Here is a 144,179-nt window from a genome sequence, read left to right as displayed (position 1 = left end):
TCTTTATATGAACAGGGGTTAGTTATTTAGCTGTGATCAAATGTTGTCAATCTTACCATTTGTAGTCAATATTTTATATCTTAGAAGTACTTCCCTATCTTGATTCATAATGGTATTATTCTGTTTTGCCTTTTACAATTTTATTGTAATTTATTCTTTCATATTAATGATTTAGTTATTTGGGATTAAAATTTTATGGATAGGGAAAGGATGGGGTACAATTCCCTGTTTTTTCAAATAGATATAAGCAGTTGACCTTAAACCATTCGTTAAGAAACATTTCCCCCCATTCTGCAATGCCAATTTGTCATAAAACAATGTTCCATATATTTAGTTCTGTTTCTGTTCTTCTAATATCATTCATAGTTCTGTTGACTATACAGCATTGTTTAATTTCTAATCTTTGACATCTAGTAAGGCAAGTTATTTCATCCTGCATGAGCTAAATCCATAGTTATCAGCTAAGAATGATTACCCCTTCCCCCAACCTCAGGACATTTTCCAACATCTGGAGATATTTTGGTTGTCACCTGGGGAGGGTGTGCTACTGGCATCTAATGGTTAGAGGCCAGGAGTGTTGCTAAACACCCTGCACTGCATAGGGTTACCACACTTCCCCCAGCAAAGAATTGTCTGGTCCAAAATGTTAGTATGGCCAAGGTTGTAAAACCCTGAACTAAATGGATGACGCATTGGGATGTCTTTCTGAAAAGGGAATTGTATGGTGCATATGTGCAGTAGGATTCAATATGGACATGTTTACTTCCTTCTTTATCTCATTTTTATTCTCTTAGTTGTCTTCTTGCTTTTCTTCAATGCCCTTTATTAAATTTTCATTAGTCTATTCTGTCTTCCAATTTAATTTAGTCTTTATTAGAGAGAGTTTTGTATTTCTTTTCCTGAGTGCCTTGAGAGGTAATACAGAGTCTGAAAATGGAAGATCACAGTCTCTTTTCCTTTCACTTCTTTCTTGAGTTTAATCAACTTTTTTTTCATTTCTTCCTGATTTTGTTCCCTTTTTTTTTCTGACTCAAGGTGATTTTCCCTATCCTGAGTATATATTTATATATAATTATATAGTATTATATCTAAAGATACTGAATAAGATTATTCAGTTTGAGTGCTGTCTTTTGCTTTATGGTGATTTTATTCAGGGAGAAAGTTTCATTCCTTCAGGTATATTATGTTTCATTTAAAAAGATTGTTCATGGATTTATTTCATTTTGGTCAATTTTGGGTGGTATACAGGATTCCCAGTTTAATGAAATTTAGTTCTCACAGGGTAGCAAAATCCAGATTTTTTAGTGAATATGATTTTCTTTAAAGATAAGAGACTGTGTGTTCTCTGAATTATGGCTCTTTATTGTCATGAGAGACCTTATGCTTACTCCTTTTAATTATTTTCTTCTCAAGCAACCAAATGTCAAAAAGTACCACTTCATCTATTTTCTTCTTTATTCTGTCACAGAAACTGTGCTTTTTAAAGATTGACACTTCAAATTAATAGATTATAATTTCATTCCATTATATCAGTGTTTCTCAATTGGGAAGGGAGGGACAGTTTTGTCTCAAAAGGGACATTGTACAAGGTCTAGACACAGTTTTTGGTTGTAAAAACCCCTGGTTTTTACAGGGGGAGGGGGCAGAATTTTGCTACTAATGTCTACGTGTTCTACTTGGTAGAGGCCAGGGATGCTGCCAAACATTCTACAATGCATAGCCAGCCCCCACTTCCCCCCAAGCAAGAGTCATCTGATTCCAAGTGTCAATCCATTCGGGTTGATTAGCCCTGACTTGTGGCATACACTTCTAGTACTTCCAGACTTAGGTCAGGTTTACTCTTCCTGGTAGTGGTTTTAGATCAAATGTATTACCTCCCCCTTTTCTGTTTCTCATGATCTTTTCCTCCACACTCTTGCTCATCACAAACCCCTGCATTAGGGCAGGAACAAAGGTGGTACTTCCTAGGAATCATTGGTTTGCTAGGAGTTATTTTGAATTTGGGACATTTATTGTCTACGAATTATAATGAAAGCATCATTTTGTGTACCTGTGCTTGTCCTATTAATAGTTTGTAATGTTTTGGTGGAACTACAGAAAAGGTAGAATGAGACAGCTGCCATTTTCTTCAAATATCCAGAAGCCTTCCTCCAGGACCACCTTAAACTATATATTTTTATTTGATATTTTACAGACTATCTAGTGATTATGAATTTGGGTTGCAAATTCATGTTAGTGGCAATTGTGGCTTCACATTTTTTAAGGAGATTTTTGTCTCCAACCACTGCCAAATGGCAGGGTAGCAAATGTTTTCGCTGTCTTCATTGTTTGAATAAGTCTATTTGTAGCTCACATTTCACTGAGAGTCCAGCTTTACCTGCTTGCATATTCTACTGACTGCATTTTAGTTACATCCTAATTTTCTTTTTCCTTTCCTGAACGACAGGAGAGGCAAAGGGGTTTAAAAAGGGAAGTCCAGTTTTTCTAAGGGCTTGGCATATACCTTCAGATAGAAGATGAGCCCTGAGGCTCTAACTATTTGTGTTCTTACTATTATTTCAAGCTTATCTTAATCACAGAATTCGAAACAGACCATTTCAAAGATATATGTTTTTGTAGAAACGTTTATAGGACCAAAGAATATTTAGAAAATTCTTGTTTTTCTGGAAACAAAAGTATGTCTTGTTATCTGGTTAAAAATAATTTTACCCGACTTCATTGATAGTCAACAAAGAAAGGCAAATAACTAGGTTTCCAGGAGAGGTTTTACTCCCATCTAAATCTTATCAATACATCACCTGTAACAAGTCATGTTGATAGTATTTACCTCTGATAGGATGTGATGAAAATGGCACTTTACATCTCTGGTCTTCCTCTTTGAAACACATAACTCCAGTCTAATGAGAAAAATATTGGAAAATATTTTGAAGAATAAGGGGCATTCTATAAAATACCTCACCAATACTCCTCAATGCTGTCAAGATCATCAAAGACAAGGTAAATCTGAGAAGCTGTCACAGTTCAGAGGACCCTAAGGAGACACGACAACTAAATGATATTATCCTGGATTGGTTCTTGGAACAGAAAAATCACATTGACTTAAAAAGATAAAGAAATTTGAATCAAATATAGACTTTAATTAGTAATGTATCAATATTAGCTCATTAACTATATAAAATGTACCATGTAAGATGTAAATGTAAGATGTTAATAATAGAGGAAACTGAGTTCAGGGTATATAGGACTTCTTCCATTGTATTCTTAATTTTTCCAAAAATCCAAAACTGGGCTAAAAATAAATTTTATTAAGAAATAAACACAAAAATTTCTATCAAAATACTTCCTCATTTAATAGAAATGCTAGTTTCTTTCCCAAACGATGTTGTAAATCTCATTATGCAAAGTAGTTTTGTTCACTTTAGGTTTGAGACAGTGTTTCCATCACACTGCACTGTTGTGCCATGCTATATTGCATACTCTCTTCTAAGGTGGCCCAGACATAGAGGTTGCACTTGATCTAAGGCAAGAGATAATTAGGAAGGTATCATAGTTACTACTTAGAAAAGCATGGTGGTAGAAGCTTTACTGGAAAAAAAGTTGTTCATAGAGCAGAAGCAGAACATAAGAGCAAGGTGAATTGCTCTTTCCTGTGAATATTTAGGAAAAGGAAGAGTGTAAAATATTGGGGAAATTTTAATTGGGGAGTATGTTAGAATATATGGCAGTTAGGAACAAAGAGAAAGATTCAAAAGGAAAAATGAGGAAAAGTTATCATTTCTACTTGCATTTCCCCTGCTTCTGCCTTCCTTAGATTTTGTACCAGAACCTACCAACAATTTGTTCTTACTGGGGAAGTTTGAACCTTCTACCAACTGAGACACTCCAGGCCTCAGCTTCACTGTTCACTTCCCTTAGATTTAAATCAGTTGCTCAACACAAAATCTAGTGGTTTTATCCTGATAACTATTGTTAATTCAATTAAATTATGCCAGTCTAGTATCCGTTTTGCTAGCTGAGTTCAGTAGTTTTATGTATTTTATCACTATTATTGTTTTACCATTATGCATGACTAATGCCAATATTGTAGCATTATAGTATATATATAACTGGACTTACTTTTCCCCATTATGCGACACAATTCTATCCCAAATCCATATTTGCTTATTAACCACAGCTTATTAAAGTTGATTAAATTGGCTGTGGTATTTTTTCACTCTCATAACTGCCAGCCAACTTCTCTCCACAGAACCAAGCTCTACTAGCATTCCCTGCTGAGATGTCTTGCTCCTCTGATTTGTTTTTTATGTATTAATTTACCTTATTAACCCTCTTTTTTTCCTTTATAGGCAGCTGGTAATTTAAACAATTTTGGTATTTTTTTCTAACTTTAAATTGGAATTGTGGATAAGTCATGCACTACTACTTTCTGATTATCACCACAAAATTCTCACCTTTACTCAAGTACGGGTGACATATAACAGTGTATTGTTATCAATACATTATTATTATTTTGATTAATGCATTTTCTAGAATAGACCAAATTTAGCAGAAAACATTTCCTAAATGCTATATTTTATCTAAACAATAAATCCTGTGCCTAGTTTAAAAATTCTAAATGTAATGTTCAAAATGGATGCTTCATTAAGGAACCAGAATTACTTAATTATTTAAATGGAATTTTCTACTGTGCTATGAATTTCAGGAAATTCTAACTAGGTAAACTAGGGAAGTTAAAATTAGTACTAGAAGAGAGTAAAACCCTGTTGTGATGGGAGGCTCAAATGGTTCAAGTGTCCCTTTTCTATCTTTTTGGAATATAAAAAGCAACTAAGTCTACGTATAGACGTCTGAGGCACATGGCCCTTCTGCTCACCAGATGCCTTGGCAGTGACAGCCCGTCTTATTCTAGACACAGGAGAATAATTTGTAGCTGGGGGGGAAAGTCATGGACTACAGTAAAGGCATGAACCCTAACTCTGTGAATGGGATTAAGTTTAAGAGTAATAAGTTGAAACCCAAGCAGACATCCTAAATAATATATAATATTTCCTGAATTCAAATGATATACAGACTAGAATAAGTTTCCTATACTCTACCATGGAAAGAAGTTAAAATATGTTATCTCACTCATTAATGCATCATTGATATCAAGGCCTTATTATTTCTACTTTCTTCACCTTCTCTCTTTTTGTTCTTGTTTAAGAATCTCTTGCAAACATCATTATTCTTTGTAACAACCAGATCTTTCTCTTGTTTTTGAACCAAGCAAAGAAAACTACAATGTTTCATTATGTCACAGTTTTCAAGTAATTTACTAAGGGGTGGTCAAGAAATCTTAGAAACTATCACCAAATTTTCTTTTTTTTTAAACTTTTTATTTTATATTGGAGTATAACTGATTAACAATGTTGTGATAGCTTCAGGTGTATGGCAGAGTGATTCAGTTCTACATTTTTCCATTTAGGTTGTTACATAATATTGAGCAGAGTCCCCAGTGCTGTGGAGTAGGTCCTTGTTGGTTATCCATTTTAAATATAGCAGAACTATCACCAACATTTTCGTCATCATAGTAATATCATTATGGGTCTTTAATAATTTTGAGTAATGAAGAATCTATTAAAATGACAGGATTTTTAAAAAATTACTAAACAGCAATTAATTGAATATTGAAAAAATGACAGTCACTTGTAAATTATAGAATAATAAAGATATCATACCTATCATATTTGTTAATTTTAATGTATTATTGAATATTATGTATTACAGAAGAGAAACATCCAATTCACACTTCCTTATATGTAAATATGCACACAATATATCCACCAATAAATTTATAGCATTATTTTCATTAGATTGTGTATTAGTGTTTACATTATTATGGCTATATGATATTTTACTTACAACTGAGCCTGTAGTATACCTGACTGTATTTTTTGTTTTTACGATAGTTATTGAAAATTGCTTCATTTATGTTGTTGTGTTCTCTTTGTGTTTCTTGCTAACTGAATCCTAAACTACCATCAATAGGATACATGCTCCCAATTTGTGAAAATATAAATGTCCTGGATCCCTTTGCATTGCTGGGGCTGGATGGGACATGCTCTAGGCCTGTCACACACCTCTCTTTCATTATTACCCTTGGAATTCATCCTCTGTAAATTCCTTATATGGAATTTACATTTTCCTTTTTTATTTGGTTCCACATTTTAGTGAAATGCTTTCTTCAGTGGCTTCCCCCACACAGGCATATTGTTCTGGGCTATGTTAATTATCTAAATTTATAGTTCATGGGTGATATTTTTGCATGTCAAATTTAGGAGGAAAACTATTTGCCACTAAAAATTTTGAAAACATTTGTTCAGACTACTGGGTTCACAAGAAGTTGGATGTTGTTCTAATTTCTGTTCTTTTTTTTTTTTTTTTTGCGGCATGCTGGCCTCTCACTGTTGTGGCCTCTCCCGTTGCGGAGCACAGGCTCCGGACGCGCAGACTCAACAGCCATGGCTCACGGGCCCAGCTGCTCCGCGGCACGTGGGATCCTCCCCGACCAGGGCACGAACCCGCGTCCCCTGCATCGGCAGGCGGACTCTCAACCACTGTGCCACCAGGGAAGCCCTAATTTCTGTTCTTTTTATGTGGACTTTTTTCCTCCTTTCTGAAGGCTTTTAGTATCTTTTCTTTGCCCCTTTTATTCTTTAATTTCACAATGGCTTGCCTTGGTGTGCATATTTTTTAAATGAAATATTTGAAATAGAAAGTCTTTTTCATCTGGAAACACTTATCCTTTGTTTCTAATAAATATTTAAACTTTTCTTTCTTCTATTTTTACTCTTCTTCCTTTCTGAAACTATGGTTTATGATGGATTTCATGAACTGATTAAAAATCTTATTCTTCCTATCTCATGTGTATGTGTGTGTGTGTGTATGTATGTATGTTTTAATTTCTGATCTTCATATTTCGAATTTGTTTCATTTTGTGTGCCATTCATTTCTTCTTTCATGGGTGTAATACATTTTCTCTCTAAGGATAATTGTCCTTCTCCTAAGAAATTGCCTAAGTTTCCTCCAGGTTCTGTTTGCTAGTCTCAGTCTTCCCTCTTATGGATGTTCCTCAAATGCTTGGTGATCCATTGATCATGGTATCCACAAAATGATTCAGGATTTCTTTGTGTCTGTTGATTTGACTTGGTGGCTAATAGGCTTTACTTCTTTACCACAGGACAACTGAATGAAATATTTATTTGGTTGACTCTGAACTTTTAAGTGTTCTTGTCTTTGTGCTCAGGCTGCTCAGATTAACCAGAGAAAAACATTTCATTTTCCTGTGTCTAGAATAACACTGGCTCTCACTGTCATGGCATCCAGTGAGGGGAAGGGCCATGTACCTCAGTCTTACATAGATAGACTTAGAGTTGCTTTTTTTTTCCTTTTCTTTTTTTTTTTTAAAGAAAGTATACCAAGTTTCTATCATGGTAAAGGAGGGACTACGAAGCCTTTAGATCTAAATATTTTTTCAAAAGACTTTTAGCTACTTCTGTTTTTGATCCACACTGACATCACTTTTTAAAATGTCTGATATTGTCCATCCTTTAGCCTTGCATATTTCCAGTTCTTCTGAAAACAGTTTTGTTTCCGTATTTTGCGTTTGTTAATTGCAGTTAGCATACATCATTCTGCCTTTCAGCTTTGAAAACTGGATTTCTGTCATATTTTTTTCCTTTTTCTTGCTCCCTGTGAGATTTCACCTGAAGAAAAAAATTCTTTTACACTTATTTACCAGTGTTTGAGGAAAGAACAGGGAAAATTACTCTGCTGTCTTGAATGTTAATTAGAAGTGCTATGCTATTTTTTTTTTAATGCATATAGATTAACATAGGAACAACCTTCCAAACTGACATACTTATTGTTTATTCTTTGGGGCATTTTTTTCTTACTTACCTCTTATTCTTTTTTTATACATTTTTTGCAGTAAAATTTATACATATTTATATGGTCTACATGTATTATTGTCAATATCTGAAAGTTTTACAAATGTTTTTTCTAAATAGCTTAGAATAATTCTTTTGAATATTATTCATAAATTACATGTATGAGCTTTTAGTATTGTAAGTAAACTTACTATATATCAGTACTTAGAATTTTCCATATTTCTGCTAATTTTTATTATATTCTTAAGGGAAAATATGTGTGAGTTTTTCTGAACAGCCTGGCCATTTGAGAAGCATTTATCACGAAAACTGTTTTGTCATTGTACCATTTGTTTCCTAGACAATCACAGAGCAACATATGTAATTATACCATTGAATTTTAAAGTGTTCATAAATATTGCCACCAAGTATTACTAACTAAATCTTATTTAATAAAATTCAGTGAGATTTGTGGATATGACTTATTTCCTCATCCACCATTTTACAGGAAAATTGCAACTATAAAGCCCTTTGTGTTGTGCAGCAGTCACACAGAAGAATTTCCCATACAGGATGCTTTACTCAGATACAAAATTGGTGCATTCAGAGGTATAAAGTAGGCTTCTTCAGAAAAATATTGTATTGTGTCCCCACTTATTAACTCAGATACTTGAAGTAAAGGAGGAAAAGAGACTAGTTCTACCTGTATATGGATACATTTATTATATAATAAGGTGGATTTGGGAATTCTTTGTCCTCCCCTTATTTTTCTACACTCTCAGATCATTTCTGTGAATTCCGTGTGCCAAAACACTACCTGAGCTCTAACTTCCAGCCCAAAAGCTACCAATTACACCTAGTCTTCCCTGAATAATTCAGCCGAAGGTCATCTCTTTCACTTTTGATTACACATAACAGTGTACTGCATTCATTTCATGGCATTCATTACAACAATATGTCCCTCAAAAGCACAGACAGAATGATACCACATTGTAGGGTATTTTATAAATAGGAATAAGAAAGAGGGAAAAAAACTGACACACATATATAACTACTTCTGTCCAATATTCTTCTGCTTTGTAGTAAATTACATATTTTCTATGGTTGTAAGTGCCCCTTCCTTGGGCTTTTTGGATTATACCACCAATGATTTTTGTTAGCTCACTATTGAGTTACAAATTAGTTTATAAATTACCATCCTAATCTACTTTTTGAACACATAGCAATATATTCATATTGAATAGAACAGATAGCTGAATTCGAAATAGAGGCATCATGTTTGTTGTAAGGAAAAATCTTGTTTTCCAGGTACTTTCTTTCTCTTGAAAATCAGCCACTGGAATTCTGCACATTTCCATTTTCAACTGATAAAAAATTGAAAACTCTTAATTTACTAAAGATCATTTTGCCGACTAGCATTGCTATTAAAACATTTGACTGACCAACTAATTCACCAATGAATTTATTTCTTTTAATTATTTTATTTTAATTTATCCTTTTTTATTTTGCTTTTATGACAGTATTTTAATGATCTCAACATGTCTCTGCCCAAGCTCTCCTCCCCATATTCATACATTGTAGGCAAAGTGGATTTTTCACTGCAGGATCAGGAGGAAGTGTGATGAGTCATTATAAATGGCTGCTCAGTGAAGCATTGAACTTAAAACTGCTGTGAAACATTTGTCTTTCTAAAATTTGACTCCAGATGTCTTCTTGCTTCTGATTGTCACCTCCTCTCAATTTATTTTGCCCCCTTTTTTATATTTCTGCTTCCCTCAACAATTCTTAAAACTACGTCATTATCAACAACAAAGATTCTTGCCCTATAGCAGAAATCTCTGGTCCCCCCAAAGCAATTTAATGTCTCTTTTTATATATTCAAAGACTCATAATTGTGTTCTACCTAATAACAGTGCATACTCTTCCTGGTCATATTTTAACCGTTGTTCCTCACAGGTCACTGTAAGTGAAGGACAAGATTACAGATTTATATTTTGCACGTGTATGAACTATGTCAATATCTTAGAACACTGAAGAGCATACAGTAGCTATTTCTTTAAAAAGCTACAAAATTACAGAAGAGTAGAGAAAATAATACAACAAACTTCTAAATCCAGTACCCAGTATATCAGTTTTTAACGTCTTACCATATTTTGCTCAAAATTTACTTTATGTATTATGCAAAATTTAAAAATCTGTATTGAAAATAAATCACAATACAAAAGAATGGGAATGATGTAGATGCAGAGTCTAAAGTTGAGCTGTTCAATTCAGTAGCCACTAGGCAAATGTTGCTATTTAAATTTGAATTAATTAACAGTATATACAATAAAAAAGTCAGTTCTTGGTAGTTAGTAGCAAGTAGCTAATGGCTATGGCATAGGACAACCCAGAATATGAACATTACAACCATCAAAGAAATATCTATTGGCAAAGATATTTCCAATAAAGCATAAATTACAGTTTTAATTTTAGATTATTATTTTTCTTCTACCCAAATACTGTGATAATGATAAATTACTGAATTATTAATAACTAAAATTTTGAATACTTACCATTTGAAAGACACTGTTTTACAAGAAAACTTTTATGTATCAGTTTATAAAATCCTAGTAACACAACGAAGTGGGTATTGATGTACAGAGAATGAACAGATTTATTATCACTTAATTACTGATAAGGAAATTGATGTACAGTAAAACTGAGTTAATTTCCCAAAATAAAGCAAGTTGCAAACCTGGAATTTGAGCCCAGATTTTCTTTCTTCTGAGACTTTCAACTTGATGATCGTTAATTAGCTTAAAATATCAAATTATATTTGAAGAGTTCAAAGAGAACAGACCTTGTGTGATTTTTTTTTTCCCTCTAAGGTGCAGGAATTTAAAGTTCATGAGATAATAAGCCATGGGATTCAGATAAACTCTGAGAAGGCTTTTTAGATATGATACTACAGTTGGCACTGAAATTACATTTATTTATAAGTAACCTACTTCCAAAAGAGATTTAGGAGGAAGTAAATGTTTTTTTTTAAATAGTGTTTTCAAGACCAAGAAGAGGTGTTGAAGTTTATCAAAAACTGAAAACTGTGAGATTTCTTCACTTGCCACAGTGTCATAAACACTGGTAGGATACCAGAGACTCCCGAGTAAGAGACAAGCAGAACTGCATACTGACATCAATTCCCCTTGTCCCCAAGGATCCATGGGCATGACGAGTAGTGGCCCAGAAGGAGGCTTTCCCAAGAGGATATTGTCTTAGGAGAGGAATTCCGGGCTTAGGAAACCCCCATCTTATACAGAGGCTGCTGGAAAACCTGCACAACTTTTGCTCGGGAGAAAGATATTATTTTTATTATCCTGGTCAGGAAACAAAAAATCTGCCCTTTGCCCAAGAGGGAGATACTATCTCTTTTTCCAGGGTTCTTTGCTCTACAGACATTTTTGAAAAGATAGTCCAAGAAAAAAGCTGTCACACAACACGTAGTGACACCGCAGAGAATTGTCCCCTGACAAAATCAACATAGTAGAGAACAGACTTTCCTCTGAACTCCACATATTTATAAATCAAATTCTCACCTGGCTCTCTCTATACCTAATGAAAGGAAGTCCAGCTATTTGTAAAAAGAAATAAACATTTTCCTGACCTTAAGCTATGAAAGTGTTGTGGTATGAGGAGCATTGTGTAATGGAAAATTAGGCAAAGGATTTAATCAAGTATTTAATTTACATTAATAAAATGAAACACATGTAGGTGTATTCCGTGTTTTTCCTCCATAAATCCAAAGGCATCATAGCAAAGAACAGGTTCATAAAACCAATTTTTGGTGAGTGTAAAAACTGATGCAAGATTTATTGTTGATAGGTGATTTGACTGAGCCTTTTAACTTTTTTACATCTTTAGAAAAATGCATTTCTCCTTAGCTTAATACATTTGAAGAAGTACATTTAAACAACTGATAATGTTCTTCCAAAATAATTAAAATCAATCATTTCTTGATGTCATGCCTTAAAATTGAATCCTGCTTTATAACCTTTATTTGCCTTGTTTTCTTTTCTTTGCCTTGTTTTAAAGGGTTTAATATACTACTCTGAATTAGTTCATATTATAAATCCTAAACATAATGATTTGGATGCACCCAAATGTTCTCTTGACAGGATAATATCCTTATTGTATTCTTGAGAAGTTTCATAGGGTTTTACTAGAAAAGCAACATTTTGGGGAGAAAAAATAATAACAGTAAAAAATAAAGTTCAGAAAAATTTCTGTAAGATATTTTGTTGTGCAAGTTAGACTTCTTGCTTCTTGTTATACATAAAGAATCCAGTTATGACAATGAATAAAATATTCTGACAAAATACAGCAGCAACTATTATATCACATGCAAAATTTAAACTTTCTATGTAACATGTTAAAATGCTTGAAATTAGAATTTCAGAGTTCTCAGATGCTATTATAATTTCCTGTTTTCTCGTTGTTTATGTAAACCATCTCCACGAGATAAGAATTTGAAATTAATCCAACTGAGTAAAGAGAGGAAATTCATATTTAAGAGCCATTTTAGCTATCATTCATCATTGTCTTGTAGCACATTTAACATGATTTTATTCCTTTCTAATTCCATTTAATTAAAAATATTTACAAGTACAACATTTCTAGGTCCAGGAATACAGGAAAAAACAACTCTGTAGCCAAAATAGATTTATCAGAATTTTCATTCTGAAATTCATCTAGTTGACCTATAGAACATATTGTATTAGCTTAGAGCCTTTTCTAGTAAAATCACAATTAATTTACAGTTCAATAACCAGTAGAGATTTTGTGAATAAATGTACTAACTACACACAGAAGCCTCAGTTCAGCAGCCTAGTGCATCATAAAAAATAATTTTTGTACACATTTTATCAAATAATATACATGAAAATATAAATATCTTGAGCAAATAGCCCTAAAATAATTTTTAATAAACAAAGAAACAGTGCTCTGGAAAATAGCTAAACCCTCAGGACATCTACTCGAAGGGAAACCATACACTTGCAGGTGATTAGGGTCTGATGGTAAAACTATACTACAACCAAGTTAAATAACCCAAGTTTATAATGATGTTTCTGAATATTTGAAACATATTCTGAATATTTAACTCCAAACCACAGTATATTTGATAAACGTTTTTGTAGATATCACCTTAGGCAATCCTCACAGTCATCCCTTCATGTGCATATTATAATACGTCCATTTCAGAAAAGAGGAAATGGAAACATTATAGTGGAGTGATTAAAGACATGAGTGCTGGGGCTGAAATACCAGGTCAAGATCAGCTTCACCATACGTTAGCTGTCACACTTGGCAAGGGTAAAATCTGTAGATTCTTTTCTCATCTGTAGCTGGAAGTGAACACATAATTAAACTCATAGAATCTGGAGGAGCTTTCAATTTTCTTAAAAAATGTATATGGTGCTTAAGGTTTGGCCCTTTACACAAAAAGTGTTTACTGATTGGTACTATTTGTTTTTATTATGCTACTGCTGTTGTTGGTGTTTTTGCCTTCACTGTTGTTATTCAGTGAGAGATTAAGCAAATTAAAGACAATTCAGCTACTATTTTGGAAAACAGGATATAAACTAAAGTTTATATATATATATACATATATATGTATTTTTTATATGGATTATCTGAATCAGGACTTGGCAACCTATAGTGCATCAGTCAAATCCTGTCCACCACTTATTTTATTTTATTTTTAAATATATATATTTTTTTATACAGCAGCTTCTTATTAGACATCCATTTTATACACATCAATGTATATATGTCAATCCCAATCTCCCAGTTCATACCACCCCCCACCCCCACCACTGTCCCCCCTTGGTGTCCATATGTATTTTCCCTACTTCTGTATCTCAATTTCTGCTCTGCAAACCAGTTCATCTGTACCATTTTCTAGATACCACATATATGCGTTAATATACGATATTTATTTTTCTCTTTCTGACTTACTTCACTCTGTATGACAGTCTGTAGATGCATCCACATCTCTACAAATGACCCCATTTCGTTCCTTTTTATGGCTGAGTAATATTCCATTTGTATATATGTACCACATTTCTTTATCCATTCCTCTGTTGATGGGCATGTAGGTTGCTTCCATGACCTGGCTATTGTAAATAGTGCTGCAGTGAACAATGGGGTGCATGTATCTTTTTGAATTGTGATTTTCTCTGGGTATATGCCCAGTAGTGGGATTGCTGGGTCATATGGTAATTCTATTGTTAGTTTTTTAAGGAACCTCCATACTGTTCTCCATAGTGGCTGTATCAATTTACATTCCCACCAACAGTGCAAGAAGGTTCCCTTTTCTCCACACCCTCTCCAGCATTTGTTGTTTGTAGATTTTCTGATGATGCCCATTCTAACTGGTGTGAGGTGATAGCTCATTGCAGTTTTGATTTTCATTTCTCTAATAATTAGTGATGTTGAGCAGATTTTCATGTGCCTTTTGGCCATCTTTATGTCTTCTTTGGAGAAGGTAGCAATTTTGATCTCAGACTTCTAGCCTCCAGAACTGTAAACAATGCATTTCTGGTGTTCAAGCCACCCAGTCTGTGGTACTTAGTTATGGCAGTGCTAGCAAGTGAATGTATAAGCACACATATACACAAAGGGATTTGTTACAGGGATCTGAGTTTATGCAATTTTGAGAGCTGGTTAAATAGTCTCTATAAGAGTATTAGGCTGTTGGGTTGTCATCTTAATTTTTCATGCTGAATGTTGAAACTGAAAAGCCACAGGGCAGTAACTGGAACTTCCACTGACAGGCTGAAATTATGGTAGCTGTCACTGCTTCCGACCTTTCTTCCTGGAGTTAAATTGTGTGTGTGTGTGTGTCTGTGTGTGCATGTGCGTGCGCGTGCGCTACGAAAGAGCTGCAGCTTCACTTCAAACCCTCCACATCCCCTCCAGAATTTTCTAGCAGACAACTCTAACCAAAAACATACAGGAAAGAGAGTTCTGGGGAATGTCGTTTAGCCCAGCAAGTTGACACATTATAAAACCATCACACATGTTGAGCAGCAAATAGTCTAAGATACTGTGAGGATGTCTGAAGTAGCTAAACTTGACCTGATAGAAATTTCCTGTATTAATGCCTAATAGAATAGTTATGAAAGCTGAGAGAGAGCTACACTACTCTCTCTGTGTAAATGTATTTCAATCCCCTTAGTAATGGCTTAGTCAAATCCATACCAATAACCTTACTTTTTATAACTGTCCCCTAAGAAATAACGCTTTTCCCCCAGTTGACTGGAGGAGTTAAGAATATTCCTGTTTCACTGCATTTTGTTTTCTTTCCTTCTATCCCCTACCCACCCATTATAAGATTGTATGCAACCTTGTCCAAGATCTTACTTTTCTCTTTTTTCCAGGTAAAATATTCAAACAACCAGTTGCACTAATTTCACGATAAATAATTGTTGGGGTTAATGATGTATGATTATGGCTTACCCCAGTCTAAAATCTATACCTACTTTTTACTTTTACAAACAGTGTTACCCATAATCTTTGGCTAGCTTCTGGATTATACATAATAGGTTATTTATAATCTATATACAGTAATAGGTTATTTATAAATATGTAATAAACTGCACTTTAGAAACCATTTCCCACCTCATTACATTGGTTACTTTGACTGTCCAGTAGCCTATCTCTTATGTTAAAAATTCAGGTGACTGAAAGTATGCTAGAATTATTTAACTTACTCCCAGGTGTTTCCTATCTGCAAATTAACTTCATTTTCAGCATCAATTTTTATAATATTTTCTTTTATAAAAATAAAGCCATCTCGTGACACTACTGGCTCTTTACTCACTTTTATTTGCTTGACTTTTGCTTGTGAGTGTATGTTGTATATTCTGTGACTATCTTTGATTCCCAGAGCAGAAACAGAAAGTATTTAGCTACCAGAAAATAACGCTGCATAAATATATATATGTATATACATATACATATATATATAAAACATTTAAAATAATACTTGCTATTTCTGAAATATGTAGCACACAGTGAATCAGCTCTATCAACTGTATTTCTTCACTTACATTTTACTGTTAACCCTTTTTCTTATAAAATATCTTAATTGTTTAGTCACACTGGAAAATGGTACAGGGGCTAAATTACAATGGAATCCAGGATATATCATTTTAATATCTGAAATGTAGGGTTATAAGAAATTCACACTCTTCAGAGGAGTCACAAAAGAAGATGCAAACTGGAGAATTTAGGACAGGATGATTAATACGGAAAATGAAATTTGCACCGCTTAGGAAATTGGAAGTGACAGCAGTTGACATTTTAGTATGTCTTGAAGACTGCTCAGAGATTTTTAACATCTTTACTCCAATTTTGTCAAATGCCAAAGTTATTTCAATCTATTGAGTTCAACATAAACTTATTTTTTAATTTATTTCCATTTTTATTAATTTATACCTCTTTTTTCCAGTGTTCTTGTTGATATTTATTTCCAAACATAGGTGTTAGTCAATTTACATTTAATTTATTGAGTTTAGAGTTTAGGATGTTCCCATTTTGTAACTGGAAAGAAGAATATTAAAAAAACAAAAAATCCTCTTGATGACAGTAGGAGGCTAATCTTAGCATCCTACTTGGAAAATATATTAAAGTCTTAAAAATTAAATTACAGTTTTAAAGCAGTTGAGTGGTTTGTCTATTATATGAGTATGCCATAGGGCTGGGGGACAGACAGATCTCTCAATATGCCATTTATTAGCTCTGATGATCCTGATCTTTTTGAGCTTTAGTTTTGTGATCTGTAAAAAGAGGATAATATTTGTCTTTCAGGTTGGTTGGTGGATTAGAGAAAATATATGCAAAATATCTTGGAGTACCTAGTTCCTAGTAGGCATTCAAAATGTTCGTTGTGGATGATATTATATTATTGATGAACTAATTAATCTATGATTGGATTATAATAGAATATCTATTCTCATATATTATTCTGATATAACTAACATAATTTATACTTCTTCTATGATCATGCAAAGTAAGGCATCTTCTGTGGGATGCAATATCACATCTAAAAAGTTTGTCTGATGTTAAACCTCTTTCCTATTGTCCTGCCACCATGGCATGGCAGCAGCTGTTCTTAGTCACGATTCTGTATAACTCTAAAATGCTTCGTATGTGTTAATTCATTGCTTAGTGAAGGTAGCACAATTGTGTCCATCCTAACACTCCCACTGATTAGTTTATTACAATCCCAACAGAGAACATCATAGACTTGAAAAGAGAAATTATTTTTTAAGATATTCCTCAGGTATGGGCATTTATTATCTACTTAGTCACTTCTAGGAAGTAAGAGGCACTCAGCCTAATTGGCTCATCATATTTTCTGGACCGTTCTAGTTATTAGAAAAATATTTCTTATATTGAACAGAAATTCAACTATAACTACTATCCGTTAGTCATACTCCTGCTCATTGCAGCAGTGTAAAACAGATTTACATCTTCCTCCACATGACAGATATGAGTGGAATTTTTCTGTGCCTGAAAATCAAGTTCAAATTCTTTGGCATGCTCTGTACTTTTCTCTAATGTACTCACCAGCTACTTCTTCCCTGCATACCACATTTCAGCAACAGCAAGTGACAAGCTGTTTCTTGTCTCCATGTTTGCACATACTCTTTCTAAGGAATATTGGAAAGTATTTAAAACCTGTATTACCTCAAGTGTTCCTGAAGTGACAACTTCGTGCTGTCTATTGAGTAACTCTTAAAATGGCATCATTTCTTCCTCGGTTAAACCCTATTTATAATGAATGATTCAGGCTTCCTGTTCTGTGACACTTAAAATGTTCTGTATTGAAACATCAACTCAGTTTGTTTGTGTTAAGAAGAATATTCTGGAAGAACAAGGTAACTGTAGGCATATTTGAACATGAAGAGGGTTGGACAAAGTTTGGAGCAAAAATGTACTGTCTGAGGGGAGCAGGTTCATGTGGTATGCTACGAAAAAGAATTCAAAGGCATAGCCATAGATAAGAAATAGTAAAATAAAGAAATATGTATTAAATAGTTTGGGGGAGGCAGAAAAACCTCAGCACTCAGCAGTTTACTGTGTAGCATCTAATGATCCTTGATTAGTTTCTAAAGATAAGTGACTGAATTTGATATTTATCATGTGTACATATTTCTTTCATTTCATTTCTGTTACTTTACTCCTTTATTTCTAAATATAGTTGACCCTTGAACAATTTGGGGGTCAGGAGTGCTGACCCTCCATGCACTTGAAATTCTGAGTCGAATTTTTTGTTTGTTTGTTTGTTTGTTGTTGTTTTTTTTGCGGTACGCGGGCCTCTCACTGTTGTGGCCTCTCCCGTTGTGGAGCACAGGCTCCGGACGCGCAGGCTCAGCGGCCATGGCTCACGGGCCTACCGCTCCGCGGCACGTGGGATCTTCCCGGACCGGGGCACGAACCCATGTCCCCTGCATCGGCAGGCGGACTCTCAACCACTGCGCCACCAGGGAAGCCCCTGAGTCGAATTTTATTGTTGGCTCTCCCTATCCATGGTTCTGCATCCGTGGATTCAACCAACATCAGATCCTGTAGTACTGTAGTATTTACAATTGGGAAAAAAATCTGTGTATAAATGGACCCTTGCAGTTCAAACCCATGTGGTTCATGGGTCAATTGTATTTGACGTATACAGTTTTAGTAGTGTTTTGCAAGCAGCAGGGGTCACTTAAGAATTTTGACAAAGCCCATCAGATAAAGATCACAAGGAACATATCTGTAGTGAAACAAAATCTATTAGATTTATCACTTTCTTCAGCAAGAGAGAGAATACACCGTGAGAAACTGTGAATTGGATAGCTTAGTAAGAAGAGAGAGGGATTTTTATACAGTTTGGGCTTACAATGAAAAACTCTACAGTGAGATTCCAGGAAAGTAGGGATTAACTTTGTATTGAGTACTAGATCGGAGGGAACTATTGTTAAGAAAATAGAAGGGTTGTGTGACCTTGGTGGTGTCCCATTATCAGAATTTGAGTGTCTAATAAGAATATCATAGTCTGATTACTAGCAGAGCTGAGAAGCAGACTCAATAGTTTATATTCCTGGAAAATAAACGTGTCTGAAAAGGCCCTATCTGATAGAACCATTTAAAAACATTAGAATGTTCATATTTACACCATCATATTATTTTTACATATTGGACAATTATTGGAAAAATAAAACTACTCAATGGAACTGAAGAAAAAGTGCTAAGTTTTCATTCTCAGAAAATAGTTTGAACAACCTTCAGGAGATAGATTGCTTTGAAAGACTATTATTTTGCTTAATTGATTAATGATTTTTGAAATTTTAGCTTCAGGGACTCTTTTGAAGATTAATTTAAAATATAATACTGCTTTTGATTAAAATAATAATTGCCCTGTTATTTAAGGGTTGTCTTTCTCCTTCAAATGAACTTGTGCCGTTGCTGGGAAAAAAAAAAAAAAAGTGCCAGATCATCAACATCTGAGGTAGAGTCAGAAAGAAGTATAACTTAATTGTATTAAAATGTATCATTTTAACATCATTAATCTTTACTTTTCAAGGAAAAGGCAATAACTAATGGGTGAAATTTTGATAACCTATGAAAAGTTAGAGAATCCTCAGTCTGGACGTATAGAGTATCTTTCCAACTACACTACCATCCCAACATGAATAATTTTTTGGATAAATGCATTGTCAGCATCTAAAGACTGAGTAAGAGCGCTTTCTTTTGCTTAGTGAGGTAATGTAACCTGTTAATATTCCAGGTCACTACCTTGAGAGCTTTCAGTAGGTAAGCAATTTGGACTTGCAGAGAATGAGCACAGGGAGAACAAATACATCAATACCTGATTGCTGAGGCAAAGACAAATTTGTAGCATTTCACTCTTCAACATAAGGGATCTTAAGAAGAGACCAAATGTACTGTAAGGATGGAAAACACTCATTGCCAAGCAGCAAAGTTATTCCTGTGATACAACGTAAGCCAAAACATGTTGTAAAATGGGCTTGTTATAAAAGAATACTTAACCATAATGAGATACAGGCAGGAGATGTGTTATAAAACAATCTTCTGTGTGTTAGAATTTGGAAAAAGGCAGATTTATCCTGTAGGTGTCCAATGAGGAAGAGTTATGGAGACCTTGTCCTAAGGTGATTTCATCAATAAGGCAATGATCTAGCAAGCACCCAGGGGCTAATGATACTATGATGCATCAGCAGCTTTTAACTTTCATTAGCCAAGGACAAAATTTAAAAAGCTGATAAATAACATTAACAAGAGTACAGTTATGAAATAAGCATATGAAATTATTAAAGTTTTAGATGTCATAATATATATGGATTTACGTCTCAGGTGCAATCATCTTGCTACTACAAAAAGAAATAATGGATATGTAATAACTTTGTTAATTAAAAATCCCTACACAGAGCAGTTGGCATTTGACAAAATAAAAATGCACATTATACATACAAAATGAGGAGATTTGAAAACTTTAGTTTAATGTGAATTCCTATAATGTCAACCAAGTGCTAGGCGAAAAGCCACATGCCTACAGGAAGCAAGTATTTTCCCTTGGTTCAGCATAGTCTATGACTGCTGGCTTCACTCTGCCTAATTCTGGACATCAGAATTCACTTGGCAAAGAGAACTAGTCCTGCAGTGTCTTAAAATGCTTCTCATAGTAAGAAGACAATATTTTAAATATACTGGTGTGTTCACAGCTAAGGGGAGGAAAGAGAGACCATTCATCAGGCTCCCTCAAAATCCCAATAATTCTATTTAATGAGAATTTGGAAGCTCTGAAAAGTTAAATAACTTGTCTAATATAGTGATTTTTCTGCCTTGATGCACTCTCCCCTCTGTCTTCCTTTGCATTCCTCCTAATATAGCAGTCTTGGGAGAGTAAACTTTGAGATGCTAGTTTAGCAGGAGTGCAGGGCATATAATTTCTGAGTTGCGCCCTCTAGGCAATTATTGTCTCCAACCTATGGAGATGGTAAAACTGTCCACCTTCTCCAGACCAATCTTGACCAATAATTTTGTGAAAGGAAATCTTTGAGTTACACCCACCTTTGTTACTTTTTATGTAATTTTTTTTAAATTTCATATTTTTATTTTTTTCCATTTCTAGGCTTGCATCCCAGTTTCTAGTTTGCTTAAAGAAGCCTCACTGAAGCATTTTTACTGTTCAATTTCACCATGTCTATCAGCATCAGTATCTGGGGAAACAATGTGTTCTGACACAGAACAGTACTCCCAAAGTAAAATGTATTAATTAGCTGGGACTATAGCTTGATAAAATAACTTAAGTGACTAATAGTTTGGGGCATGATTTATATCTATTCATATCATTTAAAATGTAAGGCCCATAGGTAAAGACTCTTTGATAGCTATATTCAGGCTCAGCTCCATTCTCAGATGTCATTATCAATTTTGACTCGAGGCAGTAAGAATTTCAGTGGTCTCAGCTCTACACTTTGGGCTTGAGCATCAAGCAGTATCTGAGGCCAGTTCAACCCTAGAACTGGGTCCTGGGTTTCGATAATTGCTCCTAAGTCTGGGCTGTAAGTCCTCTTCTACTGATGTACAACAGTTTTTCTGAGTCTCTTCCTTAATCCTTCCTTTCTTCTTTCCACTTTCGTGTCAGACCTCTGTCTCAAGACTGGAAGCTTATTCAAACCCTGTTCCAGAGAACAGAAGCAGTAGTTTCTTGAGATAGTCAGAGAGGGAGAAACAATTTATATCAGAGTTTTTGAAAATGGCTGCCTGGACTCTTACTAAATACATGTTCTTCCAAAAGCATGTTTCATTGTCAAATATATTTGGAAAACAATGCATAAAAAATGCCTGCCGCTAGAGGCGCAATGCACTATATCACGTTAACTGTGTTAAAAGTCCTGAAAACAAACTGTTCAGTGCTTATTAACCCCATGTTTTTCAAACGTATTTGACAAAGCACTCCCCCAACCCCCCCACCTCCACCCTGGTAATACCTGTTAATAGCCCACGGGAATGTGTTCTAAGAAACACATTGGAAACGTTGGCTGTAATTTACTCTGAAATGAAGTTTAGCCTCACATGAGAGCACCATGCTAGCTGATTACCAAATTTTACTGCCTGTGGTTGCTTTTGCAACAGCAGATAGTTGTTCACATCTGGTGCCAGAGGCCAGGAGTTGAATCCTGATTTTATCACCACTAGTTGTACGAATAGGGGCAGTTTAATCTGGGCCTAAATTTCCTCTTTGCAAAATGTGTTTGTTATGAAAATTCAATTAGTTGACACACATAAAGTTCTTGTGTGTATAGTACATAGTAAGCATCAGTGTAACTGGTAAGACCTGTCTCTTTCAACAGGCTAAAGCTGCAGAGGAGGTGTACAGAATTCAGCAGATTATTATTTTTTTAAATAAATAAATAAAAAGCTCATCAGGGCTTCCCTGGTGGCGCAGTGGTTGAGAGTCCGCCTGCCGATGCGGGGGACACGGGTTCGTGCCCCGGTCTGGGAAGATCCCACATGCCGCGGAGCGGCTGGGCCCGTGAGCCATGGCCGCTGGGCCTGCGCGTCCGGAGCCTGTGCTCCGCAGGGGGAGAGGCCACAACAGTGAGAGGCCCGCCTACCGCAAAAAAAAAAAAAAAAAAAAAAAGCTCATCAGCCCAAAGAGTAAATGGGATACAGTGAGTGAATAAATCTTTTACAAAAAAAAAAAAAACCCCACAAAAACATTTTGCTACTGACAGAGCAAGATGACAAGAAAAAAAACAGACAAAATCCTTGGATACCATTTTGTATTTTTATAACATTTCCCCAATGTGTCTTTATTTTCTGCTTTCTAGCAGTTTTTCTCCTGAAATTCATGGTAAAAAAACCAAAACAAAACAAACAAAAAAAACAACCAACTTAGAAATCATCAAGAATGTTTGAGATTTCTTGGAGAGTGACATGGAAAGTAGTAAGGCAGTAGAAACTGTTACTTAGAGGAATAAGGCCTGGTGAAAATATGGGAGGTGGTAGCCAGAGGGAGCCAGTAACTTAATTAAGTCTCACAGGAGAACCAAGACTGCATCTTAAGTGAGGAAAATGAAAACAGGATGTTTTTAGGGCAGGCTCTGTCAACAGGGGGCCCTCCCCTTCTCTTGTCCTCCCCGCCTTGGATAGTGTTTTTAAAATCCCAATATATTGTCTTTAGCTTTTTAAGTTTCAGAAAGATTAAGATTAAAACATGGAAGTTTTGATAATAGAACCTCACTTTGGAGAGATGAGATCATTTATTCTGAAAAATTAGTGTCTAGGGGAAACAACAGCCATGAAAGGCAAGCAGGCAGTTTAAGTGAAACTTCAGTAGTAGCTCAGCACAAAGAGTCCACATATAAAACAACAGATTAGAAACTTGAGCAACCTATCCTGGGCAAGAAATTTCAAACAGGACAAGGAGTATAGACAATTTGCGACCTTGGAATGTAGCATGTATTTATTTATGTCTTAAAGTACTGCCTGGAACATACCCATGGGTGGGGAAGAAAGTATTCAAAGCATGTATGAAACATATCAATACATATTAATAATTTACCAATCCCATATCCAGCAAACTGTTAAACTCATGCCAAGCAGAAACAGGGGAAAGACTCTGTAGTAATTGTACATAAATATTCAGAACAAGATTATGTACTTTATTTTGTGAATGATAACAGGGCAAATGAATCAAAGTAAATATCTTTTGTTCTTCAACTTTTCCATAAATTATGGTTCTTCAAGCCTTCTTGGTCTTTTTGTCTTAGTGAGCTGAAGCCTAGTTTTCTAGATTTTCTTATCCACATCTATGGTTTTAGTTATCCTTTATATTCTGACAACATGAATTTTCTTCCCAGCCCAGATGTTTTCTCTACTTCCTGAGTAATTTATTCAGCTACACGTATATGTCCAACACAGAACTCTTGATCTCCAACCCCAAATCCATTTAGTTTGCAAACTGATAAATTAGGAATTTCTCATGGCACCACTCTGTTCCTCATCATCCACATGAAATTCACCACTGATTCCTTCTACAAGCCATTAAATGATCATTTAAAACATTAATTTCATGATTATATGGAATTTATTTAACCATCTTCTCTTTTAGGTATGTAAGTTGTTTCTCTGTTTTTATTGTTATATGTGATATAAATGTATAAAAACATATAATAAGCTCAGTAATGTATTGGATAACATAGTATATAAATCATTTCATAATTCCTCATCATTTCACTGTTGATGGTTTCAGACCTCCTGGAAGCCATATGTTACATCCATAAAATTGGTCTTTGACAGAGAAAAATAATGATGATGCCAAATGTTTTGATTACTCTTAAAATGAATAGTGTCAATTTTCCTTCATTATCTGTGCCCTTGTAAATGTTTTCATCAGGAACTCAAGAAGACTTGATGCACAAGAGACACTTGTAGAACTAATTTACAGACATTTCAGTGCCCCTACAGAGCGCAGGCAAAAGCTTCTTTTGTTGAACGTATTCAGGGAGACACTTGCTTTGTGAAAATAAGTCCTTGAAATGGAAAAGAATATTTGGAACACAGATATAAAGATGGGTACAATATTTACGACTATTGTTTTTCTGAAACTAATTATCATCATGACTAGTACTTACTGAATACTAACTCCAGCTAGGAACTGTTAGGAGCTTTGCAGGTGTTTCCTCTTGATGATCCAATGCAGTTGGTACTGTTGTTATCACTATACTGCAAAGAAGAAAAACGAATCTCATAAAGTTCAAAATGTATTTACCTAGAGCTAGTACTTACAAAGAGATAATGCTTTTAATATTATGTTATACTGGTATCACCTATATTTTTAAATATTACTTAGAGGACTAGATATAGTACGTTCTGGAAATAGGGAGCTTGTGACAGATTTGGAAACAAAAATTCTTTCTCTTTATTTTGTACATCCAATGTTTGAATCAATTTATTGATATTAAATGGTCTCAGGATTCTTATCATGTTACAATATATATGTATATATATATAAAATTATAAATGAATTTTATTGAGCCGTTACTGTATACATTGCTCTTATTTAATCATCACAAGAAATCTGAGGTAAGTTCTGCTGTTTACTATGACATGACCTTTTACATGTGGCTTTTTACTGCTTATGTGACCTTGGACAAGTTACCTGAACTTATAGTGCCTGCATTTCTTTATCTGAAGAACCTACCTCAAAGGGTTGTTGTAAAAATTAAATTAATAAAAAACATCTAAAATATTTAGCAGGCACCCTCTTCCCAAAAACAAACACTGAGAACAACTGTAACTGTTGATGTTTTACTTCTTCAAGATTAGCTTGAACACTACCTCCTCTTCACAAATCCTGAAGGCAGGATTAGATGTCTGTCTTTACACTGTACCTTGATAATATACAACGTTACTAGCATTTGTGGAAGGAAATCAGCCAGAACACCCTTAGCATGAGCTTTTATTCTAGAATGTGGAACATGAAAAGTTCCAGAGGAACATCTAACATGAGAAAGGAGGGTGAAATATTTTATCAGGTTTTAGCAGCAGGAGGCTGTTCAAAGTTCAGGTCGACTTCAGCCAGAGGCTGTCCGCTGGAGTGCAGCACATTTTGGAAATGGACAAATTGGATGGTTATGTGGATTAGCGGCCACTATTAGGAGAGTCTGGACTTTGAGAATAGAGGAATTGTCCTTGAAAATTAGCAGCCATTATTTGGGCAGTCTGGATATATCAAGGGGGGGTGAAGAGAACCAGTTAGGGTAAATGTCAAATTCAAGAGGGGGTGGGGAGGAACAACTACAAGGAACAAGGACAGTCAAATGCTTTCAGAGAAATTCTCAAGACTCACACTTGTACCATTTCCTTTTTTTTTTTTTTCTAGTTGTTTGCTTATATATTTGCCTTCCAGGAAAATGTGAGCTTCTGCAAGAGAGGAATCATTATTTTTCATTTTTTTCCTCCAACTTATGTTTGTGGATTGAATTAATAGACTCTTCCTATTTCCTGTGTACACATAGTTTCAGAGACTCAGAGCAACTTGGGTCTCCCAGATGGAATGGATTTAGAATAGATTATTCAACGTGTGCAGCTCAATTTAAATCAGAACAAACTGTATTCTTATGGTAGGAAAATGTTTCACAAGGCATATTTTGTAAAACACTAAGTTTGCAGATTTTGTATTAACAAAAGTTAATAGGAAAATGACAATTGTTAAAATGTTTAGAAAATGGTGGACCATATACCGTTAAGTGGCCGTTCTTAAGTGTTTCTGAGGTTTTAAACATGAGCATGTATTATGACTCTTTGAAACAGGAATGTATTATGAAGGGTATCTAAATTTATTTTAAATGAGACTCCCTCCTTTTGCTTTTAGTTGCATCTTTAGGTGCAAGTATTTCACAGCTCATCCTTTGAAAAATGTGGGGCTAGGATGTTTCTTCAGACACATTTTCTTAACATACAAGCTTTATCACATTAGTTCTACACAAGACATTTTGGCATTAGAGCACTGCAGAACATGACAGGAAAGAATGAACTGGGTCCACAAACTCTCCATATAAAAATCTCAGTTACTTCATTCTCAATAGGAGAAAACTGCAGGGCCAAAACTCATAACTTTTTTTTTTTTTTTACATTAAACAAAATAGTAAAGTAGATTATAGCTCTGTTATCACTTTCTCCCTCTCAATTCCAAATTCCACTTTTTCTCAATGAGCGCAAATCATCTTTCTTTTCATAAATGAGTAAACAAAGGCCAGAATGGTTACTTTTCTTGCCTGAGGTCAAGAAAATGAGTCAAGGCCAGATGTTTATCCAGGATGGAAGCACTTCGTTTCCCCAGGCTGCTTTGCTCCCCAGGACACCCTGCTGCCACACACTGTCTTAGTGACTAAAATGACTCCTATATAATTCAGTTGAAGCCCATTAGTTTTCAAATACCAAAGATTTCTAACACAAACAAGTTATTTAAATAAATAAACAAGTTACTTTAAAAAATGTAACCACTCTTCTTTTTTTTTTAAACATCTTTATTGGAGTACTAATTGCTTTACAATGTTGTGTTAGTTTCTGCTGTATAACAAAGTGAATCAGCTATATGTATACATATATCCCCATATCCCCTCCCTCTTGTCTCTCCCTCCCACCCTCCCTATCCCACCCCTCTAGGTGGTCACAAAGCACCGAGCTGATCTCCCCGGGCTATGCGGCTGCTTCCCACTAGCCATCTGCTTTACATATGGTAGTGTATATATGTCAGTGCCACTCTCTCACTTCGTCCCAGCTTACCCTTCCCCCTCCCCATGTCCTCAGGTCCATTCTTTACGTCTGCGTCTTTATTCCTGTCCTGCCCCTAGGTTCTTCAGAACCATTTTTTTTTAGATTCCATATATATGTGTTAGCATATGGTATTTGTTTTTCTCTTTCTGACTTACTTTACTCAGTATGACAGACTCTAGGTCCATCCACCTCACTACAAATAACTCAATTTCGTTTCTTTTTATGGCTGAGTAATATTCCATTGTATATATGTGCCATGTCTTCTTTATCCATTCATCTGTCGATGGACACTTAGGTTGCTTCCATGTCCTGGCTGCTGTAAATAGTGCTTCAGTGAACATTGTGCTACATGACTCTTTTTGAATTATGTCTTCTGTGTCTTCTACAACCACCATTTTTCTCCAAATTTATAGTCTCATTAATTCTATTAAATCAACAAGTTATCTTTGGAGAAAGGACTTCACCTAGAACCATAGGTGTAAAACTCTATAGACTTTTCTCTCCTCACAGATCTTTCTCTATGGATATATGGGAGCTGAGCACATGGACAACACCAGACCTCAATTATAGTTAATTGTCTTTTTCCTGATTAAGGAAAGGAAGGCACTGAGTTGAAGTAGAGGGAGCCTGCATTCAGGTGTTTCTCTAGAGTAACAGTTACTTTTAAATTACATCAGTGATAAGTGAATGCATTCACTTTGTAAACAAATCAGTCATACAGACAAGACAAACAGTATCCCTTGAAGGTCCCTCCTTATATTTGCCATTGTTAGTGGTTTGTGGTATGTACGTACAGACCCATTTCTACACATTTACATTTATAATGCACATACTGGCCTAAAACATATAATATTGTTGCATATGTTTTTACTGTAAGTGAATTTAATTCAGTTGTTCTTTCACTCTGTAATGTGTAAGATCTTTCCAAATCACTGTTTAGATCCATCACATTAATTTTAATTGCTACATAGGAATTTCTGAAATTTCTGTTTGTGTTTTCTCTAGATTTAAGTTCTTCTAATGAAAGTCTCCATCTTGTCATCTATTTTTTTTAACACATTATGCATTTTATTTTATTTTTTGTCTAATACATGTAATATATGACTGTCCTGTAAGTCCATTTCTATTGTCTCTTAATTTCTTCTTTAAACTTGAATCCTAACATGCCTGTTAACTTTTTTAATGAATCTAGTTTCTGTATGGAAAAAAATCACAGAAATCATCTGTGGCTCTGAAGAATAACAGCTTTCTCCAGAGGAAAGTGTAGCTTATTCCAGTGAGGAACTGAGCTTACTTGGAGCTCTGTTTCAGTTGTGAGGCTTGTCTATTTTGATGCATCACTATTCCTGGTGTGTAATTGGTCACATCTGAAAGTTGCAAGCATTTGCCATGTCCCTCCACTGCCACAGGATCTGAAATTGATTTTCCTCCTCACCCTGGAGACTAATGAAAGGTTTGCTTAGCTTTTCAGACTCTGTTCTGCTTTGACACCTGCCTCATGTCAAAAAATGTTGGGCTCACTTTTCTTCATGTCCCTTCCTACTAGTGTCTTCATTCCTTAAGTCCTCAGTGTCTCGGTAGATCTCTGCTGCCTTCAAGCGTATATATTTTAAATATTTTTTCTAGCTTTTATAGGGTTTGTCTTACCTAAGTTAGTCCTCCACAGCCAGAAGTTAAAGTGCCTTCAAATGACTTTTAAATACTTAACATATGTCCCTATCACTTGTAAATAAAATAAATAGAAAAGAATACCATAATCATGTACCACTGGAAAAGGTAAAAATGTTGGCAACATTCTAGATTGGATGAGAAACCACAGACATGCACTGTCATAATATTTTAAGACTGTAAATTATACTTTATCTTAATAAGCAGTTTAGTAATACTTAACCAAATTTTGAAATGTTCATTCGCTTTGATCCACTATTTTCTCTTCCAGAAATGTATCTTAATTATACACTCTTACAAATGTGCTTTATTACAAAACTGAAAATGAATTTCAGCACTGTTTATAGTAGCAGATTTCTACAAATTATCTAGATGTCTGTTACTAATGGATTAGCAGATCAATTTAATGAAGTTTGGTGAACCCATTCAAGGGGATACTACAGAGCTATTAAAAATGTGAGATAGAATTATCTAGATAGAATTAGAAATAAAAAGAACAATCTTCTAAATATACTACAATCTTCACATTATAGTAAATAAGAGAGAAAATGTCAGAAAAGTATACTTAATGTGCCATGACCTTTGGTTAAAATGGCGTGAGTGTGTATGCTTGAAAGTATGTAACTGAAATAGTGATTGCCTCAAGGACAAGAATCGTGAAGGGAACTGGAAATCTGGGAATTAGGGATAAATTGTCATATTACTTTTCACTGTATTTACTTTCCCATGCCACTCCCAGGATTTGCTACCTAGTTTACTGCTCACATTTATTCGATTAAAATAGGATAATTTGCCCCCAATAATGAAGTGGATGCAATCGAATCACTGGGCCTGTAGAATTGACCAAGGAGTTAGTTATTGATTTTTCACCTTCATTATTCCTTTAAGTACAGTGTTACAACATGTTTGTATGAGAATATGTGAGATCAGTGATCTGTAGGTTCACCTGAATCTGGGCCTTCTATATTTAAGTGAAGATGAGCAACAAATGACTGATGCTCAACATCAAATAAGGGTGGTTCCCCATTGAGAGATATATTGAATTATCTCCTGACTTTTGAATATATAATAATTAATATTTAAATTTTCTGGTACTATATGAATGTGACCAGGCATTTCCTCTGATTCATTCAAAAAGTTCACACAAATCCCCATAGAAATATTTCATGGGGATGGATTTACCCATCTTTGCCTTCTTAAGAACAAGTTTTTGTACCATCTTTGACACAGTTGTCAATGTTAATATGCTAGCCAATGGCTACATAGAGAGTACAAAGTTTAGAAAGCTTTCCAATGGATTTTAGCCATCTGAAGTATTAATGAAGAGATTAGTATATAAGTTATTAATCTAAAATCAAAATCAGTTAGTTTACTTAGGACTTTGGATCAAAAATTTTGATCAGGATTTTGATATGAAGCCAAATATCTTCAAGGCTAATATTAAAGACATGAAACACCCTATGATCTTTTGTATGGCAAAATTATTTTGCCAAGTATCTGAAAAGGAATCTAAGTACCCTGCTGTGTGACCTAGTTACTCTCTAATAACTAGTTCTAATAAAACTTTAGTAGCTGTGTGATACATAATATGAGAGTCAAGCTGAAAGATTCAGAGAAAAATATATCTGTACTTCTTCATGCTATCACAGCCTATGTGGACAATTTAAGTATTATGAAATATAACTGGCAGTGTCTTTACAGTTAAAAAGGATACACTTCTGTGCTTTAGACTTTGGATTATGTGTTACCACAGTTATTATGAAATTAGCACTGACAGCATTAAGAAGGCTTAGTTTACCATCTTTACTATTACAGGAGGAAAATCCAGTTCCATATAGGGTGATTATTTATGAGATTCCTGGTCCACTCTAATGGAGAAGAAGGTAGTCCCTTAAGTAATATAGCCAGTTATTTTCTGACTTAATAAGATGATTCTAATATAGGTAAGTGGCAGAAAGCAGAGACAAAGGCACATGTTAGCCATCACATGGAATAAGGTATACTAAACCCTAAAATCACAAATTTGGAAATTAAAGTTCTCTTAGAACTCAATCATCTAATTCATACCTCACTTTGATACATGACTTTATTTTATTCAGACATTTACTATATTAATTCTTTTTTACATTTTCTCTCATAAGAAAATATGTTTTGCATGAAAAACATTTATACTTTTTTAGTTAAAATATAATTGACTTACAATATTATATTAGTTTCAGGTATACTACATTAGTTTCAGGTGTACTGTATTCAACATTTTTATAGACTACAAAATGATCACCATGATAAGCCTAATTACCATCCATCACCATACAAAGTTATTACAATATTAACTATATTCCCTATTCTGTAATAACTGGAAGTTTGTACCTCTTAATCTCTCTCACCTATTCTACCCAGCCCCCAACCCCCTCCTCTCCCCAGCAACCACTTGTTTGTTCTCTGTATCTGCGAGTCTATTTCTGTTTTGTTACATTTTTTGTTTGTTTGTTTGAAACAATTGTATCTGTTTTGTTACGTTTTTTGTTTGTTTGTTTGAAACAATTGTACTTTAACAGACTTGGTTCTATAAACCTCATCACATTTTGAATGGAATTTAATGTTTTTATGTGTCACAATACTTACTTTAATATTGCACATTAGGCTGACTTAGAACATTTTGGTTTTGATGAAATTTACCCACAGTCAAAATGCCAAGATCAATATTTTGTTAATATACCATATGTCAACCAACTAATTTTGCCTTTATTTTCATATTTACCATTGCAGATTGAAAATGTTTCTTTCTTTTTAATAGCTTCAGCATAATGTATCATCTTGTTGTAGATATTTTATATTGATATAAAGAAAAACTACTTTTAGAATCAATTGGGAACCAAGTCAATATGAAGATAATTAAAATGACAAATTTGTCGGAAACATGTTACTTATTACAGTAACATAATTGTCTATTCTGAGATGATTTAATTTCAGATGGATGAAAACAAAAGTTTTATTCCATGACTCTGTTAAATAATTGAAGTCAGTACAATTGTATCTCAGTATCCACAGGGGGATTGGTTCCAGGACCCCTATGGATATCAAAATCTAAGGATGTTCAGGTGCCTTATTTAAAATGGTGCTTTTATTTGCATTAATCTAGTAGATGGATTAAAAAAGATGTTGTTGAGATTTATGTTAAAGAGTGTTCTGCCTATGTTTTCCTCTAAGAGTTTTATAGTATCTGGTCTTAAGTTTAGGTCTTTAACCATTTTGAGTTTATTTTTGTGTATGGTGTTAAAGAATGTTCTAATTTTAGTTTTTAACATATAGCTGTCCAGTTTTCCCAGCACCATTTATTGAAGAGACTGTCTTTCCTCCATTTTACAGTCTTTCCTCCTTTGTCATAGATAAATTGGCCATAGGTGCCTGGGTTTATCTCTGAACTTTCTATCCTGTACCATTGATCTGTATTTCTGTTTTTGTGCCAGTACCATACTGTTTTGATGACTGTAGCTTTGTAGTATAGTCTGAAGTCAGGGAGGCTAATTCCTCCAACTGTTTTTCTTTCTCAAGATCGCTTTGGCTGTTCAGGGTCTATTGTGTCTCCATACAAATTTTAATATTTTTTTGTCCTGGTTCTGTGAAAAATGTCATTGGTAATTTGATAAGGATTGCATTGAATCTGTAGATTGCCTTGGGTAGTATAGTCACTTTGACAATATTGATTCTTCCAATCCAAGAACATGGTATATCTTTCCATCTGTTTATGTCATCTTCAATTTCTTTCGTCAGTGTCTTATAGTTTTTGGAGTATAGGTCTTTTGCCTCCTTAGGTAGGTTTAGTTCTAGATATTTTATTCTTTTTGATGCTATGGTAAATGGGATTATTTCTTAATTTTCTCTTTCTGATCTTTCGTTGTTAGTGTATAGAAATGCAACAGATTTTTGTGCATTAATTTTGTATTTTGCAACCTTACCAAATTCATTGATTAGTTTTAGTAGTTTCCTGGTGGCATCTTTAGGATTTTCTATGTTATAGTATCATGTCTCCTGCAAACAGTGACAGTTTTACATCTTATTTTCCAATTTGGATTCCTTTTATTTCTTTTTCTACTGTGATTGCCATAGTTAGTACTTCCAAAATTATGTTGAATAAAAGTGGCAAGAGTGGACATCCTTGTCTTGTTCCTGATCTTGGAGGAAGTGCTTTCAGCTTTTCACTGTTGAGTATGATGGCAACCGACAAGGGATTACTCTCCAAAATTTACAAACAGCTCATTCATCTCAATATCAAAAAAAATAAAAAATAAAAAAATAACCCAACCAAAAAAGGCAGAAGACCTAAAGAGACATTTCTCCAAAGAGGACACACAGATGGCCAAGAGGCACATAAAAGATGCTCAACATCACTAACTATTAGAAAAATACAAATCAAAATTACAATGAGATATCACACCAGTCAGAATGGCCATCATCAAAAAAATCTGCCAACAATAAATCCTGGAAAGGGTTTGGAGAAAAGGGAACCCTCCTACACTGTTGGTGGGAACGTAAATTAGTACAGCCACTATGGTGAACAGTACAAAGTTTCCTTAAAAAACTAAAAACAGGGCTTCTCTGGTGGCGCAGTGGTTGGGAGTCCGCCTGCCGATGCGGGGGGCGCGGGTTCGTGCCCCGGTCCGGGAGGATCCCGCGTGCCGCGGAGTGGCTGGGCCCATAAGCCATGGCTGCTGGGCCTGCGTGTCCGGAGCCTGTGCTCCGCAGCAGGAGAGGCCACGCGGTGAGAGGCCTGCATACCGCAAAAAAAAAAAAAAAAAAAAAAAACAGAGCGGGCTTCCTTGGTGGCGCAGCGGTAGAGAGTCTGCCTGCCGATGCAGGGGACACGGGTTCATGCCCCGGTCCAGGAAGATCCCACATGCCGTGGAGCAGCTGGGCCCGTGAGCCATGGCCGCTGAGCCTGCGCGTCCGGAGCCTGTGCTCCGCAATGGGAGAGGCCACAACAGTGAGAGGCCCACGTACCGCAAAAAAAAAAAAAAAAAAAAAAAAAAAAAAAACAGAGCTACCATATGATCCAGTGATCCCACTCTTGGTCAGATATCCAAAGAAAAACATAGTTCAAAAGGATACATGCATCCCAGTGTTCATTGCAGCACTGTTTATAATAGCCAAGACATGGAAGCAACCTAAATGTCCATTGACAGATGAATGGATAAAGACATGGTACATGTATACAATGGAATATCACTCAGCCATTAAAAAGAATGAAATAATGCCATTTGCAGCAACATGGATGGACCTGGAGATGATCATACTAAGTGAAGTAAGTCAGACAGAGAAAGACAAATATAATATGATATCACTTATATGCAGAATCTAAAAAAAATGATAGAAATGAACTTATTTACAAAACAGAAACAGACTCACAGACTTAGAGAATGAACTTATGGTTACCAGAGGGGATGGGTAGCAGGGAAGGATAGATTGGGAGTTTGGGATTGACATGTACACACTGCTATATTTAAAGTAAAATGACTTTCCATTAAATAAATAAATAAATAAATAAATAAATAAATAAATAAATAAATAAATAAATGGTGTAGTATTTGTGTAACAGCCTACACACATCCTCCCATATACTTTAAATCATCTCTAGATTGCATATACAATAAGTAATGTTAATACAATGTAAATGCTATGTAAATAGTTTTCCTGTTTGGAACTTTCAGATTTTTTCTGAATATTCTGAATCCATGGTTGTTTGAATCTGAGGACATGAAACCTGCTAAAGAGGGATGACTATATTACCCATTTCTAAAATCAAACAACAGAAATTGAGAAGGACTAATGTTTTCTATCGTTATTGTGAAAACGTACATCTTTCCTCGATAGGAAATATCATTGAATCTTCTTACATTTTAAACAAAGCTACAGAAAATAAATGTAATTCAATAAGAGAAACTTACAGAATTTTTTAAGGAGAAAAATCAAGCTCAATGAGAGTAAACAAAACATCTAGTATTGTATCTGACATGTACTACTTCCTGAATTTATAATTGTTGAATAAATAAAATGAGGCAGCATCAGAGATTTCTAGCACGAATAACTTTATCATGGAACTAATTACTATAAACGTATAAATTCTATTCTTATGAAGAAGTTATGATCATTTACCACTATTCTGTATCTAGTTCAAGCTTCTGCTTATAATGTAGTGGGTTGGGTAGTGTCTCTCTCATATCCGTTACCCCCAGACTCTCAGAATGTGACCTTATTTGGAAATAAGGTATTTTGCAGATGTCATTAAGAACCTTGAGGTGGGCTTCCCTGGTGGCGCAGTGGTTGAGAGTCCGCCTGCTGATGTAGGGGACGCAGGTTCATTCCCCGGTCCAGAAAGATCACACATGCCACGGAGTGGCTGGGCCTGTGAGCTGTGGCCGCTGGGCCTGTGCGTCTGGAGCCTGTGCTCCGCAACGGGAGAGGCCACAACAGTGAGAGGCCCGCGAACCGCAAAAAAAAAAAAAAAAAGAACCTTGAGGTGATATCATCCTGGATTTAGGTTGGGTCCTCAATCCAGTGACTGGTGTCCTTAAGAGAAGAAGAATGGACAGAGAGGCACATAGGGAAAGCCGTGTGAAGATGGAGGCAGAGGTTTGAGTGATGCTGCCACAGACCAGGGAACACCAGGACTACCAGAAGCCGGAAGAGACAAGAAGGATTCTCCCCTAGAAACTTCAGAGGCAGCATGGCCATGCCCACACCTTGATTTTGGACTTCTGTTATCCAGAATTGTGAGAGGAAAAAAATTTTCTGTTTTTTTAAGCCACCAAGTTTGTGGTAATTTGTTGCAGTAGCTCTAGGCAACTAATACAGACATAGAAGGCTAGAAGATGCATTATTCTCATCCTTAAAATAAGAACACAATTTAGATAATCTCCAAATCACAGTTTTCTAATGAAATCCATCAAAGCACTGAAGTTGGAAGGCATCTGACTAACCCAAAATCTAGGCAAAGACAAATGACACCAAGGAGAGACAGGAAGCAGACACCTGGTTCCTTGGGGGTAAACAATAGTCAGATGTCATATGAATCTGTAACAATAAATCAGCTAATCTTTTTCAAAGAATTACTGAAGGCTGACTGTGGCTACAGTGAGAAAATAGAACCTACCGTAATAATGGCACCCTTGATGGAAGTTCAGTGACTTTCAGACTCCTATCCAGTGAACTAATCAGTGGTTATGAGAAAGATCTGGGCACAGCAAGAGGCCAGGAAAGTCGCCCTCATGTTGTTCAGGTGTGGGGGGAAGTGAGCAGAGGCCATGTGGGGAAGATGGGCAGCCTCACCTCCATCCTTCTCTATTACCTCTTTTAAAGTCTTTAATGATGATTTTGGAAAATAGCATCAAATTCAGTCAACATTGGGGCACTGGCTAAGAAAAAACTGGGTTTTAGAAAGAAGGAGGGAAAGGAAAATGTCTTGTACTCAGATCATTAGAGAACTCCTCCTTCTGGGTGAGGGACAAGATAAATAAGAATCCCCACCAGACACAGGAACACAGTGCACGCCTAGAATGGATAATACACCAGAGAAACAGACAGATACTCTCCCATGAGTATTCACCACCACCATCAGCCAGCAAATGTCCAGTAACGAGTAATAGCATCTACTACTGGGATGGAGCAGAAGCATGGAGAAAGAACGTCTCTGAGGAGCACGCACAAAGGGAAAACCTTACACTGTGGGTGGGGCTGATAAACTCACTGGGAAGCACAAGGTGACCTTACAGGAATACAAAGCCTGTGGGGAACTGATAGGAGCTGATCGAAACAAGAAATCCCAAACACAGCTCAATTCCTGGCCAGATTGATTCAACTGCCCACATTAAAGTCTATCATAAAAGACTTGTGCCCACAGAAATAGATAATTACTACTTATCTCAGTCTCCACTGCTCTACAGAAGACATCAGAATTTAACAAAAAAAATTGAGATACCCAAATAAGCAAGAAAAAGCAACATACTCTCAAGAAACAAAGCAATGAATGTCATCAGTGTTAGATAGGACCCAGAATTTGAAATTATCGCTAAGGAATATAAAATAGCTATGATTAATATGTAAGATGCTTTCGTGTAAAAAGTGAACAACATGCATGAGTAATTTCAGCAGAGATAAAAATTATAAGAAATAATAAAAGAGAAATTATAGAAATGAAAAACATGATAACAAAGACAAGAATGCCTTCAACAGACTCACCAAAAAAAAACTGACTACATCAAAACTGAAGTAGTAAATAAGCTGTCTGATGCACAGTATAATAAATATAGACAATAATATTGTACTATAATTATGTAGTGTGATAAGTATCACTACATCAGCAATTATATTATAATACATGAATGTCTCAGAGTAACATCCTGTACACCTCAAACTCACCCAATATTACATGTCAAATTTATTCTATGAAAGAAAAACCCTGAAGTTTTTCAAAGACATTTTCAAAAGAATTTAAAGATAACTACAGACTAGGAAAAAATATTTACAAGTGTCTTGACATATTTCTATAATATATCAAGAAATTTCAAAATTTGCCAATGATAAACAACCCAAATGAAAATGGGTAAGCACTTACGGAGACCCTTTACAGAAGAAGATAAAAGGATGTCACATGAAAGGATGTAGAACATCACTTATCAGAAGAGCTTAAACAAAAAAAAGTTTAGAAAATATAAGAGCTGGAATACCTGCAGAACAACTAGAATTCTCATATGCTTCTGGTGAGTATGCAAAATGGTACAGCCACATTGGACAGTGTGGCAGTTTCTTATAATATTAAGCATATGCTTACCATATAATCCAGCAATTCCTCTCAAAGAGGATTGTCCAAGTCAAGTAAAAACTTATGTTCACTCAAAAGCCTGTCTGTGATCTTATATATAGCTGCTTTATTCATAATTATTCAAAGAAGAAACAACCCAAATGTCCCATAGTTAGGGAATGAAAAAACAAACTGCAAAATCTCTATTCAATAGAGTGCTATTCAGCAGTCATAAAAATGAAATGAATTTCTCATACACTTAATAATATGAATGAATCTGAAATGCATAATGCTAATGAAATAAGCCAGACTCAAAAAGCTGCATACTGTATGATTCCACTTCCGCAGCATTCCTCATTTTAGGTATTGGCTTGAATGTAACTTCATCAGCAAGAACTTAATTTCACTCAGTCTAAAAGAACTCCCTACTGCTTACCTATGTTTTACTTTCTACGTAGTGCTTATGTATGTCAAGTGTTTACTCATTTACTGTGTATATCCCCCACTAGAATGTAAGTTCCATGAGGAGAGAAACATTTGTATCCTCACTTGTCTAGAACATAGTAGCTGCTCCATAAATGTTATTGGATTAATGAAAGGTTGGTCCTGAAATAGGAAGAGGTGATTGGTCAGCAGTTACATCAGCAGTAGCTCCTCTGTGATAATAGAATTTGGGTCTAATATAACTGTAAGGAGAGTGATCAATTCTGAACAGAAAAATTGCAAAATACAGACAAGATAGAGGAGGGCTGACATTTGAACATATCCCATTATTAATCAAGCAGTCACGTAAACTGGTGGGGATTAAGGAATATTTATGTTTTATATCTAAGCCCCCAAAAGAGTTTCATGGATATTCTGGAAGAACATTTCTGGCTTATGATGTGTTTATTACTTTTTTTTAAAAATTTGTGATTGACAACTTCTTTTTTTACTGTAGTATAGTTGAATTACAATGTTGTGTTAATTACTCCTGTACAGCAAAGCGACTCAGTTATACATATATACATTATTTTTCATATTCTTTTCCTTTATGGTTTATCACAGGATGTTGAATATAGTTACCTGTGCTATATAGTACGACCTTGCTGTTTATCCATTCTACATATACCAGTTTGCATCTGCTAATCCCAAACTCCCAATTCATCTCTTACCCACCCCCTTCCCCTTGGCAACCACCAGTCTATTCTCTATGTCTGTGATTCTGTTTCTGTTTCATAGATAGGTTCATTTTATGTCATATTTTAGATTCCACATATAGGTGATATCATATGGTATTTTTCTTTCTCTTTCTGACTTACTTCACTTAGTATGATAATCTCTAGTTGCATCCATGTTGCTGCAAATGGCATTATTTCATTCTTTTTTATGGCTGAGTAGTATTCCATTGTATACATGTCCCACACCTTCTTTATCTATTCATCTGTCGATGGACATTTAGTTTGTTTCCATGTCTTGACTATTGTGAATAGTGCTGCTATGAACATAGGGGTGCATGTATCTTTTTTAATTATAGTTTTGTCTGGATATATGCCCAGGAGTGGGATTAGTGAATCATATGGTAATTCTATTTTTAGTTTTCTGAGGAACCTCAATACTGTTTTCCACAGTGGCTGCACAACTTACATTCCCACCAACCGTGTAAGAGGGTTCTCTTTTCTCCACACCCTCTCCAGCATTTGTTATTTGTAGACTTTTTAATGGTGACCATTCTGACCACCTTACTCTATCTTTAGGTTATTTCTATAAAGGTGAACTTAGTTTTACTCTGAACTCAATCATGTCTTTCACACATATGTATGTTATGAATATCTGTTCATAGAAACTATCAAAATTATCATAATTTTAGTTGATTATGTTTATGGTATATGTGTGTGTGTGTTTTCTATAGCAGTAAAAATAGACAAAGTTTACAGGTAATTTATCTTTGCCCAAAAAGCCCGCTAACTGAACACTGAGAAATATAAGTCCAGGAGAGTCCACATTTAAAACAAACAACCAACAAGCAAACCGGAAAAAAAAAAAGCAAAAAAAAAACCCCCTGCATTTTACATACTTAATTAAGCACAGATTAGTAAATACCAAATAGGGAATGTTTACCTCAGTATATCTTAAGGGATGTTTTGCATGCTCCTTCATGCATGTAACATGCTTTATGTAATGAACATTCCTGAGTCCCTATCTATATATAGTAATTTGAATCTCAAACAAAATTTAAAGAACCTCTGATTTTAATAAACTGCGAAATGGAGATATATTGTAGAATAAAGAGATATGGTCTTCTGATTTGTTTATATTTTATAGGGTACACCTTAAAGAAACCATTAAAAGGACCTTCATAACAAGGTCAGTAGCATAAATGGGATATCTGAATAAAAAGACTCCCTAAAATTATAATGCTCTTAAAATTAATCAGTAAACACAAACATTCAGTAAACAATATTAATATGGTGTAAAGATTCAATTTGATAGAATTGTGTAAAAAGAAATAATCCCTGTCAGATGAAAATATATCTATTCCCTTTGAGACTTCATTGATTAAAACAAATTTTACCTCATTTGATAATACCTATATTTTTAATATAAATTTATTTTATTTATTTACTTTTGTCTGCTTTGGGTCTTTGTTGCTGCACACAGGCTTTCTCTAATTGTGGTGAGCGGAGGCTGCTTTTCGTTGCGGTGCGCGGGCTTCTCATTGCAGTGGCTTCTCTTGTTGCAGAGCACAGGCTCTAGGCATGCAGGCTTCAGTAGTTGTGGCTTGCAGGCTCTAGAGCACAGGCTCAGTAGTTGTGGTGCACGGGCTTAGTTGCTCTGCGGCATGTGGGATCTTCCCGGACCAGGGCTTGAACCCGTGTCCCTTGCATCGGCAGGCGGACTCTCAACCACTGCGCCACCAGAGAAGCCCCAGTCTTTATTTTAAAGTCTAATTTGTCTGATATGACTATTCCAACTCTAGATTTTTTTTGATTTCCATTTGCATGGAATATCTTTTTCCATCCCCTCACTTTCACTCTGTATGTGTCCCTAGATCTGAAGTGGGTATCTTGTAGACAGCATATATACAGGTCTTGTTTCTGTATCCATTCAGCCAGTCTTTGTCTTTTGGTTGGAGCATTTAATCCATTTACCTTTAAGGTAATTATTGATATGTGTGTTCCTGTTGCCATTTTATTAATTGCTTAGGGTTTGTTTTTGTAGGTCTTTTTTCTTCCCTTTCTCTTTTGTTCTCTTCTCTTGTAGTTTGATGACCATCTTTAGTGTTGTTTTTGGGTTACTTTTTCTTTTTTGTGTGTGTCTATTGTAGTTTCTTGGCTTGCATTTCCCATGAGGTTTTGATATAGCAGTCTATCTGTATACAAGATTGTTTTAAGTTGCTGGTCTCTTAATTTTGAATACAATTCCTATTTCCAGCATTTAATCTCTCCTCTTCTCACAATTGCTGGTTTTGATATCACATTTGTGTGTGGATGTTTTCCTGCCTTTACTGTATGTTTACCTTTACCAGTGAGCTTTCCCATTTGTGATTTTCTTGTTGTAGTTGTGGCCTCTTTTTTTTTTCCCCTTGCCTTGAGAAGTTCCTTTAGCATTTGTTTTAAAGCTGGTATGGTGGTGCTGAATTTTCTTAGCTTTTTCTTGTCTGTAAAGCAAGATTTCTCCCTTGAATATGAATGAGCGCCTTTCTGGATATTCTTGGTTGTAGGTTTTTCGCTTTCATCACTTGAAATATATCATGCTACTCTCTTCTGGCCTGCAGAGATTATGCTGAAAAAGTCAGCTGATTACCTTATGGGGATTCCCTTATATGTTATTTATTGCTTTTCCCTTGTTGCTTTTAATATTTTTTTCTTTGTATTTAATATTTGTTATTGATTAATGTGTGTCTCAGCGTGTTCTTCCTTGGGTTTATCTTGTATGGGACTCTTTGTGCTTCTTGGACTTGGATAACTATTTCCTTTCCCATGTTAGGGAAGTTTCCTATTATAATCTCTTCAAATATTTTCTCAGGCCTTTTCTCTTTCTCTTCTTCTTCCAGGCCCCCTATAATTAGAATTTTGGTGCATTTAATGTTGTCCTAGATGTCTCTGAGACTGTCCTAATTTTTTTTCTTTCTTTTCTCTTTATTCTGTTCCATGACAGTGATTTCCACCATTCTATCTTGCAGTTCAGTTAACCGTTCCTCTGCCTCAGTTATTCTGCTACTGATTCCTTCTAGTGTATTTTTCATTTCAGTTATTTTATTGTTCATCTTTGTTTGTTCTTTAGTAATTCTAGGTCTTTATTAAACATTTCTTCTATCTTCTTGATCTGAGCCTCCATTCTTTTTCTGAGATTTTGAATCGTCTTTCCTATAATTACTCTGAATTCTTTTTCAGGTAGATTGCCTATCTCCTCTTCATTTACCTGTTCTTGTAGGTTTTTATCTTGCTCCTTCTTGTGCAACATATTTCTCTGTCATCTCACTTTGTCTAACTTACAGTGTTTGTGGTCTCTTTTCTGCAGGCTGCAGGATCATAGTTCCTCTTGCTTCTGTTGTCTGCCCCTTGGTGATAGGTCACAAGAAAGCATTTAAGACATTTATAGAAACAGCATCTTCACCAAAATGATACTTAAAGAATCCAGTAGTACCCAAACTGGAACAACAACAATAGCATTTTAACTATGCTTGTTATCATTTATTCTACATTAATAGGAAGCTAATACCTATGTAAAGTATCATTACGCCTACTTTATACAAAGTAAGAGGCACAATGTGACAAAGACTTGTTCACCTACATTTCTTTTATTGCTCTTCCTTTAATATTGAACTCCTGGTTTCTAGCTGAGCACAAATCCCCATTCCCGACCCCAGTTAGGCTCTTCCCAGCCTACCTAGTTATAGTTTTGACTAAGCGATGAAATTCTGACCAACGCAATGTGAGCAGACATGAGTATTTTCCAGCTCTGCCCTTCAAATATATATGCATTTTGAGTGTCTTCTGTGTTTCTTTTTCCTGCTGACTGGCAAAGTGAGAGGTGAATGGATGCAGAGATAAAATCAACATACAAAAGATGGCAGTCATTTTACCAGTCCTGGAATGTTTACCTCAGGACTGCTACATGAGAGAAAACTGAATCTAGCTGGTTTAAACTCCTATGTTTATGGATCTCAATGTTACAAAAGCTTTTCATAAATCAATACCAACAAAACAGAGAAAATTGTTGTAAAGAAACTCTCTTTCCACATGCATTGCAGCTATTCAGAGAGTAGTCACATGATCAGAAATTTTGGCTGCCAGTCTAATGCTTAGGCCACTAAAAACACAGTATTTCTACAGTGAAGTTCTAATTTAAAAAATGCATCTATTCTTTCAGTGAATACTCATTAAATAACATGTATTATTTACTGTGACAATTAAGTAATTATAGGGAGTACAATTCTACTTTAACAAATTAGGTTAGTTTGGAATTATATTGTAAAAATTGATTTGGGGGGAGGGATTGTTTTTCTGTTAACAATCATTGCCTAGTATATTTTGGACCCGGTATTTGAGAGACAAAATGATGTAAAAATGTGTCATTGAGAAGGACCTGTCTCATTCAGCCTTTTGTATCATATCCTCTTGCTTCTCCTAATTAGTGGAATATTTTATACATGTGTGTGTGTGTGTGTGTGTGTGTTGTTGTTTGTTTAGATGTTTATAGATGTTATTGAAAGAATAGGACTCAGAGCAGGTGGGAAAGAATGAGTGGGTTAAGGGAGTTAAGAATGGTTAAGAGCTTAACAGAATTTAACAGGCAGGATTCATGGATTGGCAGCCATATCATCACTCCCAGACACACTCAATTTGAAGTTATCAATACTGGCTGAAGGTAGGAAATTGTAAAATTAGATGACATGAAATAAAAATCTTCTAATCTTGGAAGTGCTTTTCATTTGACAAAATTAAGCTTCTTTTTAATAAAATTTAAATCAAAAAGTTATTTTTATATATCAGGTCAAAGAGGGTAGCTAAAATTTAACAAGCTATCATAATTCTAATAGAATATTAATAGTTAGGAATGTTGTTACCAGTCTTGGCTTCAAATAATAGCTTATAAATACAATTTTATACATATATTTAAAATTAATAAACTTATATTGAGCTATATTTAAGGCATTGTAGGGAGAGAGAAAGTTGAAAAGACATGCCTCTCTTCTGCTGTGGATGGCAAATGATTGGAAGAAAGTAACAGGTATACAAAGTTGACAAACTGATGAGTGCTGTTGTTTAATGGAAAAAATGATCTTTCCTTTAATTGACAAATTATACATATCAGCATTACATTCTCAGAGGAATATATGAATTTCCTTAACAGAGAAATTAAAAACTAAAATCTAGACTACATTTTTCTAAGATACAATAGGTCTCCTAACAATATTTGTCAGAAGAAATCACAGCACAGTGAATTTAGGAATAAAATATGTACAGTCTACTAGAACATTGAGAGCCAGCCTAGGGAAATTTAAAAGTTTTCTTTTAATGGAATAAATGCTTAAGGTGAAAATCAAAATAGTTCTTTTAAAGCAAGTTTGAGAAAATTCTGGGAATACATCACTGCGCAACTAAGTTGACCATAAAAAATACCATTTTTAACATGCTCAGATGCACCTTAAAATGAATCAGTGGGTTGTAAAACCAAACACGTTTTCTTCCCAATTATTTTTGAAGGGTTCCTGACAGATATTTTCTTTAAGAAAGAATGACAGACTGTCTTTTTTATTTTGTTTCTATGAGACTCTTAATTTTATCCTGTCGTAAGAGGCAAATGGTGGGTCTTTGATTTGGGTAAGTTTTGTAACAGAGGCTCAATTTGCACAATTTAGGATACAGCTTTCTTTAAGCTGTCAAGGAGTGCGGGTTCCATGCTATTTCTGTAAAAGATGTAGATTTAGTTATATATGTTAATGAATTCTATCTTGAAAGTCTTAGAATGGTGTCAACCATTGCTGGAGCAGAAACTGTATATGATTTTGAAAGCCTTAGAAAACTCAGGTATTATAAAAATTTTCCACCTAAATATTTTTGTCATGTAATGTTAAAATTTAACTATGAATAAAAATTAACAAACAAGTTAGATCAAATACTGCTACTATATGAAAATGGATATGCTAGAATACCTTTAGATTTGAAATGTAAAAGGTTGTTCTTCAATACTAAAAATATTATTCAAATGGTAACATAAAATACTGTTTTATATTTTTGGAAACAGTTAATAAAATTTTGAAAATATGTATTCTAAACAAACATCTTATAGCTCTGCTTATAAAACATCCATTTTTGTCTGAATGTTTAAAATGACTAATGTCTGTCTAAATTATGTAAGGCATATGTTAAAATTATTAATTTGTTAAATTGCACACTGAATACTTCAAACCATTTGATTCTTTTAAACTCCTTTCAGTAGTTATCTAAAACACAATATTGTCTTTTTGAAGTTGTAGTCATTTATTTTCTAATAAGTTTTATTCTTAACACTGATTTTTTACTTATTCTGATGAAAATTGTTGTTCAGGGTCCCTTCACTGCCTGGACTACTAAGCACATTCACTTCTGACAAATCATTTAAATGCCTTGCAAAATCTGACATGGTGGGCAGGAAAAAAACCAAAACAAAAAACTGTTGAGGAGAAGTTCTTTAAACATGGTACTTAACTTTGATAGTCATTATAGCACTTGTTCATTCATTCAAACAAACAAAAAACATGGAGAATTTAGATGAGACTGTGACATTTCCTACATCTTGCTAGTTATTGACTTGGCAAAATTAAAGTTAAGCCAGACCTCATATGTACTAAATATACATACTTTCCCAGTATTTACCTAAATAAAGTAACTTATTCTGAAGGAAAAATGCTATTGAATATTTCTTTTAAAATATGTGGTTGAATTTCAGTTACTGCTGCTCACTCCCTTAGGCAATACCAAGGAGACATTATTAAAGGTAATGATTATTAAGTGATAACTATATCGATTCTAAAGCCCTGACCAATGGGTAATTTCAATCTTGAATACAAACCCCATGTTTCTCTGACTGAGCTTCACCCAACCAAATATTCCTTCATGTAACAGCTAGAAAGGAATGACCAGCAATTAATGGATGTCACTGTTCTGATGCATCACCTTCTGGCAGAAGATAAAGACATGACTATTTGGAAAGTGATGCAGATGGCGGTGATAATGATAAAGATTAAATTTTTTTCACATATTTATCACGTGGGCACACAAAATAGCATCATAAACAAATCTTTTGAAAATTTAAGCATTTATAGCTTATCTAATAGGTTTCAAACCTTATAGAAAATAGAAACTTGACTACATGTTGACAAAAGGAAATAAATGGCCGTTGAGGACTTGAGGCTGAGCTGTCAGGGTCCCAGTTAATTTTTAATTTATTTGCTACAATAAGGTTTTGTTTTAATTCACCACAAATATGAATATTTTAACAAATAGAGTAGAATCTCAAAAGTGAATTTACCAGTCATAAAGTTCTTTTAAAAATAATCTCATATGTATGAATAGCTTTTAAAACGCTGAAATATACTGATATTATCTATAGACGTTGCTTTTTCAATTGAGGCATTAGTTCTTCTGCACTCCCCTTCCTACCTTCTGTCCTCTCCCTGTTGCTAGATGCACAAGTGCACAATAATTTTTACACTACTATCTACGTGAACATTGTGCAGAGTTAAATCCAGTGATATATGGATTTAATATGATATATGGAAAACAATTTCATATAGAACATGAGACTTATACTGAACATTCAGAAAGGCATATTGCTTATATAAGTAAAAAAATGCAAGACACTGCGGCATTTCTTGGAATGAGAATAATGTGAAGTCACTGAAATATACAACACACAGCACTTAGGAGGGTGTCCCAGTCACATTTTTGGTAGCCAAAAACACATTTTGTAAATTGGTATATATTTCTATGAAATATTCATGTAGTTTCATTTGTCTCTTGCCTTCACTTAACTAAGTCTCTTTCCTTAGCCTAAAGCTTTCATCTGCCTGTGGTAGAGGTAGGAGCGGATATTTTACAATTAATCTAGAAACAATGTAAAAACTAACTGTAAATTAAAATTTAGATCCTGAGAGTAAAAACAGGATTCTGTAGCAAGTAAATAATTCTAAAAATAGAAACTATTAAAAGGCAAAGTATATATTGATTTTCTGTAGATATTATTTAAAATATTAATTTGGGAAGTAAATAAAAAAGAGGTCTGCCCTTTCTAGATTGAGGGATTGTTTTGGTAAATTAGGGAAACATAAAAAGGAAGATAGAGAGAGAGAGGGAGAAAAAAGGCTTAAAAGTGTTTTTCCTGCCCTCTGGGCCATCGGGTTCATGCAGTGAGGAAGACGGACATAATAGTCTAGACAGATCTGATGAGGTGGAAGTATCTTTCTGGCAGAGATTCAGATGTTGACATTGCTTATAAATGGTATGATAATGGTGTACAGCCAGTAGCTATAGCTAAACGGATATATCTGTAGCAATTTCTGGATCCCCATGGCCTGCATGTTAGCACAGATGGAACTCCAAACATTGGTACTTGGGTACCTATATCAATTCTGGGGCTGTTGGGCTCCAACAATGGGCACTCACGTATAACACCATATACACAGGTATGACCAATCTCACAGGTCAGAGACCAGACAAATTTAGCAACCAGTAGGCAAGATCAGTAAACAGCCTTTGTTTTTTTTTTTTTTTTTAATTTTTAGTATAATCTTTTATTTTATTTTTAATTTTTATTGGAGTATAGTTGATTTACAATGTTGTGTTATTTTCAGGTGTACAGAAAAGTGAATCGGTTACACATACATATATCCACTATTTTTTTTTTAGATTATTTTCCGATATAGACCATTACAGAGTAAAGTTCCCTGTTCGATACAGCAGGTTCTTATTAGTTACGTATTTTATATATAGTAATGTGTATATGTCAATCACAGTCTCCCAATTTACCGCCCCCCTTCCCCTGGTAACCATAAGTTTGTTTTCTACATCCATGACTCTACTTCTGTTTTGTAAATAACTTCATTGGTACCCTTTTTTTTTTAGATTCCACGTATAAGCGATATCATATGATATTTGTCTTTCTCTGTCTGACTTACTTCACTCAGTATGACAATCTCTAGGTCCATCCACGTTGCTGTAAATGCCATTATTTTGTTCTCTTTTATGGCTGGGTAATATTCCATTGTATATATGTACCACATCTTCTTTATCCATTCCTCTGTTGATGAACATTTAGGTTGCTTCCATGTCCTGGCTATTGTAAATAGTGCTGCAATGAACAATGGGGTGCATGTATCTTTTCTCATTATGGTTTACTCCAGGTATATGCCCAGGAGTGGGATTTCTGGTTAATGTGGTAGTTCCTATTTTTAGTTTTTTAAGGAACCTCCATACTGTTCTCCACAGTGGCTGTATCAATTTACATTCCCACCAACAGTGTAGGAGGGTTCCCTTTTCTCCATACCCTCTCCAACATTTATTGTTTGTAGATTTTTTGATGATAGCCATTCTGACTGGTGTGAGGTGACACCTCACTGTAGTTTTGATTTGCATTTCTCTAATAATTAGTGATGTCGAGCATCTTTTCATGTGCTTTTTGTCCATCTCTATGTCTTCTTTGGAGAAATGTCTAGATCTTCTGCCCAATTTTTAATTGGGTTATTTGTGGGGTTTTTTGAGCTGCATGAGCTCTTTGTATATTTTTGAAATTAATCCCCTGTCGGTTGCTTCATGTGCAAATATTTTCTCCTGTTCTGAGGGTTGTCTTTTTGTTTTGTTTATGGTTTCCTTTGCTGTACAAAAGCTTTTAGTTCATTGTTTTTTATTGTTGTTTTAAAACATTTTTATTGAACTATAGCTGATTCACAACATTGTGTTGTTTTCAGGTGTACAGTGATTCATATATATAGAGAGAGTGAGATAGGTATAGATACATATAGATAGATATAGACATAGATTCTTTTGCAGATTCTTTTCTATTATAGGTTATTTTCAGAGACTGAATATAGGTCTTAAAAATGTAATACAATCTAGAAACTATATTAAATGAATGTCTTAGCTCTGGCTGTGATAACAAAATACCATTGACTGAGTGGCTTAAACAGCAGACAGTTATGTTTCACAGTTTTGGAGGCTGAGAAGTCCAAAATCAAGATGCCAGCAGATTCAGTTCTTGGTGAGGGTCCTGTTTTTGTGTTGCAGGCAGCCACCACCACCTAAACATGTGCTCACAGGACCTCTTATTTCTGCATGCATGGAGATTGTCTCTCTCTCTGTCTCTGTCTCTGTCTCTCTCTCTCTTCCTTTCCTTATAAGGACATTAATCCTGTTAAAGCCTATTATGAGGGACACACCCTTGTGACCATATCTAAATGTAATTACCTCCCAAAGGTCCCACTTCCAAATACCGAATACCCTGGGGCTTAGGGCTTCAGCATATGAATTTGGGGGAACACAAACATTCCCTGCATAACAATGAAAATAGTTTAAATAATGCTATGTTCTATTTACAATAGCCAGGACATGGAAACAACCTAAATGTCCATCGACAGATGAATGGATAAAGAAGATGTGGCACATATATACAATGGAATATTACTCAGCCATAAAAAGGAGCAAAATTGAGTTATGTGCAGTGAGGTGGATGGACCTAGAGTCTGTCATACAGAGTGAAGTAAGTCAGAAAGAGAAAAACAAATACCGTATGCTAATGCACATATATATGGAATCTAAAAAAAACGGTACTGATGAACCTAGTGGCAAGGCACAAAGACACAGATGTAGAGAACGGATTTGAGGACACATGCGGGGAAGGGGAAACTGGGGCGAAGTGAGAGAGTAACATTGACATATATAGACTACCAAATGTAAAATGGTTGGCTAGTGCGAAGCTGCTGCATAGCACAGGGAAATCAGCTCGATGCTTTGTAACAACCTAGAGGGGTGGGATAGGGAGGGTGGGAGGGAGGCTCAAGAGGGAGGGGATATGGGGATATATGTATACATATAGCTGATTCACTTTGTTGTGTGGCAGAAACTAACACACCACTGTAAAGCAATTATACTCCAATAAAGATATAAAAAAAAATAATGCTATGTCAAAGGTTCTAAAGATCCCTACATCCCAATAAATAGAAGTTTTAAGGAAATATGGTTTATAAGTTTTAATAAAATATGATTTATAATTTTAAACTAGTGGAAGAGTATGGTGCAATAAGGAAAACCTGAATTTTAGGGTTCATTCGGCTACTTAGTTGTTTGTTTGTTTTTTAAAATATTGGCCCTAATACTCTATAACTGGGCAAGGCGCTGAGCATCTTTGATTTGAAATTTCCTCTATTTCTTCAGTTAAATAATAGCACTTTTCTCACAGACTTTTTTGAGAAGGTTAAATAACTTCTCTGCTCAGAAATTTCTCAGAACCTAGTAGTTTCTCAATATTTATTTAGCTCAGACAGCACAGCCCTGTGGAAAGTACAGCAAAACACTTTGGGAAGCCTCTTATTCATGTCCAAGAATTGATAGACTTGACATCTTCCACTATATTTCTCATCTCTACAGTGGTAAAGTCAGATAACAAATAGATAAATGCCATAAAACTTGTTACGTACACTAAAAATTTCTAAAATCAATTTCCTAAAGTTAGCCTAAAGGGAGAAAATAAAAAAAAAAACAATTCTGTAATTCTGATAAAAACCACTGTAATATTCAATAGTTTTTTTTTTTTTTTTTTTGCGGTGCGTGGGCCTCTCACTGTTGTGGCCTCTCCCGTTGCGGAGCACAGGCTCCCGACGTGCAGGCTCAGCGGCCATGGCTCACGGGCCCAGCCGCTCCGCGGCATGTGGGATCTTCCCGGACCGGGGCAGGAACCCGTATCCCCTGCATCGGCAGGCGGACTCTCAACCACTGCGCCACCAGGGAAGCCCAATTCAATAGTTTTATATCTGCTTTCAGAAAGACACATTTAGCATAAGGTATCTTTGCTACATACGTATGTTTTAATTTTCTTGATTAAATACTTAGAAGATTCATGTAATGGGTGGATATTTACCATTATGAGAAATTGACCGATTAATTTCCAAATAGGTTGTCCCATTTTCAGCCGCACAGCTGCACACACAAATCAACTCAGTAAGTCCTCTCCCAATTCCTTTGAGGTCAGTATTATCTTCAAAGTCATTTTTAATGACCAAGTCCGACTTTGAACCGATCAAGTTTGGTCCCCCCGGATGACTCCTTAACCACTCCATCACACCAGTTTTCAGCAAGCTCATTTTACTTCCATTCATCATAATTAATTCATTAAATGTGATGGAGAATGTAACTTCTTGGCCATTATATGGAGCCTTTCATTTCCCCTGGCAGCATCTGCACATGCATATAAACCACTCCTCTGCTACTCAGACTCCTGCTTTAATTTTCACTCATTTTTGTTTTTCAGTATAAGGGCAGACTAATCCAATTTCCTGGTCAAGAAGGGTCCCCTTTGCTGTTAAGCTTTTGATGCTTCTCTCTGAGCCTCTAATAGACTCTGAGGTGACTCACATAGTCTCCTCACTTGAATAAGGAAAATAATTTTTCTCCTCTCAGTTTCCTACCTTTTAGTGATTGGACCACAAATCTTGCAGTCTGACGTTCTCAAATTCCTAACTACTTTAGTTAGACAGTTTCTTCAAGTGTTCACTTCTTTGCTCTTCTGGATTATAGTATATGCCCTGGCATGTGTGGAAGAGGCTAAAGAATAATTCAAGCAGCACAAACTCTGACTAGGCCATTGGACTTTTGCCACCATTTCTGAGTTAAATATATCCTGTCAACCACTCTTCCTTCTCCTGTAAACATACTTGGAAATGCCGAAATTGATCTTTCAAGCTAAAGTTAAATCCAAACAATGAATAAATTCAGGTTAGAAAAAGTCAAATATCTATCTGATACTGCACATCTTTAAGAAATAAGTTCAGGTTGTTTGCTTGAAACTTTCAGTTTTTCAATTGTATTAGCATTAAAGCCATGCTGACATGGTGTTGAACGTCCAAGGGTTAATATTGCGGTTCAGATACTCATTCTAGAAATACAGTATCATTATCAAAGTGACAGCTCTGACTCCCAAAGGATAGATGTCACATCAGTTATAAAATGTTGCTCTTTTTCAGTCACTAGACTAAAGACAGTAACAAGGCTGTCAACAGCAGGTCTTGCTCTTTTACAGAAATAAAATAACTGGCATGCTTCAGAAAGGTAAACTATATCGTCAGGGGTCTGTATGACATTGGAAAAAAGCATCTGAAGTGATGGATTGGGGTTTATTAATACACACTTGAAATAATAACTTCCATTCAAAGTCCTAAAAATGTAAATAAATAAGGTTTTCTCAGGGTATACACCCAGTAGTGGGATTGCTGGGTGATATGGTAGTTCTATTTTTAGTTTTTTAAGGAACCTCCATACTATTCTCCATAGTGGCTGTATCTTATGTACACTTATGTAGCACTTGTACTGCATCTAGCACTGTTCTAAGCACATTTATAAACTCAAGTAATTGCAAGAACAACTCTACGAAATAGCTCCCCTTTTTTTCCTGCTATCAACTGAGGAAATAAGGCCAGGACATAAAGTGTCTCATCCAGGATCATGCGGCTTTGAGGATCTGAGTACATGCTTTCTCGTTGCAGTATAAAAATGAGTAAGATCCAACTCCATAGGCTCCTCTTCATTCTTGGAAGCTTTAACAAAACTAGATTTTCTTGAAACCAAAAATAGAAAAATCACCAATTTTGAGAATATGGGTAATATCTTTGGTTCTTTATCCACAATTCATTTTTGAAATACTGACTTAGTCATCTGCAGATGGATCATCTGCCAGTCTTTTATGTTTTCTCACAGAATAGAATAGAGGCACACTTATTTTGGCTAATGTCTCTCAGTAATTGTGCTTTAACTTTATCCTAAAGGAGAATTTCCAAAATGGAGAAATAATAAATAATGCTTTCATGCATATTTAGTTCATATGAGGCAGAAAGGCTAAGTCATTCTGACTTTCTCAGTATGGAGATTAATAGACTAGATACCACTTCCCTAGTCCATTGTGGTCCATAGGTGATTGATTACCCGGAAGAGTTTGTGAAGGTGGAGCAGTAAAGAGTTTTACTTATATGTGTTATGTGTGGCATTTGATAAACCTGGACATTGGTCAGCATGTTTGAAAAACAGGGCGATACATCTGCCATTTGCCAAGCAGGCTAAGTGGAGTTTGGCTAATGGATAACAAATTAGTCAGGGTCTTAGGGTATTTCCTCTCTTTTCCAACTGTCTGGCTTCTATTTTTGTGTCTGATACTTATTAGCTGTGTGACTTAGGAAAAATTAATCTTACTGGGTCTCAGTTTTTTCATCTGTAAAGTGGTATTAATAATGCCTTCCTAGTTAAAGCTATTGGGAGGATTAAATAAGATGGTTGATGTTGAAGTGACTTGTAGTATGTCTGACTTGTGGAAAGTCCTTAATAATGGTTAGCTTTCATTTCTTTTTTAATAATAGAAATTTATTTATCTTCTATACTCTTTATTTGACCTATTTTAGGAACAATGGATTATAGAAAAATTGTACAAATCACAGTTTCAATCTAAAGTCTACTGATAACTAGATTTCTGACCTTTATCAAGTCAATATGGCTTGATTTCTCAGGCTTTCAGTTTAATTACTGCCCATATGGAGTTAGACTAAATGATTTTAACCTCCTCCAGTACTAAAATTTTTTTATTCACCTCATAAATCTTCAAATAATTTAGTCACTCAAAATACTGGGCATTGGGCTTCCCTGGTGGCGCAGTGGTTGGGAGTCCGCCTGCCAATGCAGGGGGCGCGTGTTCGTGCCCCGGTCCGAGAGGGTCCCGCGTGCCGTGGAGCGGCTGGGACCGTGGGCCATGGCCGCTGAGCCTGCGCTCCGGAGCCTGTGCTCCGCAACGGGAGAGGCCACGGCAGTGAGAGGCCCACGTAACGCAAAAAAAAAAAAAAAATACTGGGCATTAAAAATCTTAAACATTATTCATTATCCATTCATCTATCGATGGACACTTAGGTTGCTTCCATGCCTGGCTATTGTATATAGTGCTGCAATGAACATTGTGGTACATGACTCATGACTCTTTTTGAATTATGGTTTTCTCAGGGTATATGCCCAGTAGTGGATTGCTGGGTGATATGGTAGTTCTATTTTTAGTTTTTTAAGGAACCTCCATACTATTCTCCATAGTGGCTGTATCAATTTACATTCCCACCAACTATGGAATCTAAAAAAAAAAAAAATGCTTCTGAAGAAACTAGGGGCAGGACAAGAATAAAGATGCAGACATAGAGAATGGACTTGAGGACACAGGGAGGGGGAAGGGTAAACTGGGACAAAGTGAGAGAGTGGCATGGACATATATATACTACCAAATGTAAAATAGATAGCTAGTGGGAAGCAGCCACATAGCACAGGGAGATCAGCTCGGTGCTTTGTGACCACCTAGAGGAGTGGGATAGGGAGGGTGGGAGGGAGACCCAAGAGGGAGGGGATATGGGGATATATGTATACGTATGGCAAATTCACTTTGTTATGCAGGAGAAACTAACAAAACATTGTAAAGCAATTATACTCCAATAAAGATATATTAAAAAAAATCTTAAACATTATTCAAATAAAGCAGTGCATTTTCCATAGAAAAAATTCCTTTTGTTACTTTAATAGTCCCATTTTCTCTAGTTTTATTTGTGCCAAAGTCAGATAAATTTTGTTATTGTCCAAAAATACTCTTTAATGGGTCGAATTACATAAGAAATTATGTTTTGAGCATAAATATATGGGTGAATTCATCACATTATATAATTAAAGAACAGATTCTGAGATAAAATTAAAACCAGTGTATTCTTAGTTCATCCTCACAGTACAGACACAAAATGACATACAGAATTACTGTCTACTCTTATTACTAATACTCTCATTACTCTATTACCCACTAAAGATACAGTAAAATATTACTCATGATAAAAAATGTAATCAGTGAAAACTCAAATCCTTTCTTTTTTGATAAAAATTTCCAGTGAATTTCTAACCCTTGGTGTAATTGCTCTCGTGAAACAATTCCTTAAAGTTCTAAATATTCATCGTATATAGAAAGATGAATATATTCATGACATAATAGAAATATACTCTACATTAAAAAACAGACTCAAAATAGCAATAGATTTGGAGCTTTGACGTGACTTGCAAAACATTTTGCTTTTGGGCTTCCCTGGTGGCGCAGTGGTTGAGAGTCCGCCTGCCGATGCAGGGGATACGGGTTCGTGCCCCGGTCCGGGAAGATCCCACATGCCGCGGAGCGGCTGGGCCCGTGAGCCATGGCCGCTGAGCCTGCGCGTCCGGAGCCTGTGCTCCGCAACAGGGGAGGCCACAACAGTGAGAGGCCCGCGTACCAAAAAAAAAAAAAAAAAAAAAAAATTTTGCTTTAGAAACTTTGGAAGTAAACACTAAAATGAGAAAGATGATTTCTAATATGTTCATTATGTCCATTCTCAAAAATAAAGTGTGAGCTGAGTTGTTGACTTTCAGTTTGAACAGTTGGTCACTTTGGTAAGTACACTGACCATTGCAGTATATTGACTTATATAATATATAATAACCTCAGTTATTGCCCCTTTGTGAAACATTGACCAAGTTTTTAAAAACTCTTTAACACCCAAGCTTCTTTGTCTATAAAGTGGAAATAATAGTATTTAGAAAAAATTTGAGAATAAATTCAATAATGTATAAAAATGCTGAGAAGTGCCTGATATTCACTACCTCTTTGATTTGCATACATTATTTTATAAGTAATATTTCTCCTTTAATAGGAAAGGGGTCTTGAAGAGATGTACAAATGGTTTGGATATTGATGTCCCAACAACTATATTTTTGAAGTTATATAGGTGCATAGCTTAAAACCAAGTAGTGAGGTTGTTAAATTATACTATAATTAATGTTTGTGTGCAAAATACTTCTGTTTATAGGGCTGGAGGGTTAGTGTTAAGCCAAGAAAGAAATCAAAATATATTAAAATAACTATAAAATTACAGAGATGCTAGATTATACTTCCATTTGTTTTCTTATCCTTCACATTATCTTGCACATTTTAGTAATTTAGAAAATATTGAACTGATTTAAAGCGAATCAGGGGATTATCAGATTTCAACACAGAATTATGTGGAGTTCTTTAAAGGCAGAGTTCAAGGTTCTATATATATAGATTCTAATTCAGTATGTTTGGAGAAAATCCCCAATTAGGCGCTTTTTATCAGGAGTCCCACTGCCCCTCATGATTACACTTTTATAAGCAGCATATTTTTGTGGTTCATTAAATATATTTCCTGGTAAATGTTCTAGCAGGCATAGTAAAGTACACAGAAGGTAAATATTGGAGAATTTTTTAAAAACTTGACAGCGGCACAGTTTCATACAAGCATTATTACAAACTGAAACATACTGGTGTTGACTAAAATGTTAAAGAGCATCCTCCTTGATCAACATATCATCAAGACCTTTACTCAAAGATAAGTCAACATAAATATTACAAAACAATGAAAATTTGTAGGAGGATTACCTACATGAGTTGATCGGGGTGTGTCCTTGGGTACATAGATGGAAACATATTGTATGGTCCAGGGGTTCTCAACTCTGGCTCTATCGTAGTATGATCACCTTGGGGTGCATTTAAGATATTGATTATATGTGATCATCACTGTGTGTATATTATTCTTCAAGAAAACTTTTTATAAAATACTGATTTATGTCAAGTCCAACACTCAGCTTCTAAGTCAACTCTTTTAGAGTGAAGTGGAGTCGAGGCATTGGCACTTTCTCCAAAGTTTCTCAGAGAATTCCAGTGTGGGGCTAAAATGGGTAATAAGCAAGAAGCATATGTATTCCTCAGAAGTTGGATGGAAGTTGGGGAAGGATTTTAAGAATAGGAAAAAATAACTTTCTGAGCCATCCCAGATAAAGATAGTCCTTTGACATTAGACTTGGAACCATCCATCAGGCCACACATCATTCAAACAATGCCTTCCACTTGTTACTTGTCAGGTTATTCATGTGTAGGAACAGTATTCTTATGTTTTCTCTGTCTTCAGTTACACCTTTAAATGAAGAATTTGTAGTAAGTACAGGAGACTTTAAGAGTGCCCAATGTCACCAATTTATGAGTGGTAATATTTCCACTTTGAGATCTACCCAACTTTGATTCTTTGTGAAGATTATAGTGTGGAAATATACAAAGATTCCCCCAGTAAGACCAACCAGAGGCTATTTATTCAGAGTTTTTTACAGCATGGGAGTCAGCCCCTATCATTTATGTCTATTAGGCACTCAAAGGCAGGCAGTGGAGTAAGAAAGCTTTATAGTGGAGAAAAAAAAAAAAAAAGGAAGGCTTCAGGTATTGTTCTAGTTGGAAATTATTGGCATGGGGAAGCTGGATGCAGGCTACCTAGAAGTGGGACATCTTAGTTGGTTGATTTGTGGAGCATATTCTCTGGTTAGTCCTGTATTGGAAGGAGGGGGTAAAAAATAGGGAGGCTGGTCATCATTGACCAAGTTCTGACCTTTCTGAGCTATTTGCTGCAGAGGTTGTGGTTGGACTTCCCAGGTTTTGTTGATGTAGAAGTTGTGGGTCAGAGTTCTATTATCCTGTGTGGTCTGGTCATTGTCCCTGTATATATTCAGTCTCTCAATAAGCTAAAATAAATCATCTTTTTCAGCATCTTAATAGAATCTAGCCTTTTGGGGAGCTGAATGAATTCTTTAAGGTATTCATTATTTACTCAAGAATGACTGACTGAACACGCTTAAATCCTCTAAATTATTGTTTGGAAATATGCAGTGCACTTAGAAAATCTGGTTTACTTAGAAATTACATGAGTTGCAGAACAGTCTTACTAAAATATCTACTCTTTTTTAAAACTAATATTTCCTATTATGAAAAGCCATGTGAGAATAGATTCAATATATGCAATGCTGAATATATTGAAATTCTCTGAATACAAATTCATTAGAACTTTATATCTTTTATGTTGAAACAAATGAGGTGGATGAGTAGAAGATAAAATTTCTAAGCATTAGACATTTTAGTTATGTTAGAGACAGGCTTTAATCTGGGCAGTTGTCACTTGCGGCTTGTAGGCAAGTTTCTTGTTTTGTAAATAAACTTTTATTAGAACACAGCTAGCCCATTCCTCTAGGTATTGTTTTTGACTGCTTTCCATACAACTACAAAGTTGAATAGTTGCAACAGAAGCCATATGGTCTGCAGAGCCTACATTTTTACTATGTGACCTTTTTACAGAAAAAGTGTGCCAACTCCTCCTCCAGGGCATGTCTAAATATGTTAAAGTATGATATCTAGGTCCATACCAATAAAGTGAGACTATGGAACCAACCCTTCGAGACAGATATAGGTTATCAAGCTTTACTGAGCAAATTAGGAAATTATAAGAAAGGTAAAGATTCTTTATTTTCCCTATTGTCACCATAGAATTCCATCAACTCTTTGGAGGGAAGGCTCCTTTAGAGCTGGTATTGTCTTCTACTTACAGGATGTATCTGGATCAATTAAATCTTGCCATACATGAATAATTTCAACCCCTTAGGTAATTAGAACATTCGTTCTACCTCACAGTTAACTATGAGATTAAAAAGGTAACTTTTGATTTCTTTAAACCCATTAGCTGAGCTCCAAAGTGTTCACATTTTCATACTAACAGAAAGGTGACTGAATAAGAACACAGAAATCACTCAGTTAAATATATCAGTTAGCTAGTACTTTTCTAAATATTTGCATGTCTGGTAAAATATCTTAGGGCCCTCATTTTTATATTTTTATCTCCCATGTATAAACCATTTTTTAAAAGATTCTTAATTTCATGAAACTTTTTCTTTCAATTTATAAATATTTACTAATGACTATCCTTTTTTTATCTACATATTCAGAAGAGACTATTGACTGTTTCCACCCATGCATACACACACACACACACATGCACACACTCTCACTCTCTCATACACACCTCTGCATTTCTTAAGCACCATGTAAGTACTTTTACTAGGTAATTGAATCCTTACTTTGTAAGCTCCTAAACTACAAAACCAAAAATAAATAATATTATGACACTAAATTTAAAATATAAGTCATATTGATAAAAATCACTCTAGAAAATATTAGAAGGAGGAAAATAAAAATAATTTGTATTTTCAGTACTCTAGTGATGAACATGTATTTTTAATATATTTTTAAGGATTTTTGTTGTAATACACCCTTCACTGTCTCTATAAAATAAATTTTTTGAGATGATTTGCAGTTTTCTCATTTTGCTGAGTTATTAAAACCTAACATGATTTATTATATTGTCTTGTAAATTAGTAACATTTGTGGGAGCAAAAGATATATGCCTGAGTGGCTCTAAGAGAACTGGTTCTAAATTGCTGTCCTTCTATGGTTCTTTTTCTCTCTTTATCAGTTTTTCTGTTTTCCCCTGTTGGAAATTACCAATTCTAATGCCAAATATGTTTAATTCCATATTAATTCTATTTTCTACTTCTATATAATTTCACAGCATACAAATATTTTTTAAAGTACCTAAGTACCTAACAAATGGGGTAGCTTCTGGTGATGAAAAAAAATTGCTTCCCTACTCTTAAAAAATCCAATCTATTAGAAGTGAAGGGTATATACACAAACAATTACATTCCTCTGATAAATGCTATAATATGTGTAACAGAAACACTGAGGAGAGAGAGTAATTCTTCCAAAGCACATTAGAAATATATCAAAGAACTAATGCAGAATCATCAAAGTAAAAGATACATATATAAAATAGCTACTGATTTTTAAAAATAAACTATTATAGGTGTTTTCTGGACTTTTACAAAGTAAAATAACAAGTAAAATTAATATGCCTTAGTGGATCTCTAAATAAATAGCTTTATTTTCCCAAAGATAAACCTTTGTCACTTGCCTGAATTAGACATTAATAGAATATTATTAAAAATAAAGTATGTGCTTATTTACTGTTTATCTATGTATCTACCTATGGAGAGATACATTATACCTTTAAATACAATTAAGAAGAGGAGTGACCTTTCTGCTTTTGAAACATAATGAGGACATGTTTATACCAACTCTGTCCAGTCTGACAACTCCCTGTCCCCCAGAAATCATTCTTATTATTTTTTGGTTATAAATACTGGTTGCTATGCTCACGAATGGTATGAATAGAAAGGTGTATTCTGCACTGTGACTTATCATCATATCAAGTAATGCTAGCATTATCTATTATTGTTTATAGAAATGCACATGAGAGAATGTGATGTATTTCCAATGGTTAAAGATTGACTAAAAAGTAGTACAATCAGTTATTTGTAATTTTATTCCAGTGACCATCAAAAGTTATACCATGACTAACAATTCTGTTTGCATATTTATTGTAATAACTCCTGCTTGCATAGGGTTGTATAGTTCTTCAAGGCATTTTTACTTATATCAGCATCTTTGGTCCTGAAACGACCTTTTAGATAGACCAGACTGCTGATTATTATCATTTTTTTAAAGAAGAGGAAGCAGAAGTTCAGAGGGTTTCAATGATCTGCCCATAGTCACAGAGTGCTCTTAAAAAGAAGGGTCACAGTAGATGCACATTTTGCTTTTTCTTATAGAAAGGATTCAAGGGCAGCAACCTGTTTGGAATTTAATTTTATCTATAAACTAAAATATTAATGCTTTATTTTAATGAGTATTTATGTGAGCAAATTTGAGACTGAAAATAAGAAAGCTTGTGTACTGTTTTCTTGAAAATGAATATTATGTAAAATAGTCATCAAAACAACAGTACAATTTTCCATAATTTAATCAATCTCTAGTGATTATTTTAAAGGACTTTCAGTTTATAGTCTTCTTGTCAATTACCTTACTTTGTGTTAGAAATAATATGATAATGATAATATTGCACTTGTCACATAGATGAATGTGTACATATAAATTATTTTTCTTGAAAAATACATATCTATACATTTTTTCCTCTTTCAACTGGTCTGTCAACCAATAAAATTGAATTCTGTAGCTAACTCCAAATTTACCAAGTTAGAAATATAAAATAATGGAGATAAAAGTAAAGTTAAACTTAGTATACTAGTAACTTTCTTCAATTACTTGTGTTTAATATAATCATGTCATATTTAAATATAAACTTTCAATTCTTAAACTTATTAGGTAACATTTTGAGTCCTTTTGATCACCTTACTCATGATCATGTAAAATCATTCTATATATATGGAGCCATTTAAGCAGATAACATTCTTGAATTTCAAAATGTTACATTCTAAAATATCCCAACATATCTAGAAGGGAAGCATTATAGAAATCCTAATAAATAAATCAATTAGTTAAGAAAGTGATAAATTTGTTACAGATATAGCCAATTTTTTCTTATCTCGGGGGAGATAGAAAATGAAATCCATAGATAGTCCTCAAATCTGATTTTTGCAGTTACATTCAATTTAGTGGAAAGGCTGGCAGCAAAGGGAAAAGAGCAAAGAAAATGTGGTCTCTCTTCATTCACGAAGACATGTTTAGACCCGCAACTCTAAATGGCTGCAATCCTAGCCACCAGGTTTACTTTGTGGTTACAAACTGAAAACAAGATCTTGCTTGGCCCCCAAAGTGTTGCCGCAATAGCTGTGACTTATGGACAAGGACTTTAACTCCTGAACTTCGAGTTCCTCAATACTTAAGTTGAATTTCTGAAATCTACCTTTGTAAGTTTGTTGTTTGGATTAGAACCTGTGTACTTTTTCTAACATAATTCCTTAGACATACTAGCGGCCCAACAAAAGTATCAATTAGTATTAGAATGATTAAGATTAATTCAGTATTCCTTTAACAATAATTGCCTATTTGTTCAGTTATAAAAGATGGGGGAAAATATTGCCCAGTTCTAGAATATGTACACTAGTGACTTCTTTCCAGAAACGTGTTAAAATGTTTGTGAGGATTTTTATTGTCTGTGTTTTCTCATTGGAATTAGTTTGAAATACATCTGTCTGCTTCAATAGATGTAGAATTTACAAAACACATCTCTTGGATGGAAGGGAATTCAGGCTAAGGTTGTGTTCTAAGTGCAAGAGTCAAGAACCATTTATATTCAGTTAAGTGATGCTTGCAGGACCAAAATGCTGGTTCTGTGAGGGATGGGACAGTATCCAGAGCAAGAATGCTGATGCTAATTCATGAATTATCTGAACTCCATGAGTCATAGCTCACTCTTCCCTTATAGATAAATATAAGACACACAGCGGAATGGCCAATGGCTAAGGGAGTCCTCTTTTAGAGAAAGCATATATATAGAAGGGAGAAGAAGGAGGCAAGAGAGAGTAAGGAAGGTATGAGAGGAAAAGAAGACAAAGAGGAAGAAAAGGAAGAAATAAGAAAAGTGAAAGGGAGGGAGGGAGTTATTAACTAAGGGAGCAAGTAAGGATAGAGAAAAATGGGATTTGACTAATTTATTTAACATCTTAAGTCTCTGTTTGCTCTAAAAATGGAGTTTTCTGGTTGTCTGTTTATTTTTACTAGACTCAGCTTTATGACCCCTTCCAGCGAAAGCAATTCCAAGAGAGTGGATGATAGTAGTGGTTTTTTGGGGTTTTTTGTTTTTGGCAGTACACGGGCCTCTCACTGTTGTGGCCTCTCCCGTTGCGGAGCACAGGCTCCGGACGCACAGGCTCAGCGGCCATGGCTCACGGGCCCAGCCGCTCCACGGCATGTGGGATCCTCCCGGACCAGGGCACGAACCCATGTCCCCTGCATCGGCAGGTGGACTCTCAACCACTGCACCACCAGGGAAGTCCGATAGTAGTGGTTTTAATAGACTACAGTCATTAGAAGAAAATTCTCTTTTGCCGTATCAAAATTTTAGGAATGTTCCTCATTGACACTTAAATAAGCTTCAGTGCCAATGAAAAAGGTGGAAGGGGAGAAAGTACAATACATGCAGGGGGCAAAGTTCTATTTGTCTCAAGGCACTTCCAGTACACGTAGACGGGACATGGATGCTGATTCCCCCAGAAGACTTCTGCTTACCTGGTATGTGACAGTGGGCCAGAGCCAGAGCACCAGCTATAAATTGTGAGTTATGAGATACCAGACTCTTTAAGCACAAAATCAATCTCCTCAATAACCTCACTACTCCCGTGGGTCCAACACTCTGCCCAATGTTCCTGTTTCGGAAACTCCTTTGAGTTATGACGGCCTTCAGAAAAAATCTTTGTTAAGTCAAAGATATTTAACAACCCAGTGTGTTATCAGTTTGAATTAAATAATTAGCTGTCAGAAAGAGCCCCTGGAGAGAGAAACGGTGGTTAAGTATATTTAATTGAGCAGAAGAAAGAATAGAGAAGGAAGGATTTTCCTCTATCACAGTCATGCTATCTTCTGCAATAGGATTGCACAGAAAGCAGGGGCCACAGAAGGACTTAAGATAGCTACTGAAGAGAAAACAGCAAGAAAGGAAAGATAGCGGCAAATAGGCCAAAGTTGGCACAGAGGAAAGAAAAAAAGTTGCCAACTGTCTGATTTTGCTCTTAGAGCGCCTCGGCCTGGATGCAACTTACACATTTCTACCCCCGATCTGATAGTGAAATATGAAAGGTGGGATGCTGGAGAGACCAGTGAGCAGTCCTAGATCAGGAGCAATAACACAACTCCAGGAACAGCCTCCTGTGTAATATCCAAGGATAATTCGATTGCAAATCCTCAGGAAGAAAAACAAACAAAAAGTGTGTAGTAGAGTTCTCAGTGTTCTTGATAATTTTTTCTCATATGTCCTTGCAAACTTAAAGAGAAAAGAATGGCCAATATTTCTTTTGAAAACAGTGTAAGTCCAATTTCCAGATATGTTTCCCTATTCCCCCCACTACTTACAACTAAAACCTGTAGACATCTTATAGAAAAGAGACATAAAAAGGCTCTGAGAGGTGGAGAGAAAAAGGCACATTAGCAAGAGATCTCAACACGTGAGGAATGGCATGGTGCTAAGTTTCTTAAGTGCTGCTTTCACCTTGTGTAGCCAGGCTGGGAATGGGAGAAGCAGGACACCTGGAAATACTAATAGGTACAGGCCAAAAAGATCTCCCCTAAGTCTGGTCTCCCTGGTCAAAAATCCAGGAAAGAAATAGTCTATCAAGACAATAAATTTTAGACAATAACCACTCCGACAAATACACAAAACAAACAAAATCTGTGGCTGGTTCCAGCACTGCGCAGAGCTGAGTGGAGAACTTAGACTCACCCGCTTGCCAGCCTGTTGAGATGCTGCCCCAGGCCTGCCAGCATGGTGCCTGAGAAGGAAGAGTGAGGGGCCCAGACTTTCATCACCTCCATACAGGAACAAGTCATGCCCCCCTTCCTCCAGCAGTGTCACATGGAAGCCTGGATGTCCCCACAATCCTGGCAGTAACCAGAGGGCATCCCCTTCACCTGCAAAAGTGGTGGCAGAGGAGGCCTCTTGAAACTCGAAATTTAAACATGATCCTGAGTCTTATACCACACTACTCAAAATACCCACGTTTCAATGGAAAATCACTTATACCAAGAATCAGGGAGCTCTCAAACAGAATGACAAAGACAATCAACAGATGCAAACATGGAGATGATACAGATGTTAGAATAATTTGATGAAGATTTTAAAGCAGCCGTCATAAAATGTAACAATCAGTTATGAAACTCTTGAAACACATGAAAATAAATGGAAAAATAGGCAAAGAAAAAAAAGATATGAAGAAGAGCCAAGTGGAAATTTTGGAACAAAAGTACCATAACTGGGAAAAATGATGGACTCTAAAAGCAATATAAAGAATCACTGCACTTAGTACTATCATCTACTTTAGTTTTGTGAGTCTATTTTTTATTATATGAGGATTGAAATTTGGGGAAGAAAATGTTTATTCTCTCTCTCTTCCTGCCTTTCTCTTTCTCTCTCTCTTGTTTAAATTACCTCATTTGAAAGTGATTTCAGCTTATTTCTTTACTAGGATATTCTTAAGAAGAGACTAAAAGTTTCTCCCTGTTAGTGTACTTATTTGTTTGTTACCAAGATCATAAATTAAAATTGTTGAATAAGAAAATAAATTTTATGTTACATTATCTGTTCTAACTCAAATTATTTTGTTGTAAGTATAGGCTATAGATTTCCAACTACAACTAATTTTAAAACTTACTCGTTTTGCTCCCATTGAGAGTTAACAATGTAAATTATCTTCTCAAGTATTATTTAATTTGTTTATTCAAAGTTTATCTTTAAAAATTTGTGACAACTGTTGTTTGATCTTTGACTTCTGAATCTCTCAAAAAAAGAATAAATAGAATCTGCTGGTTTTATTGTTCAAAGAATAATAAGCCATTGCTTTACAAATTCAGCTTTTGTCATAAATATTTTCAAAGTAAGTTTGAAGAATAATCATAGATTTTTTTAAACCTCTTAATTTCCCTTATTTATTAACCTTTGAAAATTGCACAACTAATTTAGTATGAGTCATTCCACGGAGGTGCATACATAGTTACAGAAGCTGAACCACACTTGTGGAATAAAGAAAGACTTCCCAGAGGAAGCAACAGCTAGAGTACATCTAGAGATGTAAAAACGTTACTATGGGGCTTCCCTGGTGGTGCAGTGGTTGAGAGTCTGCCTGCCGATGCAGCAGACACGGGTTCGTGCCCCGGTCCGGGAGGATCCCACATGCCGCGGAGAGGCTAGGCCCGTGAGCCATGGCCGCTGGGCCTGCGTGTCCGGAGCCTGCGCTCTGCAATGGGAGAGGCCACAACAGTGAGAGGCCCGTGTACCGCCAAAAAAAAAAAAAAGTTACTATGATGGTCTGATTTTTGTAAACTTTTGTGAAAACCAAGTATAGTTTTATAGTTCTTTATAGTAGAGTTGGTTTTCACAAAAGCTTACAAAAATCAGACCACATCAGATTATAGTAACTTTTTTACATCTATATTTTCTCACTCAAAAAAACTTGACTGAACTCTAACCATGTCATCTGGTATATAGATATAATTATTCTTTGTAAGGTCCACATCGTATTTCATAGAGTAAATATACCACAGTATTTTCAGCTATATCTCTGTACACATGTATTCTTTTTTTTTTCCTTAGTTTTTCTTACAAATATGGCCACTCCTACAATAAACATCTTTATGCCTGTACATAGGTATGACTGTCTGCTAGGGCTGCCATAACAAAATACACAGACTGAGTGACTTAAATATTAGAAATTTATTTCTCACAGTTCTGTAGGTTAAAGTCCAAGATCAAGGTGTGTTGGCAGGTTTGGTTTCTCCACAGACCTCTCTTCTTGGTTTGCAGATGGCTGCCTCCTTGCTGTCCTTCCATGGTCTTTCCTCTGAGTGGAAATTCCTTGTATTTCTTCCTTTTCTTATAAGAACACTAGTTATACTGGATTAGGGCTTCACATTTATGACCTCATTTCACCTTAATTACCTCATTAAAGGTAATTAATCTCCAAGGTATCTCCAAATATAGTCACATTCTAAGGTACTGGGAACAGAGCTTCAACATGATTTTTTTTTTTTTTTTTTTTTTTTTTTGTGGTACGCGGGCCTCTCACTGTTGCGGCCTCTCCCGTTGCGGAGCACAGGCTCCGGACGCGCAGGCTCAGCGGCCATGGCTCACGGGACCAGCCGCTCCGCGGCATGTGGGATCTTCCCGGACCAGGGCACGAACCCGTGTCCCCTGCGTCGGCAGGCGGACTCAACCACTGCGCCACCAGGGAAGCCCTCAACATGATTTTTGAAAGGACTCAATTCAGTTCGTAGCAACAGGCCTTTCTCAATCAATGCTTTTAGTTCCGTGGAGTCAGTTTCTTGGAGTAACATTCCTCCTTTATATGCAATATGTTATGTTTAATTTTAATAGATGCTGCTCAGAAAATTTTCTTCATGTCACCACCAGACATAGTTCTTTTATTTATCTGTCTTATCTAGATGGGATGATATAGCTTATTAATAGTTTAGTATCTATTGTCCTGACTGAGAGTAAATTTGAGTTTATTTACACTTATTTATTGGATGTTTGTGTTAGATCACTGTAGATTCTGTTGTTACCTTTGGTCTAATTTTAATGGGGCTAGGAACATTTGTATATTTTTGGGTCAGTTTCCTATTATATTCATACATTAGAGGTAATAATAATAATAATAAATTATTTTATACTTTTTTTCAGATCCTTCATTTGTCTGTTGACTTTGTTTAGTGTATCAGTGGTGATACAAATATGTGTGTGTGTGTAAAGTTTGTTTGTGAAGTATTTATTAGAAGTATTGAACAAATATTTCCTGTTCCTTTCTTGGCATATATTAGGACTTTACTTTTTTTCTTTTAAAGTTAGGTATTGGCACGTGAGTTGCTTTGGCCAATGAAATGTGAGCAAAAAAGGCAACTCTCACTTCAAGGAGAGTTTTTTAAGCCAGTGTACCACAGAAACCAACATCATTTATGATGGTAATTTTCACATCAGCTGTGGTGTCAGAATGGTGAAATATGGCAGAGAGCCCCAGACAACCCATGATGTATACACAGCATGATGAGATATAGGTGTTTCTTTTTATAAGCCATTAAGATTTGGGGGTTGTTGTAGTAGAAAAATATAGACTCTCTGAACTAATAGAGTTAGCAACATTCCACCAGCCTCTAGTTTATGTTAGGTCTTAGATAGTTTTAAAGATTTTCTATAATTTTAAAGAAATTAAACCTTTATGGTATTTTAAATTTATTTTTTAATAGAGATAAAAGTCTAATTCATTTTACTTCATTTCTATAACTATCTGTACCAGCAGTAAGTAATCTGCTCTCTCCCATTAATAAACTGGTGTTTTTATCACCTGTCAAGTTCTCATAAATACTGTCATCTCATTCTGGATTCCATATTCAGTTAAATAGGATGGGGCTTCCCTGGTGGTGCAGTGGTTGAGAGTCTGCCTGCTGGTGCAGGGGACATGGGTTCGAGCCCTGGTCTGGGAGGATCCCACATGCTGTGGAGCAATTGGGCCCGTGAGCCACAACTACTGAGCCTGCGCGCCTGGAGTGTGTGCTCCGCAACAAGAGAGGCCGCAATAGTGAGAGGCCCTCGTACTGCAATGAAGAGTGGCCCCCGCTTGCCACAGCTAGAGAAAGCCCTCACATAGAATCGAAGACCCAACACAGCAAAAATAAATAAATTAATTAATAAACTCCTACCCCCCCCAAAAAAAAATTAAATAGGATGATACATTAGTCTGGTTCTTCACTAATGCAAACTTACCTGTGGCTTTATCCTATGTTCTCATGTATTCTTATAAATTTTAAGGCAGCCTGGTCTCCAACACTTTTTCTTTTTCCATAATTTTGGCATTTATTCATTTATTTATCATTATTTCTTGTTTTGAGCATTTATTCTTTTGTATGAAGCTGAACTAATTTTATAGAAATCCAGAAAAAATACAATGTAAAAAAAATTTTTTTTGGATTAAACTTCTATCCATGATGTAAGAGGAACTAGATTTCTCTTCCTGTTATAAACAACTAGAAAATTGGACAAAATATATTAAGTAATTATTATTAAATATTAATAAGGCAAAAGGAATCCTAAAATCTTCAACTAATCCAAAAGAAGACAGAAAAGAGAGAAAAACAAGAAACAAAAAACACATGGAGAAAAGAGAAAACAAAGAGCAAGGTGGTAGGCTTGAATCCAACCCTACTAATATTTTACACTAAAAATAAATGGTCAAACACCTCATTTAAAAAGTACAGATGGATAGACTGTAAACAAATTTAAAAAGAAAGAAAAAACAAACTATATGTTGTCTACAGGAAAACCATGTTAAATAAAAGACACATATAGATTAAAGATAAAGGGAGGAAAAATAATATTAATTGCATATCAGTCAAGGTCCAGTGAGGAAAGAGACATTATAGAATTATTTGAACAGGAAATGTTTAACATTAGGAATGATTAATTATAACATGGAATTGAAGTCATGAGTGATTGGCTAGTAAGAGGTACATGGAACTCTGGAGAATATAGAAAGAGTAGATAGAAAGAGCAGTTACCACCCCTAGGTGCTGAGCTAGACTCATGAAGATGAAGCCCTCACTCACAGAGGTTAGATTCAGATTTTATTGGAGGGAGCATGGCCAACAGAACTTTTTCGAAATCTGACCTATGATCTTGCTAGAAATCCATCTTCTCGGACAAGGGTTAGCAAACTTTTCTGTAAAGGCCATATGGTAAATATTGTAGGCTTTGTGGGACATACAGTCTCTGTCACAATTACTCAGTTCCGCAGTTGGAATGTGAAACTTCCCGGTACTGACTAGAGGAATGGTTGTAGCTAGGTTTCAGTGAAACTTTACAAAAACACCTGGTGGCTTGATTTGGCATGCAGGCCGTAGTCTTTCAATGCCTCCTCTAGAGTGTCTGGGAATTCTGTTCAAAGGATGATGTCTTACTAGAGGAACTCTGCTACAAAACAGCCTAGAGGGGAGAGGGGAGTACTGGGGAAAGCTGCTGGCTGCTGAGTGCTGCTTGGAGCCTGATGCTGGAGAAGCCCACATTGCTAAGGGAGCTGGGTGCTGAGGAAGCTGTGCATGATGCAGGAATTACTTATTTGTCCAGTGCTTTTTGCCAAAAAAAAAAAAAAAAAAGGCCTTTAGAATTCTAATGTAGTTTTTATATTTACAGTATTTTCATTCCTATAATACATTTGTCTCTCATAGCTCTTGTTTATCAATAAATTATTAAATATTCCTTCATATTTATCCTTCTTATTTCCAAATAAATTTATTTTTAGTTAGTGCCTTACTTTTTCTTGTTTAAACTCTAAATATGATTCCTTTTTAAATGGAGTTTTAACTGGTTATTGCCAGAATATGCACAATAAGTACTAGGTACAAATGATTGTTTTGCCTTCTCCATTCAATTTTACTTCATAATTGTATTTTTTTAATTGCTAGAACTTCAAATTCTAGTATTGTCATCCCTCTTATATTGATTAATACATAGAGTGGAATTTGAAACCATATATCTTAGGTAAAGAAAATATTCTAATCTGAATTAACTAAGCTTTAAAAATCAATAATGGATATTGACCTTTAGAAAACATCCTTTTGCATCAATTAAAATGATTAATTTTTTTCTCATTCTAACTGTATATAAAATTTTAAAGGAAAATAAATTACCATTAAGTGATATCAATAAATTGTTAATTGTTTAAGCTATAATTTTGGTTGATAATTGTTTTTGTTTAAAAAAAATACAGTTTTACAAAATGTGGTATATACATGCAATGGGATATTATTCAGCCTGAAAAAAGGAATGAAATTCTGACATTTTCTCCCAGCATGAATGAACCTGGCGGACATTATACTAAGTGAAATAAGCCAGTCACAAAAAGACAAATACTGTATGAGTTCACTTACATAAGGTATTTAGAGCATACAGCAAGTAGAAGGCACTTGCCAGGGGCTGGGGGAAGGGAGATGGGGAGTTACTTTATGGATATAGAGTTTATGGATATAGAGTTTGTTTTATAAGATGAAAAGAATTTTGGAGATGGATGGTGTTAATGGTTGCACAACATTATGGATGTATTTAATACACACTGAGCTGTACACTTAAAATGGTGAATATGGTAAAAAAAAAATACAGTTTTAGAATCAGCATTTATACTTTGGTATATGAACAATGTGGATATATACTTATAGTTTATAATCTAAAATTAAATAATTTTGGACTTATTCTGAAATTATTTGAATAGTAAATTAGTATTATAAGTAAACCTACAATTTTTATATTTAAAATTCAACTGCTTTTGTTTTGTCTTATTTTAAATATTTTTGTCTCTTTTTCAGATATTAATAAAGAGGAAATTAAAATGATTAATTACTCTATCGGTGGTGAACAAAAATCACAATATCTACACTCTGCATCTATCATGTTTTCTATCAGTTAGCCTTTCAGAGCTAGTTTTCTTAAGATTTGTTTTCTGCTTCTATGTAATCATAATCATCAGAGTGTAATGAGACATCATCAATTTAATTTAAATTTTCAAAAATGCCAAGTTGATTGATCTTTTAAAGTGCCACAGGGATCTTGAAGGTAAACATCCTTTGCAGCATTATTAGTTTAATTTCAGTGGTACAGTGGGTCCTATGAGAGTATTATGAACACTGAATACTACATAAAATTTTATATGCCATTGCACTAAATTATAACATATGCTTGAAAGAGTAAAATTTAATTAGCACAATACATGCAGAAAAATCAAGGAGTCAATACAATAATTTCACTAGGTCTTTAAACTGTTTTGAATTATATGATTTAAAAAGTCATATCTTTTCACAAGCTAATAAAAAGTCCATGTTGCAGAAGTCCTAAATAAATAACATCCAATTTAAAAATACTGGATAGTATATTGGTAATATATTGGATAGATTCAGGTATACGATAATTAGTCAAACTTATTCCTGATAATCAAGACATTGGCAAAGTCATACTGGCACCAAAATTAAACTTGTTTCTCTATTTCTGGGTCCATAAATTTCCTCCTTGACAAAAGCTTCAGATGAGCAACAGTTTAGATTGTTGACAAATATATTCAGTAAAATTAATAAATGTTTATTTATATAATATATGAAAGTCCACCTTGTATTTGGTTCATTTTTTAGGCTGCTAGGGTAAAAACAGAAACAGATATCCTATGTGGTTTTAATTTTCTAGAAATAGATAACAGAAAAAAATTTTAGTTGAAGAAAAACATTCTTTTTTTTTTCTTTTCTTTTTTTTTTTTTTGCGGTACGCGGGCTGCTCACTGCTGTGGCTTCTCCCGTTGTGGAGCACAGGCTCTGGACGCACAGGCTCAGCAGCCATGGCTCACAGGCCCAGCAACTCTGCGGCACGTGGGATCTTCCCAGACCGGGGCATGAACCCGTAGGGGACTCTCAACCACTGTGCCACCAGGGAAGCTCAGAAAAATACTCTTAAAACCAAAGAAAACTTTAAAATGTTTCTTGAATCAGTAAAAGTGCAGAAAGGAAAAACAACTCTTTATTTTAATATTTCAATAATGATTTAATATATGTCAACATAAAGCATCATTATGACATAAATCACAGCAAGGGCCTTTTTGACCCACCTCCTAGAAAAAGGGAAATAAAAACAAAAATAAGCAAATGGGACTTAATGAAACTTAATAGCTTTTGCACAGCAAAGGAAACCATAAACAAGACGAAAAGACATCCCTCAGAATGGGAGAAAATATTTGCAAATGAAGTAACTGACAATTAATCTCCAAAATTTACAAGCAGCTCATGCAGCTCAATATCAAAAAAACAAACAACCCAATCCAAAATTGGGCAGAAGACCTAAATAGACATTTCTCCAAAGAAGATATACAGATTGCCAACAAACACATGAAAGGATGCTCAACATCACTAATCATTTGAGAAATGCAAATCAAACTACAATGAGATATCATCTCACACCGGGAAGAATGGCCATCATCAAAAAATCTACAAACAATAAATGCTGGAGAGGGTGTAGAGAAAAGGGAACCCTCTTGCACTGTTGGTGGGAATGTAGATGGATACAGCCACTATGGAGAAACAGTATGGAGGTTCCTTAAAAAACTACAAATAGAACTACCATATGACCCAGCAATCCCACTACTGGGCATATACCCTGAGAAAACCATAATTCAAAAAGAGTCATGTACCACAGTGTTCATTGCAGCTCTATTTACAATAGCCAGGACATGGAAGCAACCTAAGTGTCCATCGACAGATGAATGGATAAAGAAGATGTGGCACATATGGTCAATGGAATATTATTCAGCCATAAAAAGAAACGAAATTGAGTTATTTGTAGTGAGGTGGATGGACCTAGAGTCTGTCATACAGAGTGAAGTAAGTCAGAAAGAGGAAAATAAATACCGTATGCTAACACATCTATATGGAATGTATATATTAAAAAAGAAAAATGGTTCTGAAGAACCTAGGGGCAGGACAGGAATAAAGGCGCAGACGTAGAGAATGGGCTTGAGGATATGGGGAGGGGGACGGGTAAGTTGGGATAAAGTGAGAGAGTGGCATGGACATATATACACCATCAAATGTAAAATAGATAGCTAGTGGGAAGCATCCACATAGCACAGGGAGATCAGCTCAGTGCTTTGTGACCACCTAGAGGGGTGGGATAGAGAGGGTGGGAGGGAGATGCAAGAGGGAGGAGATATGGGGATATATATATATATATGTATTTATGATTCACTTTGTTATAAAGAGGAAACTAACACACCATTGTAAAGCAATTATACTCCAATAAAGATGTTAAAAAACATAAAAAGGCAAAAATGAAACACAGAAATATCACGCAGGTAGAAATAATGGGAAGCAACTACCAAAAAGAAGTGTGAGAATTTCTAATGTGTAAAGGTTGGGAGACGGGGGACCCCTGGGACCGGGGACCCAGACCTCATAGAAGGGACTTCAGCTGACTGGCGTTGTCGTCTCTGAACCAACTATGAGGCTGGTTCCACAGTTGTTGGCACACTGAAAATTCGAGCATACTACTCCTGGAAGGGTGGCAAGAAAAGAAAATGAAGAAAAAAAAACAGGCTCCAAAAGGGATGCTGATACTAAGAGAAAGAGAAAACAGAAAAAGGAAGCAAAGAGGAAGGCAACGTGTTCCTTCTTCCTTCTCCAGGCCTCTTAGTACCCTGTATTGTTAGAATAAGAGGGAGTCAACTGGCAAAGGAAAAATGTGGTTTGCAGACTCATAGCTTCCTTATCACAAAGCCGATCATATAGAAAAGTGGGTTTGAAATGGGGCAATATTTAACAGTTGTGTAAGAAAATTCAGTATTCTTAAAGTCAAGCCAAAACTTTAAAACAGCACTCTATAAAATCATTTCTTTGAAAGCTTGCTATATTCTCTTTTTTAACTCAGTATGAGAGCATGTCTGGGAAATTCTAGTTTAGTGGGTAGTTTTAGTTTTCATTGCAATGTTTCCTTTCACCTACAGGTGAAAGTCTTTTCTTGCTTTGCGTGTTGGAATTATCTGATGTTATCAAAAGAATTCTCTTAGTTTCTTTAAAATTATTTTACAATTTTGATATCCACATTGCTGCATTTGAGTATTAATTTACCTGGAATTTAATTGCAGTTTGATGTGATGTGGAGACATACTTTTATGTACTATCCCTTGCACCCCTCAGTGTGGATGGGCAATTATCTCCAACAATGTACTGAATAACAAGTATTTTCCTTCCTACTTCGTAATGCCATTCTGACATATATCAAAAACCCAAATAGCTGTAAGGATGTTGGAAGCATGTTTGCTTGGTTAACCTCTATTTTTGGTTTTATGTTTCAATATGAATTTTAGAATAAATTTACCAAAATGCAAATTGTAATTTTGCATGTAATTCAGATTAACTAGGGAAATACCTATTTTTATAATTTTTAGTCTTCCTATGCATATACTTCTTAGTTCTTATTTTACTTTCTTCTGTTTTCTTCAGTGATCTTAGTAAACTATCAACATATTTATTAGTTTTGTTCCTTGTTGAATTGTATCCTTTGGTATAAATGGCATTTTAAAATAAGCTTTTCATTTTATAATAGTTTTAGATGTACTGATGAATGGAAAATGTAATAGAATTGCCATAATACCTCAAACCCAGTTTCCCCTGTTATATATTATCTTTCAGCACTATGGTACATTTATCATGATCAACCAACCAATATTTAATATATTGTTATTAACTAAGCTCCACACATTTGGGGATTTTGTTAGTTTTCTCTAATGAACTTTTTCTGTTCCAGAATCTTATGCAGGATATCAAGTTGCATTTAGCCCTTAAGACTCTTTGTCCTTCTCTGATTAGTTTTCCAGACTTTCCTTATTTTGGTCATCTCAAAAGTTTTGAAGAGTACTACTAAGGTGTTTTTAGGTATCCTCAGTTGGAGTTTGTCTGATGTTTTTCTAAAAATTAAACTAGAGTTGTGGATTTCTGGAAGGGAGACAGAGGGATTAATGCCATTTGTATCCATCATGTCAAAAGGATGTACTATCAACATGACTATCATTATTGCCGTTAACCTTGATCACTTGGCTTGAAGTAATGTTTGTCAAGTTTCCCTATTGCAAAGCTATTCCTTTTATTTTTTCTTAACTTTCTATTATATACTCTTTGGAAGGAAGTCACTTTGTTCAGCATACACTGAAGGGGTAAGGAGTTATATATAAATGATATTGTTTTTATTTAAGTTTTTAAATTTTTATACAATTTTTAAATGTTGCTTTCCATTTACAGTTATTACAAAATATTGGTTATATTTCCCTGTGTTGTACAATACATACTTGAGGCTATCTTATACACAATAGTTTTTTTTAATTAATTTCTATTAGAGTATAGTTGATTTACAATGTTGTGTTACTTTCAAGTGTACAGCAAAGTGAATCAGTCATACATGTACATATATCCACTCTTTTTTAGATTATTTTCCCATACAGGTGATTACAGAGTATTGAGTAGAGTTTCCTGTGCTATACCATAGGTTCTTATTAGTTATCTATTTTATGTACAGTAGTGTGTAACAGTGTGTGTAGTATGTACAGTAGTGTGTTCATCCATGTGTAGACATGGATGAACCTAGAGATTGTCATACTGAGTGCAGTCAGAGAAAGACACCCAATAGTTTGTACCTTCCACTCCCCCACCCCTACCCTGGTAACCATTAGTTTGTTCTCTATATCTGTGAGTTGCTTCTTTTTGTTATATTCACTAGTTTGTTGTATTTTTTAGATTCCACATATAAGTGGTATCATACAGTATTTTCTTCCTCTGTCTGGCTTTATAAATGGTATTGTTTAAAATTGGATTTTATACCACTTTATGGTAGATGGGAATACTTTTAATTTCTAATTCCAATAGTTTGTGGATTTTCTTTTACTTTCTCTGTAGACAATCATATCCTCTAAAATGTATCCAGGTTTATTTCTTCCTATTTCCAATCATTATACTTTTATTTTTTCACTCATATCCTACTTTGCTGACGCAGCCCCTTAGTAAAATGGTGAATTTTTTCATGTTTTCTTTTTTTTTTTTTTTTTTTGTGGTATGCGGGCCTCTCACTGTTGTGGCCTCTCCCGTTGCGGAGCACAGGCTCCGGACGCGCAGGCCCAGCAGCCATGGCCCACGGGCCCAGCCGCTCCGCGGCATATGGGATCCTCCCAGACCGGGGCACGAACCCGCATCCCCTGCATCGGCAGGCGGACTCCCAACCACTGCGCCACCAGGGAGGCCCCTCATGTTTTCTTTAAATGGACTAATTCTACTGTTTCATTAATAGTATAATGGTTGTTGTGTATTTTAATATTTTTATTAGCATAGGGAAGATTTTATTTTCTCCTAATTTTCTAAAAGGAATTTTTATCCCCTTGGCTTTTTAAAAGAATTATGTCTGCTATATTTTAATAAATAGTTTTCTGCCATAGTTGAAGTAACCACATTTGTTTTCTCCTTTAATCTGTTAATACAGTGATATAAAGCAAAAGTCTCAGTACTTAGCCATAATATGTTCTCCAGATATATATTTTTTATGTTGATCATGCAGTGTGTATATACATCTGTGTGTGTGTGTGTGTGCGTTTGTGTGTGTTTCCTGGCTTCATTAATAATATTTTCTTTAGAATCATGGCATCTTTTTCATAACTGAGGTCGACTGGTAATTTTGATTTCTCAATTTCTTTTTGGGCTTTTTAATGAATATTTTAGCAGCTTTGTAAAATACCCAGGGAGCTTTCCCTCTTTTTCTAATTCTAAAACTATTTGTACAATGTAGGAAATAATAGTTCCTTTAAAGACAGTAAAACTGTACATCACTTTAAAACATTTAAAAGTTGATAAAAGTCTACATCACCATAAGACTGTCCCATTGCTTTTTTTTTGTAGCTGTATTTTAAAGTTTAAATTCATCTTAAGTGTTTTCAATCTGTTAAGAATTTTCATTTTTCTTGTTTGTTATGTTAGTCTATATTTAAGGGAAATTATCTCACCAATATTTTCAAAGATACTGTCATGAACTTTTTTCATACTATGGTATTTCCTTGTATATTTTTTATATATCTGTTTATTGTTTGAATTCTTATTTCCTGTGATGTAAGATCCATGATAGTATAGATTTTGTCTTATTCACTGTTGCATCCCGGTATCTTGTAATATCTGACAGATATAGCACATTTTCCACCTACTTGTTGAATGAATGAATAAATTATGTCACAGTGTAACATTTAAGAATATGGGCTCTATAATAAAAACGTCTGGGTTTAAAGGAGATCCTCCATTTTCCGGTGGTGTGATGTTGGGCAAATTTCTTAATCTCTTTAAAACCACATATATGTTCTGCAAAAGAGGATTAAACATAATTGCTTTATAGGTTTTTAAAGGATTTAATTAGTAAAACAAACAATAGACTGAACATAGTACTGGCTTAGTAAGCTTAAAAAACCTAACTTCAGTTGTTATTATTATTATTATCTTATTAGTATTTAGTTGTTAAATATGTAATGATGAATAAGTCATGATCCTCATTGTAAAGAATTGACACTCTCCTAAGAAAGTGAGGAATAGCATGTAATTAAATGCAAAATGATAAGTGCTACAAATGGTATAGGTATAGTGCATGTACTTGTTAATTGCTCTAACAAGTAATATTTGTGAATGCTTTTATTATTTTTACCATTTGTAATGCTGTCTAAGAAACTTTAAAATATGATTCTGGCTTTATCGTGCTTGTTAACATGAGACAGACTGTATTTCTCTGGATTTTTAAATGTATAGTTAATCTTAAGACCAGCTTTAGCATTTCTGCCATATGTAATTTCAAAATATGTGAATGGCAACTATTTTGCCCAAGAAAGAATATTTAAACTACTATCAGTTAAAAAGCCTTTCCAAAATGTTTCAATGTACTGGTGAAATTTTAATTTCACTTTTGATTCTTCATACTCTAAACCTCACTCTCACTCTTCAAATTTGATATATAGGTAAACTGAGGGTTAAAAGTGTTGAAGATCACATTAAATTCAAGCAAAAATGTTCCATCTTAATACATCTCTAGATATGAGAAAATAGAGTGGAATCTGATCAGAAGAAAAAAAATGTTGCCATATGGACAAGAGTAGAGACAAACTTAATCTCCACAAAAAAAAAAATTTTTTTTTCAACAGACTGTATGAAAGAAAAGGTAACTGAAATCTTGGGCATTTGGAAATTTATTTTCAATAAGAATTTTTCTTAAATCAATATAAGAAACTTAAAAAATCTAAATTTATAAATATGTTCACCATATTTTTAACAACCCATTTGAAACCCAAAGAATGCAGATAAGAATTTCCTTTTTAAATAGAGAAGAGAAATTTGCAACTTGGCTCTAAGGGTTTCTCAGTCATAGTGACTATTTTCCAATCTACTTTTTAGAGAAAGTAGGGCATTCTGAACCCTTTTGTCTGAAATTCTGGACTCATAAAAGATATAGCTAGGCTTGCATAGTTGAACTTAGAAGCAAATTTATAAATGTTTGAGAACTACCATATGTTTATGTCAGAGCTCATATTGTATTTCACAATCACCAGTTTAACATTAGTCTTGAAGTGTGAATAGGAAATGTCCAAATTGGAAAGATAGAAAGAGCATTCCTGGCAGAGGCAATAGCATATGTGTATTCTATGAGGTAGAATGCAGTTTCAAGGAAAAGTCAGTTTTATAGGGTTTATTGGAGTAATTGCAGATAAAGCTAAAAGGACATTTGTGGCCAAATTATAAAAGGATACTTTGCCAAAATAAACTGTCTTACATACATCAATGTCACTCTTAGTAATTTTGTAATTATGCATAACAACTAAGGTTGGCATTATGTTTGACCCATGAACAGTGAAAAACATTCATAAATTGGAGATCACAATTATACTTGTACTGCCAAAAATTATTAGTAGTTTGAAGCCACGTAATCTGCCTCACTATAGCAATTTAATACATATTGCTGAATGATAAAAAGTCTTTGATTTCCATGAGTATATTTGAATTTAAGGCATTGTGTATATATTTATTCATTTATTTATATATGCTTGTAGGCATTCAACATATGTTTCAGTTTTCTTACACATTAGGCACTATGCTAATGCTCGCAGATATAAGGATGGATAGATTTCATTAACTCCCTAAAGTATTAAAGTGGACAAGGGGAGATAGAGATATTAACTGTATACCATTAATCAGAATATAGGTTTTTAGTAGAAGTATATGCAAAGAATTATGGATTTAGCAGGAAGGAAGCACAAACATGTCTGAACAGCAAAGAGGAGAATCTACACTTAAGCCAGGACCCTGGTTGGATAAATACTTAAAAATGCTCCTACAGAAAAGGGCAGAGCTGCATTTTACTTTACCTAAACTCCTTATTGTTTATAAAAGATATGTTCTCTTCTTTAATTTTTTTTACTTTAATATAATTTTAAATTTGCAGAAAAATTACAAAGATAATACAGAGAGTTCCTATATACTCCAAACCCAATTTCTGCTGTTACTGACATCTTACATTAGGATGATACATTTATTACAATTAAGGAAGCAATACTGATATGTTTTTATTAACTAAAGTCCATAGTTAATTCAGATTTTCTTATTTTTATCTAATGAACACTTTCTGTTCCCATCCTGGATACCACATGACATTTAGTTATCCCATCTCTTTAGGTTCCTCTTGGTTGTGACAGTTTGTCAGAATTTTCTTGTTTTTGACAACTGTGACACTTTTAAAAGTAGTGGTCAAGCAGTCTCTAGAATACCCCTCAACAGAAATTTGTCTGATGTTTTTCTCATGATCAGACTGGGAAGAAGACCATAGAGGTAAAATGCCACTTTCATCACATGGCATCAAAGGTACATACTATCAACGTGACTTACAGTGATTGGTAATGTCATCATTAATCACCTTAGCTGAAGTAACATCTGTCAAGTTTCTCCACTATGAAGTTACCTTTGCTTCCTCCTTTTTATACTGTACACTCTGGAAGGAAGTCACTATGCACAGTCTACAGTTAAAGAGTGAGGAATATGTACATATATTATTTGAAATTTTCCTGCATAAATGTGTTATTTACTTATTTGTTTATTTATTCAATCATTTGTTATATCAATGTAAACTCATGGGTATTTATTTTATACTTTGAATTATAACCCCATACTACTTAATTTAGTTTCTCCCTTGAATTTTTCCAGATTTGGACATTGGAAACTTAATGGTTGGCTTCTGTGTCACATGGACAAATCCCATCTTTGAAGTTTTTGTCTGTTTGTTTGTTTTTAAATACTTCCTTACTTTCTGGCACTGCCTGTAAGATGCCCCAGACTCATTTGGTATACTCCCTAGCCCTAAAATCAGCAGTTTCTCCAAGGAGACCAGTTCCTTTCAATGGAGAATGGTATTATAACTCAAGATCTGAACACTAGGTGTGCTCATTATTACTGGAGTGTCACAGTTTCTAGGCCTTCTCAGCTGACAAAGCAAGGAAATACGTGTGTATTTATGTCATATGTTGTTACGTGCATATTTCAGTTGTTTTTCTCTATTGTACTGTAACCAAAGTGAATATTAATTATTTCAACAAAAGTCTTAGGAACATCTATTTGCTCAATGAACATTTAACAAATACCTTTTACTTTTCTCTACTCCTTGAAATAAAACTCATCAGAAGGTGTGAGGAATTAGAAAATAAATGAACGTAAATATGCTTAAAAGCATAGTCTTGCTTTCACTTAAAATAATTGAGCCAAGATTGTCTAAAATGTAGTTTTAGGATTACTGAACATAGATAATTAAAATATATTAAATCACAACTAAAAAAGATATTTATTTTGTTAGGACTTTATATGAATATGTGTCTTTCCAGGTTTCTATCCATAGATTACCTATACTCAGAAAAGAATACACAGAGTTTAAGGTTTTCTTATTGTTCTGTAGAAGCCACTTATATGTGAAGTTAATGTCAACAATGTCAACTGAATTAAGTGTTTCCATAAGATGATCTTCCAAGGTGAAGGGAGTGTAGGATCCAACATGCAGAGAGCTCACAATGGAACTCTGGAGTCTTTAACTGAAGATAATTGATTTATGTAAAATGCAAACCAATTAGACAATTAGTAGGTGATCACACTGTTTTTCGTGGGGTGGGGAACAGCCATCATGCTGGCCTGCCTTGTTTGGCGTGTTGAACCTGTTGTGTTTTGATGTTTGAAGCTAATGACTAAAGATTATAATTCCCTTTGAGAAACAGAGCTGGCGGAAGTCTGCAATTTTTGCAGTTTATCTTCTCTAAGAAAATGATCAAATTTAAAATAGTATTGCTTAGATTTGGGGGATGGGAATTATAGATACTCAGACATTCGAAACAACAAAACAAAAATTGAGGCTGTTCTTTAATTATAAGGACATTTGAGTTTGAGAGCATGACTACATTCATTCTTTAAAGAAAAGTTATAAGTTGTTTTGAATCACTCCTTTTTTTCAAAATTCTCCTTTTAATCCACTTAATAAATATGTTCTGATAATTGATCAAATATCAAGTTTATACAGAAAACACTAAATTTTCCAATTTTAGAATTGGTTGTTAGAGAAAATACTTTACATCTGATGTACTTTACAGGTACTAAAAATCACTTTAGTATATTATTATGCCAAATATATGTTTTTAATTTTCCCATAAGAGGTTAGTTAATTGTTAGAAACTCAGATTAAGGTAGTTGTTAAATATGGTGGAGATAGGGTAGTTATTTTGGAAGATAAAGCCTTAATCTTCTGACCCATGGAAGATTCTATTATAAAAAAAAAGTATTATTTACAACGCGTATAGTGACACTGGGAACCTACTGCTTATTTAACCAGACTCTCTGCCTTTCAGATGTAACTTTATCTCCTTAATCAAGTACTCTACATAGGATTCTCAATGGGATAATAAATTCTAAAATTGCAAATCCCTCCTTAGTTTCTTGAGACCTTCTGGTCAAGGTTTTATAATATATGTGAACCATAAAAATGAATTTCTTTTTTCAATTTTATGTTCTCTGCTTTTTGCAGATCTTGTTGGTATAGTCACAGACATCATGACGGATAACTGTCAAAAACATTGGTTGACTTGAAATATGTTATTGAACTGCATTACCAGGATAATATCCACTGGCACTTGCTCAAAACTCTAAAATATTCTGTGGCCACCAATTTACTTTTGTGTGTTCACTAGATCAGAATTTGGTATTACTTGCACAATGATTGAGTTTTCAAGTTACTAAAAGTTGCTATTTTTTCATGTTAAGTATAGACTTTATTTTGAGGTAAAATGAGACAGTTAATATAATTCACTTAGCCCATTATGTAGCCTATAGTAAGTGCTCAATACATATTATCATTATTATACCATTTAATACAACCTTCCAAAATATTGACACTGACCAACTCTATTTAACAGATTAAAGAACTGAAGCTCAGAAAAACTGTTACTCTTCCGTAGCTAGTAAGTAACTGAAGTTGTCTTTGAGCTCAAGTATCTCTGACTTCCGAGTCCTCTAGAATGTTCACATTGTACCTTCACATGTACACGGGTACACGTGCACAATAAAGACTATTTTTTAAATTATAAAAATGGAATTAAACACATTTTTTTAAATTTTATTTTCTAAATGGTCAAAAATTTCATAGAGAACATAATTTATATGGTACATCATTATCTACCAACTGTAGATGAAAAGTGGTCGAGTGGTGGGGTGGCAGAGAAAACTGTGCTTACGAAGAGGAGAAAGGTTCCAGTTTTTCACCACCTTAGTCAGTATAACACGGTTGGCAGGAGAGCAAGGGATATGGAACCATACTACAGCCTATGTGTTCTTGAAAATCTGGGTGTACCTTGTGTAGGCATCATAGGGAAGGCAGTAGGAATGGCATGGGATGTGATGGCTATCCCCTGGAAGAGCCACCAGGAAGAGCTTTCTTCTCTTAGGTTAACTGGAAGTTGTAAAGACATTTACAAAGGCTGGGTTGTCCATGCAAAAATAATCCATTGATACGTAACATATAATTAAAAGCTGTTCACAATTTTTTACTTCAAATGTAGCATTTATTCCTAAATTCAAATGAGGTATCATTTACTTGATTTTAATAAAAAGCCTACTGGCTTCAACTAACTGAGGATATGGCATAGTGGCCGGTGGGAGAAAATCTCCCTTATAATGTGTCACATATAAAGAGGCTTCAGGATCCAATACCCAAAAGGCAATATCCTTCAAGAATTTCACCAACAGACCCATGCACACACAAAGATATCATAATTTTAAGTAATTTTGTTAGGGCATGCTAGCATTGACAAAATTAACTGGATCACTTCATTTTCACAGTGCTTACATAGTATTGTTGAGGATGAACTTTCTTCCAGATTTTATTAGTCATTTTGTGAGATCAGGCAATTGTTCTCTTCCTTCATTTTCATTTCACCTACATGCAAAGAGCTGGCCTTACTCCATAGCCAGTGATCTATTCTTTGGTGCTTCTGTTGATCTACAAAGAGTGCATCCTCCAACTGAATGTTTGGAGGTCAACTACCATAACAGATGATTCTAGCATAATGATTACAGAACATTCTAACAACTCTGTTAATTTATTGAATTAGATAGAATTTATCTGTCTCATTTTGCCTTATATTTAGATAAGAGACTGTAAATATAATTCATAAATTTCTTTTTTTATTATCATGCAAATAGTAGAATTAAGAATCTAAGATCCTATTTAAGGCAACTTGAAGATTGTGACCTCTACTTTCTTTGCCCAGTAAATGGGTCATATCTTGAAAAACTGGATATTTTGTTTTGCTATCTGAATACATTTTAGAAATTCTCCCCCTCCCTAATTTTGATATTTCCTTTAACTCTGACAAATTTAGAGAACAAAAAATTGCAAAATTTGGGATAAATTCTGAGCAAGGGAAAGCATGGTAAGTTAAAATTTATAAATATGATAGCTTTAATAATTTCAGATTGTAAAGACTCCAAAAGTAAATTTAATATATAGTATCAAATAAGTAGCCAATGTCTACCAGAATAAAATAGAATGATTTAACTAAACAGTATGAGAAGTAACTCTACAGGAAAATCTAGTGCTCTATCTTATGATGGAACAAAATGCATGTTCCTTTTGGACCTAAAATGTTCACTGTGAAAAGTAGCATCACTTGTTTAAAGCCTCATAATCTACCTGGATGAGGTAATATGACTCATTGTAGGTCAATTTTCGTAACAACTCTGCTGCCAAAAACTGAAATGACAGCTCTTGACACAGAATGTAGTTAAGGAGCAAAGACTGAAGAAACTTCTTTTGAATAAAACACGAAACTATCCCTGAACTAAATAAGTAGGACTACTGGCAACTGTTAGTCTTGTGAAAGATAAGATTATGACAGAATTTATTTTTCAGTTGACTTCAATTTTCCAAGAGAGATTGCTATGTGGAGGGGTTGGTCAAAGTGTACACATTGCAGCTTAAATGTGCCAGAAAAAGCTACTTTCTTTGCTTTCTAAAATTATTGCACCTGACACTGGAGTCCCATTCTCACTGATGGGGTTGGAGGTTGGAGAGGCACTTAAATATGTCCCTTCAAGGTCACTCAGCTCTTTCTGTTGAGACAATCTCTCTCTCTCTCTCTCTGGTATGTTTAGTCTTACTTTTGAACCTCTTGGTTTTGTAACTGCTCTGTCCTTCAGCATTTCTTCTCAAAACACTCCCCTTCACCCTCAAGTGCTTAGCTGTGCATCCCTTGAGGATGTCTGCCCTGCTGCTTCTGCTGCATTGTACTTGCCTCTCACCAATGCACATCTCTGGAAGGCAGGCTGACTCTTAGTTCTAAGCTGCTTTACCTCTGCCTCCAAGAGTCTGGTGGAAATCTCTACATTAATTACTTACATGGCCACTGGCCACTGAAGTGGAAACAGGGGAGTTTCTGTGCCAGGTCACAAAGTGGCCCAATTACATGATCTGCCATTTAAAATTTACTGCAGCCACTCTACTGCATTGTAGCAAGAGATTCTCTAACAGATTATTATTTTTTTCTTTTTTCTTTTTTTTGTAAGGGATTAAGAGGAACAAGCAACTCCATTCTACCCCCAGGTCTGAAAATCCAGAGTTTCATGGATATATAAGCAGAGAATAACCAGGAAGTTCACTGATCACTTGTTTTTCCACGTTTCATCCTTTCTCCCGGTGATAAGATGAAAAAAAAAAAAATATATATATATATATGGCCACCAAGGGGTCAGATCTGTTTCTTTTTATCTCTGCAAAGCGTGCAAAGTGACCTCTTGATATAATCCTTGTTCAGTGTTTCGCATTCCAGTCTACATGTATCACTGTCAATTTATTTACTGATGTTATTTCATGAAATTATTCATTGCAATTGCTTTCAGTTATTTGAATTTGGTTCATTAGACAACACATAAATCAAGATGTGACATGTTCTGATCCCCTGCTATCACTTATAAGTAGCTGACTCTGTGATAGTTATTATCCATTGTATTTAAGATTTTTCTAAATTGTGTTTTTCCTTTCTAACATCCTAATACCAGTTCTGTATTATCTTAGGAATGGCTCCATTTGCAAATTGCAGAGCAGTAAATCTCTGTTCTGATTCCTCCTAATTGGAGAACTTTATGTTCCAGCCTAGTATGGTGATGGGAGAGGGACTTGAATCTAGTTATCTATCTGGTTTGATATTGAGACTGTGTCTAAGTTGAAAGCATTTTTTTTGGTAACTAAATATGGAGCAATTATATTTGATATGTAACATCAGTACATGTACCCTGGCCCTATGTTTTACTAATCAATTTTACGTTTAATTTTAAAAAATAGATTTGTTGATACTCAGATATCTTTGTCATACAATCATTCCACTTATTTACGCTGAGTGTTTAAATCAAAGGTAAAGCATTATATCAAAAAGAAAGAAAAAGTTTTGTAAAGAGAGGATAATAGAGGGGAAAAAATCTAAATTAAAATATATAGCAATAATTGTAAATTCAAGTTTCTAAAATCTCTTAGGAATCTAAATTTTTTTCACAAAATAATGGATTGTGTGATTCAGGATTTCCTTTTACTCCACATTTTTATGAACTTGTAAAATGGTACTATCAGTTTAGTTGCAATGTTAGCCTTTTATATTACTTTTTAACTAATATAATTTTTTTACAAAGCATTTCACCTTTGTCTCTGAGGTGGTTTTTTCTTCTAAAAGATACAACCAGCAAAAATACACATTTTCTAAAAATATTGTAGCAAATTATATCACTTCTTTTCTAACTTGATGATTAACTACTTTTGAGTTTTCAAAGGATGACCTTTCATTTTTTAAATTATGTTCCTGTGACTTTCAGCATTAGCTTTTAGAGATGTTTCTAATGAGAAAATCACAAGGAAAAATAAGTTTATATATTAAAATGAAAGGAAGTTGTACTGAAATGTTTTCAAATTATTTTAGTGAAACGTTAAATGAAAAAAAATCCCAGAAATTCAAGAATAACTTACTTCTAAGCCCATTGTTTATGAAGAATTGGAATGAATACACTTTACAAAATTTTAAGGTGCTATCTATGACACTCTAAAACATCACAAGAAGTAGATGCTAGATGTGGGGAAAAGATACAAAAGGTGACAGAGGGGCCCTTCACAGTGTTTCATGCACTCTGGTTAGAGGAGAACAAAGAAGAAAACCCAAATGGGTTCTTACAAAGCCTATCTTTTTTTTTTTTTTTTTTGAATCTTATTTATTTATTTTTTATACAGCAGGTTCTTATCACTTATCTCTTCTATATATATCACTGTATGTATGTCAATCCCAATCTCCCAATTCATCCCACCGCCACCCCCCCACACCCTAACTTCCCACTTGGTGTCCACAGGTTTGTTCTCTGCTTCCGTGTCTCCACCCCTGCCCTGAAAACTGGTTCATCTGTACCATTTTTCTAGATTCCACATATATGTGTTAATATATGATATTTGTTTTTCTCTTTCTGACTTACGAAGCCTATCCTTTTATAATAGCTTCTATTTTGTTCAAGTGGCAAATTTTACTTTAGATGGAAAGTCATACTCTATTTTGCAATAAGTTCAAAGTATCCAAGATACAAAGTTCTGAGTAAAAGTTAAAGATCATCATCTAGTGAGAGAAAGAAAGGAAGGAAAGGAAGAAAAATATCAATAGACAGGGAGAGAGGGAGAGAGGGAGGAAGGAAGGAAGGAAGGAAGGAAGGAAGGATGGTTTGAAAAACCCCTAATCTCCTCCAAAATAAAATCTTTGGCTTAACTCCAAGACTGCTGTGAACTTGGCTGTACATAGATGGTGTTATCTTCTACTTCCCATTTTCAATCCATGTTTTTGCTAATCTAAGTGAGGTGTGTTCCTGTTTATATTTTTTTAGTGGGGCCAAAACATTGTCCATCCACTGGTCTTCCTTTCTTGTTAAATGGAAACTATGTTTGTATTGATAAAGTTCTCATGATAAAAACCGGGGAGACAACTTGACTTCTCTTTTATAGCCCAGATCCTATCTGTCAAAAAATCCCATCAGATCTATCTACAAAATAGACTTAGACTTCAATTTTTTTTTCTTTTTTGTATCATTACTGGTACCACCCTGGTCCAATCCACCATCCTCTCTCCCAGATTATTGCAATACCTTCTTAACAGGCCTTCCTCTTTCGACCCCTGAGAGCCTCTTCTCCTTAGAGCAGGCAGTGTGATCTGTTTAACGTATGTTGGATCACGTCATATTCTGCCCAAATTCCTCTACTGTTCCCATATCCATGTCAGTAAAAGCCAAGCTCCTAAAATGGGCTACCGGCCTTTGTACTTGCTGACCCTCTGCCTGAACACACTGCTTCCAAAGATCAGCAAGCCTCCCTTCATCATCATCTTTAGATCTCTGCTTGTGTCATTTAATTAGAGGCCTTCCCTGAGCACCCTCTATCAAATAACCCACACACCCCCCCCATAACTGCTGAATGTCCCCCATAGCTCTTCTATCCATCTGATAAATGATATTAATAATATGGGCTTCCCTGGTGGCACAGTGGTTGAGAGTCCACCTGCCGATGCAGGGGACACGGGTTCGTGCTCTGGTCCGGGAAGGTCCCACATGCCGCGGAGCGGCTGGGCCCGTGAGCCATGGCCGCTGAGCCTGCGCGTCCGGAGCCTGTGCCCCACAATGGGAGAGGCCACAACAGTGAGAGGCCTGCGTACTGCAAAAAAAAATAATAATAATAATAATAATAATAATAGCAAGTATTTCTAAGACTTTATGTTCCATACACTGTGCTAAGAACTTTACCTATATGAACCCCTTTAATCCTCATAACAACACTAGGAGACAGTTTTATTAACCCCATTTTGCATGTGGAGAACTTAAGGCATGGCGATGCTAAGAGTCAGTCCTAGACTAACAATAGAACAATAAAGTGGCAGAGGGGAGATTCAAAGCCTTGTAGTTTGTCTCCAGCATCTGTGCTCCAGTCCAATGTGGGCTATAGCTTCTCACGGTGTAGGTAATTCTGTTGTTTGTTTATTGTTTGTGCTCTCCTGCAAGAATGGAAACTCCAGGAAGAGAGAAGTTTATTATTTTACCTACTACAATGTTCCAGTTCCTAGAATAGTCCTGGCTCACAAGATATTCTCAACACATATTTGTTGATGATGGTTCAATGTCATCACTCACATGGTTCCTCTATCTAAATTGCATGGCCTTGCCTATGCACCTGCTTAATTCCAGTTTGAATTACGGTTACACCTTCTATTATGTGGGCAGTTATTTGAAACTGAAGGCATTCCTGAGCTCTGAGTTGATTACCACAAATCTTTTCACATGATATAGGAAAAATCAGTCTTGTTCTCATCCTAAACGAATACATTTATCTGGAAGAAGATATTTCTCAGGACTAGGAAACCTCTTGAGTAGTAGCTAGAAAAGGGAGCATATTTATAAGAATACGTGCTAATTAAGACTTAGAATTGGCTCTGTGCTCTCTACCTCTGAAACTAAGGGTGATTTTAAACATAAAATAATCAAGATTTTGATTCTGTACATACAGTTTTATTATATTTACTCAAGTGGAGTACTAAAAGAAACTTTTCAGCCCACATTCAATTGGTAGATTATTTTGCCATTATTTTGTTTTCACTATATAAAAATATGTTTTAATTCCCAAAGGAAATCTGAGGAACTTTATTATTTTCTATGTGTCCTTAAATTTAATTTAAACTGTATATATATGCACTAGAGTTGTATAGTCAATATTTTTATGTGTGGCATGTTTTGAATATACCAGTGAAAAATTATTGGAATATGCAACTTAGTACCTGTAATTGTAAAGAATAATAACCTAAGAATCTAACCAGATTAAAAAGCAATTTAGTGAGACTTTATTACATATCCTTCATTTCCTAATGGTTTGTAAGTGTACACTTTAGTTAATGGATAGGTGTGCTGAGTAATAATTTCTCATGCAATGGTTATTTTGTTGACAATATGAAAATGCTTTCATATCGTCTGTGAAACAATCCCATAATGAAACCATACTGACTTTCATGAGTTATGCAGACAAAATGAACTTCTGTGACAAGTGACTGTATAGTTGCTTGCCTTTTAAATTATTTTTACAAATCATTCAGCAAACCTTAGGGACAGAGAGAGATCAGGGTGTAATTTTTCATTGATACTACTATTACTAGAAATGAGCTCACATAGATTATCTAAAGTTAAATATATTTCCTTTGTTGAGAATAGAATAATCTTTCAAACTTTTTAGAATGCACTTTTTGTTAGATTTGAAATCAGGAGGGTATTACCATTTTTGCTCCCCCTGTGTGCCGGGCATTAGTGCTGGACTATATACGTGCATTGTCATGTTTATTCCTCATAACAAATATGAGATCAGGATAATTATCATGATTTTACAAATTAAGAAACATGACTCAGAGGCATTAGTTATCTTGCATATATACCCTATATATGTGGTATCTAGGATTCAAACTCTGTTTCCTCAGACTCCAAGATCTTGCCTGGCTAATGGTGACAACTAATACACCTACATTTTTTAATGTTCATAGATGAATATTTTAACACATTTTATAAGCTTCATTAAAAATAAATCATTCAACTCACAATCTGTGGTGACCACAAGAGCTCCCCCATCAGGAGTGTAACTGAGCAAGGGTCCCAGTGCTGCTCAGTGCCGCCCGTGAATTGCTCCCAGCCAGTTAGTGAGCATAGCAGCTTGTTCCTGGGAGAAACAAGACTCCTCTGAGGTTGACATTGGCCATAGACCTCACAGTGATCTTCCTCCACTCCCTCCATCACTCAGGGTCGGACATGCCCTCCCTGACTTCTCCAGACCTCTCCATATTTTCTCTCGTGTTTGTTTTCCTAATAAAATCCTTCTACGCTTAATTTTGGCCTGGCATTTGCTTCTGGGAGTACCCAAGCTAACATGCAAACCATTCATTTAATATACTAAATAATTTCTGGCCACTACAGATCCTTCTCAACTTATGATGGAGTTACTTCCTGATAAACCTGCTATAAGTTAAACTATCATAAATCGAAAATACATTTAATATACCCAACTTAACGAACATCACAGCTTCACCTAGCCTACCTTAAATGTTCTCAGAACACTTACATTAGCTTACAGTTGGGCAAAATCATCTCATACAAAGCCTGTTTTATGATAAAGTGTTGAAAATCTCATGGAATTTATTGAATACTGTACTGAAAGTCAGAAACAGAATAGTTGTGTGGGTCCAGAATGGTCATAAGTGTATCAGTTGTTCACCTTCATGGTCATGAGGCTGACTGGGAGCTGCTATTACCACTGCCCAGAATCATGAGAGAGTATCACACTGTATAGCACTAGCTGAGGAAAAGATCAAAATTCACAACTTGAAGAATAATTTCTACTCAATACATACCACTTTCATACCATAGTGAAGTCAAAAAATCGTTCAGTAGAACCCCAAGTCAGGGACCATCTGCAGTCTGTCCTTTCTTTGCTGACCCTACATGAGATGGCTGACTTCTATCTCTACATGTCCAATATGTATCCTTCCTTTGAACTTAAGTATTAGCTTAAAGGAGAACCTACCTTGGTCTCCTTCAGTCAAAAGCTATGTCAACTTCTTCTGGAGTCCTCTGGTAGTTTATGTGTTCCATTCTGTGACTGTTTTACTTAATACCTTGTTCTAGAGAAAGTGAGTACATGGTTTGTTATTTCTACTAATGTTTATATCTATATGTGCATGTGTGTGTATATATATCCATTTAAATGTTATAAAGTTCACTGTGCCTAGTACAATGCCTTATATAACTGGCATTCAGGAATGCCTGGTACTCATTCAGCCACACCCTTTCATTTAAGTATCATCAGTTGCTACTTTCCCATTATAACAGCTGAGTGAAATGCAGTCAGTTCTCTATTTGTGTAAGTTATGTACTATGAAGTCACAACAAACACCAAATTAGCAAATAATGAAACATTTCACCCAGAAGAAATACAGGGTTAGTTTCCTGCAAGCCTCTGATCACATGTTTTTATCAACCAATCAATATATAGCCTTGTTTTGTGTGTGTTTCTGTTTTAAAGATCTTTATTTAATATAAACTGTTGATTCATTAACATTGAACTCATGGCCAACAGCACCACAACTCATGCTTGAAAGAAGATTATCTAACATGTGTGCTTTCTCCCTAATACATCACAGTCTTCTTTTACTTAGGAGCACTAGACAGTGATTCAGCACTGAGCTTGGGGGCCATTTCAGACAGCAAAACCACCAACAAAAAGCACAAAAATGCAAGAACTGTAGTACTAAAATATACCATGAAATGGACACTTATTTACAGTGTGAGAATTGAAATAAGGCAGAGCATGGCTTTGTTCAACTTCAGTTGGGAATGTGTGTATTGGGCAACTCAAAGTTTACACTGTTAGAATCTTATTCTCTTGTGTACGTATAATCCATATTATAAAGAAGTGTGGTCATTAATTACCAATTGAAATATTAAAGAGTGGCTTCTCTATAGCCTATAATGTAGTCTTATCTTTCACCTGTGCAAGCTTTTTATTTAGAATGATTTACCCAGGGGTACTAGTAAGTATAGCAATGGATGGGCTTAACTTATTGAATTCAGAAAATTGTTAAAACTGTGAGGAATTTGATACTCTATGTAAGTGATATGACATTCTTAGTCTCCATTCTGATTCTAGAGGATGAAAACACTCTTTCACAGTCTTTCACGTATTGTGGATAAGATTTTTAAAAATATGTACATCAGAAAGTACGCTTTTAGATTTAAAATTGTTTAAATCATTTAGCCCTAATGACTTAAGTAGAAATATTGACTATTTCACTAAATGTCTGTTCTCAGTAGTTGGCATTTTGTTCATTAAGTAATTAGATGCACAAACTGAATAATATTAAGTAAAATCACAAAACTTTCATCATATTTTTCCTTGGTCAAGGTAATCTTTTTTTCCCAATATAATTCAAATTCAGACACATTTTTGAAAATTTGGAAATATTTTTAAATGATTAAAAATGTATCGTTTCATCAGAAATAGGGTGTGCATTCTCAGCCTTTAAAAATGTTATTATTGAGAAAAGGTCTTATTTTGAAAATAAATTTTTTAATTTTTAAAAGTTTTCCTTTTCTTATCTGGGCATACAGTCAGCAATTGAAATGCATTATCTTCATTAACTTTTTTCTATTTTTCATAGTAATAGACAAAATCAAAATTTTAGTAAAATTTTATATCTCTAGTTTAGTGATAATCCAAGATGAGTATCAATTAAAACATGTGGTAGAAAAAGTAAACTATTTATTAGGAAAATATAAAGTGCTATTCATTACATTATATGGCCTTCTGTGTCCTGAGAAAATAGATGCCACTTGGTTTCATAGCTTTAACTATTGGTTTTGACGGCTGCTCCTTGTTAGAACACAGCAACCGTTCTGAATGCTTGCTTACCTATGATTTTTTAGGTGTTCAGCAATGCTTGTTGGCCAGCTTTTCCATCAACTAAACAGTGTTTATCTGAATGTTTCAGCTATTCCCCAAGACCTTCAGTGAGACAGGTTGCATCATTCTGCAATTATAAGCATCTGTTTAGATGTGCTCTCCACCATTTATTCGCTATTGTTTATCACAATTTTGTGTAATTGAAACTAAAATGTCAATCAGATCCCCTCTTTCTAAACTAGATACAGAATTCACTACATCTTTTATTCTATCATTTTGTGTGTGAAACAACTTACTTTTATTGTTCAGACTATGGTATAGCAGTTATTCATGCACTTTCTTTTATATAATGAGCTGTTTTACCTGCCATCTGTGTATATGCATAATTACAGCTGGAAGGAAATAAAAAGCATTTGGCCCAGAATAAATTTTGATTTATTGTTGCTGGGTTTGTTGTGGGTATAAAATTCACTTGAATATTTCTTCAGAATTGCTCTGAGTGATTCTCAAATATTTTATTCGCGTATACCCCAAACTGATGAAATACTATTAAACTCAGAAAGAAAAGAAAATTGTAAAAAAAATTCGTGGGAATTCAAGACTTTTACTTCTGTTAAACTGATTTTAAAAAAAAAGACTAGAAATTTTTAAAAAAGAGTTGAGAGCTGCATACAAAGGGTACATACAGAAAAAAAATAAAGGGAAACATAATTTCTGAAATGGAAAGGTACTGTAAAGAAGTCTGAAAAATACTGTACTTGAACACCTCTAGAAATCAAAAATCAATGCTGTTCTTGCATCGTTCAACAGCTCTCATCATTCTAATGCTTTAAACTCGTTGATAAAATAATTAGTACAGCTGAAGCACACTTTGTCTTTCCTACTATAATTCCATAATAATAATTATTGTGAAGACATGTTTAAATTGATGTGTATCATCCACTCAACTATGAATGTTTCAGGCTGAGTTCATCTCTTCAGTAATTCCACAGCTTTTGTATATTAAGTGGCTCCACTAATTCTTTTAAATTAGAAATCTAGAAACTTGGATTTCTTTCTTCTCTTGTATACTTTATGTGTAGTTGAGAAATACACCACTGTGTAGTATTGGGGAATTATATTGATTCCCTACTTTCAAGGTCCTGTCCAATTCACAAATTTCATGATTCCATGACTTTCTACACTGTACATACAATCTATAGAAAGACAGGTTTCTTTCTGGAAATACCTCTCAAATTTCCCATTATAACACGCTTATTCCATGTTCATTTCACTCTTACTATTTTTTTGATAGTATATCTTTGGGGATATATAACACTGGGGATTTGGGGTTCTTCATCTATAAGCCCATCCCACATACACCTGAAAGACGCATTCATTCATTTATTTCATGCATATTAAGGATGATGCCAGGCCCTCAGGATGCAATTATTAAATCAAAAATGATCCCTGAGTAGATTTTGTATTGTGGGATGTATAAGCGTGTAAACTGTTAATGCCAATTAAACTAGGCTATACTACAGAGGCTTGTCAGAGTTCAGAGCCTGGCAAGAACAGTGATTCAGAATCAGATTAAATAGCTTTCACTTTGTTTTACTACCTAGCATAAAACAAAATTGAAAAGGACTTGTGACATAAGAAGTCAATTAAAAGTATACAAACAGCTCCCAGTATTTCTCTAGTTACTTTAGTTAATCCACTCAATCAAGGTTGAATGGGTCAAGAAACCCACGGACTCATTCCTTTTAAACCATTAGAGTCTAGGAAATGACACATAAATAATTAAGTATCTGTATCTACTATATAAATAAATTCCTTGTGGTACTACAGGCACACATGTCCATGGACAATTTTTTCAAGAGCCTTAGACATACAGCAGACCTGGACATGCTCACCATCATTCACTCTTTTGTTTCTGGGCCCACTTCTTATTTCCAGTAAATATTCAACAATTATGGACAACGTGAACAAATGTAAACTTTTTAACCTTTCATACAGCCACCATTGCAAACAGGTGGCCCAAATCACTATGTAAACTTCCACCTTGAATAGTCTACCAGTTATAAAAATCTCCAGGTGACAATTTCACATCTTTTGGATATCAGATTTTTCTTCCTATACAGTTCTTTCAGTTGTTCTTTTCAGTTTTTATTCAGTGGGGCAGTTATCATGCACCTTAATGTGGTGATAAATTATAGATTGGGAGGCTTATAAACAACAGAAATTTATTTCTCAGTTTCGGAGCTTGGAAAGTCTAAGATCAAGGTGAAGGCAGATGCAGTATTTAGGAAGGGCCTGATTCCTGGATCACAGATGCCCTACTTTCTTTTCTCTGTCTTTACATGACAGAAGGGGCAAGGGATCTCTCTGTGGTTTCCTTTTACAGGGCACTAATGCTGTTGATGGGAGCTCCACCCTCATGACCCAGTCACCTCCCAAAGGTCCTGCCCGCTCTAAATACTACCAATTGGGATTTCAACATACGGATTTGGGGGGGACATAAACATTCAGTCTATAGCAAGCCCAGAATTGCCAGTGCCATCCCTCTATCCTCAGTATCTGCTCATCCAGAGCAGTATGTAGAAGTTAGTGAAGAATTAAATTCATCCTGTAGCAAGTTTGTACAGGGGAAGCCACTCACATTAACCTCACCTTGTCTCTCTCTAACTTTATATTAATCGTGATGTGTTGCAGTCACGTCTAATAGCCTGTACCATAAACATCAGTGAATTTTTACATCTTCATCTTTAACCCAACACATCATAGAGAAGAAATAACTAAGTTACTCTTCTCTTCTCTCCCATATGGAGACTGCATGAGGAGCATCCTTGTTATTCACATTATAGCCTTGCAATATAATTTGCTTTTAACATAAACTCATTTCTCAAATAAATGGCTGATTCCAGGTCTGGGACAGGCACCAAAACATCTTTTTATAAACATAGGAAGAAAACAATAAAAAGTAAACATGTTATGATAAAAAGACAGCCTACTTGAAGGGGCCCCTATGGGCCAAAATGTAATTGTAAATGTAATACATTGTAATTATTATCCTTGAGCTTCAGTAAGGATAATAATTACAATGTAGTAAAACAAAAAATATGCTTATATCTATGAATTCATAATGATGTTGAAAATAATGTATTTTTGGCAGGTTATAGTAAACCTATTCATTAGACTAGAAACTGATAAATATAAGAAATGAATCATTTATTTTGCCTTTCCTCTATGAACTCTATAACCAGGAAACCCAGTAGTAGATGGAGAGGTGTCTCCTTAAAAGTATTCCAACTATGAAAAATAAATGAAAAACCCAGAATATCACTATTCTGCAATCCCCAGTGAATTATTGAATCTAGGCATTGAGCAACAGCGAGATCTAATACGACACATGAAAAAGGAAAAACTAGATGTCATGGGTCCCCTGATATGAGGAAACAACACCATCTATCGTCCTGCTAAAGAGCTCACACCTGGGTCTGATGGAGCCTCTGGATCCAGCTGCCAAATTGCAAGAGATACAGAGGATGCAGGTGCAAGTTAAGCTGCACAAAGAATGTAAAATGGGCCGGGTACACAGGTTCAAGGTCCCAGGTCCTTCAACAGAAAAGCAAGGAAAAGAAAGAGGTAGAAGGAAAGCCTACAGAATAAAGAGACTTAACAGATATATCACATTTTTTTAAGTGGCCAAGACTAAACTGTATTGCCTGGGGACACACACTTAGGTGATACCTCTAAAAAAACAAGAGAGAGAGGTTATTAGGAAATGAGACAGTGGTTCCTTTTGAAGGAGGAGAGGGGCTTGTGATCGGGATGAGGCCCATGGGAGGGGGGCAAAGTTCTATTCTACTTGAGCAGTGGTAATAAGGGTCTTCACTTTATAATAATTAGCTCTGCTTGTATATTAGTTTTGTTATTGATTTCTATAGATGTGCTTTATAATGTTTTAAAAAATGAAGCTGCACAGGGGAGGACAGTTGCAGTCACTCGTTTCACTAGGTAGCCAGGCAAGAGTTTATTTCATAGATTCTCATTTGGGCTGCCCACTGGCTCAGTTGCTTTCCCTCACAATTAGCCCCAAAACCTGGATGGCCAGTGAACTGACTTGAATAGCAGGCTGAAAAAAGAAGCCATTTGGTGAGCCTGAGGCTAATGTCGAATACGGGTACGGTCAGAACCTTGTTTTTAGGGCACTTAGTATCAACACTTTCAGCGTGTTTCCTAGCTGCTCTATGTTTTTCTCCTCTTTGAATTGGTGCTATACTTTGTGTTTGTGTGTGGTGGGGCGGATAACAATGATGAATGACTCATCTAACATGTCAGTGCCCCATCACCTCTTGGGGTCAAGCTCAGGCAGGCATTTTTTTCCCCTGACAGGGTGGGTGCCAACCTTTGCCCTTCCCCACACAACCTAAGAGATATAAAATTATACCCCGCTCTCTCAGTGTTTTAGGGCTTTTGCTTCTTCAGACTCAGTTTGTGTGTGTGTGTGTGTGTGTGCACACTCACGTGCATAACTTCTCATCTTTATCTTAGTTCTTCACATTTCCCTACATAGAGCCCTCCTTTGTCTTTTACTGATGTGAGAATAAATTATCTAGACCAGACCAAAAAAGTCTGGTTTAAAGATTCTTCAGAATGGTGACTCAGACATTCTTTAAATTGCTTTCTCCTGGGTTTTCCAACACAACAACAGCACAAGCGATGAAAAACACTAATGAATAGAGATGCAGATGAAAGAGCACAGAGTCCCCCCTCCATGCCTCCCTAGTTCCTTACCAAGGGTCTCCCTCTGTTCATTGTTAACTGAAATCCGAGAGACGGATTCATCCAGACTGGGGCAGGTAAAGAACCATGGGGTCCTTGATTTCTACACCATGAAGCTGAATGAGGGGGCCACATTAGCACTCCTAACACATTCATCTAGTATCGTAAGTCAATTTTACGCTGTGGCCCAGGTGTCTATTTCTGTGTTCTCGATCTTTCCAAATCATTGCCCCATTGTACAAACACCATTTGATACTACTACGTAGTGTTATTATCCACATGCCATTATAATGAAACAGGTTTTAATTACTCCCTGAGATATTGCAGCTATTCAATGGTTGAGGCAGAAGGAAGGCACAGCCAGTTCTATTCTGACTCCACAGTCCTTGACCTTTCTTTCCTGCATCCTCCTTTCAGAATAACTGCATTTTCCATTCCACCTACTTAGATTTCACTCAATCTCTAAGTCCTAGCTCAAGAAGTTTTTTCCAATCCTTGCAGTACCCTCACCTTTCTTCTTTCTCTGAATTCCTATTGTATATTTAGAAAAAATCGTGCAGTTTCACACTCATTGCTTTCAAGTAGGGATACGGCTGAATTCTCAACTACTCGCCTGCTTCCTTATGGGCAGGCAGTATTCTTAAAAGCAGAAATACGGTTTCCTTCTATTTTCTAAAGTGTTTAGCACTGGGTTACACACAATTAAGATTTTACAATAATCGTCATGAGGGATGACATTATACTTCTTCCACATCCATTGTGGAGACTAAACAATTAGACACTTAAATGATTAAAGCAATCATTAGTCAACTGATACAACCAATTGAAATATTGCTATTCACCTTCCTCTTCTTCCTAACTCCCATTACTGTCACTTACATAGTATTTGTAACATGCAAGTTACAACTCTCAACACCTTGTATTATCTCAAATAATATTCAAGACAGCATGGAGGAATAGGTATCATTATCGTCATTTATAGAAAAAGAAACTGATGCCCAGAGAGAGTAAGAGAGGGAGTGGTAAGAGAGTCAATAAGTAAGAGAGTAAGTAGGCCTGAGACCTCAGATGGAAAAGCACAGGGCTGTGAGATTCTTAACTGACACGGGACAAATAGGACTTTGCATAGAACCCCTCACTGTGGTCACATTCAAATGTGGGTGAGGTGCCCAACTTCATGGTTATTAATTTGAACTTGAAGAAATGAATGGAAAAAGTATCAGTAGATTTCAACTTGTTTTACAAAAAATAAACTGCATCTGAAATGCAATTTTCTAGTATCTCATCTCTTTGGTAGTAACAAGACTAGAAGTAAATACCTACATTGCCAACGCTCCTCTGTCAAGTTTAAGACCGCTTTTCGTGGAAGTCATACAATCTGTTTTAAAAGAAAGAATGATAACACTCATTTATAAATTTGGAAATATTCTCTTTTTTTGATATTTTTTTTTTATTGAGTGCAGTGACTTTATGAGGTAGGCGCTATTGTCCCTGGTTTACAGCTGAGGAGACTCTTACTTTTTTTTTTCTTTTTTTTTAGAAGATGTTGGGGGTAGGAGTTTATTAATTAATTTATTTATTTTTGCTGTGTTGGGTCTTCGTTTCTGTGCGAGGGCTTTCTCTAGTTGTGGCAAGCCGGGGCTGCTCTTCATCGCGGTGCGCGGGCCTCTCACTATCGCGGCCTCTCTTGTTGCGGGGCACAGGCTCCAGACGCGCAGGCTCAGTAGTTGTGGCTCACGGGCCTAGTTGCTCCGCGGCATGTGGGATCTTCCCAGACCAGGTCTCGAGCTCGTGTCCCCTGCATTAGCAGGCAGACTCCCAACCACTGCACCACCAGGGAAGCCCCTGGAAATATTCTTAATGAAATAATTGAAGTTGTTTCATTTAATTTTAGTGATACTAACAAGTAAATTTAAAATGTGTTATATTTGCATTTGGAAAAAATTGCCCAGTGCTAACACAATTCTCAAGTGACAAAGAAAAGGCTATATCCTTTAAAGGAACATTTTATTTTTAAAAACTTTTTTTTTAGTTTTATTGAGGTATAATTGACACAATTGTAAGATATTTAAATTGTATAATGTGATGATTTGATATACATATACATTGTGAAAGGATTTCCCACACTGAGTTAATTAATACATCCATCATTCATATATTAGCTCTTTGTGTGTGTGAAAACACAAGTTCTACTCCCCTAGTAAAGTTCAATTTTACAATACACTATTACCAACTATTGTCACTGTGTTAGACTTTATATCTTCAGACCTTATTCATCTTATAACTGAAAGTTTATACCCTTGTACCAGCCTCTCCCTATTTCCCTCAGTAATCTTGCCTTCATAGCTACTTGTCATAGATACACCTAAACCTAATGATAGTGATCTGAATACTTTAATACCTTTTATATTTCTCATAGCAGGCAGGATAATAAAGCCATCAAAAACAATCAGCATCACAAAGGAAAACATATGAACATCACTAAATAGGAGCAAGAAGTAAATATTTAATACAGGCATTCTTTTAAAAATTAACTGGAAATGGAGGGAGAAAGAGCAGGATGTAGAGCAAGCATAAAGGAAGAACACAAGTAATGGAATTATATACAGAAATTTTAAGGGATAAATACGCTGGCTAGCAAGCTAAAACTATGTTATAGCCCACATCAGATTTATGAATTGGTTGAAGTAGATATGGTATCAGGGTTACTCATGCAAGGAAAAAAATACAGATGTAAAAATTAATGCACCAGTCTTTCTAATTGATATATGAAGAACAAATGGAGAAGCTTCATTTGTTCCAGGCACAATAGCTCCATAGTGCACTGATCAAATTATATTATGGATTCACTTTCCCCAGTAAGCTGTAAGCTACCTGAGTGGTGACAGGTAAAGCTGATTTCTTAATGACATTAGTTTCCCCAATGCCTATTACAGACTTAGGCACCCAGTAGGGATTCAGTACATTTTTATTGAAATTAATGGAAAAAAACTTTAAGAGGAACACTAAACTTTTCAAGTTTTGTGATATTGGATCTTACTAGTATTCCTACTATGCAGAAATATTTTTTAGATAATGGGAAACAGCAGAAGATTTAGTAACTCATATATTTGGTAACTATTTCCGTGGTGCTTTTATTATCTCTCCTGGTTAGCTTGAGGTAAAAAAAAAAAAAAAAAAAAAAAAAAAAAAAACTAACTTAATTGGGCTTTAGAGAATTGAAGATATAGTGGCTTCTTATGTTTTCCACAATCCAAAAGAAGACCACTAACGTTTTCAGTTTTCTTTTTACTTCTAAAATTCTGTTTCTGTAACAGATTAAAAAATCTTATGGGTAAAACTAGAGTTTCGTATTTTCTACTCCAGTAATATTAAGAAAGTACAAAAAGACAATAAGTAACTCACTCAGCACATATGTATATTCATAAGTCACTTGTGTCTGGTCCAATAAATACCAAATGCCAGACCTGTGCTTAGTGGTCCAGCCCTGGATTTGTGTGCCTCTGATTCTGTTTTGTAATCACCAGAAGATCCCATGCTTGCTGCCAACAGAAATTACAAAGCTTGAAGAGCTTCAGGTGATCAATAAAAGAGCCAAGTAGAGCAAACAAATCACAATTGGATTAGGCACGCATCCACAATTACTGTCATTTATCTGAAAAAACAAGAACTCTGCTTGTGAAATGAAATTCTGCAACATACTCTGTGCCCTGTGATGCTTGTAAACCACTGAAGAGAGCTCAAGGTCCTCACATCTCTCCCACCACTTTGTTTTTCACCATCAATGTGGGGCACCAGAGACTACGCTGGATCAACATCAGGCCTATTGGGCCACAGTAGTGAAGGTTTAAAATGTCATGAGAAAGGATTGCAACATTCAACCCAAGTTTGCGTAGTCTTTCCTGTTGTTTGTGTCTCTTTTTCTGAAGGCAGCTGGTGGTTGCTTTTGACATGGGTTTGGCAGTAAGGTAAGGCCTGGAGACTAAGATTTATCAAGTACATTCCTTTCTAGAGACAGCCAATGAATTGTAGGGATCCTCTAGCACATTTACACTCCACAAGTTCCCACATGGAATTATCAGGATCTCCTATTATTGAGAATAACTTTACTAGTGGGAGCAAGGAAACTCATACAGGGCCAGGAAACCATGTGAATACTACACTGTTTCATTTTAACTTCCTGGTCATTTCTTAGTGTATTGTTTTAAGTTATTTTCCTAGTGGTTGTCCTGGAGATTAAAATTACCATCTTAATTTTAAAAATCTAGCTTGAATCAATACCATTTTAATGTCAATTGTGTATGAAAACATTGCTATTACATTCCTCATCTTTCATTCTGCTGTTCTCTTATAAATTATATCTTTATCCATTGTGTGCCCATCAACAAAGACTTATAATTTTAAATTATGTATTTTTCTTTTAAGTCTGATAGAAGAAAAAATAAGAATTACAAACAGAAATATATATTTATATTATCTTTTATATGTACCTGTATTTTTACCTCTACTGGTGCTACTCATTTCTTTATCTGTATTTTCTTGGGGAAAATATTTTCCACACTAGGTCAGGTGCTCAAGACTGTCTTTCAAGTGGGAGCCTTCCAGGACTACCAGACAAGTCAAATAATGACAATTCTCTGGGGATAAGGCTCTCAAGAAACTCTAGCCCTCTTCTGCCTCCCTTGGTGTCTGAAAGCCTGGGAATAGCTTTCCCTGTTACTATGGGCTACTGATTTCAAGACCACCATGGAGCTGGAGAGGGAGGAATAGGTATTAGGCATGTCAAAATACCACAAAGCTTGCTATTGCTACCAAGATTTAGCCACCTTTCTTAAATAAATCCTTCCTTGATCCTTATAAACCTTTGGTTAATTTCCAGAGTTGCGAAAAATTGATTCTAACATTTTTTTGCCAATTTTATCGTTGCTTTTATGGAGAAAATAATTTTTGGAGGTCCCTACTCTGCCATTTTTTGCTGACATCTGGTTGAGTGTTTTAAATATTTTTTTTTAGAGTGGAAGAAAACCTGGTGCATTTTATATTATTGGTATTATTTATTCCTTCCTCATTTACTTGATATTATTCTGTGCTAGTAAACTTGAGCAGACAACAGAATAGATTAAACAAAAATCAAAATATGAAAAACAATAGTGAGAACATTTTGGGCTTTGAATTTGGCATAAGTTTTGGGTAAATATAATTGAAATATTGTTTTGACTATTTCAGAGGTTTGGAGGGATTGTAGCCAATATTTATTCTTATGGACTTTGGGAGATTTACTCCTAATCTCATTGGTCCTGGACAGTTATATAGATTTGGTACAGCTTGTGAAGTGTCCCCCTGTAGGTGTGAGTAAGATTTTTCTGATCAATATCCCTCTGATCTCCTTCAAGGAAGTAACAACTCTGTTGGTTAATATGAGTCAAGTTCATTGTGTCCTCGGCAATGATCAACTTCCCTCACAAGGTAGCTCTTAAAAAAGAACAATGCCAGATCCCCGCCACAGAAATTATAATTCATTTAGTCTCAGGTAGAGCCTTGACATTGTTATTTTTTAAATTCTCACAAGCAGCTAATATTGACAGAAATTGTGTTAGAGAAATGAAAATCTCCCTCCAAGAACCTATCACATCCACCCCAAAATGCAAACAGTTAAAGGAGTGTTGATGATCTTAGATCAAGGTCTAGACTGTTTCTCAGATTCTGGTATTGAGCATAAATTGTCAATGTTTTATAGAAGGTCCAGGATGAATAAATTGGACCATATTATCATAGATTTTAGGACGAACCCTCCCCCATTACTTTTTTTTTTTTCTTTTGGTCTGCTCTTGTTCCTTTCTTTGAAGTTCAAATAATAAGATACAGAAAAATTAATATGTACATCTCAGTTTGGAGAAGATGCAGAAATGGAGGCTACTTGACATGTTTTAGTTACAATTCTTAGATCTACTCGTGCCTTGGAAAATTTTTGTCACTTCACATGGTTCAGCCAAAATCATCAGGGCTAAAATATTTTCAACAACACCTCAGCAAGTAACCGCTAAGTGTGTCTTTGGTCAGCCACGTAGTCTGTCCATTTCCATTCCTCAGAGAGCTTGTGAGACCTTGTGCTCTGTTATGCACAGCAGCATTTGCTTGTTCAGGATCCTCAGCACCAACCATCTCTCAAGCTTTCTTGCTGAAGATTTCCACTAGAATTAACATGAAAAAGCTGAACTTTCTTAGAAAACTCTAGACCAAACATAAGGGTAATACTAAGTGACTATTCTATGAGGAAATAACTTTGAATATAGATGTCAATTCTCTAGAGCCAAAGACCATAAGGAACACACCTGTAGTCAAAGTTAGGTTTACTGATTCCTTATCACAAGGGATACTGCACACCCCAGGGAACTGAGGGATGTCTCAGTAGAAGGAAGCTAGAAAAACATATTTTAGGATCCGCGCTTGTTTAAGGTGATTTTGGGGGGCATGCAAAGAAGTAGGACTTTGCTCTGAACTGGATGTTGTCTGGAAGCAGAGATAATTCTATGGTTGAGTCTTATAATAATTCTTATTTAGAAGATGGGGGAAAAGAGTGAAGCTAGAGATTCTATTGAATTTTTTAAAGCTGCAGTCATTTATATGAGCCAGAATAAGGGGTGTGTTTGGTCATTTTTGGAGTTTGTACAATGTTCTTTCTTTACTCTGTGTTCAGATATGATTATGGCAAAGTGTCTTATGTTTGCCTTGATTCTTCTCAATTAATGATTATCCTTATTTGATGTTGGTGCTCCGTGACCATGTTCATATTGTAAAGGAGAAAATCTCAGCTCTTCTGTAAGTGTCAGGCCAGCTGGTAGCAACACCGAGAGCTGAGTGCCAGGCTAGCTCCTAGATGTCAGCGGCTGTTTTGCTCTTTCTCATAGAATTTATATCCAATATGTCACCAACTCTAAATTTATCTTTGACAGGTGTTGATACAACTTTTAGCATCGTGTCCACCTTTGACATTTATTATGTCCAACTGCCTCTATGAGGCAAGCCTCCATACTACTAACAAGGATAAATCATTTCTCTCATTATTGGCACTTTATATTCTGACTGATGAGTTTTCCATGTTCACAATGTTGAAACCCAATCCTGATAAAGACCTTCTCATGCCAGACACGTTACCACACATTTTTCATCTATCTCACCCTTACTACCTGGCCAAAAATAAAGTTTTCCTGTTGTACTCTTACTAACTCATTTTCATGTTGTCCAGATGCTTTATTCTCTCCTCTGTGCTTTTCCTCAAAGACTTTTCAATAATATTATTTTCTATGGGTAAGCTCTCCTCTAGGTGTTTTTGCAAACTTAAATGTATCTTGACAGAATTAGGACTCTCCTGTGAGGATGTTGATTCCTCCCCTGACCTTTTTTTTTTCCCTTATTTATTTATTTATTTATTATTTCTTTTTGGCTAGGTTGGGTCTTCATTGCTGCATGCAGGCTTTCTCTAGTTGCAGCGAGTGGGGGCTCCTCTTCGTTGTGGTGCATGGGTTTCTCATTGCGGTGGCTTCTCTTGTTGTGGAGCATGGGCTCTGGGCGCGTGGGCTCAGTAGCTGTGGCTCGCAGGCTCTAGAGTGCAGGCTCAGTAGTTGCAGCGCACGGGCTTAGTTGCTCTGCAGCACGTGGGATCTTCCCGGACCAGGGCTCGAACCTGTGTCCCCTGCATTGGCAGGTGAATTCTTAACCACTGCGCCACCAGGGAAGTCCCCCTTGACCTTTTGAGTGAAAGATATTTTTGTCCCCATTTCTCAAATCTTTCCACTTTTTTTTTATACCCTCATTCCACAAAATAGGTTATTGATTTCATGTGGAATTCTAGTCTTTTAAAGAATTTACCTTAAGAGAAATTTATCTCTATCTCTATTTCAGATATTCTTTTTGGCAGTTGTGTTTGATTATGTATGTGAAAGCATTCAGGTATAGTCTTAATAAACTAGGATATAATTTAAAATGATGACCAAACTAGTCTGTGGGTAATTAATAGATATTTCTGTTTGGGAAGGCGAGAAATCATCACTAATTAGGAAGAGGAGGGGGGACGTCAGAGAAAAGAGAGATCTAATAATAACATCACAGATTCTGGAGCACAGGTTAAGAAGCCAGTCTTCCTTTTTAGAAAGAGCTGAAAGAATTTTAACAGCAGTCAGGTCCAGGGTTCAGTCGTGTCTATAACCCTTTCTGTCTTCTATAGCTGTACTTTGGAGTGAAGGAATTGGGGTTGCCAAAGTATATTTTTTATAAAGTTAGAAGTTACTTTTATATGAATATTTAGTTCGTGGGAGTCAATGATTTCCTTAATTTAGTCATGAGAGAAACTGTAGAATAGTTAACCTGGTTCAAATACAAGTTTGAGAAATGGCAAAAAGATACTGAAATTAATTTATCAATGGATACAAAAATGGGTAGTATTCCCCAGGGAAATAAAAATGTAATAGTTGAGGTCCTATTTTCTACTGGTCAGCAATCTACAGGTTCAAGTCTGAGTCTTAATCAGTCATAAATATTTAATCAAACATTGCTATATTCCTCTAGAAAATTAAATATTCTTTTGCGAGTTCTGTCAGAAAGTGCTTCCGGATTATATTGACAAGATATGCCATTATCTTTTTGCCTCTATTTCCAAATTTTAGATAATTTTTCTTAATAGCAAAGTGTCCATTTCTTTAAGATGACGTAGTAAACAAGCTCACGTAGGTCTTACTCCAATACTGTTTTTTTCTCAGTTTGCTCTCAATAGCAGATTGCCAAGCAGAGAATGATGCTAAACAGAAAGATAGCTTTTTTAATGAAAATTTTCACCAAATGTGAGGAGAGTTTTTTTAAAGACCGCAAGATAGAAATGTCATATAATTGCAGTCAGTAATAAACTATAGGATTAGATTAAGTCCCAATAGCTATGCACATAGACTTTATATAGTACTCTTTGGTAATTTTAATCATCTCCAAATTTTCTCAATTTTTTTGAAGTGTCTGCTGAATGTGTGCTGTTCTTTGCTTCTAACTGCCAGCACTCTGAGCTTGTTGCATGTCTTTAGACTTGGATAACGCCATAACCTCCTGATGGACATTCTTTCTTATCTCCACCTGCCAGTTCATCCCTAATTGCAAGTCAGAAAGGCAGATTTCAGGATGCTGTTTCCATGCTTCAGGCTGCCCTGTGGCTTCTTATTTCATATCAAGTGTAGTCCAATCTTCTCATCCAAAAATTCAAGGCTTGTCCCTGTATCACTCTCTTAAAGCCTAGCACTTACTGCCTAGATGGTGTGCATTTTATTTTTCCCAGTGAGGTAAGTCCCCTTCCCATCCAGTATTTCCTTTTTACTTATTTCCTCCTCTGCTAATCCATAGCCTAAGAGAAATGCCTCTTTTCTCCTCTTTACTTTGCCAGATCATGTACAATTATGGTTCATGAAACCATACCTCTTTTATGAAGACTTTCTTGACAATTTCAAATCATAATGCTTCTTTTCATTTACCAAATCACAGGATATTAAAACCAAAGTAGTTGCAGAATTCTTGTCACCCCTCTTGATATTTAAATGTGAAAACAAAGGACCAGGGTGGTTGTAGTTAGTCATCTGACTTGTTAGAGATTAAAATTAGCCTTAGGTTGTTACATCTCCAGTTCAGGGGTTTCCCTAACATCATTTCTCTATTCATTGATTATGTGATTTTATATTGTTTTTCAATTATTACAATGTTGTTAGATTTGTTTTTTCTCCAAAACATTTGCAAACTACTTGAAATTGGTATTATAGCATATGCATTCTTTAAATATACCTCAAAATACCTGTTTATTTAAATATAGTGCCTGGGGTTTTTGAGCTGATAATTTACCTGAAATAATTTTACAAAAATTTCTGTTAGACTTATATTGAGCAAAATAAGAAAAGCCATCAAAAGTCATAAGTTGTAAATATACCCACAGATGCCCATTTCATCAAACAACTCCCCTGAAAAGAATTCACCTAATTTGGTACATTGTTTTTAAAAGAGCATTTTCTTTTCTAAGAATCGTACTTAAGGGACACATGAATATAATTGGAGATAATTTTAAAAGAAATATAAATATATGTGTAACTTGTATTTTGTTTATTTCATGGTATGACTCAAAGTATAAAATATAAGAACACGATACTATTCTTCTGCATTTGACAGATTTTACATTGATAGATATGCAATATTAGTTTCAAAATGCCTACAGATACACATATTTGCATATATTGCTTAAAAAACTAACATTGATCTCTGAATTAAAATCTAATAAAATAAACAGAAAGGTAAAATTTTTACAATGTAAGAAATGTGTTTAAAAGATGATTTATCATAGACAAGCAATCCAACAATGATTATATTCATAATTTACGTATTTGTTTTTGTAAGAAGATTAAAATCCTTCCCCGTAATTTTTTGTTTTACTGATTTCCTATAAAATTGAAGCATGAAAATACACAAATTTCACTGATTTGCATCTAGTTTTTCCCAAGAATTATTGAATCAGGTTAAATGAATAATTTAATTTAAAGTCCACACATTGGGGAGAGGACTGGGGTTGCCTGCGTGAACACAGCCTGAAGGAGGCTAGTGCACCACAGCAGGCAGGGAGGGAGTCCGGGAAAAAGTCTGGACCTGCCTAAGAGGCAAGAGACCATTGTTTCCTGGTGCGCGAGGAGAGGGGATTCAGAGCACCGCCTACACGAGCTCCAGAGACGGGCGCGAGCCACGGCTATCAGCGCAGACCCCAGAGACGGGCATGAGACGCTAAGGCTGCTGCTGCCGCCACCAAGAAACCTGTGTACGAGCACAGGTCACTGTCCGCACCTCCCCTCCCGGGAGCCTGTGCAGCCTGCCACTGTTGGGGTCCCGGGATCCAGGGACAAGTTCCCCAGGAGAGCGCACGGCGTGCCTCAGGCTGGTGCAACGTCACACCGGTCTCTGCCGCCGCAGGCTCGCCCCGCACTCCGTGCCCCTCCCTCCCTCCGGCCTGAGTGAGCCGGAGTCCCCGAATCAGCTCCTTTAACCCCATCCTGTCTGAGCGAAGAACAGGCGCCCTCAGGCGACCTACACGCAGAGGCGGGGCCATATCCAAAGCTGAACCCCAGGAGCTGTGCGAACAAAGAAGAGAAAGGGAAACCTCTCCCAGCAGCCTGAGGAGTAGCGGATTAAATCTCCACAATCAGCTTGATGTACCTGCATCTGTGGAACACCTGAATAGACAACGAATCATCCCAAATTGAGGAGGTGGACTTTGGGAGCAACGATATATATATATATTTTTTCCCCTTTTTCTCCTTTTAGCCGTATGGATGACAGGGTCTTGCTGCTCCAGATGGGCGTCAGGGCTGTGCCTCTGAGGTGGGAGAGCCAAGTTCAGGACACTGATCCACCAGACAACTCTCAGCTCAATGTAATATCAAACGGCGAAAATCTCCCAGAGATCTCCATCTCAACACCAAGACCCAGCTCCACTCAACGACCAGCAAGCTACAGTGCTGGACACCCTATGCCAAACAACTAGCAAGAGAGGAACACAACCCGTCTCATTAGCAGAGAGGCTACCTAAAATCATAATAAGATCACAGACACCCCAAAACACACCAACAGATGCACACTTGCCCACCAGAAAAACTAGATCCAGCCTCATCCACCAGAACACAGGCACCAGTCCCCTCCACCAGGAAGCCTACACAACTCACTGAACCAACCTTAGCCACTAGGGGCAGACACCAAAAACAAGAGGAACTATGAACCTGCAGCCTGCGAAAAGGAGACCCTAAACACAGTAAGTTAAGCAAAATGAGAAGACAGAGAAACACACAGAAGATGAAGGAGCAAAGTAAAAACCCACCAGACCTAACAAATGAAGAGAAAATAGGCAGTCTACCTGAAAAAGAATTCAGAATAATGATAGTAAAGATGATCCAAAATCTTGGAAATAGAATGGAGAAAATACAAGAAACGTTTAACAAGGACCTAGAAGACCTAAAGAGCAAACAAACAATGATGAAGAACACAATAAATGAAATTAAAAATTATCTAGAAGGAATCAATAGCAGAATAACTGAGGCAGAAGAATGGATAAGTGACCTGGAAAATAAAATAGTGGAAATAACTACCGCAGAGCAGAATCAAGAAAAAGGAATGAATTGAGGACAGTCTCAGAGACCTCTGGGACAATGTTAAACACACCAACATTCGACTTACAGGGGTCCCAGAAGAAGAAGAGAAAAAGAAAGGGACTGAGAAAATATTTGAAGAGATTATAGTTGAAAACTTCCCTAATATGGGAAAGGAAATAGTTAATCAAGTCTGGGAAGCAGAGTCCCATACAGGAAAAATCCAAGAAGAAACACTCCAAAACACATATTAATCAAACTATCAAAAATTATATACAAAGAAAAAGTATCAAAAGCAGCAAGGGAAAGACAACAAATAATGTACAAGGGAATCCCCATAAGGTTAACAGCTGATCTTTCAGCAGAAACTCTGCAAGCCAGAAGGGAGTGGCAGGACATATTTAAAGCGATGAAAGGGAAAAACCTACAACCAAGATTACCCAGCAAGGATCTCATTCAGATTTGACAGAGAAATTAAAACCTTTACAGACAAGCAAAAGCTAAGAGAATTCAGCACCACCAAACCAGCTTTACAACAAATGCTAAAGGAACTTCTCTAGGCAGGAAACACAAGAGAAGGAAAAGACCTACAATAAAAACCCAAAACAATTAAGAAAATAGTAGTATGAACATACATATGGATAATGACCTTAAATGTAAATGGATTAAATGTTCCAACCAAAAGACATAGACTGGCTGAATGGATAGAAAAACAAGACCAGTATATATGCTGTCTACAAGAGACCCACTTCACACCTAGGGACACATACAGACTGAAAGTGAGGGGATGGAAAAAGATATTCCATGCAAATGGAAATCAAAAGAAAACTGGAGTAGCAATTCTCATCTCCTCAGAATGGGAGAAAGTAGTTGCAAATGAAGCAACTGACAAAGGATTAATCTCCAAAATTTACAAGCAGCTCATGCAGCTCAATATCAAAAAAACAACCCAATCCAGAAATGGGCAGAAGACCTAAACAGACATTTCTCCAAAGAAGATACACAGATTGCCAACAAACACATGAAAGAATGCTCAACATCATTAATCATTAGAGAAATGGAAATCAAAACGACAATGGGATATCATCTCACACTGGTCAGAATGGCCATCATCAAAAAATCTACAAATAATAAATGCTGGAGAGGGTGTGGAGAAAAGGGAACCCTCTTGCATTGTTGGTAGGAATGTAAATTGATACAGCCACTATGGAGAACAGTATGGAGGTTCCTTAAAAAACTAAAAGTGGAACTACCATATGACCCAGCAATCCCACTCCTGGGCATATACCCTGAGAAAACCATGATTCAAAAAGAGTCATGTACCACAATGTTCATTGCAGCTCTATTTACAATAGCCAGGACATGGAAGCAACCTAAGTGTCCATCGACAGATGAATGGATAAAGAAGATGTGGCACATACATACAATGGAATATTACTCAGCCATAAAAAGAAATGAAATTGAGTTATTTGTAGTGAGGTGGATGGACCTAGAGTCTGTCAGAGTGAAGTAAGTCAGAAATAGAAAAACAAATACTGTATGCTAACACATATATATGGAATCTAAAAAAAAGAAAATGGTCATGAAGAACCTAGCGGCAAGACAGGAATAAAGATGCAGACCTACTAGAGAATGGACTTGTGGACATGGGGAGGGGGAAGGGTAAGCTGGGACAAAGTGAGAGAGTGGCATGGACATATATAATGCAAAATTAGATAGCTAGTGGGAAGCAGCCGCATAGCACAGGGAGATCAGCTCGGTGCTTTGTGATCACCTAGAGGGGTGGGATAGGGAGGGTGTGAGGGAGACGCAAGAGGGAAGAGATATGGGCGTATATGTATATGTATAGCTGATTCACTTTGTTATAAAGCAGAAACTAGCACACCATTGTAAAGCAATTATACTCCAATAAAGATTTTAAAAAATAAAATAAAATAAAGTCCACACATTGCAGTATAACATATAAGGTTCTTGTTTGGGACTCCCTGGTGGCACAGTTGTTAAAATTCGCCTCCCAATGCAGGGGACACGGGTTTGATTCCTGGTCCGGTATGATCCCGCATGCATAGAGCAAGCCCATGCACCACGACTACTGAACCTGTGCTCTAGACCCTACGAGCCATAAGTACTGAACCTATGTGCCACAACTACTGAAGCCCACGTGCCTAGAACCTGTGCTCCACAACAAAGCAAAGCCACCACAGTGAGAAGCCCACACACCACAACGAAGAGTAGTCCCTGCTCGTCACAACTAGAGAAAGCCCACGTGCAGCAACGGAGACCTAATGCAGACAAAAATAAACAAATAAAATAAATTTATTTTTTAAAAAGAGTGAAGAGTAGTGGTAAAATGTTTAAAAAAAAATTTCTTGTTTGAATTTCTCTGTCGACCATGCATTAAAAAGCAGTATTTTAAGGCTATGGAAGATGCTCATATTGTATCCCTAGGCACCTCTTTTTTAGAAGGATTTGTGGCCTTCTGTTTCACTGATGATAAGGAATTTCATTGTTCTGGCTTCCATACTCTGCTTGACCTATTCATCCTAAATAAGCTAATCCTGGAGAAAGTTTTGCTTCAGGCATAAAATGATCAACACAGGGATGGAAAGCAAATCTACCACTGCACGTGCAAAAACTGATAAAAGAGCCATGGTAGAGTGTTATATGCATGTAAATACAGTTTCAGAACATACCTCCTACTAAAGTCAAGACATCCAATTTAAGGACTTCAGTCATCATTTACAATAATTTATTTGATCACCAGAAATTGCTGTTACACAGAGCAACATAGTTACCTTTATATAACATGCAACTGTTGTCAAGGTTCTGATTCACTGATAAAATTACCCAGGAGAATACAGTATTAAAAACAAGAAAAATAAGAGGATGGCACAAAATTATAAATATGATATTAAGGACTGCTACTTCCTTTGGGGCTTGTTTTGTAATTGATACCAAATGTGAATTCAGAGTATAACAATACCTTCTTTGATAAGAGAAAACTTTTGGCCAAGAGTCAAAAACTTTTCTCCTAACTCAGCACATGTCCCTGAATGTATTATTATCACCTACCATCTAGAGTGAAGCTTCCACCAACTAATGCCCTGCCTCATTAATATCAGCAACAAAAATCTATAGTCCTAAAACCACCCTGAGCTGGAACGATTTCTGTTCCAAAAATCATCAGGGCTTTTGATACGAACTACATCTAAGGGCTTCAAGTCAAGCCAGCTTAGTTGCATCTTAAGTACAGAATGGCCAAGATAAGAGATGTTTTGCATGAATGTAAGTATATCGGTACAGACAAAATGGAAGAACACTTGTCATGCAGAAGTACTGGTTTGCCTCATTAGCACATCATTGGTTTTTAATGTAAGCAAGATTTCTTGAAAGACATCTTTTCTTTGTTGGATTAAAAATATTACATTTAAAATTGAAAATATTTGCAGTAAAAGAAACATCTCTCAGTCAAATTCTTAAGCTTCAGTTGATAAGAACAGAAATGTAAAGGTTATATTGTTGTCAATACATGCAGATGTCAGTTTCTCATTCAAGTGTTATAAAGGTAACAAGGGGCTTAATCATTTAAATGGCATTTGAGGGCTTCCCTGGTGGCGCAGTGGTTGAGAGTCCGCCTGCCAATGCAAGGGACACGGGTTCGTGCCCCGGTCCGGGAAGATCCCACATGCCGCGGAGCGGCTGGGCCCGTGAGCCATGGCCGCTGAGCCTGCGCGTCTGGAGCCTGTGCTCTGCAACGGGAGAGACCATAACAGTGAGAGGCCCGCGTACCGCAAAAAAATTAAAAATAAATAAATAAATAAATGGCATTTGAAAGCCAACAATTGATTTTTTTATAGAACATAGATTATAATGTTCAGAAATTGCTACTTTCCTCCAAGATATTCAGTTAACAAGTCACAGAGTCAGAGTCTGTATTCGTAAAGGTAGAAGTCATAACAGAATATTGTGTGGTACTCCATCGGATGTTAAACCTATACTTTCTATTCTTGTGTGTAGAAAATAAGTAAAATTCTGACTAAATCTCTGTTCATTTTATCAAAAATATCCTGGAGGCCATTGTGAGGGGAAATCAAGGAAGTAACACCTGTTCCTTTGGACAAAAATCATGGAGTTAGGTATTCCAAATATGACTTTATATAATTAATAACCAGCTTTGAACCTTTGCCATTAGATTCATCTTTTATTAGACTTCTTTCAGTATCTAATCAGTGGGAGAATTGTGGGAATCCGTGAGACTAGGACAAACACACACAGGTTTTGAGGAATAACATTCCAGATTTTAGACTAATTAACCCTAATTATCTACTGCTTGTATCATATCTAAAAGTTGTAGTCCAGCTGTAAAAATATAGTGTTTACAACACACACACATAAATTATAAATCTAGTTACTATGGTAACCAATAGCTTTAGAACTAAATTTGCCTGCATGCCCGCATCTGTAAGTCTACGCCTCAAGAAGTGAACATGAAGTGTGTCTCCATTGACAACCTAGCTTCAGATTTCTGTCTGCGACTACTTTCTTACTCTGATGAAGAAAGGTCTTATAGGTCCTGAGTTTGTTTCAAGAGCATACAAGACACAGAGATGAAGTTGAGTGATTCTTGAACAGGGATATCATTCTTAATAGGAAAAGCCTCTGGCACAGAATGTGTTGAACCTCTTGCAAATATAGAATACTACCCTGTATAAGCAATATCCGTGGTAAATCTGTGACACATATTCCGCCCCAGAATCAGGGAGCATAGGTATAAAGGAAGTATTATATACTAGGTACTGCCCCTGCCCTTTGATTCAGTTTCACTTTAAACAAATCCCTATATCTTATGTTAAATAAATAGGAACTTATATCAATCTTAGCACCTGTATGTGTTGTATTTAACTGCCAAGCTGAAAACCAAGCTGAAATGCTGCAGAAACATGACAGAAAGTTAAAATCAATAACAACAACAAAAAGAGAAGCAAAAAAAAAAAATCAACCATAATCTTATCATGCAAATGCCTTTTTTTTTTTTGGCTGCATTGAGTCTTCGTTGCTGCGCATGGGCTTTCTCTAGTTGTGGTGAGCAGGGACTACTCTTCATTGCAGCGTGCGGGCTTCTCATTGCGGTGGCTTCTCTTTGTTGTGGAGCATGGGCTCTAGGTGCCCGGGCTTCAATAGTTGCAGCACGTGGGCTCTAGAGCGCAGTCTCAGTAGTTGTGGCACACGGGCTTAGTTGCTCCACGGCATGTGGGATCTTCCCAGACCAGCGCTTGAACCCATGTCCTCTGCATTGACAGGCAGATTCTTAACCACTGTGCCACCAAGGAAGTCCCTGCAAAATATCTTAGAATGAATTACAGGTCAAAAAATCTGTACTCTCCAAGCGAGCTAGGATCCCTGTGGCAGTCTGCTCAGACCAATGGACAACTTTTCAGAATAATCTTTTTTAAATGTATAAAGTAAATAACTTAAGACTTTAACAAAAACTGATTACATTTAATCAGAGCTATATCCATGGCTCTTTTGGCAGTCTTTGGACCCTATATAAAGAACCTCTGCATGATAGGTAGGCAGTTGAAATAAGATGAGTATGGGTGGATTGCAGATATTTGAGGTAGAAATTACAGAACTTTCTGAAGAAAACATTGGGTGGAGTTGATGGAGAATGAGGGAATAGTCCAAGGGAATACCCAGTTTCAAGGTTAAACAATAGTGTGGGGATGCTGACATTTTCAGAGATGATGATAACTGGTCGGTAGATGTAGCAAGATGGTATGTCCATAAGAAAGTGATAGTGGTTGTAGGGTAGACTCAAAGAGTTCCATTTTGGCCCTATGACTTTTGAAAGGCCTCTTAGGTTGTCAGAGAAAGATGTCAAAAAGGCAGTTGGGAGTCTAAGTCTGAAAGGCATTCTGGGATATGCTAAATTCATAACGTGCAAAATAATACCTGTGTGTTCCTCCCCAGTACACTGCTATCCAATCTTGTGTTAACACAGAACACTTTTCTTTTTCTTAGCAACCTCAAGGGACCAGAATTCAGCAGGGTTTACTTTGGGCATTTCTGATATTTTACTAAATGCTTATTCTATAATTATTATGTAACATTTTGTAGTTTTTGAGAAACTACTAGATGACAGCTATTGTTCCTGGACACTGTGGTTCACGTACATCAATTCAAATCATGATAATCATTTTGTAAGTTTTTATAGGAAGAAGCTGAAGATTCAGTCATATTATCTATCTTTTATAAGGTTCTATGGTGATTAACTTGCTAACTAAATTTTGAACTCAGATCTGTGTGACTTCAAAGTCCATATTTTTTCTGTGGTATCATGTACTGATTCCTTTTTTAATCTGTTCTATTCTGGTGTATTTAAACCTCTAATTTACTGGTTCATTGAATGTATTATTCTCATATCAGTTTGAAATAGAAGTTTTGAATAACTCAGGAGATAAATGGTCTTTCTCTTGCTCAGTAAATAAATTTATTCTTTCCAAAATAGGACACAAATATGGATATTTTGTTGCCTATTTGGTGCTATGGTGTAGCACCAAAAATCCTCTGTAAAATAACATTGACACCCAGAATTTTCCTATAGAAAAAGGGAGTATCTCACAATAATTCCTAAAGAAACCAATAAAAACAAAACAGACAAAAATAGCCAGAGGAGTCATCCAAACAGCCTCTTACCTGTAAAATGAAAAGCTGAGGAGAAGGCCTACCTTTTCCGTGGATGCTGTATTCATAGACACAGTCATAGCCATCCCTACAGAGTTATAGAAAAGATTGGCTTCTTTGTTCCCTGGGAAGTATTTTTTTCCATTTCTACTCCTTGTTGTTTTATTCTTCTGAAAGCTTTTTAAGACTTGTTTACTTACTCACCTGCAGCTAAAACTTGTTTTCATAGGTAGGTGGTAAGGATTTTTTCAGTGCCAGTTATAGATTACTTTATTCTTTAAAAGAAATCACTTTGATTTTTCCCATATTTAGAATTAAAATCTTCACATAGTATTTTTAAGAGCAATTTCTGTGTATTTATCTGAGGGTTACCTTTGGTTCTATTAAACTTTAATACTTGGCTGGATGTTTATATGCCAAAACTTTTCTCCCATTTTTTACTTGTTCCCCTAATACCTTCAAAATACAGAAATACATGTGAGTGAAAGTCCTTATTGGCTTCTTATTGTTGAGTCAACTTCTGAAATCATGCTCTGGAATGTAGTTTCTGAAGGAATTCGGCTGCAACGGAGTATTTCCGCAGTTTAATAACCCCACCATGGAAACTGCTTTTGATTTTTTTAATATAAAGATGTACAAGATTTATACACACTCATTGGTTGTGAGTGTTGGACTATTTTGTTGTGTGATTTAGTAAACCCATGAATTTTTCTTACAGAATATTAATTTTAAATTTATTTGGTTAAGCTGACAGAACTCAAACAACACAAAGTACATTTAGAATAGAATAATGCTTTTTAAATACTGCTTCCATATTAAAAATAAACATCTTACACTTTGCAAAGTGTTTGATACAATACTATGTACCTCATTATGGCTAAGTAATTACTGAGCCCTGTATTTATTTAAAAATACTGATAGAAAGATAGAAAGATAAGAAGATAGAAAGATAGATTAGATAGATAGATAGATAGGTAGATAGATAGATATTCCTACTGAGCACAGACAGCTAAAAGTCCTATCTCAGAGCTTTTCAGCTAAGTCTTCATGACTATATTGTCAGGTATTTTAATAAAAAGTTTGATCCATTTTTGATCTTTGACTGCTGACAACTTTCAAGCACAGCCTTCTTTCTCCCCATTTGTCCACATCTGATTAGAAAGCCCTGCATTTTCTTCTTTGGCTCCAGCAGGCACTTTGAACCATGAAAGCCCCGGCCAAATAAGTAGGAATCCTCTCTCCATGCCCCTTGCTAACCATAACCACTCCTCAAGCCACCAGTTACTCCTTTTCTCTCCGACCATTTTTAGATCTGCTAGGGACCCTACCCTGTTCTCCTCAAAAAGCTTCCTTCTGTGAGTAATGAATCTTTCATACCCTCTTGTGCATATGTGGCTTCATCACAATCACCATCCAAACCAGCGGGACATCAACCCTGCCCCAAGCAGGGCAACCACGGCGAAGGTACCAATCTTGACAATATCACAATTTCACTCCATTTTCTAATTTTAAATATTTGAATTAAAATATGTAGGTCTTTTAATATTGATAACATTCCTTGTACTTTACAGTGTGACTAGGTTCTTTGCATATTTTTTAATGAAGGTGTAGACATTGGATTCTATTTTATTATTTTTTTAATTGAAGCATAGTTCATTTACAATGTGTTAATTTCTGCTGTACAGCGAAGTGATTCGGTTTTATATATATATACACACATTCTTTTTTTATATTCTTTTTCACTATGGTTTATCACAGGATATTGAATATAGTTGTCTGTGCTATACAGTAGGACCTTGTTGTTTATCCGTTCTGTATATAAAGGCTTACATCTGCTGACCTCAACCTCCCACCCCATCCCTCCCCCAGCCCCCTCCCCTTTGGCAAACACCAGTCCGTTCTCTATGTCCATGATTCTGTTTTTGTTTCATAGATAGGTTCATTTGTGTCATATTATAGATTCCACAAATAAGTGAATCATATGGTGTTTCTCTTTCTCTGTCTGACTTACTTCACTTAGTATGATAATCTCTAGTTTATCCGTGTTGCTCTTTGCATGTGTTTTGAACACCATGCAGCCTCACCGATACAGACACGTGCTAGTATCTGTTTCTTAAAGTGGAATTCTTGAGTCATCTGCAGTTCAAGTCACTTAGGAATGCTATGTCAAAAATGTAGATTCTTTTTTTTTTCCAGTCTTATTTAGAGATTGACGTATATCACTGTATAAGTTTAAGGTGTACAGCATGATGGTTTGATTTACATATATTGTGAAGTGATTACCACAGGAGGTTTAGTTAACATCTATCATCTCATAGAGATACAAGAAAAAGAAAATTTGAAACAATCTCCTTGTGATGAGAACACTTAGGATTTACTCTCTTAACAGCTTTCCTGTGTATCATACAGCTGTGTTAGTAGTAATCATCATGTTGTACATGACATCGCTAGTACTTATTTACCTTATAACTAGAAGTTTGTGCAATACCTTTTGATCAACCTTCCTCCAATTCCCCCTCCCCTCACTCTTACAAAGTGTAGATTCTTAGGACGTATCCCAGATCCCTTAGAACAGAATTCCTGAGCATGGGGCATAGAAATTAGTATTTCTAGTGATAACATAAGATAGTTATGTGTATTTTAGCTTCCATGGGAAACTAAACCATACCATGGGACTGGTATGACCTTGGGAAAACCTGACTGCATTTATTCGTAGACTTAACTGCGTCTATTGAATCACATCTCAACTGTTCCACTCAGGGCCCATTGTTGTTGTTTTTCATGTAAATTACCTTGAATATCTTTGTGTGTTATGATTCCATCCAAAAGAAACCTCTCAAGATCATAAGGAACATTTTGTGTTGACTGTTATTTCCATTAATATATGCATTTCATGAAAACTAAAAGGTTAGATGTGAGTTGTTAAAAAGAACAAAAATAGGGACTTCCCTGGTGGTCCAGTGGGTAGAACTTGGCACTTTCACTGCTGTGGCCCCGGGTTCAGTCCCTGGCTGGGGAACTGGGGAACTGAGATGCTGCAAGCCACGTGGCATGGGAAAAAAAAAAAAAAAGGCACAGGGAGGCCTGTGTTCTCAAAAAAAAAAAAAAAAAAAAAAAGACAAAAATAGAATAAGTGCTATCTAAACATTTCCAAGCTGCAAAGATTTTTCAACCATACTAAAAGTAACAAAACAAAGATATGTGGTGTGTAGTATATCTCTTTATGGCACACACAAGTAAAACAAAGTATAGAAGCTGACCACTTTGACAAATTTGATGGCTAAATAATAAAATTACTCTCAACCACATTCTTTTTACAGTGTATTTTGATGAACAGAATTTCCTTAACTTTAAGTCAAATTTGTCAATCCTTTTATGATTAATTCATTTTGCATCATGTTTATGAAATGTTTACTGACCCCAAAGTGATGAAATTATTCTCTTGTGTTTTTCACTTGGACCATTTACTAAAAAGACTATATTTTCATCACTGTATTGCACAGAACTAAGTTAGATAACCATAAATATATGGATTTTAAACATATTCTGTTCTCTATTCTGTTCCATTGATGCATTTGTTTGTCCTTGTATGAGTACAAACTGTCGTAACTACTGTAACTTTATAAGAATTTTAATATTTTGGAAGGGCAAGTCCTCCAAATTGTTTTTCTTTTTCAAAATTTCCCTGACTAGTGTTTGTCCTTTGAAAACCCATAAAAATTGAAGTATTAGCATGTTCAATTTGACAAAAAAAAAATCTGCTCAGATTTTTATTTGGATTCTGTTAAGCCCATAGATTAATTTGGGTACAACAAATTTTGAGTTGTGATATGAGTATTTTCATTATCATTAAATTTAACACATGTTAAAATTTCCATTGTGATTCCTTACTTGACTCAAGGTTGAGTTAGCATTGTATTGCTTACCTTACTAGAAATTGGGATTTCTTTTCATCTTTTTGTTATTGATTTCTAACTTAATCCCACTATGCTCAGTGCACACAACTTTGAATGATCTAATTTCTTTGAAACTGAGACTTGTTTTTATGGCCTTGCATAAGTTGAATGTTTCATGTGCAATTTTAAAGAATGTGTACTGTTAGGTGTGTAGATACCTATAATTGTTATAACTTCATTTGAGGAACTAACTATTAACTGTTATAAAGTTCCCTTTTTATCTCATTTAATGCTTCTCATCCCAAAATATACCTGTCTGATATTAAACTGAATCTCTGCTTCATTTCGTTTGCATTTTTTTCTTATAAATTCTACTTACATAATTATATCTGAACTTACAAGTTTGTTTTGAGTGTGTCTCCTATGTACAGTATACAGTTAAGTCTGTGAGCCTTTTACCTTTATTAATATGGCAGATATGTTTTTCCTTTTAGTTCTTTTACAGTAACTTAAGGTTTAGTTTCCTTTTCAATACTTCTTTTTAATTTATTTCATCATGGTCTCTTTGTTTTGCTTTATTCAATTGCTTCTTCCAATATTTAGGAAAATTTAATTTTTGTTTCACTGATTATATACTAAACATCTTTTCATTTTAAAAAGTTTACATTGACTTTGTGCTATGAAAATAACAAACTTAGTGTATATCAGTTTCCTTCCCTTTGGCCTGCATAACAGATGGTGCCATTGCTCTGTCCATATCCCCTTGACTAATCATGGAAGTTAGCCCAGCGGCAGTGGACAGTGAACAATTCTTGTACACTGAGGTTCAAACACCAGATATCTGTCTGAGGACATCCTCTGGTTTATGTGAGCATTCTCTGTCTCCTAGAGTAACTTCCAACTAATGAGAGATGATAAGAATGGGTGGGAAAATATCCCAACTTTCTTGCTCCTCATTGGAACAATTCTAAGATTTGTTTTATCTCAATTCTGAGATCCTGGTTTTCTCAGGATCTCAGCTGAATAAATTTCTAGTTGCCCACAACAGTGGCCCCTCTAATTAGTAGGCATTTTATTGGTTTTCTTTACTTCTTTGATTAATTTCCTCCTCCTTCCCCTACTTCTCCTCAACTTTTATTACCTCTGGGGAAGAAGGAATTAAACAAGGTGATTTTTGAGGGCTGGATGTCTCAGGGAAAGAAAGAAGGCAGCTGCCCTGGTCTTATCTCCTTATCAATGGGATGATTACTGGATCTCTTTTCCTTACAAACTACACTAACACTGTTTATGTATAATATCCGTGGTTTAGGTTTATTTATGGTGAACAAAACTAGAATCTATGGATTTTGTGAGCTATGACTCCCTGGAAATTGTCCCATGAGCTATATAATAACCTATGGTATTAAACAGATATATTTCATAAATTAAACACTTCCTACTGTGTGATGTAACCCATATACCTCCCAGGAGACCTCCTTTACTGCTCTAGGTTACACAGAAAGTGTACAAGATATGAAAGAAGGTCCTGGGAAGCAGCTCCTAGTTGCCTAGATCTCTCCCTAATTCACCTCCGGTTCTTGATGGCTTCTATTCTCAAAATGTTTCATAGAGCTTGATAAATGAGTAAGCTCTCTGATTCTTGTAACTCTGTCTTTAACTCTGAACTTTCGTGTTAGTTCACCTCCTAAATAAATTATTTACTTAAATATTTGTTTTGGAATCAGCTTTTGGGGGAAACTAAGCTATGATGCTTTCCTTCCCCCTTACCTTCTTTTGTAGGCTGGGCTCCCAGGAAGCAGATTCAGTTAGTATTAAGATATTTACTAAGGAGTGCATTTAGGATCCACATTTATGAACAGGAGGGATAAGAATCAGGTCTGAGTAGAGGGAGAAATCAAACCAAAATGTAAATGCAGCTGTAACCTAGACTGATAACTCTAGGAGCTCTGAACTACAGTGGTCCTTCAAAGCTGTTCCACGTTGAGCTGAGATAGCCAGCCCTTTACATTCTACTAGGTCTCGGTCATTGTATGTGGCAGAATGTGACTTGGGCTAGATAAGTCTTTACAGTTGAGGCAACCCTTGAAGAAGCAAAAAGTTTATCTATCAACAATGCTCTCAGCCTTTCAACAAGAGCAACAAGTCTTTCACTGAAATGGAATATGGGTGGGATATCACAATCATTATATGCCTTCTGGGTTTTATGACTACATCATTTTTTTCTAATATTCTTTTTTTTCCCTACTCTGCTTTTTTAAACCTTTGAATATTCTTGTTTTTTTTACTTGTTTATCAGTTTCAAGTGAGATAATCAGTGTGATTTCACACCCTCATAATTTTTCTTCCCCTTTCCCTCCTAAATATTATTAATTATATTACTTATGGATTTTCAGGGTTGATTACAGTTACATTACATTCTGCTTTAGTCTTAGTCTTGTCATTGAATAAATTGAATTGCATATCACAGATCATTTTGCTATAATTTCTCAATTCACCTCATGTTCAACTGAAGATTTTTAATTGTTAATTTCTTTAGGAAGGGCTTACAGAACATGTGATTTGATTTATTTTTTTGTATGTCCAAATGTATTTTCTGCTTTGTTTATTTTAAAAATATATTCTATTAGTCAGTTTTTGCTACAGCAGTAGGCAACTCCAGGATTTCGGCTGCACATTTGCTGGGTTCTACTGGCTTGGACTGGTTCAGTAAGGCTTTATGACCTTTTCATTGGGGGGCCTAGGTTGAAGGAAAGGCTACTGCCTGGGTCCTGCTGTTCTCATGACAGGGGAGAGGGGTACAAAAAGGACTAATGAAAACATGGAATTTCTCTTAAAATCTCTAGACTGGCATGTTGACATTTTTGTTCACATTCTGTTGGCTATATCAGATCATATGGCAAAAGCCCATGTGGCAGAAAGCCAAATGGCAGAGGGGCATATTGGAGAGGAGTGAGTCAATGGCTTTGACAATACTGCTTTCTAACAAGTACATTCCTTGGTAACTGTAACTGAGTTCTCTCTCTTTTGCTTACAAAATACACTTACTCCTCCCCAACAAAGGTACCAGATTCTTCATTTATATATACGTGGCCTTGGGCTTGAAACCCAGGGTCTTGTGATGGACTATTCTTCATCAGGACCAGAGGTAGATTCCCTTTATTTGGAGGCCTGTAAATGAAATAGAGACAAATAGCATACAGTGGTGAAAACAGCATATGGTAATTGTAGCAAGTACTCCTGTTTGGAAAGGAAAATAATAGAACCATATGGCAGTTACTGGTTAATAGCAATTCTGAAATACGGGCAAATATTACAAGATTCTCCTTTTTAGGAAGAGGGAATGTCCTTTGATTAGGCTCTAGTTCTGCTCCTGATAGAAATTTTTAAGTTTCTTTTTATCTATTGCTCCTAGATGTGTGCTCTGGGAAATCTTTTCTTTTTCACTATCCTTGCTCACATCTGTCCATAAAAAATTGTATATCCAAGGGTATTTTTTGGTTCTTTAACCATTAGAGTCTCTTTTAATCCACGTTTCAGATTCTTTTCAAAATATATTACCACTTCTTTTTTTTTTAAATTTCTATTCAGTTGAACTCAGATCTAAGTGTAAGTGGCCATACCCATAAAATATGCATCTTTTTCTTTGGACTTAATTTTAACTACCTGCATTTATCAAATTTCTATGTGGTAACCCTTTGCCTCCTTTCTCTGAGTCATTTTGTTCACCTGAAAGAATTCCTTGAGAGTCACATTAATCCAAGCAAGAAGAAAATATGCACTGTTCCTTTGCATTTTTTGTGTGTGTGTGTGTGTTCCTTTGCATTTTAATGTTAAAAGTTGTTTTTCTTCTTTTGAAACTTTATTTTCTCTGAAATATGATACTTTTATTTGGACATGTCTCAATGTTGACTTTTCCATATTCATTTTGTTCCAATGTAGAATCTTCTCTTAATATTTGTGGAGTCTCAGGCAAGAATAAAAATGGTGCCCCACGTGCCAAAATTCTACATCTTGAAACATAATGGATCCTGTTAACACGTGTGTTAAATAAATTATGTTCTATCATCCTACTTTGAAAAGATAATCCTGACCAAAAAACAAACAATCACTCTAGCTTCAAAGCTGACAATGTATCAAAACCACTGAATGCAATCGTTAGTGAGTGTATTGGGGGTTATTGTTTTTGGTAAGACAGTGTTGAGTGATACACAATTTAAATAAAAATATAATTTCTAAATTATTAAATATGCATATAATTATTTATGCTTTTATTTTAGGAAAAATCAGAACTATGTTATAATTGACATCTTCACAAAATGTGTTTTATTTGTAAATTTTCAATACTGATTAAATGTATTTAATAATTATTTTATTATTATGTCAATTTGAAGAAGCCATTGCCTACTGAGTCATAAGCCCTTGAAATTGTCCATAAAAGCCTGAAAGCAAAATTTAGATTCATAATTAAATTATGTACTTAATATATAATATTCAAATATTATAACAATGTCACAATAAATTATCATTTTGCATAAAATATTATAAACTACATAAAGTAATCATATAAGTTGCTATCAGATATATGGTGATTTTTCACCATGTCTTAAAATATCTGGATCAATATAGTGTTTCAAAAATTCCTCTTTGTCGGGGGGCTTCCCTGGTGGCGCAGTGGTTGAGAGTCCGCCTGCTGATGCAGGGGACACGTGTTCGTGCCCCGGTCCAGGAAGATCCCACATGCCACGGAGTGGCTAGGCACGTGAGCCATGGCCACTGAGCCTGTAGGTCCGGAGCCTGTGCTCCGCAACGGGAGAGGCCACAACAGTGAGAGGCCTGCGTACCACAAAAAAAAAAAAAAAAAATTCCTCTTTGTATGAATTTTATGTTTTTGGAAAACACTTTCTTGCCATATCTTTTGGGACATTTCCATTTCCAGTCACAGTCTGATTCTATTTGTCCTATTCTGAGTTTCAAACAATGTTAATGTTAATTGTTCATTGCCTCCAATTTCTCATCACTTCTGGGATAATGTATTTATTTTCCTTTTCCTATGTATCACTAGGCTTTGCTAGCTCTGGCTGCATTATTTTTACTGTCTTGCCATTGTTTCACAGATTTCCCTGCCTACTTTTTTTTTTTTTTTCTTTTTTGGCTACACCACACAGCATGTGGGATCTTAGTTCCCCGACAAGGGATCGAACCCGTGACCCTGCATTGAGAGCACAGAGTCTTAACCACTGGACCACCAGGGAAGTCCCCTGCCTACTTTTTGCTATTGATTTAAAGAGGTAATCCATTCACTGAGCTATCTTTTAATTCTTGGCAATATATTTCAGTAAAATTTTCAACAGCTCCATGAAATATATTTTTCTGAGAATATTCTTTTTTTATTTTATTCTCATTTCTGTCTTATTTGTTTCTTGTAGTATGTTTTTATATATTTTATAGTAGTTCCTTTTTTTCCCTATTATCAATGTTTTGAATTCTTCTTTGCAAGCTCTTTTCAAGACTTATACAGGAGATGAGCCATGGACATGTACTATCAGGAATTCTTCTGGCTTGTACCTAGGTGTGTGTGTGTATTTGTTTATGAGAGAGAAGAAGAGAGACAGACAGATGAGAGATAGATAGCAGGAAGAAACAGATTTGATGTGATTTCTAATTTTGCCCAAGGAGATACTGAACATCTTTCAAATATAAATAAATAAAATCTATAAATGGAAGAATGTGCACTCCTGCCAATATATTGTTGGAAATCCAGAGTTGCTTCAAATACAAATTTAAAGTGATCAGTGGTTTCAATTTCTCCATGAGGGCCCTAGATTTATAGTCTAGGTAGGTTGGAAGTATAAGACAAAACAAAAACAAAAACAAAAACCAGGCATCACTCCTCTGTAGCCCTCTCCAGTGGTGGCTCTCTTCTTCCCCCTACTTTGTGTACCATGAGCCCTGAAAGTGGTTTCCTCCTCCTTTTCACTTCCAGACCATTTCTTCTCCCTCCATTCTCAAACAAACCAATGAAAAGAAAACTGCTTTTGTTGATGGCCATCAGACCATAGCAGTTCCTTGTTACAACCATTTGTAAATTTCTCAGTTGTCCTTAAACATTGAAGATTTTAAGACCTTAACACCAGGCTCACCAGTATCTCTCAGTCAATGCCCCTGTCTCCACTCTGGTTACTTAAGCAACCATGCTACAAAATATCCAATTTATTGAGATCTGGAATCTCCTCATCAAGAAACTTTTTCTCCATCTTTCCTCAGCCTCTCACTTCCATGTTTATAGCCTAAAATCTCTTACAACCTATAACTTTATACTATTAACAAATCTCAATTTTGAGTATTCTGCATACTAACTACCAACTCCTATTTTTCCTGCTCATTTTTAGCGGCAACCATAATTTACCAGCATCCATTTTTATTATGGCCATTGATCCTGGCACTTTTTACTATGCATCATCTTACTCTTGTCCTGACATCCCTCCATATATAGCTCAGATTCCCTGTGACCAAGAAGGCCTTAATGTTCCCCTTAGCTTGATGACATTTTAGACAGTTTTCTTTCTAAAGATAGACCTCTAACTTCCTTTTTCTTAGAGAATTTACTTTAGAACACTTGCAATTTTAAATTCTTTCTCTGCTCCTTTGAGATGTAAATCAGCCTCTTGCCAGTTTTACAACCTAGGAATGTCTTTCTCAAAGACCTGGGAGCCATCCCTTTAAAATATAATCATTAAGAAAGGTAGCACCCCTAGACTGATAAGTTAAGCCAAATATCAAGAGGGAGAGCATTAGCTAGCTGAGTTGACAAAAAACATTGTGTTTTTTTTTTTTTTTTGAGATGATGAGCCCATATAAAAAGTTAAGTAATAGAAAGCAAACTGCTGTTAAATATGAGATTATAATTCTAATCTTCATGACACTGTTTGGTTGTAACGCTCATAATATAAAATAAAGCCATAATAAAGAATTAACCAAAAAAAAAAAAAAAAAGGACAAGCACCTCTATCTCAGAGTTTCTGTGGGCGGGTAGGAGCCTAAAGTCTTCCATAAGCATTAATTGGCAAACACAGATGGCCTAATCCCATTGACCAACCCACCAAAGAGTTTTCTCTTCCCAGTGCTTCTTCCTCATCTCCCAGTCTGTCTTGAATCCACTCCTACTAGACTCTCTACCTTTCCAAGGAAACCATTCATGCCAGTGTTATCCATGATCTACTTGTTGCCAAAGCTTTAATTCAAGTAACTTCTTTTCATCCCTCTTGCTCTCTCAATTAACTCAAATTACTTCCTTCTTTTTAAAATATTTTTTTCACTTAGCTCTGTACCACCATATTTCTGGCTAATCTTCTACGTTTTGACTACCTTTTCCAAGTTGCCTTTGCTAGTGTCTTATCCTTTACTCGATCCCTAAATATCCTAGTTCCCTCCTTCTTTTTAAAATATTTTTTTCACTTAGCTCTGTAACACCATATTTCTGGCTAATCTTCTACGTTTTGACTACCTTTTCCAAGTTGCCTTTGCTAGTGTCTTATCCTTTACTCGATCCCTAAATATCCTAGTTCCCTCAGGATATTGCCTCAGGCTCTATCCTCTTTCCTGTGTATTCTCGTTCATTAAAAAATATCCTCTACTCCCCATTATTTAAATATTATCAGAGGTCTATCGTGTCTCTGTATTTCTAGGCTCAACCCTGTCCTTGAGCTTCCAACTGTCTGTTTAACATCTCTATTTTCATAAAAATTAAATTGTTTTTATACTGAAGGAGAATTATTTTGACTTTACTGACTACACCAAAAAGTTAATGAAGGTATATCTAAGTGAGGTAAAGCAAGACATATATCTATAATTAGAAAATTAAGTAAAATATTTCATAAACCACTGTTCAGCATTATGGATACCTATCTTTAGGGTGTAAAAATTGTTAGGACCATCTTCTCCAAAGCAGATTAATGCTAATTACATATTATATAAAAGTATATAAGTTTTATTGTTTTGATATAAATCAAAGGCTCACTACATACTTAAGAAATAACACACTATAAAAGCCCAAGGTTTAATGGTCTGTAACTCCTCTGAAACTTCGAGAGGTTGGACAAGTAATGGTTTTCATACAATTTTCCATGGGGTTCATCAGGTCTTTGACGATATCTCAGGAATTAAGTAGGGGGAGAAGGGGAGTTCTGTAGGCTCTGTCTCCTGCATTCTCTTCAACCAGAGTGTCTTTCGTCTGCTTTATAAATTAAGGGTCCCTGTAGGTTTCAGTTAGACAACATTTAGGACTATATTATATTTTATGGTGTTTTCACTTTAAAAACAGATAATCCTTTACAACAGGGGTCCCCAACCCCCCGTCCGTGGACAGGTACCAGTCTGCAGCCTGGTAGGAACTGGGCTGCACAGCAGGAGGTGAGTGGCCAGGGAGCAAGTGAAGCTTCATCTGCCGCTCCCCATTGCTCCCCATCACTCGCATCACCACCTGAACAAAACCTACCCCCACCCCACTCCCCCACCCTCCCACACCCCGGTCCGTGGAAAAATTGTCTTCCATGAAACTGGTCCCTGGTGCCAAAAAGATTGGGGACCTCTGCTTTACAAGGCATTTTAATCCTAATGGCGTATTATGTAACATTATTGAACTGTAAATGTTGACTGAGTACTTAAAATAACAAATATGCTGTCAATTCTCAGTGAATATTAGTATTTGGAGTATAATGGAAGGAGCACTAGGACCAGGAGATAGGTTTTCAGTCATTTCCTTTTACTGATTAACTGTATGAACATAACTCATTCTGCCTTGCAAGGCTCTTGTGGCAATTAATTAATTCCATATAATAAGAGTCTGGCCTTATAAGTCTAGTGAGTGTTTGGTGAAGAGCTCAAGGCATACTTGTTAATTTTGAATTCAAAAGGAGTATATTTGATGGAAAGCAATCTCAGTTCTATTACTTATTTCATTCATTAATTTATCAAATCTTTAAGCACATTGTCAATACATGTCAGTTTTGTGTAGATTGGCGGTACATTAACAGTAAAATAAATATGATCCCTGCCCTCAAAAAGATTATGCTCTGGAGGAACAGACAGACACTAATCAAATATTTTACAAAATAAGTGTGTATGTGTTTGTATGTGTGTGCGTGTAAAATTTGGTTAGCACTAAGTAAGCATTACCAGGTAACATGACATTGTATAGCTCAAAGCTGCATAGGAAAGTGGAAAAATGTTCAACAATTGGAAAGTTGAATCACTAATAGAAGAAAATAGTTGTAAATCATTATAAATTAGCAAAAAGCCTAAACTCATGATTATTTTAAAATAAAAGCTGCCTTTATACTTAAAGTACAAGCAATAAAAGTGTTACTTCATGAAAACCTCTAGGGGAAGTTATTTTAATGACTATATCATGATAATTATAATCGGGCTTTCTACCATTGCTTGTACTATGTGCCTTTGAAGTGCTCACATTGCTGGAGGGTATATTTCTTACATTCTTAATTATTCCTATGAAAGTTTTCTTCATTATTAATTTGGCCTATGAAATAAGAATGTGCTAAGTCAATTTCAGCTTAGCTCCTTTGCAAAGGATCACTGAAATTTCAAAAACACTGAGACTTTACTATAACTAGAAGTTATAATCATTAATGCTTACATTTAAATATTAAGCAGATAAATATATACAAGTAATGGAATACAAAATAAAGTAAGACTTTACGTTGGTGTTGGGATGTTTGAAGCTTAAATATTTCTAGAGGCAAAATTCTAGTACTATAAAAATTATCCTATTATGTAAAGTCAAACTTCTAGATTTTTCAAATTGAAGTAGAAAGATGACAGATTTCTATATTAAAATTAAATAAACAAAATATGTTCTCACAAGATAATATTCCTCCTTTTCTGTTGCCTTCATCCAAATTCTAACTTTAAACAGTGAAACTGTACTCTTTTTAATACTGCTTTTCTACTAACACAGTATTTCAAACAATTATCTAAAACAAAAGCAATTAACCAAATTATTTTACTGACAAGAAATAAGGACAGGAAGAATGTCTCCTACACATGCACCTCATCTTCCTTTCCTCATTTTATTTTATTCTTTTTTATTATTTATCTATTTTATACACATTAGTGTATACATGTCAATACCAATCTCCCAATTCATCCCACCACCACCACCACCCCGCTTCCCCCCCTTGGTGTCCAAACATTTGTTCTCTATATCTGTGTCTCTATTTCTGCCTTGCAAACCGGTTCATCTGTAACATTTTTCTAGATTCCACATATTTGGGTTAATATATGATATTTGTTTTTCTCTTTCTGACAACTTCACTCTGTATGACAATCTCTAGGTCCATTCATGTCTCTACAAATGACCCAATTTTGTTCCTTTTTATGGCTAAGTAATATTCCATTGTATATACGTACAACATCTTCTTTGTCCATTCATCTGTTGATGGGCATTTAGGTTGCTTCCATGACCTGGCTATTGTAAATAGTGCTGCAATGAATATTGGGGTGCATGTGTCTTTTTGAATTGTGGTTTTCTCTGGGTATATGTCCAGGAGTGGTATTGCTGGGTCGTATGGTAGTTCTACTGTTAGTTTTTTTTTTTTTTTTTTTTTTTTTTTTTTTTTTTGCGGTACGCGGGCCTCTCACTGTTGTGGCCTCTCCCGTTGCGGAGCACAGGCTCTGGATGCGCAGGCTCAGCGGCCATGGCTCACGGGCCCAGCCGCTCCGCGGCATATGGGATCCTCCCAGACCGGGGCACGAACCCGTATCCCCTGCATCAGCAGGCGGACTCTCAACCACTGCGCCACCAGGGAGGCCCCTACTGTTAGTTTTTAAAGTAACCTCCATACTGTTCTCCATAGTGGTTGTATCAATTTACATTCCCACCAACAATGCAAGAGGGTTCCCTTTTCTCCACACCCGCTCCATCATTTGTTGTTTGTAGATTTTCTGATGATGGCCATTCTGACTGGTGTGAGGTGATACCTCATTTTGTAGTTTTGATTTGCATTTCTCTAATGATTAATGATGTTGAGCATCCTTTCATGTGTTTGTTGGCAATCTGTATATCTTCTTTGGAGAAATGTCTATTTAGTCTTCTGCCCATTTTTGGATTGGGTGGTTTGTTTTATTGATACTGAGCTGCATGAGCTGCTTGTAAATTTTGGAGATTAATCCTATGTCAGTTGCTTCGTTTGCAAATATTTTCTCCCATTCTGAGGGTTGTCTTTTCATGTTGGTTATGGTTTCCTTTGCTGTGCAAAAGCTTTTAAGTTTCATTAGGTCCCATTTGTTTATTTTTGTTTTTATTTCCATTTCTCTAGGAGGTGGGTCAAAAAAGATCTTGCTGTGATTTATGTCATAGAGTGTTCTGCCTATGTTTTCCTCAAAGAGTTTTATAGTCTCTGGCCTTACATTTAGGTCTTTAATCCATTTTGAGCTTATTTTTGTGTATGGTGTTAGCGAGTGTTCTAATTTCATTCTTTTACATGCAGCTGTCCAGTTTTCCAGCACCACTTACTGAAGAAGCTGTCTTTTCTCCATTGTATATTCTTGCCTCCTTTATCAAAGATTAGGTGACCATATGTGTGTGGGTTTATCTCTGGGCTTTCTATCCTGTTCCATTGATCTATATTTCTGTTTTTGTCCCAATACCATACTGTCTTGTGGTCTTTTGTGTTTCCATAAAAATTGTGAAGTTTTTTGTTCTAGTTCTGTGAAAAATGCCTTTGGTTGTTTGATAGGGATTGTCTTGAATCTGTAGATTGCTTTGGGTAGTATAGTCTATTTCACAATGTTGGTTCTTTGAATCCAAGAACATGGTATATCTCTCCATCTGTTTGTACCATCTTAATTTCTTTCATCAGTGTCTTATAGTTTTCTGCATACAGGTCTTTTGTCTCCTTGGGTAGGTTTATTCCTAGGTATTTTATTCTTTTTGTTGCAGTGGTAAAAGAGAGTGTTTCCTTAATTTCTCTTTCAGATTTTTCATCATTAGTATATAGGAATGAAAGAGATTTCTGTGCATTTATTTTGTATCCTGCTACTTTACCAAATTCATTGATTAGCTCTAGTAGTTTTCTGGTAGCATCTTTAGGGTTCTCTATGTATAGTATCATGTCATCTGCAAACAGTGACCGTTTTACTTCTTCTCTTCCTATTTGGATTTCTTTTATTTCTTTTTCCTCTCTGACTGCTGTGGCTAAAACTTCCAAATCTATGTTGAATAATAGTGGTGAGAGTGGGCAACCTTGTTTTTTTCCTGATTTTAGAGGAAATGGTTTCAGTGTTCCACCATTGAGAAGGATGTTGGCTGTGATTTTGTCATATATGGCCTTTATTATGTTGAGGTAACTTCCCTCTATGCCTACATTCGGGAGAGTTTTTATCATAAATGGGCGTTGAATTTTGTCAAAAGATTTTCCTATCTCTGTTGAGATGGTCATATGGTTTTTCTCCCTCAATTTGTTAACATGGTATATCACACGGATTGATTTGCGTATGTTGAAGAATTGTTGCATTCCTGGGATAAACCCCACTTGATCATGGTGTATGATCCTTTTAATGTGCTGTTGGATTCTGCTTGCTACTATTTTTTTGACGATATTTGCATCTATGTTCATCAGAGATATTGGCCTATAGTTTTCTTTTTTGTGACATCTTTGTCTGGTTTTGGTATCAGGGTGATGGTAACCTCGTAGAATGAATTGGGAGTGTTTCTCCCTCTGCAATTTTTTGGAAGAGTTTGTGCAGGATCAGTGTTAGATATTCTCTAAATATTTGATAGAATTTACCTGTGAGGCCATCTGGTCCTGGACCTTTGTTTGTTGGAAGATTTTTAGTCACAGTTTCAATTACAGTACTTGTGATTTGTCTGTTTATATTTTCTATTTCTGCCTGATTCAGTCTTGAAGGTTGTGCTTTTCTAAGGTTTTGTCCATTTCTTCCAGGTTGTCCATTTTATTGGCATAGAGTTGCTTGTAGGAATCTCTCATGACCCTTTGTATTTCTGCAGTGCCAGTTGTTACTTCTCCTTTTTCACTTCTAATTCTATTGATTTGAGTCTTCTCCCTTTTTTTCTTGATGAGTCTGGCTAATAGTTTATCAATTTTGTTTATCTTCTCAAAGAACCAGCTTTTAGTTTTATTAATTTTGCTCTTGTTTCCATCATTTCTTTTTCATTTATTTCTGATCTGATCTTTATGATTTCTTTCCTTCTGCTAACTTTGGGGGATTTTGTTCTTCTTTCTCTAATTGCTTTAGGTGTAAAGTTAGGTTGTTTATTTGAGATGTTTCTTGTTTCTTGAGGTTGGATTTTGTTGCTGTAATCTCCCGCTTAGAACTGCTTTTGCTGCATCCCATAGGTTTTGGGTCATGAAGTTTTCATTGTCATTTGTTTCTAGGTCTTTTTTGATCTCCCCTTTGCTGTCTTCAGTGATCTCTTTGTTATTTTGTAGTGTATTGTTTAGCCTCCATGTGCATTTTTTACAGATTTTTTCCTGTAACTGATCTCTAGTCTCATAGCATTATGTTCAGAAAAGATTCTTGATACCATTTCAGTTTTCTTAAATTTATCAAGGCTTGATTTGTGACCCAAGATATGATCTATCCTGGAGAATGTTCCATGAGCACTTGAGAAGAATGTTTATTCTGTTGTTTTTGGATGGAATGTCCTATAAATTACAATTAAGTCCATCTTGTTTAATGTGTCTTTTAAAGCTTGTGTTTCCTTATTTATTTTCATTTTGGATGATCTGTCCATTGGTGAAAGTGGGGTGTTAAAGTCCCCTACTATTATGGTGTTACTCTCGATTTCCCCTTTTATGGCGGTTAGCATTTGCCTTATGTATCAAGTTGCTCCTATGTTGGCTCCATAAATATTTACAATTGTTATATCTTCTTGGATTGTTCCTTGATCATTATGTAGTGTCCTTCTTTGTCTCTTGTAATAGTCTTTATTTTAAAGTCTATTTTGTCTGATATAAGAATTGCTGCTCCAGCTCTCTTTTGATTTCCATTTGCATGGAATATCTTTTTCCATCCCCTCACTTTCAGTCTGTATGTGTTCCTAGGTCTGAAGTGGGTTTCTTGTAGATAGCATATATATGGGTCTTGTTGTTGTATCCATTCAGCCAGTCTACGTATTTTGGTTGGAGCATTTAATCCATTTACATTTAAGGTAGTTATTGATATGTATGTTCCTATTACCATTTTCTTAATTGTTTTGGGTTTGTTATTGTAGGTCTTTTCCTTCTCTTGTGTTTCCTGTCTAGAGAAGTTCCTTTAGCATTTGTTGTAAAGCTGGCTTGGTAGTTCTGAATTTCCTTAACTTTTGCTTGTGTGTAAAGGTTTTAATTTCTCTGTCAAACCTGAATGAGATCCTTGCTGCGTAGAGTAATCTTTGTAGGTTTTTCCCTTTCATCACGTAGATATGTTCTGCCACTCCCTTCTGGTTTGCAGGGTTTCTGCTGAAAGATCAGCTCTTAACTTTATGGGGATTCCCTTATATGTTATTTCTTGCTTTTCCCTTGGTGCTTTTAATATTTTTTCTTTGTATTTAATTTTTTTTTTTGCTTTATAACAAATTTAATCAGTTATACATATACATATGTACCCATATCCCCTCCCTTTTGCGTCTCCCTCCCACTCTCCGTATCCCACCCCTCCAGGCGGTCACAAAGCACCGAGCTGATCTCCCTGTGCTATGCGGCTGCTTCCCACTAGCTATCTACCTTACGTTTGGTAGTGTATATATCTCCATGCCGCTCTTTCACTTTGTCACAGCTTACCCTTCCCCCTCCCCATATCCTCAAGTCCATTCTCTAGTAGGTCTGTGTCTTTATTCCTGTCTTACCCCTATGTTCTTCATGACATTTTTTTTTCTTAAATTCCATATATATGTGTCAGCATACAGTATTTGTCTTTCTCTTTCTGACTTACTTCACTCTGTATGACAGACTCTAGGTCCACCCACCTCATTACAAATAGCTCAATTTCATTTCTTTTTATGGCTGAGTAATATTCCATTGTATATATGTGCCACATCTTCTTTACCCATTCATCCGATGATGGACACTTAGGTTGTTTCCATCTCCGGGCTATTGTAAATAGGGATGCTATGAACATTTTGGTACATGTCTCTTTTTGAATTATGGTTTTCTCAGGGTATATGCCCAGTAGTGGGATTGCTAGGTCATATGGTAGTTCTATTTGTAGTTTTTTAAGGAACCTCCATACTGTTCTCCATAGTGGCTGTACCAATTCACATTCCCACCAGCAGTGCAAGAGTGTTCCCTTTTTTCCACACCCTCTCCAGCATTTATTGTTTCTAGATTTTTTGATGATGGCCATTCTGACTGGTGTGAGATGATATCTCATTGTAGTTTTGATTTGCATTTCTCTAATGAGTAAAGATGTTGAGCATCCTTTCATGTATTTGTTGGCAGTCTGTATATCTTCTGTGGAGAAATGTCTATTTAGGTCTTCTGCCCATTTTTGGATTGGGTTGTTTGTTTTTTTGTTATTGAGCTGCATGAGCTGCTTATAAGTTTTGGAGATTAATCCTTTGTCAGTTGCTTCATTTGCAAATATTTTCTCCCATTCTGAGGGTTGTCTTTTGGTCTTGTTTATGGTTTCCTTTGCTGTGCAAAAGCTTTGAAGTTTCATTAGGTCCCATGTGTTTATTTTTGTCTTTATTTCCATTTCTCTAGGAGATGGGTCAAAAAGGATCTTGCTGTGATTTATGTCATAGAGTGTTCTGCCTATGTTTTCCTCTAAGAGTTTGATAGTCTCTGGCCTTACATTTAGGTGGTTAATCCATTTTGAGCTTATTTTTGTGTATGGTGTTAGGGAGTGATCTAATCTCATACTTTTACATGTCCCTATCCAGTTTTCCCAGCACCACTTATTGAAGAGACTGTCCTTTCTCCAGTGTACATTCCTGCCTCCTTTATCAAAGATAAGGTGACCATATGTCCGTGGGTTTATCTCTGGGCTTTCTATCCTGTTCCATTGATCTATCTTTCTGTTTTTGTGCCAGTACCATACTGTCTTGATTACTGTAGCTTTGTAGTAGAGTCTGAAGTCAGGGAGCCTGATTCCTCCAGCTCCATTTTTCGTTCTCAAGATTGCTTTGGCTATTCGGGGTCTTTTGTGTTTCCATACAAATTGTGAAATTTTTTGTTCTAGTTCTCTGAAAAATGCCAGTGGTAGTTTGATAGGGATTGCATTGAATCTGTAGATTGCTTTGGGTAGTAGAGTCATTTTCACAATGTTGATTCTTCCAATCCAAGAACATGGTACATCTCTCCATCTATTTGTATCATCTTTAATTGCTTTCATCAGTGTCTTATAATTTTCTGCATACAGGTCTTTTGTCTCCTTAGGTAGGTTTATTCCTAGATATTTTATTCTTTTTGTTGCAATGGTAAATGGGAGTGTTTCCTTGATTTCACTTTCAGATTTTTCATCATTAGTATATAGGAATGCCAGAGATTTCTGTGCATTAATTTTGTATCCTGCAACTTTACCAAATTCATTGATTAGCTCCAGTCGTTTTCTGGTAGCATCTTTAGGATTCTCTATGTATAGTATCATGTCATCTGCAAACAGTGACAGCTTTACTTCTTCTTTTCCGATTTGGATTCCTTTTATTTCCTTTTCTTCTCTGATTGCTGTGGCTAAAACTTCCAAAACTATGTTGAATAAGAGTGGTGAGAGTGGGCAACCTTGTCTTGTTCCTGAACTTAGTGGAAATGGTTTCAGTTTTTCACCATTGAGGACGATGCTGGCTGTGGGTTTGTCATATATGGCCTTTATTATGTTGAGGAAAGTTCCCTCTATGCCTACTTTCTGCAGGGTTTTTATCATAAATGGGTGTTGAATTTTCTTGAAAGCTTTCTCTGCATCTATTGATATGATCATATGGTTTTTCTCCTTCAACTTGTTAATATGGTGTATCATGTTGATTGATTTGCGTATATTGAAGAATGCTTGCCTTCCTGGGATAAACCCCACTTGATCATGGTGTATGATCCTTTTAATGTGCTGTTGGATTCTGTTTGCTAGTATTTTGTTGAGGATTTTTGCATCTATGTTCATCAGTGATATTGGCCTGTAGTTTTCTTTCTTTGTGACATCCTTGTCTGGTTTTGGTACCAAGGAGATGGTGGCCTCATAGAATGAGTTTGGGAGTGTTCCTTCCTCTGCTATATTTTGGAAGAGTTTGAGAAGGATAGGTGTTAGCTCTTCTCTAAATGCTTGATAGAATTCACCTGTGAAGCCATCTGGTCCTGGGCTTTTGTTTGTTGGAAGATTTTTTATCACAGTTTCAATTTCAGTGCTTGTGATTGGTCTGTTCATGTTTTCTATTTCTTCCTGATTCAGTCTTGGCAGGTTGTGCATTTCTAAGAATTTGTCCATTTCTTCCAGGTTGTCCATTTTATTGGCATAGAGTTGCTTGTAGTAATCTCTCATGATGTTTTGTATTTCTGCAGTGTCAGTTGTTACTTCTCCTTTTTCATTTCTAATTCTATTGATTTGAGTCTTCTCCCTTTTTTTCTTGATGAGTCTGGCTAATGGTTATCAATTTTGTTTATCTTCTCAAAGAGCCCGCTTTTAGTTTTATTGATCTTTGCTATCGTTTCCTTCATTTCTTTTTCATTTATTTCTGATCTGATTTTTATGATTTCTTTCCTTCTGCTAACTTTGGGATGTTTTTGTTCTTCTTTCTCTAATTGCTTTAGGTGCAAGGTTAGGTTGTTTATTCGAGATGTTTCCTGTTTCTTAAGGTGGGATTGTATTGCTATAAACTTCCCTCTTAGAACTGCTTTTGCTGCATCCCATAGGTTTTGGGTCGTCGTGTCTCCATTGTCATTTGTTTCTAGGTATTTTTTAATTTCCTCTTTGATTTCTTCAGTGATCACTTCGTTATTAAGTAGTGTATTGTTTAGCCTCCATGTGTTTGTATTTTTTACAGATCTTTTCCTGTAATTGATATCTAGTCTCATAGCATTGTGTTCGGAAAAAATACTTGATACAATTTCAATTTTCTGAAATTTATCAAGGCTTGATTTGTGACCCAAGATATGTTCTATCCTGGAGAATGTTCCATGAGCCCTTGAGAAAAATGTGTATTCTGTTGTTTTTGGATGGAATGTCCTATAAATATCAATTAAGTCCATCTTGTTTAATGTATCATTTAAAGCTTGTGTTTCCTTATTTATTTTCATTTTGGATGATCTGTCATTTGGTGAAAGTGGGGTGTTAAAGTCCCCTACTATGATTGTGTTACTGTCGATTTCTCCTTTTATGGCTGTTCGTATTTGCCTTATGTATTGAGGTGCTCCTATGTTTGGTGCATAAATATTTACAATTGTTATATCTTCTTCTTGGATCGATCCCTTGATCATTATGTAGTGTCCTTCTTTGTCTCTTCTAGTAGTCTTTATTTTAAAGTCTATTTTGTCTGATATGAGAATTGCTACTCCAGCTTTCTTTTGGTTTCCATTTGCATGGAATATCTTTTTCCATCCCTTTACTTTCAGTCTGTATGTCTCTAGGTCTGAAGTGGGTCTCTTGTAGACAGCATATATATGGGTTTTGTTTTTGTATCCATTCAGCCTATCTGTGTCTTTTGGTGGGAGCATTTAGTCCATTTACATTTAAGGTAATTATTGATATGTATGTTCCTATTCCCATTTTCTTAATTGTTTTGGGTTCGTTTTTGTAGGTCTTTTCCTTCTGTTGTGTTTCTTGCCTAGAGAAGTTCCTTTAGCATTTGTTGTAAAGCTGGTTTGGTGGTGCTGAACTCTCTCAGCTTTTGCTTGTCTGTAAAGGTTTTAATTTCTCCATCAAATCTGAATGAGATCCTTGCTGGGTAGAGTAATCTTGGTTGCAGGTTTTTGTCCTTCATCACTTTAATTATGTCCTGCCACTCCCTTCTGGCTTGTAGAGTTTCTGCTGAGAGATCAGCTGTTATCCTGATGGGGATTCCCTTGTGTGTTATTTGTTGTTTTTGCCTTGCTGCTTTTAATATGATTTCTTTGTGTTTAATTTTTGACAGTTTGATTAATATGTGTCTTGGCGTATTTCTCCTTGGATTTATTCTGTATGGGACTCTCTGTGCCTCCTGGACTTGATTAACTATTTCCTTTCCCATATTAGGGAAGTTTTCAACTATAATCTCTTCAAATATTTTCTCAGTCCCTTTCTTTTTCTCTTCTTCTTCTGGAACTCCTATAATTCGAATGTTGGTGCGTTTAATGTTGTCCCAGAGGTCTCTGAGACTGTCCTCTGTTCTTTTCATTCTTTTTTCTTTATTTTGCTCTGCATCAGTTATTTCCACTATTTTATCTTCCACCTCACTTATCCGTTCTTCTGCCTCAGTTATTCTGCGATTGATCCCATCTAGAGTATCTTTTATTTCATTTTTTGTGTTTTTAATCGATGCTTGATTCATCTTTAGTTCTTCTAGGTCCTTGTTAACTGTTTCTTGCATTTTGTCTATTCTATTTCCAAGATTTTGGATCTTGGAAATAGAATCTTTGATCATCTTTACTATCATTATTCTGAATTCTTTTTCAGGTAGACTGCCTATTACCTCTTCATTTGTTAGGTCTGGTGGGTTTTTATCTTGCTCCTTCTCCTGCTGTGTGTTTTTCTGTCTTCTCATTTTGCTTATGTTACTGTGTTTGGGGTCTCCTTTTTGCAGGCTGCAGGTTCGTAGTTCCCGTTGTTTTTGGTGTCTGTCCCCAGTGGCTAATGTTGGTTTAGTGGGTTGTGTAGGCTTCCTGGTGGAGGGGACTAGTGCCTGTGTTCTGGTGGATGAGGCTGGATCTTGTCTTTCTGGTGGGCAGGTCCACGTTCCGTGGTGTGTTTTGGGGTGTCTGCAGACTTTTTATGATTTTAGGCAGCCTCTCTGCTAATGGGTGGCGTTGTGTTCCTGTCTTGCTAGTTGTTTGGCATAGGGTGTCCAGCACTGTAGCTTGCTGGTCGTTGAGTGAAGCTGGGTGCTGGTGTTGAGATGGAGATCTCTGGAAGATTTTCGCCGTTTGATATTATGTGGAGCTGGGAGGTCTCTTGTGGACCAGTGTCCTGAAGTTGGCTCTCCCACCTCAGAGGCACAGCACTGACTCCTGGCTCCTCAATTTGGGATGATTTGTTGTCTATTCATGTATTCCACAGATGCAGGGTACATCAAGTTGATTGTGGAGCTTTAATCCGCTGCTTCTGAGGCTGCTGGGAGAGGTTTCCCTTTCTCTTCTTTGTTCTCACAGCTCCTGGGTCTCAGCTTTGGATTTAGCCCCGCCTCTGCGTGTAGGTCGCCGGAGGGCGTCTGTTCTTCGCTCAGACAGGACAGCGTTAAAGGAGCAGCCTCTTCGGGGACTCTGGCTCACTCAGGCCGGGCGGGAGGTAGGGGCACAGAGTGCGGGGCGAGCCTGCAGCGGCAGAGGCCAGCGTGATGTTGCACCAGCCCGAGGCGCGCCGTGCGTTCTCCCAGGGAAGCCGCCCCTGGATCCCGGGACCCCGGCAGTGGCGGGCTGCACAGGCTCCCGGAAGGGCTGTGTGGACAGTGACCTGCGCTCGCACACAGGCTTCTTGGCAGCAGCAGCAGCAGCCCCAGCATCCCACGCCCATCTCTGGGCTCCGCGCTTTCAGCCGCGACTCGCTCCTGTCTCTGTATTTAATTTTTGATAGTTTGATTAATATGTGTCTTGGTGTGTTTCTCCTTGGATTTCTCCTGTATGGGACTCTCTGTGCTTCTTGGACTCAATTGACTTTTTCCTTTCCCATATTAGGGAAGTTTTCAACTATAATCTCTTCAAATATTTTCTCAGTCCCTTTCTTTTTCTTTTCTTCTTCTGGGACCCCTATAATTCAAATGTTGGTGCATTACGTGTTGTCCCAGAGGTCTCTGAGACTGTCCTCAATTCTTTTCATTCTTTTTTCTTTATTCTGCTCTGCAGTAGTTATTTCCACTATTTTATCTTTCAGGTCACTTATGTGTTCTTCTGCCTCAGTTATTCTGCTACTGATTTCTTCTAGAGAATTTTTAATTTCATTTATTGTGTTGTTCATCATTGTTCGTTTGCTCTTTAGTTCTTCTAGGTCCTTGTTAAATGTTTCTTGTATTTTCTCCATTCTTTTTTTTTTTTTTTTTTTTTTTTTTTTTTTTTTTTGCGGTACACGGGCCTCTCACTGTTGTGGCCTCTCCCCCTGCGGAGCACAGGCTCCGGAGCACAGGCTCAGCAGCCACGGCTCACGGGCCCAGCCGCTCCGCGGCATGTGGGATCCTCCCAGACCGGGGCACGAACCCGCGTCCCCTGCATCGGCAGGCGGACTCTCAACCACTGCGCCACCAGGGAAGCCCCTCTCCATTCTATTTCTAAGATTTTGGATCATCTTTACTTTATTACTCTGAATTCTTTTTCAGATACACTGCCTATTTCCTCTTCATTTGTTAGGTCTGGTGGGTTTTTACTTTGCTCCTTCATCTGTTGTGTATCTTTCTGTCTTCTCATTTTGCTTAACTTACTCTGTTTGGGATCTCCTTTTCACAGGCTGCAGGTTCGTAGTTCCCATTGTTTTTGGTGTCTGCCCCCCATTAGTCAGTTTGGTTCAGTGGGTTGTGTAGGCTTCCTCTTGGAAGGGACTGGTGCCTGTGTTCTGGTGGATGAGGGTGGATCTTGTGTTTCTGGTGGGCAGGACCACATCTGGTGGTGTGTTTTGGAGTGTCTGTGACCTTATTATGCTTTTAGGCAGCCTCTCTGCTAATGGGTGGGATTGTGTTCCTGTCTTGCTAGTTGTTTGGCATAGGGTGTCCAGCACTGTAGCTTGCTTGTTGTTGGTTGGACCTGGGTCTTATTGTTGAGATGGAGATCTCTGGGAGAGCTTTCATCGTTTGATATTACGTGGAGTTGGGAGGTCTCTGGTGGGGCAATGTCCTGAGCTCAGCTCTCCCAGTCAGAGTCTCAGGCCTGATACTGCTGGAGCACCAAGATCCTGTCATTCACACACCCCAGAAGAAAAGTGAGAAGAAAGAAAGAAAGAGAGAGAGAGAGGGAGGGAGGGAGGGAAAGGAAGGGAGGGAGGGAGGGAAAGGAAGGAAGGAAGGAAGGAAAAGAAAGAAAGGAAAAAGTTATTAAATTAAAAAATAAAACATATTATTAAAAATTAAAAAGTAATAAAAAAAAAGAAGAGAGTAACCAAACCAAAAAACAAATCCACAACTGATAACAAGTGCTAAAACTATCCTGAAAACAACAAATCAAAAAACCAACAGACAGAACCCTAGGACAAATGGTAAAAGCAAACCTATACAGACAAAAGCACACAAAGAAGCATACACATACACACTCACAAAAAGAGAAGAAGGGAAAAATTATATATATATATATATATATATATATATATATATATATATATATATATATATATATATTTATATATATATATATAAAGGAAGAGAGCAACCAAATCAATAAACAAATCTACCAGTGATAATAAGCTCTAAATACTAAACTAAGATGAACATAAAACTAGAAATAAATTTGACTCAGAAAGCAAACCCCAAGTCTACAGTTACTCCCAAAGCCCACTGCCTCAGTTTTGGGATGATTCATTGTCTGTTCATGTATTCCACAGGTGCAGGGTACATCAAGTTGATTGTGGAGATTTAATCCGCTGCTCCTCAGGCTGGTGGGAGAGATTTCGCTTTCTCTTCTTTTTTGGCACAGCTCCTGGGGTTCAGCTTTGTGTTTGGCCCCACCTATGCATGTAGGTCACCCTCCGGTCTCTGTTCTTCGCCCAGACAGGACAGGGTTAAAGGAGCAGCTGATTAGGGGTCTCTGGCTCACTCAGGCCAGGGGGAGGGAGGGGTACGGAATGTGGGGCGAGCCTGGGGCAGCAGAGGCCAGCATGACGTTGCATCAGCCTGAGGCATGCCATGTGTTCTCCTGGGGAGGTTTTCCCTGGATCACGGGACCCTGGCAGTGGCAGGCTGCACAGGCTCCCAGGAAGGGAGGTATGGATAGTGACCTGTGCTTGCACACAGGCTTCTTGGTGGCGGCAGCAGCAGCCTTAGCATTTCATGCCAGTCTCTGGTGTCAGCACTGATAGTCGTGGTTCTCGCCCGTCTCTGGAGCTCATTTAGATGGTGCTCTGAATCCCCTCTCCTCGTGCACCCTGAAACAATTGTCTGTTGCCTCTTCGGGAGCTCCAGACTTTTCCTGGACTCCCTCCTGGCTAGCTGTGGTGCACTAGCCCCCTTCAGGCTGTGGTCACGCAGCCAATCCCAGTCCTCTCCCTGGGATCTGACCTCCGAAGCCCGAGCCTCAGCTCCCAACCCTGCCCGCCCTGGCAGGTGAGCAGACAAGCCTCTCAGGCTGGTGAGTGCTGGTCGGCACCAATCCTCTGTGCGGGAATCTCTCCATTTTGCCCTCTGCACCCCTGTTGCTGTGCTCTTCTCTGTGGCCCTGAAGCTTCCCCCCCGCCATCCCCCGTCTCCGCCCGTGTAGGGGCTTCCTAGTGTGTAGAAACCTTTCCTCCTTCACAGCTGCCTCCCACTGGTGCAGGTCCCGTCCCTATCCTTTTTCTCTGTTTATTCTTTTTTCTTTTGCCCTACCCAGGTACGTGGGGAGTTTCTTGCCTTTTGGGAGGTCTGAGGTCTTCTGCCAGCGTTCTGTAGGTGTTCTGTAGGAG

This window comes from Hyperoodon ampullatus (assembly GCF_949752795.1).
Source record: "Hyperoodon ampullatus genome assembly, chromosome: 2".
Classification (NCBI taxonomy): domain Eukaryota; kingdom Metazoa; phylum Chordata; class Mammalia; order Artiodactyla; family Ziphiidae; genus Hyperoodon; species Hyperoodon ampullatus.
Note: the sequence above shows the minus strand (reverse complement) of the source record.